The sequence below is a fragment of the Mus musculus genome, chromosome 5, assembly GCF_000001635.26.
Source record: "Mus musculus strain C57BL/6J chromosome 5, GRCm38.p6 C57BL/6J".
Taxonomy (NCBI): domain Eukaryota; kingdom Metazoa; phylum Chordata; class Mammalia; order Rodentia; family Muridae; genus Mus; species Mus musculus.
Window position 1 is genome coordinate 134,488,678 of NC_000071.6, and position 140,010 is coordinate 134,628,687.

Consider the following 140,010-nt stretch of genomic DNA (forward strand, 5'->3'; position numbering starts at 1 on the left):
CTTTCTGCCTTGTGTCTGTAGATCAGATGCAAACTCTCAGCTACTACTCCAGCACCATGCCTGCCTGCCTGCAGCCGTGCCCCTCACCATGATGGTCACGGATCGTGCTTGGAAACTGTAAGCCTTATTAAGTGCATTATTCTGTAAGTTGCCTTGGTCATGGTATTCTGTCACAGCAGAGGAGTAAACCAGGACAGGACCTCAACTGAGAAGATGAAGCCCTTTCCTCCCCAAGTTGCTTTTGGTCATTGCCAGTAATAGATATGTATGACACAGGCCAGACAGTGGTGGCGTATGCACTCAGGAGGCAGAGGCAGGAGGATTTCTAAGTTCGAGGCCAGCCTGGTCTACAGAGTGAGTTCCAGGACAGCCAGGGCTACACAGAGAAACCCTATCTCTGTGTAGAAAAAAAAAAAAATGTATGACATCCAGAGTTTAGAAATATGCTTTGTGTGCGCACGTGCGCGTGAACATGCATGTACACTTAGGTACATGTGTGCACATGTGGAAGTCCAATGACAAACTCAGGTGTTAATCCTTAGGACATAGTCCATCTCCTTTAAATCCAGCCCCTCTAAAGCACACCCCTCCCCTACCTCCACTGACCAGTCACATTTGAGTAGAAATGAGCTGGCACCGGAGAACAAAGTTAGGACCCCCTCCTGTCCCTAAGGTGCCCAAGACAGAAGCAGGCAGCAGCAGGAGTCCTGAACCTCAATCACAAGCTTTATTGTCCGAACATGGACTTGCCACACTTCCACAATTCCACTGGGGGGAGAGGGAGGGGGAGGGGGAGCGGAGGGAGGGCGGGGATGGCTGAGCCACAGCTGGGTGGCCACACCAGGTAGGCTGAGGGGGCCATCAAAGGCCAGTGCTTATGGGGAAATGGCTTCTTGCACACCTACCAGGTGCAAGCCCACTCCAGGGTGGGGCTCAGCCCCTTCTGGTCCCTTCCGTGGGAGCCTTTGGCTGTTAATTCCTAATCCGTGAGCTGCCCGATTGTGCTGGAAAGAGCAAGATTTGGCTCTGCAGACGGGCCACTAAAGCGTCAGTTCTAGGCTGCTGTTGTTAATGGCAAGTGCTACCCAAAAGCCAACAGGAAGCAGGGGGTTGGGCTGAGGGGCTGCTAAGTCAGCTCCTCCCTAAGGACGAGAGCGTGAGCGCCACCTTCTGGTGCCTAGTGGCGCTCACACAGGCCACCTGGGCCATCCTTAGGATTTACCACTGTGGTCCTGCCCTGGGAAGATGGAAGCAGGGCTCTCTCTGGGTTGCTGGGGTCTTTAGAGTAACATGGCAGGGGTTCCCAGAAAGAAAGGGAACCAGTTTGATTCCTCTCACCCAGCAAAACGCTGTAGGAATGCTTTGTTTAAGGAATTTTCTACCTGTTCTTGGTTCTAAGCCCCAAGCCAGTCCCAGCTCAAGGTAAAGGTAAGAAGCGTGGGTTCGCGTGCTCGCTGAATACTGAAGCTGTCTGCTCAGTGCCTTCCGGGCAGCAGATGGGAGGTGGGTAACGCATACTAGCTTGGTGTCGAGGACTAAGGAGCCTGTCACCCCCAAATCTTCCCTGACTAGAGGGGCCTAAGCGACCTTGTACCAATGTGTAGGAGGGGCTCAATGCGTGGAGTCAAGCATTCCCTCCCTAGTTTCTGAAGCCCTTCTTGGTGTGTTCTGTGTCCAAGCAGGGGCCCTGCTCCATCCCTCAGGGGCCTGCGGGGGACCTGGGGACACAGAAGGGAAGGGAGGCGGGGAAGTCCCCAGGTGTCCAGACAAGCCGCAGCAGCAGCCTGCTATAGTCAAGAGAGGCCCAACTGGATCGCTTCAGCCTCTGCCAGTTCACGAAGCTCCTTGGGACAAGAGAGGTTCTCCAGGGCTGGGCCCAGCTGTACCGCGCTCTGTGGAAGGCCGTGTCTGTGGGAGCCTCCTGGTCCGGCAGGGGGTTCAGGTGGGACGTGTCCACGTGTCCACGGCAGTGAGGACAATATTGTTACAAACACAGTCACATCTCCAAGGGGACAGTTCTGACTCCTGCCTGAAGGTGGCGCTGCTGGGAAGCCTGGTAGGGCTTCTGGTGTGAGTAGGGTCGGTCCTTGGTGTCCCTTGCGGTCAGTGTTTGTCCTAGAGAGAACAAGGGCTTGGGCATCAAGGGTTAGGAAGAATGAATGGACAGATGAGGGAGGGACAAGGAGGAAGAGAGCTGGGTAGAGGGTACAGCATGCGTCAAGGCCCTGTGGCAGGAAAAGGAATTCTACAAGGAAATCCAAGTATCTCTGTAGAGGATGGCTTTGCATAAGTATGAACTTATACATAAGCCTTGATTGCACATCTGGTAGTAATGTTTCTTACAATGTTGCTGGGCAAACAAACCCTTATGTGGTCTGGACAGCAGTTCCCAGGGCAGTGGTTACTCTGCCATGCCAACCCTGCCCACATCAGCTCCGCCAGCTGCCTGGTCCTTGGCTACCTGGCTAGGAATGGCCTTCAAAGGCCCTTGTTCCCAAGCCTGGCCCTCGTTAAATGCAGAACAGCTGGAAAGCCAAGGGGCAAGCTGTGGTTTTCTTCACTTCAGCCTCTTCTGCCTGGGTCACACAGTTAGCTGGGGACATGGATGTTTCTAGACCAGGTGCTAAGTAAGTCACGGATGTGGACATGGGAGGATGCCGGGGGGGGGGGGGTTGGGGCAGGAGGGGAGAGTTGGGAAACTGGGACACTATGTCTCCCAAAAGCAAGGACTGTGGAAATAGATGGCTTGCCTAGAATCCCCCAGTGAGAGGCTGGGGGCATGGCTCAGTGGTAGAGCCCCTGCCTAAAATCTCCCAGGGAGGGGCTGGGGTGTAGTCAATGCTAAGGCCCTGGGTCCCATTCTCAGAACCACAGGAAAAAAACAAAACAACACTAACAACAAAAACACAGAGAGAGAGAGAGAGAGAGAGAGAGAGAGAGAGAGAGAGAAAGAAAAGAAAGAAAGAAAGAAAGAAAGAGAGAAAGAAAGAAAGAAAGAAAGAAAGAAAGAAAGAAAGAAAGAAAGAAAAGCAAGCAGGACTATTCCTGGATGGGATATACCAGTGCTAGAATCTTCCTAAGCAAACAAGCGAGCTGGGACAGGACAGACACACACAAAGCATTCTTGTTCCTTTGTATACTTAGTGACTTCCGGGGGATTTTTTTTTTTCAGAGGCTGCCGGCTTGGGTGACTTAGAGACTGCTGGCGCACTTACCTCCTGTTTGTGGGCCTTGTCTGGCTGGTGAATACCGTTGGCAGAACCGGAATTGCTGATGGTCTGTGAGGGGAGGAGAGTGGGGGAGCTACTGAGCAGGCGGCCAGGATGCAATTCCACACATAACCACAAGGGGGAGGGATCTTCCGGATGGGACCAGCAGACTTGAAACCAAAGTCCTTTAGACTGGGTCTCCCAGGGCAGCAATTCCTTTTCAGACTGGGGTTTCAAGGACGGGGACACCCTCCTTCAGACTGGGGTCCCCAGGATAGAGCCACCTCCCGTTTGGGTCTGGGGCTCCCGAGGCTACAGCCCCGTGTGCTCACCTGAGTCCTGTCTGAGCAGCCCCTCAGGGCCTCCACCAGCCTCTCCACCTGCTGGGCCTGGTTCAGCGCATCCCGCAGGGCGTCTTCCGTGCTCACCAACTGATGCTGCAGTTTCAGCAGCTCGGGTGGTGAAGCTGGGTCAATGAGGGAGTAGCGTCTCTGCTCTGATAGGGACTTCTCCTTGTCCTGGAAGGGTGGAGGTGTGGAAGTGTGACCTGCCCCTGTGGGTGCTAACGAAACGGATCAGGCCCCGCCTGCTTTCTAAGTGGAGCTTGTGCCTCACAAGGACCTCCCTCCCCCAGAGTTCACTTTCCAACTTCTTCAAGCCCTAGAACCTAAGACCCACCACTCCATCCTTACTGCAGCCCTTCTGTTCTAACCCAGAGTCAACTGGTACCCACTATTTTTCTCTTCCAAGTCCATGTGACACCCCCCTCCCCCAACTGAGCCTGGCTCCTTACAAGTGTCTCCTCTCTCCTCCACCACAATGGTTAGAGTCCACACACCCCACTCTGGTCTCCAACCAAAGCATTCCAAGACACTCGTGTCGGGCCCCGTCTCCTTAATGCTCAGCCCAGCCTGGGCCTTTAGGCCAAGCTCAGAGTTTCTGTGCAGATCTCCCTGATTCTCAGGGCCCCATACTCTTCACATATCTTTTGTTTTGTTTTGTTTTTTGAGACAGGTTTCTCTGTGTAGCCTTGGCTGTCCTAGAACTCACTCTGTAGACCAGGCTGTCCTCAAACTCAGAAATCCACCTGCCTCTGCCTCCCAAGTGCTGGGATTAAAGGCATGCGCCATCACGCCCAGCGCTTTTTCATGTATCTTCTAGCTTTCCACTATGCTTTTCCAAGTGCGGGGCTGGTCTACCAGCACAGAGCTCCAGGTAAAAATCTGAGCTTCCCTTTACCTGTGCCCAACACTTCTGGGAAATCTGCCTTGTCTTTGTCTCCTTCTGTGGCACAGAGTCATAGAGGCCACAAGTACCCTGTGGTGCACATGTGAGCTGGCATTTAACCAGCCAGACACAAAACACTGGCAGAGCAGCTAGGCCTGATAACCCCATACCTAGGAGCAGATATGAAACCAGATGGGTCCCATATGGCTTAAAAAGCTCTGTTTCAGATACAGAGTCTGATGTAGCCCAGGCTAGCATAGAACTTGCTATGTAGCTGAGGATAGCCTTGAACATCTGATCTTCCTACATCCACATCCCCGGTGCTGAGATTACAGGCACAGGACACTACATCTGATTTTACGTAGTGCTGGGGACAGAACCCAGGGCTCTACTCACACAGTCTATCAATTGAGTCACCTCCTCTCAGCTCTCTAAGCATCCTTTATTATTCCACCTTCGCCTAACCCATGGATCCCTCCAGGGCCAGAAACAACACATCTAACCCCCAAGCCCCAAAGTGTGGGGGTAAAAAGAGGCCCATTCTCTTTGATCCACCCAATCCATATGCCAGAGGTGGCCAGAGACGGCTGGAACATCGGGCTGTAAATGTGAAACAGAAAGGAAAGAGGTGGGACCAGCTCTGTCCTACGCTGCCAATAAGTCCATTCTCACTCACTCACTGCAACTCAGCTCAAAGTCCAGTAGTTTCCACCGGAGAAGGCGCTTCAGGGCCCTGAGTTGAACCTCTCGCCTCTCTACTGACAGAACCCCACACGCTACTTAACAAGGAGCCCAGACCCTGGTTTCTGGTTAGATAACTAACCTGGTTTCTGGTTAGATACTCCCTGCATGTATTTTTTAATCCTCTATGCATGACTGGCTCTGGACAGAGCAGACTCTTTCATGTAGGGACATCTCTGGTGACGATGTCTAAAAAGGGGCTATGGCCCTTCATCTGCTCCGTGCTTGAGATCCTGGAGGACTGAATTTTCAACCCCCCACTGTGACTCTAGGAGATCGCTGGTCTCCTCGGCCTGGCAGCAGGACAGCCCTGGCAAACCCTTCTCCCCGCCCCCACCTCCTGCCTGCACATACCAGCCCGGTCAGCTTCTCACGCAGGCCCCGGATGTCATCCTTCAGTTTCTGTTCCTTTATCCGCCATTCAGCTTTGTGTACTTCACGGCTCAGGTCTCTCTCGGGCCCTGGGGAGTGGCGATTGGCTTCTAACAGCAACACCCTCAGCTCGTTCAGACTCCTGGAGTGGGCAGATAGTCACATCAATTCTGCAACTCTGTAGTATGAGCCATTGGACTGGAGGTTCACTACCACCAGGGGGCGCCAGCCACAAGGCAATGGTAACCAGAGCCAAGCAAGAAGGATGTGGCATGGGTCAACCACACCCAAGAGGAATAGCTTTTGGATGTGGGATGATCAAGAGGACTTAGCTGATCTTAGAGCTTTGGGGTTTTTTGTTTCTTCTTTGGATATTTACTTTTGTTTTCTGTATAAGGGTGTCTGGTCTTCGTGTATGCCTGTGTACCATACTCATGCTTGGTATCCTCTGAGGCCAGAAGATTGTGTCGGACCCTTTGGAACTAGAGGTGTAGATGCTTGTGAACCACTGTGTAGGTGCTGGGAATCAATCTGAGATCATATGGAGGAGCAGATATCTCCCCAGACTCAACACATTTTTTTTTTTTTCGAGACAGGGTTTCTCTGTATAGCCCTGGCTGTCCTGGAACTCACTCTGTAGACCAGGCTGGCCTCGAACTCAGAAATCCGCCTGCCTCTGCCTCCCGAGTGCTGGGGTTAAAGGCGTGCCGTGCGCCACCACGCCCGGATTTCAACACGTTTTTTTAGACTTTTTTTTTTTTCCCCTTTTCCCTTTTTGTTTTGAGGCAGAGTTTCATGAAGCCTGGACTGGCCTCCAACTCTATGTAATACCTTGAATTCCTGACCCTCCTGTCTCCCCCTCCTGAGTTTGAGGATTACAGTCACAGCCATTATGTCTGATGTACGTGGTGCTGGGCACAGAATTCAGATGTCCTGCGTGCCGGGAAGGCTCTCTACCAACAGAGTCACATCCCACAGCCTCGGGGGAACCTCTTGACCTCTTGAATACTGAGATCACATGCACGATCGTGCTCAGCGACCCGGCTGGATTTAGAGGTAAATGAGATCATTATTTCCAAGTCAGAGAGGCCAGGCAAGATACCTCAGTGGGTCAAGGTGCTTGCCACCAAGGCTGAGGACCTAAGTTCGATCCCTGGGGCCCATACAGTGGAAAAAGAGAGCGGACTCCAGCAAGTTACATCTTCTGTCCCCACACACATTTTTATAGCATGTACAACTTCCCATAGGCAAATAAAATAAAACAGAACAAAAACGAACCTGAAAACCATGTTGTTACTTATGCTGGATTAACTGGGCACGGGGCCTCACCCCTACAGTCCCAGCACATGGAAAGCTGAGGAAGGAGGACTAGGGAACTCAAGGCAAGCCTCGGGTATGCAGGGAGAGCTTGTCCCCAGAAAACAGAAGTTAGGGCTGGAGAAACAGCTCAGTGGATCAGAGCATTGGCTGCTCTTTCAGAGGACCTGGGTTTGATTCGCAGCTCTCAGATGGATGCTTGCAGCCATCTGTAAGCCCAGATCCAGGGGATCTGAGGTCCCCTTCTGGTTTTCACAGGCAGCTGAATACACACAGTGCATATTCAGGCACACACACAATCATAAATAAACAAATCTTCAACACACACACACACACACTCATCTCTATCACGTGCTGCTTGCAGCGTTGCAGTTAGAACTCTGAGGGGCTGGAGAGATGGCTCAGCGGTTAAGAGCACTTAATGCTCTTGCAGGAGAATCAGGTTGGCTTCCTAGTGCCCACGGGTTGCCTCACAACCATCTGCAATTCAACTTCCCAGGGATCTGATCTCCTGACCTCTGAGAGTACCAGGCACAACTTAGGACACACAGACACACACACAGGCAAAACACTCATATTCATAAAAGAATCACATCTAAAAAGATTAAAATAATAATGATGGTAATAGAAATAAGAAAAAAGAAAAGATCTCTGCAACCTCAGAGGCCGAGTCCCGGGCGCTCACCTCTCTTTCCGCAGCAACTCCTGGCTGATGTGGACCAGCTGGCCGGAGGCATCGTGGGTCTTCCGAGACACAGCCTCCAGCTCTGCCTCTAGGCGCCTCTTCTCCTTCAGGAGAGAATCTATCTTCTTCTCTCCTGATTTGCACTTGTTTTCTAGAGCTGGGGGAAGCGGCAGGGAACGGAGAGAGTTCAAACACAGATGGAAACTGGGGGTGTGGCTCAGTGTGTAGAGCCCTGGCCCCAGCAAATCAGAGGCCCTGGGTTCTATTCCCAGCACCACTTAAACTGGAGTGATACCAAACAGGCCTGTGGTCAAGCTCTTCAGACGTGGATTCAAGGCCAGTTTTGGGACAACCTGGGCTTCAGGAAACCCTGTCTCAAACACCAGCGAGAGGCTGGTCTGGCCAGGGTGGGAGATGATAGTAATGCTACCCTAAGAGGCAGGTGGTGGCCAAGCACTGTGAACAGGTCTCTAATTCCGGCACTCGGGAGGCTGAGGCAGGAAGGTCATTATGAATTCAAAGCCACAGTGGCTACATAGTGAGTTTTAGGCCAGTCTGGCTCAGTTAGTGGAGTGATCGCCTAGCACACATGAAGCCCTGGGCTCCATTCCCAGCATCAAATGAACTGAGTATGATGGTGCACACCTGCCATCTCAGCACTCAGCACTCAGCAGGAGGAGGATTAGACGTTTAAGGTTATCCTCAGCTACGTTGTGAACTCAAGACCTGCTGTGACCTCATGAGACTCTGCCTCAAAAAAGAGAAAGAAGAAAAAAAGTATCCTAGCTAGCATTGAGTCAGCTGGACACAGCCTGGAACCAACTGAAAACAGAATTGCAATTGGGTAATTATCCTTACCAGGCTGGTCTGGGGTGTGTTCGTGAGGATTGTTCTGATCGTTAATTGATGCAAGAGGGCCCAGCCCACTGTGGGCAGCACCATTCCCTAGACAGGTGGTCCTGGGCTATATGACAAAGCTCATAACACAGCAGACAGCTACCAAGCCGGCAAGTAACTCTCCTGTGGTTTCTGCTTCAAGCTCTGGCTTGAGTTTCTGCCCTGACTTCCTTCAGTGAGGGACTACAGCCCCCAAGTGTAAGGCAAATGAACACTTTCGGACAGCTACACAAAGCAGACCAATTCTCCCAAGCCAGCATCCCTGGCTCTGTGAGGTGAGGATGCGTGGCAGGTCACTGTGGGGATCTACATTGTTATCCAGGCAAGACAAGAGCTAAAGCTAAGTCTTCACTTTGGCCTTTGTGAGGTCAAATAAATGTAACCAGGACTGAAAGAAAGAGGGAGTGGGGCCATCCCCCCAGGACTAGGGTAGCGGTAGTGGTGGTTCCTTGAACAATGTCAAGGGCACTTTAAATTAGTGAGTCCCACAGTTACCAATTCCAGACTTCTGACCTCTCCTGGGCCTTCTCTGTGCATTTTGCTTTTGGCTGTGGCCCAGGTTCTACGATCTATTTCTTTTGAGACATGATTCTTATGTAGCCCAGGCTGGCCCCAAAATTTCAAGATCGCCTCGACTCTTCTTGATCTTCCTGCCTCTGCCTCCTGAGTGCTGGGATTCCAGGTCCACATCACCACGGCAGGTTCCCTGCAGTTCATGTTATCTGTCCTGGGGATTAGGGGTTGCGTGGAAGAGGCCCACGAGGAATCCAACTCCTCAAGAAGGCCACTTGGTGGCATCTAGGGGCATGGACTCAGTTGGCTCTGGGGAAGAGACAGTGCTTGTACGGATCTGCCCACTCAGGTACAGGTCTCAAGCAGGCAGCCCAGCTTAGTTGGACCTGCAGAGCCATAGTGCCAACCTCTACCGACCCCCAAACCTCTGCCCCTAGGGAGGGAGACTTACCACTTACTTGGGCCCTGAGCATGTCCATCTGGGATGTCAAGGCTGTCACCTCTTTGTCCCTCTTGTTCAGCTTGTCCTGCAGGCCTAGGAGAGAAAGGAGAGATGGGGACCCATGAACACCCAAAGTGTGGGCAAGAGGTGAACCTTCCTCAAGGAGTCCTAAAAGGGGTCATACTCAGCCTCTAGGTGAAAGTCTTTTCTCATCTTCTGAGCCACTGCCCAGAGGAAGAGGAAGACCCAGTAGTAAGTGGTTTAGGGAACATGGATCCTCACCTCTTTAGCCTCCTCAAGCAAAGGATGGAGGAACAGTGGAATAAAGATGGTGGCCACAGAACCAGAAAGAGGATCCTGTGTTGGATTGCTTTGCAAGACCATCAGGACAATGTTTTAAAAAAATACTGATGGCTCTCAAGTTAATTAGTTTATCTATCAGCAATCTCTTTCATATAGCCCAGGCTGCCTCAAACATATTACATAGCTGAGGATAGCCCTGAACTTCTGTTCCTCCGGCCTCTACTTCCCATGTGCTAGGATCACAGACATGCATCACCAGGTCCAGTTGTATATGGTGCTGGGGATAGAACCCAGGGTTTCATGCATGCTAGACAAGCACTGTACCAAGCCGCACCCCCAACCCCCAACTTATATCTACTTTCCTTGAAATAGAATTTTGAGGGCTGGAGAGATGGCTCAGTGGTTAAGAGCGCTGACTGCTCTTCCAGAGGTCCTGAGTTCAATTCCCAGCAACCACACGGTGGCTCACATCCATCTGTAATGGGATCTGATGCTCTCTTCTGGTGTGTCTACAGACAGCTACAGTGTGCTCACATAAATAAAATTAATAAATAAATCTTAAAAAACAAAGAATTTTGAGATATAGTCCAAGTTAAACTTGAACTCATGGGAATCCTATCCCACATGACTATTTTTTGAGACAAGGTCTCAATATATAGCCCAGGCTAGCCTTGAACTCACGGCAGTCTTGCCTAAGCTTCCCTAGAATTGGGACTATAAGCATGTGCGTGGCTAGTTTATGTATGATTTTGGGGGAAATGGGGGTTTGAAACAGGCTTCCTGTGTGTAGCCCTGGCTGTCCTGGAACTCATTCTGTAGACCAGGCTAGCTGCCTCTGCCTCTGGGTACTGGGATTAAAGGTGTATGCCATCACACCAGCTTATATCTAACTTTTATTTATATGATATAATTTATATACTCTAATCCTAACATTATTTATCTAATTTTTAAAAATAAGGTAAACACCAAATAAGTTACAAAAGCCAGCACTAGGCACAAAGGCTTCTGTTTTCTAGAGGGACGGGACTGTCACCAAGGTAAGAGCAATTGACCACTTGTAGTCCGAAGCTCCTGAGATTTGCAATTTGACCCCTACATCCTTTGGTTTTTCCCTTTCTATAAATATCCCAGACAGGGAAGGTAGCCCTTTACCTTTAAACGTTTCCAAATTCCATTAATTTTACTGTGTAGATGTGTGTGTGTACTACAGCTTGAAGGTGACAGTTAGAGGACGACTTGCAGACGTCCAGTCCCCTCTGCCACCATGTGCCACCGGAGATGGGACTCAACTCGTCAACCTCGACAGCGAGCCTTTTACCCACAGAGCCATCTCAACAGTGCATGGAAAACAGTTTTTGTTTGTCTGCTTCTTTTTTTTTTTTTTCTTTGAGACAGGGTTTCTCTGTACAGCCATGGCTGTCCTGGAACTCACTCTGTAGATCAAGCTGGCCTTGAACTCAGAGATCTGCTGCCTTTGACACCCAGGAGCTGGGAATAAAGGTATGTGCCATGGCCTCCAGGTATGAAGGTGGTTCTTGAATCTCGGATATACCTCTTCCTTCCCTGATCCCATGACACTCACTCCTGGAGGGGTGATTACATACAGCAGGCGCTCACTGAGTCGCTGATGGCAGACCTCGTGACTCAGCTCCAAGGTGGCATCCAGCTAGCTTTCCACAAAGCCTGACTCCTACCCGAGGCTACTCACCCTCTACAGTCTCCTTCATCCGAATTGTCTCCTCAGAAAGGTCACTGGATTCGATCACCTGAAAGAACAGTCCTGTAAGGGGACATGCCTGCCATACCACCCAGGCCACACCTCCACCTGTGAAAAGGGGCCCTGGGGATGCAGGGACCCAATGCGCCAGCAGGGGGAGCAGACACACTTGGATCCCTCTCCTTGAGAAAAGGGAAGCTCCCACTTGGCTTCCAGCTGCCTTGTAAGAATTCCCCTGCTGCCCCTGAACTGCTATTTTGGGGAGCAAGGAGCAGAGGGTGAAACTTGGGACCTTTTTCATATTAGGTAAGTGTTCTACCACTTAGCCACACCCCCAGCCCCTCACTGGGGGATTCTAGGCAGGTGCTCTACCACTGAGCCACGCCCCCAGCCCCTCACTGGGGGATTCTAGGCAGGGGCTCTACCAATGAGCCACGCCCCCAGCCCCTCACTGGGGGATTCTAGGCAGGGGCTCTACCAATGAGCCACGCCCCCAGCCCCTCACTGGGGGATTCTAGGCAGGGGCTCTACCAATGAGCCACGCCCCCAGCCCCTCACTGGGGGATTCTAGGCAGGGGCTCTACCACTGAGCCATGCCCCAGTCCCTCCCTGGGGGATTCTAGGCAGGGGCTCTACCACTGAGCCACGCCCCCAGCTCTTCAATCATAAAACAAGCACTCAATGTGTACAACAGAGCCTGGATGGCCCATCTAGGGCCAGCTCATCTAGGGACTTAACTGCCTTGCCTTCTTCATAATACTTAGTAGTAAACTCAGAAGCCAAGGAAGAAAACATTGATTGGAAAAGAAAACCCGGTGAGCCAGGAAGCTGACTCACTTGGTAAAAGGCAAGCAGTGGGGCTGGAGTCTGGGCCCCAGAGCCCACATAAAAAAAGGCTGGACACCACAATGGTGCACAGTTGTAATCCAAGCATTGGGAACCAGAAGCAGGCCGATCCTTGGTGATGAGTGGCCAACCATTCAACCTAGCCTACCTATGTCACGTGCTCCAGACCAGTCCAAAAAAATAAAAAGTTGGTACAAAAAGGTTGACCTCTGACCTCCACACATATGCACACCATAGACGCATGTGCACACACGTGAGCATGCACACACATACATACACACATGTATCAGCAAGGTGGAGTATGGTGACTCAGATCTGTAATCTTAGCACCTGAGAGTTAAAGACAAGAGGATAGAGAATTTAGGGTTCTCCTCGGCTACAGAGCGAGTTTGAGGGCAGCCTGGGCTATGCAAGACCCTATCTCAGACAAACAAATAAGGAAAAAAAAAAAAAGTTCCTTCCTGAGAGAAAGAAACAAGGCAGGAAGATGTCTTTTCTTCTAAGACCTGGAGCTACAGATACTTGATTCCCTAAACACCACACTGCGAGAGATACCGTGAATGGATTAGAGAGTCAAGCTCCTAGCTGACCCCTTGTAAGGGTATTTTAAATGAGTTACTGGGGGCTGGAGACACGGTTCAGCAGTTAAGAGTGTGCACTGCGCTTGCAGATTACTTGAGTGTAATTCCCAGCACACAAGCCAGGTGGCTCACAGCCACTCGGAACTCCAGCTCCAGGGTACAGGAAGCCCTGGCCTCCATGGGCATTGGGTATGCAACATGTGCATATCTGTGCATGGTTAAACACAATAAACCTCGAAATGGACCAGTGCACGATATGGAGCACAGAGCCAGTTAAAACATCCTTCTGGGCTTGCTAGAACGAACGGGGCTCTCTACACTCCCTGACATCCCTCAGGGACCAACGGGGCATGCTCATCTGGGGCAAGGACCATAAAGGTAGGCATTTCTAGACTTGGGACAAAGCGGGTCATGGTGGCTGTGACCTTTCTAGAGGCTAAAGGGACATCTTCGTGTCCCTGGATAGGTGTCTGATGAGACAAGGATCTGGGAGGCACAGTTTCTGTGCCTTTCTTGTGGGTGGTACCTGAGTGCCAGGTACAGAGAGCAAAAGCGGCTCTGGGCAGCCCTAGCCACAGACGGTGTGTATTTGCTTTGTCATGCTGGAGATGGAACTGAGGTTCTCCTAGGGAAGCATTCTAGTGCTCTGCTCAGCTCTTTTTTAAAAAACAACTTTGAACCGGAACCTCACTAAGGTACTGAGTCTGGCCTTGAACTTGCCATTTGCCAAGTCTCGGCCAATCAGAGTTTAGGGCCTAACAAAATGGCGCCTTCAATGGCTCTCAAAGCCCACAAAGGATCAAGTAGGGTCCTCTCAGTCTACAGTGGTCCCGATGATTCCCAAGGCTCTGACAGAGGGAGACAGAAGCTCCTCCTCCTCTGAGCCCCCCTTGGCTAGCTCCAGGCACAAGGAAAATGCTCTGGAACTGGCGCGCAGAGGCCACGCCCTCCCGGCCCCTCCATCCCCGCTGAGCCCCACAGGAGCGAATGCAGCCTACATGGCTGTGCTGGGCTGAGCACAGGGACTCGGCAGCCTGGAGTCTATTCTCAGCCACCAGAAGCTTTTCCCGCAGCCGCTCGGCCTCCTGCCTGCTCTGGGCTTCGGCCCTCTGCAGCATCTCGTAATCTAGCATCTTCTTTTCAGCCAGTGAGATCTGCTCTTTGAGGAACTCGATGGCTTGAGCCTGGCCACGGTACTCCACATCCAGTCCCTCTAGCTCCTGCGCGCGCAGCTGGGCGTCGCGACATTGGTCCTGGGCTTCTTGGAGCTCCAGCCGATGCTGGCTGGCCTGCTCCTCCAGCTGCTCCCTCCAGTGCTGCTGCAGCCCGGCCAGCTCCTCCTGGACCTCTTGCAGCTTCTGCCGCAGGCCCTCCTTCTCCTTCCCATGCATGGCCGTCTCCAAGTCGTGCTTGGCCTGCAGGTTACCTAACTCCAGCTGGTGCTCCATCTTGATGCCCTCTACCAGGGCCTTCAACTCTCCGATCTCCTTCTGCTGGGCGCCTGGGCCAGAGTTCAGCGTGGCCTTCAGGTCCTCCAGGGATTTCTGGTGATCGGAGGCCAGCGAGTCCAGCTTGGATTTCCAGTTGTCCATGAGCCCCATGTTTTCCGTGGTGGCCTGCTGGACCTTGGCCTTGAGGTCTGCCACCTCCTGAGCGTACTTCTCATTGGCCGCCCGGAGCTTGTCCACCTCGGTCTGGTAGGTCTTTAGCATGTGCTCATATTTGTCCTGGAGCAAGGTACTGTCTCGCTGGTGCTCCTTGCTAGCCGACAGCAGCCGCTCTCGCAGCCGCAAAGTCTCAGCGGCCTCTGGGTGGTCTGCGGGTGGCGGGCCTGACTGGAGGAGACAGTGTTGCAGCTCTTCGATCTCACCACGCCGCAGGCTCAACTCTTCTTCCAGCTGCAGCACCCGAGACTTCTCAGCCACTGTGGTCAGCTAGCAGGAGAGAGAGAGACAAGTCAATGACCAAGGATCAGTGATGGGGACAATGCCAGCCATGGTGGGGGGCAGTTAGATGATAGGGAGGCACCTATCCCTAGCTGGGTACTAGCTGTTCTCAGGGAGCCTAGTGTACCCCAAATGATGGGGTGAACCAAATGTACTTGTTGCTTAGGTGGCTTGGACACATCACTGCTCAAGAGAGGTTTGAGCTTAAAGGACTTTCTCGAAGCTAATGCTTTATGTGTATGCATATCTCAGCAATCCTCCTGCCTCAGCCTCCCAAGTGCTGGGATTACAGGTATGCACCACCATGCCCAACTGAATAAGCTTTTTCTGGCTTGCAGTCTGGTGGAGCTGTAGATCAAGGGGCCTGTCTAGTGGGCGCTAAACTACCAAGTGAGTTTCCTGCACACAGCATTCTAGCACACGAGTGCCTATGAATCACCTGGTGATGGCTGCTGTGCGTGCACATGAAGCCATGCATCTCCAGACACCCACATGCCCTGCACAGTGCTACGGCCACTATGCACAAACTGAGTCCTTGCCACAAGCCTCCAACTGTCTGCAGGGTGGTTTTCCTGATCAATGTTGGCTGCCTGGTCAAATTCCTCCTAGCAGAGCTACAGCTGGGCTGGCCAGCTATTGGGATGTATGTACGGTGTGGAGAAGACAGCGGGACATAGAACCACACCCTAGAACTGACTGGATTGCTCTCCCAAACAGAGCCTCTCAGGGCCTCCCTAACACACTTATATGGCTATGGCCAGACTCTGAGGCTGACGTCATCTCGACCTTTAGGGACACCCCAACATATAAAGCCCCACTTCCTGGGCCTCAGGTCCTCCAGGTTGGCTCTCTGCTGCCATCTTAAGATTCTCTAGGCTAGAACACTCTGGGTCTGCATTCCTGCCAAGGAAGCCCATGTCTATCCAAGTAAGGGGCAGGCCACTCCAAGAAGGCTTCTTTCTGGCAAGGGACAGGAGGGAGGCACAGGGAAGGTCTCACAGAGACACCTCTGCTCAAGGAGCAATGAACTTGGAAGAAATCCCAGAGGACCAAACCCCCCTTCCCTAAGAGCACTACTTGGCCACAGTGAGCTTGACTCTAAATCTCAGCTTCCCTCCCAGAGGGGAGTTCAGAAGGGTCTCCAAAAAGCAATAGTAAGAGGAGCCATTGTGATGGCAGAGGAAATGATTTAAAAAGCAAAGGGGGCATCTAGGGGCCAAGGCGCTGGCCGGGTGGGTGACAGTGGCAGGCGCGGTTTACCCTGTTATCCGCTAATTCTCTGAGCAGCCGCTCGGCCTGCGCCTTCTCCAATAGCAGGCTCTGCTCCAGCTCCCCAATGCGCGCGTGCTCCAGCTGGGTCTGGGTCTGCTCCACCCAGGGCGGGGGTGGGGGAGGGATGGCAGGGTGGACAGGGAAGGCAGGGACGTGGGGAAAGGAATATAGGAACAGGAAGTCGGAGAAAGAAAGAAAGGGCGTGAGAAGGAAAAAGAGAGAGAGAGAGAGAGGAGGCGTCATCTTCCGTGAACAAGACTGAAAACAGATCAATGAGCCGGAATTGCTTGGGGAAGAGAGAGAGGTCTCAGAAGTGGGGTGCGTGAGAGGGCTGGGTGCCCTCCCATCACTGGGGCTAGCTGGGCGTGTGTTCAAGGCAGAAGAGGCTCTGGGAACCACCCCTTGCCAGCCTCTGATAACGCAGTGGCTATGGGTACCCCAGTTTCTTCCTTTGTGGGATTTAAAGAGTCAGTCTTTCTTTGTTTGTTAGGTGCATTTTATTTATTCATTTAGTATGTGTGCCTGTGCACATGCCACCGTGCATTTGAGGGCAGTTAGAAGGAGTGGGTTCTCCCCTTCTACCATGTGGGTCCTGGGGGTCAGATTCTGGGTGTCAGGTTTGGTAGCAAGATTCTTTTCCTGCTGAGCCATCTCACAGGACCCTTCTTTTTATAGTCACCTCCTGAGTGCTAGGATTTAGGGTGTGCACTACGACATCTGTTTTCTTTTTGGGGTCTTCAAACAGAGTTTTGCTATACAGCCAAGGTTGTCCTAAAACTCACTGTGTATCCCAGTCTGGCCTTTGAACCTGTAATCCTGACTCTGGACTTTGGTTTAGTTTTATGAGACAGGGACTCACTATGTTGCTAAGGCTGACCCCCCACTCCCCAAGTATGAAGACCGTACCATGCCCAGGTTAGCCTGGAACTCAGTGTGTAACCCAGGATGCCCTTGAACCTGCAATTCTTCTGCCTCAGCCTCCCTAGCACTGGGATGACAGGTATGTGCCACCATGCCTGGCTAACTCAAAACACACACCATCTTGATTCTCCTCAGGCAGGCCTGCTGGGTGGGGACTGGGCAAATGCCCATTGCCCTTCCCAGAGCCTAGCTTGATTCGACATCCCTCCCCTCTCCTCACCCTGCCCAGATTCTGCAGAGGACGCCTGGTCTCTGGAAGGACAAGGGTACCTTTGTCCCCTCTTTACAACACCCGTTTCATTCGAGAACAAAGCATGACATTCTCTGGGTGGCACAGGGCTGGCATTTGGAGGGCTCATGATGGATCTCTGCATGTAAGCAGGGACGCGCAGAGGACACACACCCTGGGGGACTCTAGGGGACCAGACTGGAAACTAGGTTTGTCTCCAGAGAGAGGGGAGGGTACTGCTCACCCTTAGAGAAACACAGGTTAAAGCGATCACCCCCCACCCCAACACACACACAACCCTGCAGCAAGTCCTGAAGGGGGTGGGCGGGGCTTAGACGGCAGGGCTAATACACTCAGATGCCAGCAAGAAGTGGCAGCCATGGAGACTGAAAGATTGGAGCCCAGGCACCTAATGGCAGCCAGTCAGCAGAGGAAGATCGACAGGGACGCTTAATGAGCAATGATGAGTTTAGTCATGAAGACAGTAGAAGACAGGGTGACCCAGCCCCAAGGGACCAACTATTATGTTTGGGACAGGGTTTGGGCTTTCAATTTTGACTTTGTGTGTTCATATGCATGTGGAGAGCAGAGGTGGATGTCAGGTAATTGTGTGTGTGTGTGTGTGTCTCTCTGTGTGTGTGTGTGTGTGTGTGTGTGTGTGTCTGTGTGTGTCTATGTTGAGGGGTCCAGGGGAGGTGCTCAGGACAGGGTTTCTCTGTATAGTTCTGGCTGTCCTGGAACTCACCAGGTTACAGACCAGGCTGGCCTCGAACTCACAGAAAGAGAGAAAGAGAAACCTTCTTGCCTTTGCCTCCAAGTGCTGGGATTAAAGGCATGCATCACCCTAGTCTATGTCAGACCTTAATCACACTCCACTGAATTATGCCAACTGGCCAATCTCAGCAACAAGGTTAGACCTGTGCCATGCCAATTTTTGTTTTTGTTTCTTCAGGCAGGGTTTCTCTGTGTAGCCCTGGCTGTCCTGAAACTCATTCTGTAGACCAGGCTGGCCTCACACCCAGAAATCCGCCTGCCTCTGCCTCCCTAGTACTGGGATTAAAGGTGTGTGCCACCATGCCTGGCTGCTGTGCCCATTTTTAATGAGAGTGCTAGGAATCCAAACTCAGGCTCTGTATTGATGAGCCTCATCGTGGCCCCCTAACTGGGGAGTTCTAGCCATGTGATCAGCCGAGTCATGTCCCCAGGCCCCCCAGTTTGAGTTTCTGGGTAAGTCTTCTGCTGCTGAGCCACATCCCCCGGACCTTGGTTTTAACTTATACGTTTTTAGATTTATGTATTTATTTTATGTGTGCAAATGTATTTCCTGCACATATGTATAAACCATGTATGTTTTGAGGCCATGAGCTTGGAGGCCAGAAAACAATCCGATCCCTTGAAACTGAAGTTACAGATGGTGAAGTACCTCTCGGGTGCTGGGAGAACCCTCAGGTCCTCCATGAGGGCAGCAAGTGCTCTTAGCCGCGGGCAACCTCCCGGGTCCCAGTTTTCACTTTTTAAAAGATTTGTTTTTACTTGTGCAAGCATGCCCGCGTTTCCATGGGTGTGTGTGCAGGTGCCGGTTGGGGTCAGCAGAGGGCACTACAACCCTTGTAGCTGGAGATCTAGGAGGTTGTGAGCCATCTGGAACTCGAATGCCACGTTCTCGGAAGTGTAGTGAGTATTCTTAGCCACTGAGCCATCCCTATAGCCTCCTGCTTTGTCTTTTAAGATGGTTGGGGGAAACAGGCAAGGTGGCTTCAAGCCTGGAATCCTAGCACCTACAGGCTGAGGCAGGAGAATTCTGAGGTCCAGGCCAGCCCGTGTAGTATCAAACAACGCAACCACAACCAAATGTGGGGCAGGGATTAAGTTAATGTTACCTCAATTCACATTCTGATTGCTCTGAATATGGTCACAATTTAGTCTTTAGAATCAAAAATAAAAATATAAACACAGGATGTGATAGTCTTTCTGGCTACACTGGCCATGTGACACTATTTGTCTTGTTCTGTCCCTTGCCTCAATGCCTGCCAGCCTATTGGCAGCCCTGGGACCAACCAGGTTCTCTCCGGGGGATAGCTTGGGTGGTAGCAATCTGGCAGGCTGGAATAAGGAGGAGATGTAGTAAAAGATACAGACAGGTGGCAGACAGACAGGCTGACCCAGAGTCGCCAAGGGTCTGTGAGCACCTGACACCACCCTGACTCCAGTCCCTTGAACTGCCGGCCAGGGGTGTGCATGTGTGCATTTCCCTACAACCGATCGTTGCTAAGATCTGTTGATGGGAGCAGGTGCAGAGGGCTTAGCTCTGGCAGCCCCCCTCTCCCCTCAAGCCCACCCATCTGTCCCCTACAGGGGGACTGCTGTCCTTCAGATAAGCCAGACATAACCACCTGTGCTGTCCCTCTGGCTGTAACAAAACCACAAATCACAACAGCTTCAGGCTGGGGAAGGATACCTGGCTTTTTCCCTCCCTCCCTCCCTCCCTCCCTCCCTCCCTCCCTCCCTCCCTCCCTCCTTCCCTTCCTTCCTTCCTTCCCTCCTTCCCTTCCTCCCTCACTCCCTCTTTTCTCCCTCCCTCCCTCCCTCCCTCCCTCCCTCTTTCTTTCCTTCCTTCCTTCCTTCCTTCCTTCCCTCCCTCTCTCCCTCTTTCCTTCCTCCCTCCCTTCCTTCCTTCCTTTTTTGGAGTCTCATTTATTCCAGACTAGCCTCAAACTCACTGCATAGCCAAGGCTGGCCTTGAACTCCTGATCCTCCTGCTTTTGTTTCCTGAGGTCTGGGGTTACAGGAGTGCACCCCATGTCCAGCTTTCATTGTCAGCTAACCAGACTAGCCTTGAATTTGCCACGTAGCCAAGGATGACCTCAATTTCGAGCCCCCGGCCTCCACCTCCCCACGGTGGCGTTACCAGCTGAACCCGGAGCGTCACACATGCTAAGCAGGCATTCTACCGACTGAGCCCCAGCTCCAGCCCCTCCTCCCTTCCTTCCAGGCAGGGTCTTGCTAAGAAGTACGGGTTGGCTTAGACTTGGTACGTAGCCCAGGCTAGCCTTGAGCTTATAATCATCTTGCTCCAGCTATACTTGAAAACTAGGGTGCCACCAGGCCCAGATCAACCCGAGTGGAACTCAGAAATGACCTACGGCTGAGGTTTCTAAGGTCCCTCAGGAACTTGGGAAACAGTCACAAATGCAGACCACTAGGTCTAGATGGACACGCGGGCCTGAGAGCCTGTAATGGACCAAGACTGCTTCACTCTGCAGAGGAGGAAGCTGAGGTCTGCTGAAGGGAAGTGGCTTCCAGAAGCCAGACAGGTCTGACAACATCAGGAAGAGCTGAGCTCCCTGTCTCACGTGGCCATTCCAGAGAGTTCTTGCTTTTTCCTTTCCCAGGGAGCTTCAAGAGACACAACAGGAAAGGTGGCCAAGGGTGGCCTCCTGACCTCAGAGGTCTCTGCAGGCCTTGGGGGCAGGGCTAGATACCCCCTCAGTGGGCCTGAGGCCTTCTGGGCCCTAAGTCAGCACAGTGTGTTTATGAACTAGGAACAATCCCATTGTATCCATACCAGGTATACAGGTAGCAAAATGGCGAGGGTACAGTCTGGGGCAGGACCCAACAATCGCTGTCTCTAATGTGCACACTTGCTAGTTGGTGGTACCACTGGGGTAGTCTCTGCTCTCTCTCTCTCTCTTTTAAATTCATGTAGCCCAGGCTAGCCCTAAATTTGCTCTATAGCTGAGGATGACCTTGAACTCAGACCATCCCAAGTGCTGTGGTAACAGGCTTGTGCCACCACTCCTGGTTTATGTGGTACCAGAATGGGAGCCCAGGGTTTCTTGAGCGCTCGGCAAACACTCTGCCAACTGAGATACAGGCCCAGCCAGTGAGCTCTCATTCTGTTGCATACAGAGTCTTGTGATCCTAACTGCTTCTTCTAGCCAGTCCTGGGTCTATGATCCCAGGAGTCTGGCTCCTATGTTATTAGGCAAAGACCTATAATCTTTCTTGACTCTGTCTTCAACTGCCAGCATAAGGTCCCTATATTTCTGGAACACAACCAAGCTCACTTCTAATACCAGATACCCTAAGGCCTGCCTCTCCTCCACTCCTCCAAAGTGGGGGCTTTTGATTCTTCCCAATATTTCCATTACAATCACCCAGGCCTCCCCAGGGAGGTGCAGGCTTGCTGCCTGAAAACCAGAACTATTTCCCACGGCGAGGGTTGGGCTCACAGTTCTAAGTGAGCAGCGGAGAACTTCACCGTTACCTCCAAGTCTCCTTTGGTGATGGATTCTTCTTCCACCCGGAACTGCAGGTCCTCCACCTTCCTACAGGGAAGAAAAGAGGTAGAGATGGGTTTTGGGGGCCAAGGATATAGCTCAGTGGTAGAACACCTGCTTAGAATCCTCCAGGGAGGGGCTGGGGGTGTGACTCCATGGTAAAGCCCCTGCCTAGAATCCCCCAGTGAGGGGCTGGGGGTGTGGCTCAGTGGTAGAGTTCCTGCCTAGAATCCCCCAGTGAGGGGTTGGGGGCGTGGCTCCGTGGTAAAGCCCCTGCCTAGAATCCCTCAGTGAGGAGCTGGGGGGCGTGGCTCTGTGGTAGAGCACTTGCCTAGAATTCCCCAGGGAGAGGCTGGGGGCGTGGCTCCGTGGTAAGCCCCTGCCTAAATGAGAGGTCCCTTGTTTCAACCCATTGCACACACACACACACACACACACACACACAGAGACCCCCCCACACCCACACCCACACACACAGGGATGTATATGCACGAAGGATGTGTAACCAGCCAGTTATGGATCAGACGATGAAGGTACTTGAGGAGGGGCAGAGCTTCCGGGAAGCCCTACTGCACTGAACACAAGCCTCCTACCTCTCAGGATGTCCATAGAAAACACAGGACAACAGTCTGAGCCAGGGGTAGCAGTGCATAGCCCTAGGAGGTCAAGGACAGCCAAGCTACATGGTGAGACCTTGCCTCAAAACACCAAGTCAAGACAAGGACTCTTCAGCGGGCATACTGTGTCAGTTAGCCCTCTGGTCTTCCTCTTCACCATCTTCACTCTCTCCTCAAAGTTGAGGGCTGAGGTCCCAGTGTGCATTTCCTGGGCTGCCCACAGATATAGACGGTCCCTAGGTTCCCTTTGGGGACACACGCCAAACACGCAGAGGACAGGGACACGGCCCTACCTCATACATTTACAAATGGGGTTCGCTACAGCTTATGGTACGTATACCTATGAGGCAACTGAGGTCCTAAAGTGCCCCTACACAATGCTGGGACCTGCGCCCAGCTAGGCTCTTGGTGAACACAACTCCCATGATGCCTTATTTTGAATTGGAAAAAAAAAAATGCTGGGCAGTGGTGGCACGTGCCTTTAATCCCAGCACTTGGGAGGCAGAGGCAGGAGGATTTCTGATTTCGAGGCCAGCCAGGGCTATACAGAGAAACCCTGTCTCGAAAAAAACAAACAAACAAACAAACAAAAATTTTGTTTGAGCTTGCACACAATGTATGTATGAATGTGTGCGTGCAGGAGGCCAGTTTGATGGTTTGTTTGTGTATTTATGTGTGTATATATGCATGTGAGTGTGCATGGGGCAGGCTAGTTTGATGGTGTATATGTATGTGCACATATGTACACATACATTCGCATACAGAGGCCAGAAGAGAACACTGAGTGTCTTATATGATCACTCTCTGCCTTATTCCCTTTGAGACAGGGTGTCCTGATAAACCTGAAGCTAGACTGGAGGCCAGGGAGTCCTAGCGACCCTCCTGACTCTGCCCCAGCCGTCCAACACCAGGATTACCGGCATGTGGCCATACCCAGCTCTACGTGGGTGCTGGGGATTTGAACACAGGTCCTCATGTTTGTGGCAAAAGCATTCTTAACCCAGAGCCATCCCCCAGAACTACATCAGGGTGACTTCTTCCTCTATTACACCCCTCTTCTTTTTGTTGTGGTGGGCTCTTGTTAGTGTTGGTTTAGTTTGATTTTTGGGGGGTGGGGTGGAGACAAGGTCTCACTACATAGTCCTGCCTAGCCTGGAACTCTGTGTAGACTAGACTGTCCTGCAGTGAACAGACATCCATCTGCTTCTGCTTGCCTGGTACTGGGGTAAAAGGTTTATGCCACCATGCCTGGGGCTCCCCTTTTGAGGCAGGATGTCTCACTGAGCCTGGTGGTCCTAACTGGATAGACTGTCTGGCCAGGGAGCTCTGGAGATGAGCAGGACTTGCACAGCTTGTCCTGGGCGTTACAGACCTGTGTGACCGACCATGTCTGTCATATAGCCAGGGAGCCGAACGCAGGCCCCTGCACCACAGGCACCCTGCCAGTGAGCTGTCTCCCACCTCATGATGCCTTAAAAGACTTGTTTGTGTTTTCTGGCATGAGATGCATCACCATGGGAACCAGATGTGTGGGCCAGGGCTACCATCTCATGCAGATATAAATAACCCTCATTTCCCTCAGTGAGACAGTAACTGCAGGACTTGGCTGACTGCCCAAAACAGATGCAAATGGGGGTGTCAAGACTGGGGGCTGCTGCCAGCATGGGGGAAGGAAGGGCCATACAGAAATCGGCATCTTTTGAGATGGAGGTGAAGGACCATTCTGTATCCTAGCAGGAGACCCAGGAACCTGGGCCTGTGTCTCTGGTAGGGGCTGAGGGATGAACATGTCTGCATCTTTCCAGGGGTCTCCGAGTCTGCATCAGTGGGCTCCTGTCCCTGACCTTGGTTAAAGGTTTTTCTAGGAAATCAGGAGTGTGGGAATTTCTAACCCATCCCTGGGGAAGTGCATAAGAAGGCCCTGTCTCTTGAGTAAACAGAAAGAAAACTGGAGAGTGAGAGAAAATTCCTTCAGTAAAGTACTTGCCAGGTGTGATGGCTGAACTTAGTGGTCAACGGGACTTTATCTGGAACAACTAGACTCAGGCCACTGGGCACGCCTGTGAGAAGTTCTCTTTTCTAGATCACTGACACAGGAGGACCCAGCCTATTTCTGGGCCACATCTTTTGGTGGCAGCCCATGTCAAAGGCCATGGAAGGAGGATGCTTTTGGGTTTTGCCTGCTGCTTGTCCTTACTCTTGCTGGCAAGTTCATCTACCCCACTGCTGAGGCATCCTTCACCTGACTTCCTCAGGGTTCCAGCACAGACTGAAGACCAGCAGCTCTCCAGGAGTCCTCTGGGACTGTGGCACCAGACTGGGACTGCCAAGACATCCAGGCTCATGGCCTGAACTACCACCAGCTTTCTGGCCTTTTTGTAATGAGATAGACATTGATGGACTACCTGGACCATAGCCTGCAATACATCTCCCTCCCCTCTACACACACACACACACACACACACACACACACACACACACAAATATTAACTTAAAAAAAAAAAGACCCCAAGGCCACAATTGCTGCTCAGGGACTAAATTCATCTCTGTTCAAGCCCAACAGACTATAAGCTATAGCCCAGTTCTTTCTTTAGAGGGTTAGGGTTTAGCTAACAACTTGCTATATAAATCTGCCTGGCATAAAACCTGCTATGTAGACCAGGCTAGCTATCTTCAAACTGTGAGCAATTCTCCTGCCTCAGTCTTTTTAGTGGTGGGCTTATAAACATTAGTCATCATACCTGGCCCAAGCCCTTACTATAAAAAAAAAATTCTGTCTGTTTGTCTGTCCCTTCCTCCCTCTCAGATAAGGTTTCATGTAGCCCAGGCTGCTCTCAAATTCATTATATAGCTGATGATGACCCTCAACTCCCAATCTTCTCCCTTCTGAATGTTGAGATAACACCACTCCCAGTTTATGTAGCGCTGGGACCTGAACCCAGAGCTTCATGTGTCCTAGGCAAACACTCTACCAACTTAGCTACAGCCCCAGCCCCATTTTTGTTTTATTTTTTATTTGAAGGCTGTTGTGCTAAGTTGCCCAGGCTGAAATTGAACTCGGTACATAGCCCAAGCTAGGCTGGAACTGCTGATCCCCCTGCTTCAGTTCCAACGCTAGGATTACACACAGGTCTGTCTAAACTGCCACGCCCAGTTTCCCCGCCCTCCTTCGCTGGTCCAGCAGATGCCTGCAGGCCACGTACCTCCTCTCCTCCTCCAGCTGATTGGACAGATCCACCTTCTCTTTCCTCACGTTTTCCACCAGCAACCGTGCCCGCTGCAGCTTCTCCTCGGCTTCTGCAACATACTGACCCAGAGCAAGGCCAGGACAGGGGCAAGTCAATTGCAGGATCTCTTGGGGACAGGACAGAACCAGGGGAGGAAGAGGAGTCCTAGTTCCCTGATGGCCACCAGGCAGGGCTAGTGATCCTGACAGGAAGAGAGGGGACTCAGGAGGGAAGAATACAGAGACCCCACTGGGAAAAGGGCTCCTTCTGAGCGTGGACATAATTTTGGCTTTGTGATAATTGCTTTGTTTTGTTTTAATGCTGGGGACCAAACCCAGAGCCCTGTATATGTTAGGCAGGTGCTCTAATGTTGTTACGCCCCCAGCTCCTCACTGGGGGATTCTAGGCAGGGGCTCTACCACTGAGCCACGCCCCCAGCCCCTCCCTGGGGGATTCTAGGCAGGGGCGCTACCACTGAGCCACGCCCCCAGCTCCTCACTGGAGGATTCTATGCATGTGCTCTACCACTGAGCCACGCCCCCAGCCCCTCCCTGGGGGATTCTAGGCAGGGTCTCTACCACTGAGCCACGCCCCCAGCCCCTCCCTGGGGGGATTCTAGGCAGGTGCTCTCACCACTGAGCCACGCCCCCAGCCCCTCCCTGGGGGATTCTATGCCTGTGCTCTATGCTGAGCTATGTTCTCAACCGTGTTGTGTCTTGTATTAATTCCAGTACCCAGGGAAGGATGTGCTAACTCACAAATGGGCACAGGGAACAGAACAGAATTTCATACAAGAGACAAGCATTAAGTCAGGTATAGTAGCACAGTCCTGTAATCTTAGCACTCAAAGAGAGGGAATGGGGCTGGGGGGCAGAAAAGCTCTTGAGTTTGGCTAGCCTGTGCTACACAGTAAGACTCTGTTTCAAGAAAGAAATAAGCCAGGCAGTGGTGGCGCACACCTTTAATTCCAGCACTTGGGAGGCAGAGGGAGGCAGATTTCTGAGTTCGAGGCCAGCCTGGTCTACAAAGGGAATTCCAGGACAGCCAGGGCTACACAGAGAAACCCTGTCTCAAAAAACAAACAAACAGGTTTAAAGGCCTGTTCCCAACTTGATCTTGGCCAAAGGGCTAAGAAGTAGTTCTAGGCTTCCCTATAGAAGGGTATGTGATGGTTTGTGTATGCTTGGTCCAGGGAGTGACACTACTTGGCAGTGCAGCCTTGTTGGGATAGGTATGTCACTGTGGGTGTGGCCTTCAAGCCAGGTGCTGCCTGGAAGCCAGTATTCTGCTAGTTGCCTTCAGATGAAGATGTAGAACTCTCAGCTCCTCCTGCACCATGCCTGCCTGGTCACTGCCATGCTCCCACCTTGATGATAATGGACTGAACTTTTGAACCTGTAAGCCAACCTCAATTAAATGTTGTCTATAAGAGCTGCCCTGGGCTAGAGAGATGGCTGAGTGGTTAAGAGCACTGACTGCTCTTTCGAAGGTCCTGAGTTCAAATCCCAGCAACCACATGGTGGCTCACGACCATCTGTAATGGGATCTGATGCCCTCTTCTGTGTGTCTAAAGACAGCTACAGTGTACTTACACATAATAATAAATAAATCTTAAAAAAAAAAAAAAAAGAGTTGGCTTGGTTATGGTATCTGTTCACAGCAGTAAAACCCTAAAAGATAGGGTCCCTCAAAGGAATCCTCTCTTGGAGTCTTGGAGAGACGTCTGTTAAAATGCAGGATGTTCTAAAGGTAAGTTCAATAGCCCATCTTGTAGATAAACTTGTTAAAACTGAGGAAATAGACAACTCAATAGTTTCAGGAAGTCCTAGAAATTGACAAGGCTCACTCTGGCCCTTCCTCCTAAGCTTCTACAAGCAGGCGAGTGCTCTCAGACAGGACAAGCTGCCTGGTAGAGGCCCAAATCAACTGAGCTCGCTAACAGAGACACTTTCTAGGCTGCTGAGCTGGCTGTAGGTTGTGCAGTGTGCCTGAGGTTTCCAGCTTTCAGGAGCCCCGTGGGAAGAGGTACTCCGTGCAGCCCAGAGCCCACCAGCCACCCACCTGCTCATGCTGTGCCTTCAGCAGGGCGATCTCCTTCTCCACCTCACAGATATGGCTGGTAGCCTTGGCTACTTCGGCTCTCTCCAAGTCGCGCTCAGCCAGCAGCTGTTCAATGTGCTGCTGCTTCTCCTTCAGGGCCTCCTGCAGAGCTGTGGTGCCTGAGATCTTCCGGGCATAGCGCGAAGAGGTCTCTGTGAGCTGCAGAGAGTGGGCATGGGCGAGACTCAAGATACTGTATCATATTGTGTTGTGTTGTGTTGTGTTGTGCTGTACTGAAGCTCAGCTTGCTCCCTCTGGCCTCACTAACACAGGATGAGAAGTCTTGTCCTTCTCTGTCAGTGCCCAGGATGCCCTAAAGTCATTGCTGATTCACTCTCAAAGGCAACATGATGGCTGAGAGTCAGACTTCAACAGGGACCACAGACCAAGCTATACTGAAGTCCCTCTGCCAAACCCAGGTGGCCTCCTCTTCTCTCCTTACCTAGGATTCATGTGACAGCTCCTTGGAATTCTGTCTGTATCTACCCCACACTGTTTACCCAAGGGAACAAAACCAAGAAACCAGTCACATATATAACAAAAAATGTAAATGGATCAATTTTTCTTATGAAGAGATCACACTCCACCATCCTCCAACCCCAACTAAGGGGTGCCTGGAATCAAAGCAAGCTGGGCACAGAATATCCTATCTTCACCCCACCTCAGAGTTCTCAAACTCCCCAGTCCTGTCCTTACCAGGCCACTGCGGCTGGGCCGGCCACCAACAGAGGAGGCCACAGAGCTGACAGAGCTAATGGAAGAGCTGCTGGGGCTGTGGGTCAAAGCGGAGACACCCATGGCCATGCGTTTGGTCTTCTTGGCCTTGGCTGGACTGGTGGATGGGAAGCCAATTCGGATGACCTTGTGGATTGGTGCAAAGAGACCGAACTTGGGTGGGCACTGGAAGTACCTGGGGAGCGTAAGAGAGCCACAGTGACGCCATCATTACTTGGAGTCTCCCCTGTGTCCTAATCCATCTCAGAGCCCAAAAGGTACAAGTGTCTTCCAGACCCTGCCAGCCACACCCCAAGGTGAAAGTCTCCCGGATGGAAGCGCCAGGAATGACGGTACACACCTATACCAGCACTTGAGAGATGGAGGCAGGGATTAGCGGGATGGGACTGACAAAAGTTTGCAGCTGTGAACACTTCTGGAAACATTGTTACAAAACTTGATGTCCATCACCAGATATAGCAGCAAAATGAAGGTGGGGCCTCCCAGGCTACAGTGCTCCAAAAACCTACAAACTATCTAGAGTACCCTGGCTTTAACCTCAGTTGTTGCTAGTCTACCTCCCAAACCGGCTCTCTATCCATGGGGACACCTTGCGCAGAGAAGAAGGACCCAGAAGGAGAGGGGCACGGTGCTAAGAGGATAAGGAGTTCAAGACCAGCTTCTGCTACATAGTGATTTAGAAGCCAGCCTGAGCTATACAAGGCTACCTCAGAAAAAGAGGAGGGGGCAGAGCGTGAGAGTGCAGGACACCTGCAGCTCTTCTGCATCCCTCAGGAAACACGAGGTGAGTAGAGACCGAGGCTTCTCCCTAACTCAGCCCTGCACTGTGTGGCAAAGGGAACACAGAACAGAGGGACTCTCAGTGCTTGCTTGTGACAATGACTTCTGCCTTTAGTTCTCTTGTCAAGTGGGACGATCGTTCCCTCAGCCTAGCCTGACAGGCTGACAGGAGGGAGAACATGGACGTCATGGTGTCTGGTACAACGTGCCCAGGGTTTCTCCACCACCCTCTCCTCACCCCTCCTGAGGACCCTCAGGAAAGCCTCTTGTACCTGGTTCCTGCCACCGCCCCGTCGTTCTTCCCGAGGGGCTCATCCAGCTCCACACCACACCACTCGCCTTTGGCAAAGTCCGTCTCCCCAACATATCGCACCACACCGGTCTTCGTCCCACCAACCTGTTGGCACATGGAGAGAGGCAGGTCCAGAGGATGCAGGGGACACAGGTTGAGCCTGGCAGAGGGCAGATGAGAAAGAGGAGATGCCCAGGGACGGCTGGGAGGGACATGGGTTCTAACAGGCCACCTGGCTGCTACAGGGAAGGGCAGAGGTTTGGATAGAGACACAGACCTGACCCCAAACTGTGCTGGAAGTTGCATGAGCCTGACCAAGTTACAGAACCTTTCCAAATCTCAGCACCCTCATTTACTAGAATAATTTTCGTGATAATTAAGTACCGTATGGATGTAGCATCTGCATGATGCTAGAGCCTCAGTAGATGCTCTCAGTAAAAACACAAAAGCAGTTTTCAGGGCTGGGGCATAGCCCAGCAGTAAAGTCTAGAATCCCCCAGGGAGGGGCTGGGGGCATGGCTCAGTAGCAACACCTCTGCCTAGAATCCCCCCAGTGAAGGGCTGGGGGCGTGGCTCAGTGTTAGAGCCCCTGCCTAGAATCCCCCAGGGAGGAGCTGGGGACATGGCTCAGTGGTAGAGCCCCTGCCTAGAATCCCCCAGGGAGGGGCTGGGGGCATGGCTCAGTGTTAGAGCCCCTGCCTAGAATCCCCCAGTGAGGTGATGGGGCCATGACCTGGTGGTAAAGCTCTTGTCTAGCATGCATGAGATCCTAGGCTGCATTCCAACACCTCACAAAAATTAAAAGTAGGGAGGGCTGGTGAGATGGCTCAGCAGGTTAACACCTTGCAACCCTGACAACCTGAGTTCAATTCCTGGAACCTTCAGTAGAGAGAGAAAACTGACTTCCAAAGTAGTGTTCTGACTTCAGATCCATGATGTTGCACTAGTGCCCCCCCAAACATGCATACACATATACACACACACACACATACATACACCTATAAACATATATACACACATATATGTATACATATACACACATACACATAATATAAACATATGTACACACATAAATACATAATAATAATAATAATAATAAATAAAATAGGAAAGAGACTCCTGAGCCTGGCTGAGGAGCTACTCCTGGCTTCTGGGAAAAGGAAGACTCAGTTTCCCTCCAGGATGTGGCTGCTGGTAGGTTGCCCACGGCTCCATTTCTATGAGCATGCAAGCTGCACTAACCAGATTCAGCGGATCATAAATATAAAGAGGGCATGAGGACAGGAGAAGGACCTGTTGGGGAGGGGTCAGGAGGAGTGGGTGCCGGGGTCAATGTGACCTAGATACATTGCATACATGCATGAAGTTGTCGAAGAATAAATAAAAGGTTTTTTTTTTGTTGTTTTGTTTTGTTTCAGGGCAAGGTCTTACTACACAGCCCTGGATAGCTTGGACCAGGCTGGCCTTAAACTCACAGAAATTCACTTGCCTCTGCCGGCCATCTGCTGGGGTTAAAGGCGTGTACCTATACTTAACAATAAATTGGATTCTTAGAGACCGGAGAGTTTGCTCTGAAGATTGGTTATGAGCCTCATGGGGGGGCTCATAACCACTTGTAAAACTTCAAGCTATACATACAAATAAATTAGAGGCCCTAGTACTTGCAAAACCAGGTCTGTCTGGTCTAATTTTCTTTCTATTGTGATAAAACACTGTGTGAGAAAGCACCTGAGGGGAAGAGACGGATTATGTAGCTCACAATTCCAGGTGATAGTCTGGACAAGTGTGGGCAACTGTGGGCACGTCAAGGCAGGAAACTAAACCATCCCATCCAGAGTCAAGAGCAGAGAGTGAACAAACGCACAGGTCTGTTGCTTGTTTCTTACACTCAGTTAACTTTCTGTTCTTATACAGTTCAGTATCCCCTGCCTAGGGAATGGCGCCACCCACAGTAGGCTGGGTCTTCCTATATCAACTAATAACCAAGACAACCCGCTTCCCAGACATGGCCACATGCTAGTGTGACCTGGATAATTCCTCATTTGAGACTCTCTTCCCAGCTGATTCTAGATTGAGGCAGTTAAAACTGACCAGTACAAAAAGAAACCTAACCAGTACACCACTCAACCCTCCCAATGATACAACCCTTCAATACAGTTCTCCACGTTGTGGTGACCTGCAACCATAAAATTATTCTCACTGCTACTTTGTAACTGTAATCTTGCTGTTATGAACCACAACGTAAGTATCTGTGTTTTCTGATGGTCTTACCTGACCCATGGGTTAAGAACTGGTACACCTTCCAACGCCCTGAAGTTTCTCTCCTTCTTCTCCCCAGAAACACCATTTCCTCTTTCAGTAGAACGACTCCGTAATCATGCCCATCTCTAAATAGCAGGCTGTCTGCTGTAACTTCTGTTTTAAACTTTTGGGGTATTTTTAGCTGACACATAAGAATGGCTCACACTCCAGTGATCCTCATTTTCTTAAGACTGACAGGAGGTCTACTTACAAATGGGGCTTAGGGTGAATGTGGGCTCAGGGTCCCCATGTTGATGTGCTGTTCAAGCCAGGGCAACTACTGTTTCCATCCCTTGATACATCTACCTTTGTTGTTGCTGGTTTTGATTTTTGGGTTTTTGTATAGGGAGACTTTGAAGACCCCTCAAGTCTTCATGATAAAATACAAACAGGGGGCTTGGGATGCAGCTCAGCCGGCGGAGCGCTCGGAGAGCATGCAAGGGCCCCTGGAATCCAACCCCAGCACTGAGGAGGTAGAGGCAGGAGGATCAGGAGTTCAAGGCTATCCTCAGACACACAGCAAGGCAAATGATACCACTTCACATCTATACACATGCACATTCCCTCCCCACCCCCAACCCCCGTCTATACAAAATCTCTGTGTGTGCCTATGTTCCTGTGACATGCACATGTGCATATGGGCCAGAGGCCAATGTGAAGTCTCCGCCACCTTAGGTCTTGAGACAGGGTCTCTCTCTAAATCCGGAGTCTACAGATTTAGCTAAGCTGTTGGTCAGCAAGCCCCAGAGATTCTCCGGTCTCTGCCTCCCCAGTGTTGGGATTACAAGCATGCACCCCCACAGCCTGCATTTTTTTCCCCTTGGCTCTGGGGGTTAACCTGAGGTCCTTGTACTTACCTACTGAGATACTACCTCAGTGCTTTGCTGTTGTTCAGAGACAGGCTCTTGTTCTGTAGCCCAGGTTGGCTCACTTTGTAGCCTAGGCTGACCTCAGACTCACTGTCCATGCCTCGCTGCTTCTAACTTCTCTTAATTTTCCAACACGTCTGGGCAGTTTCTTATTCAGTAATCATATTTTTCACTCCCCCAGAGCCTTTCTGCCCTGATGAATATCCATGCAACATGAATATTCATATGAACATGAATATTCATGTGCACATATTTGTCTCCACATGAGTATCTGTAGTGATATGAATATGCATGGTCCTATATTCACTGGTAGTCTCAAGTGCCTTCTCCTATTTTGCAGATGACTGACCATCTTCCCCATGGAAAGTTCTGGATGCTTCTACCATGGAGACTGCAATGTTAGTCACTGGCCTCAGGAGAGTAGAATAGGAAGAGGCTGAAGAGAAATCAGGGCTTTGGCCTGGAGGACAGAAGAACTCAGCTTGTCCTCCAGTCTCAGCCGAAGGTTCACCTAGAACTTCCATCCTCCTGCCTCCACTTCCCGAGAGCTGAGATGACAGGCATGTTGGCTTATGGGGTGCTGGGGACCAAACCCTGGGATTTGTGCACTCCAGGCCAGCACTCTAACAACTGAGATATAGCCCCAGTCCAAAATTGCCATTTTATAAAACAGTGTTTTTGTTGGGCACGGTGTCTGAGCGAGACCATCCTGGTGTGCATAGCAAGTCCCGAGCTAGCCAGTGTTACCGAGTGACACCCTGTCTAAAAAGAAAGAATGGCTAAACTTAAATACCACCCCCCTCCCCCAAAGAAACTTGGTTAAAGGCTTGGTCCCCAGCTGGAGATTAGATAAGGAAGGAACGGACTCCATGTTAGCCCTCTGATGAGTTTAGAGCTGAATGGGCTGTTAGGAGGCGGGGCCTGGTCAGAGGAAGTAGTCACTGTGGGTGTAACATCAGACTTCCCATCCCTAAGCCACAGACTCAGCCTGTGCTCCGCCCGCCTTCTCCCCCTCCCTCTCTTTCTGGAAACCTCAAGGTTACCAACTTTCCCCCACCATGCCCTTCGGCCCTGTTGTTTCATGCTGACTACTGGCCCAAAGCACTGGAGCCGGCCAACTTTGAACTGGACCCGGCCAACTTTGAACTGGACCCTCTTTTATGTCGTGCTTAAACCCATCTTTCCTCCCATAAGTTCTTTTCATCTCAAGTATTATCACAGCCACACCAAAAAAAAAAAAAAAAAATCTGACGGAAGATGGGAACTGAGACCCAGAAAGGCTAATATACATGCCCAGGACCACACAGCAACAGGCTTCAGAGCCTGCATCCTCTCCACTATGGCACCAATGAGTGACATGGCCTCAGCCTGGACGTTGTTTGAGTTCCCATTTAGTCTCTTCTCTGGCCAGTCCCTGGGGTCCAGCTTATTCCCGAGGGAATGAGGGGTAAAGAGAGTTGGGGTACCCGGCCAGGTACCACCCACTTACCAGCACACGGTCTCCCAGGTGGAGGTCCTTGTCACCGCGCTTCACAGAACCACTGTCGGAGAGGTTGGAACCAGACTCATTGCCCGTCTTCACTGAGCTGTTAAGAACACTCTCCCGCAGGGGGATGACTCGGCCTGTGAGTGGGGGCGTGGCCGTGCCAGAATGCAGGGACAGGTTCTGGGCCGTGAGGGATTCCACCGAGTGCGTATCACTGCCCGAGCCCTCAGCGGTGGGCTGGCGGGTCAGCTTGGAGGGCCGCGTGAAGATGCCCTGTAGAGCCGGGCACTCGAAGTAGCGCACGCCACCCACAGCTCCATCGTTCTTGCCCACCGGGTCGTCCAAGACCACGCCGGCCCACTGGCCTGGCGCAAACTGTGTCTCACCCAGGTACTGCACCACGCCTGGCTTCACGCCATTCACCCACACCCTCTCGCCCACCACAAAGTCTCCCAGGAAGTCATCACCCACTTCAGCCGCCTTTGGACCTGGCTTCTCAGAGACGGTGGTGGCGGCTCCAGACGAGGAGGGGCCCGATGCCTGTTTGTGCAGGGGAGACCCTGTGGATAAGTTAAGAGGCAGGAATTAGAGCTAGCCTGGGAACTAGGGCATATAGAGCCAGAGCTCGGGGTGTCGGTGATAGTTATCTTAGGGAAACTGAGGCAGCCATGCTCAGCAGTTTGACCTGTGAAGGGCTTATTTCCTCCAGAGAGTGGGCAACCCAAAGTCTTTCCGTATTCTTCTGGCACCCACCCTGGGGTATCCAATGTTTGAGTCTCTGCCATTGACAAGAGTTCACACTAGTGGGGTGGCATGTGGCTGACAGGGTAGACACTGTATGAGGGTTGGGTTTCACCCTCAGGACATCAAAAACCAAACAATGGTCTGATGAGGTGGTCAGTGGGTCAAGGAGCCGAACGACCTGAAGTCAATCCCTGGGACACATGTGTTGGAAAGAATCAACTTCCACAGGCTGTCCTCTGATCTCCAGGGACCTCCAGATGTGTGCCACAGAATGAATGCCACCCCTCCCATAACAGACAAAGGGATATAAAACAATTCTGTACATGCCTGGCATGTCTAGGTAGCTATGGGCTGTGACCCCAGCCCTCACTGGTGTCTGACCCCATCATCGAGGACCCCACTCTACCTGTCTCTTTGCATAAAGAACAAAAAGGGGTTCCAGGGTTTGGGGGACCCAGTGCGCCTATTCTTAGAAAGAGGATACCAGCTCAGCTGTCTCTACCGTCAGCTGTCCCAGCGCACAGGACCCCCAGATAATCTCTCCCAACCCCCACCTCTCTCCAGGGTCACAGGTCCCTCCAACCAATTGCTTCAACAGCTGCTACACCTCAGGTCTCATGTCTGTGATGTCAACACAGCTGCCCTTTTAGCCATCCCCGCTTGGTCCTCCCAGCTGCCCCTGCCTCACAGAGATCAAACTCTCCTTAAATTCCCCACAGAGACAGGCAGGGAGATTTCAGCTGCCTAGGAGTGGGAGAACACAGGACGCCCCCAACATAGCATCCTATCCCCCACCAGAGATATTTGTAACACACTGGCCAGGCTTTCTCTAAATAGGTGCCTCAGTTTCCCCATGAGACTAGATAAGACACACACACACACACACACACACACACAGGGTTCTGATTTTTATTTTAATATTTTTTCAAGACAGGGTTTCTCCAGATAGCCCTGGCTATCTTGGAACTGGCTTTATAGACCAGGCTGGACTTGAACTCACAGATCCACCTGCCTCTGCCTCACGAATCCCGGGAGGATAAAGAATCAAAGTAAAGGGTTATCCTCAGCTATGCACAGAGTCTAGAGCCAGCCTGGGCTACATAAGAACCTGTCTCAAAGAAAAAATCTTTTAAATAGGTTTCAAGTTCAAACTAAACCTAATATGCTAGCACACACCTTTAATCATTAATTCTAGCACACAGGTGATAGGCTGGACCAATTCAAGGCCAGCAAAGGTCTACATACTGGGTTCTGGGCTAATCAGGACTACACAGTAAGACTGTCTCCAAAAAAACATCCCAAGTGGAGCTTTGATGCAAAAGACTAAGGCTGAAATGAGGAGAGAAACAGCTGGGAGTCTGGTTCAACAGTGGGTGTAGGGATTTGTGTGGGGACTCAGAAGGCACTGTCCCCTGCATGAAAGGACTTGAGACTTGCCTTGTCTTAGACAGGAGACAAGCCTTTTCTTTTTCCTGTGTGTGTGCATGTGTGTGTGTGTGTGTGTGTGTGTGTATGCTCACACATGTGCCATACACATGTATACCCATGTGTGTACAGGTGCCTGCAGAGGCCAGAAGAGGGCATGAAGTCTTTGGAGCTTCCTCTTGGTGGTTGTGAGCTGCCAACTGTGCCAAGGTACTAGGAAATGAACTCTGCAAGAGCTGCCAGTGCTTGCTGGGCGGGGTGGTGCACGCCTTTAATCCCAGCACTCGGGAGGCAGAGGCAGGCAGATTTCTGAGTTCGAGGCCAGCCTGGTCTACAGAGTGAGTTCCAGGACAGCCAGGGCTACACAGAGAAACCCTGTCTCGAAAAAAAAAAAAAAAAAAGAGCTGAAAAAAAAGTGCTCTCAAGCACTGAGCCCTCTGCCCAGCCCTTACCCATGCTGCCTCACACTCGCTGGGCTTGCCAGTTATCTGTCTCCCTCGCACTGGGATTGCAGTGGTTATGAACCACCTCGCCGGACACCACCCGATTCTCCTCCTCCTCCTCCTCCTCCTCCTTCTTTTAAGTGTCTTGAGTAACCTAGGCTAGTCTTGAATCTGCTATAGAGCCAAGGACAACCTTGAACTTCTGATCTTTTTCTGCCTCTCCATCTGAAGTGCTGTGATGTCAGGCATGGACCACCATGTTTATGTAGGGCTGGGGATGAAACCATGGCCTCCTGCATGCCAGGTCACCAGAGTCTCAGTCTTGTTTGGTTGGTTGGTTGGTTTTGTTTTGGTTTGGTTTGGTTTTTGGCTTTTGGTTCTTTTGGTTTTCGAGACAGGGTTTCTCTGTATTAGCCCTGGCTTCCCTGGAACTCACTCTGTAGACCAGGCTGGCCTCGAACTCAGAAATCTGCCTGCCTCTGCCTCCCGAGTGCTGGGATTAAAGGCGTGCGCCACCACCGCCCGGCTTTGTTTTGTTTTTTAACCTAAGGTTTAGGGGCTTGAACGCAGGGTCCCCACTCTTGCAAGGCAAGCTGTTTATGGTCTGAACTATTTGCCCAACCCTGACAGGGCTTTTCCTTACCTGCCAAGACTCGGTCAGGAGGAACCCCAGTTCAATGGGCACGTACTATCTGGCCAACCCTGTGGTCACAAGGATGCCACAAGGGAGGACGACTGAGGGCCAGCAAGGGGTGGTAGAAGGGTGGCACACACAAGAAGAGAAGTTATCATCCAGCCAGTTAAGGGTGTGGGGGAACTGGAGGGAGGGATGCTCACCCTTGAATAAGGTTCCCATAATCTAGTACTTTATGAAGTTACTGAGCTGTTTGTAGCCTCAGAGAAACCTTCCCTGCCTGCTCTGCCAGAAGGCTGGCACAGGGCCAGTGAGGTGGCTCAGTGGGTAAAGGTGCTTGCTGCCAAGATTGACCAAAATGTGATCTCAGGGCCAAAATGGCAGAGAGGGAGAACTGACTCAGCCAAGGTGTCCTCTGACCTCCCTTCATGAGCATACCATGATGTGCACGCGCGCGCGTGCGTGTGTGTGTGTGTGTGTGTGTGTGTGTGTATGTATGTTAGCGCGTGCGCGCACACGTGCACACACACAAACAAATATAGACATAAATATCTGAGTTAAGGCACTGGAAGGACGGCTCAGTGGTTAAGAGCACCAACTGCTCTTGCATAGGACCCAAGTTGGGTTCCAGTTCCCACACTATGTGGCTCACAACTGCCTGTAACTCCAGCTCCAAGAGATCCAGCGCCCTCTTCTGGACTCTGTGGGCACTGCATTCCTGTATATATCCACACACAGAACAGACACATAATTTAATACGAATGTTTTACAATTTTTAAACTGTAATATTAATTTTTTGAGGGTAGAGGGAGGATTCGAAGACAAGGTTTCTCTGGGTAGCCCTGGCTGTCACTCTGGAACTCACTCTGTAGACCAGAACTGGCCCCAAACTCAGAAATCCACCTGCCTCTGCCTCCAGAGTGCTGGGATCAGAGGTGTGCACCACCACCACACCTGGCTGCAATGTTAATTATTTAAAAACCCAGCACAGTCCTTACCTCCCACATTCTAAGCTGGCTTTACTCATCAAATGATCCCTCTTCTGGAGGGGCTTTGATACAATGGAAACATGGCTCCTTTGGTAAGAGCGCATTCATGAAGCCCACTCCCAAAGCCACAGAAACCTGATGTGATTGACACATGCCTCTTATCACAGCATTTGGGAAGTGGAAGCAGGAGGGTCAGGAATGCAAGCAAGGTCATCTCTGTTTACATATAGTGAGTTCAAGGCTAGCCTGGGCTATATGAAACACCTCCCCCCCCTTTTTTTTAAGATAAAAAGACAAAGAAAAGAAAGCTGGGGAGATGGCTCAGTTCTATACGCCCCGACCTTGGATCCCAGAACCACCATAAATGCAAGGGGAGCACATGCCATGCTGGCCTCAGAAGGTAGAGACAGGAACCCTGGAGGAGGATGGGTGGGAGGCGACCCACATCAATGCACTTGGGGTTTGATTGAGAGAGCCTGCCTTAATGACTACGGTGGAAGAAGAAATAAAGAAGGATCCCCAAATCACTCCAGGCCAACACAGGCACACCCACACGGACAGATGCACCCCAACACAGGCACACCCACACGGACAGATGCACCCCAACACAGGCACACCCACACGGACAGATGCACCCCTACACAGGCACACCCACACGGACAGATGCACCCCAACACAGGCACACCCACACGGACAGATGCACCCCAACACAGGCACACCCACACGGACAGATGCACCCCAACACAGGCACACCCACACGGACAGATGCACCCCTACACAGGCACACCCACACGGACAGATGCACCCCTACACAGGCACACCCACACGGACAGATGCACCCCTACACAGGCACACCCACACGGACAGATGCACCCCAACACAGGCACACCCACACGGACAGATGCACCCCAACACAGGCACACCCACACGGACAGATGCACCCCAACACAGGCACACCCACACGGACAGATGCACCCCTACACAGGCACACCCACACGGACAGATGCACCCCTACACAGGCACACCCACACGGACAGATGCACCCCTACACAGGCACACCCACACGGACAGATGCACCGTGCACCCCAACGTGCACATCAACGTGCGTCTTACCAGGACCTACAGAGACAACTATCAACTCTGGGGCGAACTTGATTTGGCCCTGATGGCCTTGAAGGGATGAAAGACACCCTATGCTAGGTCCTTGGCCTAATAGGAGATGCTACTAAGTGGCATAATAGGATTAGCTTCCAAGTTCAAACAAGAAACTCCTCCCACAAAGGTAAAAGTCCTTTCCCTGCGGACTTTCCCAGAGCCTTTAATATGCTAATAGGCACCACGAACCCACAAAAGGATTTAGGAAGAAGGTGAGTCTAAGATGTGTTATTGAATTTGCAGTCTCGGCCAGTGAGATATACTGAACTATGTGACATGGGTCACCTTGCCACAGATCTACAGTTTCTTCTTGGTGGCACCTAAAGAAGCCTGAACGTCTACCTGTGTCAACTCTAACAACCCCTCACCCAGCAGCCCCCACAAGCCCCTCACTTGACACCCCTCCCCCTCCTCCAACGCCATGGTGCTGTGTCTTCTTAGTTTGCAGAACCTACCTGCTGGGCTACTAACCTCCAGGAACTGACTGTACACCAACTCCCCTCTAGACAGACCTTCTCCCCTCCCCTTAGGGAGGCTCATTTCCCCCCACTGCACTCCCAGCAAGAAACATACATACACGCTCTGATGCCCTGAGTAGCTAGCTTTCTGTTCCAAGCCTTTTACTCTCCCCAGGGGCTCTCAAAGGCACAGGCCAGGAAGGAAGGAATAACAGACCTCCCGGAATGACATCCCTGATTCAATCAGCCTTCGGACAGCTCCCAGCCTCACAGCCCCACAGTCCGTCCCATACACAGGAAGAGTCCTCCGTAGTTTGAACACCTCCACCCTGTGGCACCAGGCCAGCGAGGCTGCCTCTGTACCTTTCTTCCCTGAAGGCATTCACCATCAGAATGGCTCAGTATCCTTCCGGAGTCGAATGCTATTCATAATCCCCTTCTGTACCCCCACTCGGAGCCTGCAGCAAGCTGGGGGGACCCGAGAATGAGAAGGGTTGGGGAGGGTGTGACAGGTTCTTACCCTGAAATGAGCAGAGCCAGCCTCCCATGGAGCAGCTTCAGGCACCGGCCATAGAGCCCGGCAGGCAGGCAGGCGCTGGCCTTGGTCCCCGCCTCCCAGATCAATAGTGGACAGAACGTTAGGAGTGTTCGGAGGCAGCCCTGCCCCCTGCCACATAGCCCCAGAAAAAGCTCATCTTGGCTTCCCCATCCTGATGCCATTAACAAGTTTAGGATGTGGTTAGGGGAGGGAGTGGAGGAGTCGGCCTTAAAAGAATCTTCTTGACCTTGGCGGAATGAAACTAGCAAGGGCAACAGGAGGCCTGGTCCCCCCCAATGCCTCAAACGACATCTCAGATTAGGCACCAAAGTGATGGGCAGGGAGCAGAGGATCAAGGAGAGTGAAGCAGGAGGGTTGCCACAGGATCTAGGCCAGCCCAGATCACATAGAGGAGCTATCTCAACAGCAGGAGAGGAGGGTCGGCAAGATGGCTCAAGGGCTACTCAAGAGGCATTTGTCAGGGGCTGGAGAGATGGCTCAGCAGTTAACAGCACTGACTGCTCTTCCAGAGGTCCTGAGTTCAATTCCCAGCAACCACATGGTGGCTCACAACCATCTGCAATGGGATCTGATGCTCTCTTCTGGTGTGTCTGAAGACCACTACAGTGTACTCATATACATAAAATAAATAAATCTTTTTTTTTTTTAAGCGGCACTTGTTGCCAAGCTTGACAACATGAGCTCAACCTTTGAGTCGCGCATGGCGGAGGGAGAGAACTCATCCTTACACCCCGTCATCTGACCTCCACACACACATAGGAAATAAATAATATAAAAATATATTTAAGAAAATAAACATACGCCGGGCAGTGGTGGCTCACACCTTTAATCCCTGCACTTGGGAGGCAGAGGCAGGCGGATTTCTGAGTTCGAGGCCAGCCTGGTCTACAGAGTGAGTTCCAGGACAGACAGGGCTACACAGAGAAACCCTGTCTCAAAAAAAAAAAAGAGAGAGAGGGAGGGAGGGAGAGAGAAAAGGGAAAGGGAAAGGGGAAGGAAAAAGGGAAAGGGAAGGAAAGGAAAAATAAACATACATCCGAGGGGCTCAGATGTAGCTCACTGGCAGGGTGCTTGCCTAGAATTTCCCAGCGAAGGGCTGGGGCGTGGCTCAGATACAGAAGGAACTATCACCCCGGGTTATTCAGACGCTCTGATACCATGGGTGAGAAGCACACAGGGAGAGCCCTTCAAGGCCCAGCTCAACAACAGAAGTACAATGGCCGCCTATGGCCCATACACCCTGCTTGATAACCCCAGATCCCAGCTGCCCAGCATACCTTCCAACAGTCAGAAGGGACCTCTCAGGCATGGAATTAGAAGGAGACTCTAGAGGAAGATGGCTCAGTGGTAAAGTATTTGCCACACATACATGAGGACCTGAGTTCGAATCCCCGGACCCATGTAAAGCTGGATATGGTCATGTGCCCTCAAAGCTTGGACAGTAACATGGGTGACTGAGACAGGAGAACCTCCTGGAAGCTCATTGGTCAGCTAAGCTGGTATAAACAAGTAGGTGGAAAGAGATCCAGTATCCCATGAGCTCTAGGCCAGCTAGGATCACACACACAGTAAGATCCTATCTCCAAAAGAGAGAGACCTAAACAAGACAAAAACATCACGAACATCTGCAGTCCTCTGACCTCCGCATTGGGCTGCGCACACCCGGTGCATGAATACACACACACACACACACACACACACACACACACACACAAGATTACAGGAGACTCCAGAGCAAGGCTGCTGTGCATAACCTAACAGAACCTCCCTTCCCTGTACAGAACAGAATGGAGTCCACACTCGGTACCTGGAGTCATGATCCCTTTTCTCTTTCAGCCCAGGATAGATGCTAACACTGACCTGGGTCCTCCCAGAGCATCCTCCAGGGGTGCTCTATCCTGTCCACACTCCTCCACTTGCATTCCAGGGAGACACCTGCCCCTGAAGCCTCCCCTGGGACCCCGCTGCATCCTGTGCCATGCTTCTGGGTACCAATACAGGCCTTCCCTGCCACACGTGGCATCCATCCAGGCTGCTTCCCATGCCAGACCCTCTCTGCCCAAAGCTGACATCATGCCTTGGGAGGGAGCCACAGACTAGCTTCCCAAGGCAGGCGCCAATTCACAGATGGATCTCTCAAATCGTCCTGGGTGTCCCCACAGAGTCCCAGACTCCTCGGTGCTTTGTTTTGTCGACTGATTGACACATTTGTTTTGGGACAGGGGCTCTTACGTCCCAGGCACTAGCCTCAAGGATGGCCTTTAACCTTTAACCCTTTCCCTATTTCCCAGAGGTCAAGATGACAGATATGCATCACACCTGGTATGGAACCTGGAGCTTTGTGCATGCTGAGTCCATACCCTACCAACCACGCTAACCCGCCTGCTTCAGCCTCAGTGCTGGGATAACCTTAGTGCCATCACTGCTTTGGAGAGCGATGGCCAGTTCCTTGGGTGAGTGAGAACATGAAGGGCCAGCAGGAATGGGGACAGTTTTCCCTAGAGCTCCTATTTAAACTTATTCCCAAGTCTCTTGGCACCGACACCCCAAAGGATGCTAGAGCGTTTGCCTAAAATCTCCTAGCGAGAGCCTCAGGTGTGACTCAGTAGTACAGCACCTGCCTAGAACCTACACACACACACACACACACACACACACACACGCACGCACGCATGCGCACACACCCAAGAGGGGCTGGAGTTGTGGCTCAGTGTCGGAACACTGGTCTGGCCTGTGTGAAGCCCTGGATTAAATCCCAGGCACTTGGAATAAAAGAAACTGGGTCCTCACTTGACGAGGGCCAATGAAGAAAGAACCCAGAAGAGACAACAGGCCTTTCTCCTTGAAGGTCATATCCTGGCCTAGGGCCAGGCTGGCTGGTACACTTCCCCAGCTACTAGGATCCACGGAGCCACCCCTGCTGGAGGAAGTTCAGCCGACTGGGAGCCAGATCTCGTCTCTTTGTACTTAAAATCCTTTAAAAAAATATTTATTTTCTGTTTATGGATGTTTTATTGCATGTAAGTGTGGGCACCACATATGTGCAGTGCCCAACCAGAAGAGGGCATTGGATCCTCTACAACTGGAGTTACAGATGGTTGTGATCCACCAGGTAAGTGCTGGGAGCCATGCCTGGGTCCTCTGTAAGAGTAGCAAGAAGGGTAGCAAGAAGGGCTGGAGAGATGGCTCAGTGGTTAAGAGCACTGACTGCTCTTCCGAAGGACCTGAGTTCAAATCCCAGCAACCACATGGTGGCTCACAACCATCCATAATGAGTTCAGATGCCCTCTTCTGGTGTGTCTGAAGACAGCTACAGTGTACTTACATACATAAAATAAATAAATATTTAAAAAAAAAAAAGAGCAGCAAGAAGAAGTGTTCTTTCCAACTCCTGGAATTCTGTCCTTGTTGCTGTGTGTAGTATGTCGATGTTGGTTGTGTGCATGCCTAGGAGACGGGGGTGGGGTGTATGTTGGGGTGTACATCATAGTTCTTGGAAGACAACTTGCTGGAGTCATTTCTCTCTGTACCACATGGGTCCAGGGATTGAGCTCACTAGCCTAACAATGCAGTTTCCCAATCCCCCTATTACTCAGCACCCTCAAGGAGGAAGTGACCTGACTCAGGACGGTGGCTCCGTGACCTCCCTATGACAGGCAGTGAGCATGCACCCTTCGCCAGGATGACCGTACATTTCCTCTGTGGCCTAGTCCTCACCTCAGCCCCATGGTCCATGCTCACAGTGGAGATAATTTACCTTGGGGTCCCCTAGGCCACACCCTATACAGCTCTTCCTATGTTGGAAAGACACCCGAATCCCTGCCCTTCACCCCCTACTTCTGGTACCCCCACACCCATCAACTCCCACATGTATCTTTGTGTATGAACATATTCATGTATGTGCATATACACGTGCGCATGCATGCAGAAGAGGCCAGAGGTCAATACCGAACGTCATCGTTTCATGTCTATTCCTGTGAAAGACACCCTGACGAATGCAACTTAAGGGAGAAAGGGTTTATTTTTAGCTCGCCATTCCGGGCCACAGCCTGTCCTGGTGGAGAAGTCATAGCAGACACTGAAACAGCAGCGCACATCATGTGCACAGGCAAGAGCGGAGAGAAAGGAACGCTTGCCTGCTCAGCGACCCGCTGGCTTTCTCTACTTTCAACGTAGTTCACGGCCTCCAACCAGAGAACAGTGTCGTCTGCTTTCAGGCTGGGTCTTCCCAGGTCCATTAACAATCGAGACGAACCAAGCAGACAGGTTCACAGGCCAGCCCAACACAGACAATCCCTCATGAGACTCTCCCACCATGTCGTTCTGGATTGTATCAAAGTGACAACTGAAACTAACCACCATATTGGATGTCTCGCTTTATTACTCTGCACCTCATCCTTCAAGACAGAGTCTGTCTGTCTGTCTGTACCTAGAATGGACCAATCCAGCTAGGCCAGCTGGCCAGCAAGCATAGGGTTTCTCTTGTTGCACTGCCTCGCCCTGTGTTTTACATGGACACTGGGGATCCAAACTCAGGCCCTCACCTGCATGCTAAGTGCTTTACCAACCAAGAAATCCCCGCCAGCCCCGAGACTGATCAGTTGTTTTTTATCCTGCATAAGCCAAGTTAAATCCTACCCCGGGGCCTCTTATATCACCATTCCTACCCCCTGCAAAATGACTTCCTCTGCAAGATCAGTCAGTGTGTCAGTTTGCCAGTCTGTCTGTCTGTCTCTCAGCTAGCTTCTACTGGAATGCCTGCCATGAATGTGAAGGGCTCTGGCATCTTATAGAGGAGACTGGGCACACTGGACCAGCAAGCCTGTTGTCGGCTTACCTCACACTGCAGCTCCCTCAGCTGTTTATCTTCCTTGGCTCACGCTTTCTGCAACGCCTACCACCCCCCACCCCCATCACCACCTTCACCACTCTCTACCCCACTTCCCACCCCTCAAACCCAGCTTGTGCAGTCTAATCTCCACCTGGTGTCTCCAAAACTCTGGGACAACTGACTGCGATGGATGGAGCCCTATACTTCTTGGTGGAGTGTGACCTACCTAAGCAGGGACCGTGTGGAGCTGCGTCTCTCTGAGTTACTCATCAAAGAGAAAAGGAAGAAACCATCAAGATTTCCAAGGCAAAGACTACAGAAAGGCAAATCTCCAGATGGGTGCGGTGGCTCTCGCCTATAACCCCAGCCCTGCAGGATGCGGCAGGAAGACCATGAGTTCGGAGGCCAGCCTGAGCTATAAGACCTTGTCTCAAAAACTAACCAAACTATCTCTAATTCTAGCACAGTCTCTACGATACTCAGTGTTAACCGTCAATTTGACAGAATCTAGAATCTCTTGGAGACCGGCCTCTGGGCATGCCTGTGGAATTATCATAATTCATTTAGGGAATATTGAAAGACTCATTTAATGGTGGATAGGACATTCCCCAAGGAGGGAAACCTGAACGGTATGAAATAGAGACAGCTGATCAGGAGCATGCATGCACCTCTCTGTTTCTCCAGGAGATGTGACCAATGGTCTCAAATTTCTGTTACCTAGACTTTCCCCACTGTGACGGAGTTCTGGAACTGTGAACCAAAGCCCAACCCTTCTCCTTCAAGTTGCTTCTGACAGGGTATTTTTATCACAGTGACAGCACAGAAACTAAGAGACCCCCTTGTGGTTCAAAATGGCCCTGTTGGAGCTGAGGATTTGGCACGGCTGGTAGAGCATTTGACTGTCATGCACAAACCCCGGGTCCCATTTCCAGTACCGCATCAACTGGGCATGGTGGTGCACATCGGTACCCTTAGCACCTTAGGGGCAGAGGCAAGAGAATCATTGAATGTCTAAGGCTAGCCTGGGCTATGTAATAAGTTTCTGAGTTACCTCTGAGTTATCCAAACTCCTCTGTAAGTAAGCCCAATAAATGCACTGGTGAATCCCGCTGGACTCTGGTGGGATCTTTAGTTTGCTCTCTGAAGCTGGTGTCCTATCTGCGTGGGATACATGTCTGTTTTCGTCTCCATGCTGAGGCCCCCATCCCTCTCCTGGCTTTACGTACCTTCTTTGGAGCCACTGGTCGAGGCCACCACGGAAGATGAAGCAGACCCAACGGACGGCCTGCCCACGGGGCTGGAGTGCTTCCCCCCTCGGCCAGGGGGCTTCAGGCCACTGGGCTTCTGCATGGCGGTGCCACTAGAAGGGCAGACCAAGGCAGACAATGGTCACATCCTCTCTGCCATCCTCGGTCACCTGCGGGCAGAACACAAGAGGGATGGAATCACAAAGTTCTCATTAGGGCCTGGGAACTTGGCCAATCCCAGTGGTCCAGAAACTGACAAAGCCTCATCAGAGGATGCTGGTATTTCCTTTCTGTTCTGTTTGAGATAGGGTATCACGTAGCCCAGGCTGGCCTCATGCTGTAGTAGAGAAAAACATTGAACTCCTGCCTTCATCTCCGGAGGGTGGAGTTTACAGATATAAGCCAGCACACCTGATCTACTCGAGACTAGGGATGGAACTCAGGGCTCCCTGTGCTGCACAGACATTCTGCACCCTGTATTTGGTTTTTCTGACACACAGCCTCACTATCTATCCTGGACTGGCCCTTCCAATCTTATCCCAGCCTCCTGAGTGTGGTGGTTACAAGTGTGCTTAGCCAAGCTCCACTACGCTGCTGCGCTGTTTACAGACAGAGCTGAGATCTTTGCTTTGGGGCTGCTTGGGTGTGGCTGCAAGATGCTTCAAGAACCAGAGACAGCTAACTGGTAAGCCAGGCCACTGTAGAAGGCAGGTCAGAGTTCAGGCAGGCCTTCATTAACCCCACTTGCTTGTTTGGCCCACACCTATCTGAAGGGGACCGCCACACTCACCAAAAAGGATCTAAAAGAAAACAAAAACAAAAACAAACAAACAAAAAAAGCTGGCAGTTCACTCTGTAATCCCAGCACTCAGAAGCCTGAGGCAGGGGGATTGTTGCAAGATTGAAGTCATCTGGGATACACAGAAAAACCCTGTCTCAAAAGCCAAGAAAGAGGGTGGGGGAAAAAAGAAAGGGAGAGAGAAAAGCACAGACACACACACACACATACACACACACACACACACACACACACATTGGGGGCAGTGAGGGGGGGGGGGAGATCCATAAAAAATTCTCTTGGCAGAAACTCTTGGTTATCTCAGAATGTCTCTCAGTCATATGTTCAGCAGCCGGTGGATGTTTTTGTTGGTGGAGTGTTTTGGTGAAGTAAGGTTTAACCTAGGATCTTGTGCAAGCTACTCGAGCGCTCTACCACTGAGCCACGTCCCCCGCCCCTCCCTGGGGGATTCTAGGCAGGGGCTCTACCACTGAGTCAGGGCCCCAGCCCTCACTGGAGGATTCTAGGCAGGGTCTCTACCACAGAGCCACGCCCCCAGCCCCTCATTGGGGGATTCTAGGCAGGGGCTCTACCACTGAGCCACGCCCCCAGCCCCTCCCTGGGGGATTCTAGGCAGGGGCTCTACCACTGAGCCACGCCCCCAGCCCCTCCCTGGGGGATTCTAGGCAGGAGCTCTACCACTGAGCCACGCCCCCCGCCCCTCACTGGGGGATTCTAGGCAGGGGCTCTACCACTGAGCCACGCCCCCAGCTCCTCACTGAGGATTCTAGGGAAATGTTTACTGCTAAGCAACAACCCCCCACACACCCTCTTTTCATTTTTTACCTTGAGACAGTCTAAGTTGCTCAGGTTGACCTGGAGCTTATCATCCTCCTGCCTCAGCCTCTAAGTAACCAGAGCACACGCCTACATCGGCAAAATGGGCTACTTGCAGTTTTCCTCCACCAGCCGCACCTCACTCAGAGGTCCCTTGGCCCGATAAGTATTGTTCCAGGTAGCCTCTTGGGACCCAATGGCCCTGGAAATCTACCGTAGGAGAGTCCGCTACCATTCTGTCTACATTCTGCCTCCCCAGAGCCCCAGGCAACCTCAAATCAGGCCTTGCTATCTCCTCTGGGAGCCCACTCATCAGTGTTTGACCAGAGACCCTGTGTGAGGGCATGACTTCATGCATGCAGAGAGGATGAAGGCCTTCCAGGCCACAGGTTCCCGCAACATTCTTCTCAGAAAAGGCTCCCTCTGTTTCTCTACTGTTAGTAAACCAGGGGACCACCCACATCCTAGAAGCTGGTGCGCCCCAGCCTGCCTTCAGCAACTTGGTGCCGGGAGCTACATCGTCACCAGTGCCCAAATGCGGCACAGTTCCACTGTTGCCACAAGTTGCATATTTTCCCTATGAGCATGCGTTATGCCCCTATATAATGCCAGTGCCTTCCCTGCAGGCTCTTTTCTCCTCCATCCTCACTCCGAGGCAGCCTTTGTCTCTCCCCACTAAAAAAAATCTCTCAGGTGATGTCATCACATGGTGTGTGTGACTCTGTGGCATCCATCGATCCTCTGATTGCTGCAAAATCCCTAACACCCAAGAAACCTACTGTGTGAGGAACCTGCTTGTCCACCATGCTGTACTACTATGCACAGTACTGAACCTACTGTATGCCACACACTTTGCATAGATGTGACCTGGCTACGCCCAAGGCCGCTGTAGAAGCAGCAGGCATCTTACCAGTAGAACAGTTACAGGTCAGAAAAGTTCAGGAATAGCTGAGTGTTAGAGTGACATCTGTCATCACAGCACATAGGAGGCTGAGGCAGGAGAATGGAGCTTTAGACTAGCCTCCATTACATACGGAGGGCCTGTCTTAGCAAAAGAAAAGAGGGCCGGAGAAAGGGCTCAGTCAGTGCGGTTCTTGCCACAGAAGCACGAGAGAAAGTCAGTCCTCTGAGCTCATGGTTAGAAGCCCTGCATGAGGATTGTGGCGGTTTAAATAAGAATAGCCCCATTGGGCTGGTGAGATGGCTCAGGGGTCAAGAGTGCCAACTGCTCTTCCAAAGGTCCTGAGTTCAAATCCCAGCAACCACATGGTGGCTCACAACCATCCGTAACAAAATCTGATGCTCTCTTCTGGAGTGTCTGAAGATAGCTACAGTGTGCTTACATATAATAAATAAATATTAAAAACAAACAAACAAAAAAACAAAAAAAGAATGGCCCCATAACTCATATATTCAAATGCTTAGTTACCTGGGAGTGGCCCTATTTGAGAAGGATTAGAAGGATTAGGAGGTGTGGACCTGTTAAAGGAAGTGTGTCACTGGGGTGAAGTAGAAACTTAAGGGCTCTTTGGAAAGTCAGTTATGTTGGATGGTGTTTTACTGGGACAATCACGTGAAGGGGTGTTTTCCTGAAGTGGACACAGGTGGAAAGTTAAGGCAGACTCGGGAAGGAATGTTTGGCTGAAGCAGACACAGAAAAAAAATGTTCTGCTAAAGCAAACACATGAAAAGACATGTGATGAGAGATTCTTCGCTAAAGACACACATGTATTGGTCTGCCTTACATTGCATAGTTGAGCTCCATTTACTGGGATGCCAAAGAGAGAAACGCACCAAAAAACTTCTGGTGGTATGCTGCAGTTTCTTGCTGCTCCCTCGAACTTGGGCTGATTGACAGAGTGGTGTCAGCTGAGACAGACACACATGCTAAGGCAAAGACACACGCTGAGACAAGACCCGTAGAAGACACGTGATGTTTAGATGTGAGTACCCGGTAGACAGTAATCGAGGCATATCAGCTTGCTTATCAAGTTCGCCGCTGTGCAATGCTTGTGGGTCTCACATCTTCCCTGATCTTCGATTTGCTGGGAGACGCACAGCAGAGAACTTTCCCTGGCATTCCTCCCTAATTCTAATTCCTGCTGACCTGTGCTGAGGCTGAGGCCTGTCTCTGCTAGGGCGTGCCACCACTGCTAACCCACGTTTGCTAACCTGACTACGGAACTGGACTGCTGATATAGCCGTAAAGTATTTGTGAGTGGATCAAGCTGCCGCTGCTGACCTATGAACGGAACTGGTGACTTTCACACAACACAGACGGAAGTCGCTCCAAAGAACCTTTCTAAACAGGTCCACTTCCCCGGTATCCATTCTTTTCCACTACCTCTAGTGGGCTAAAAGAGAGGTTACACCGTTTAAGGACCATCATTAAAAATAAGGTTTAAAAAAATTAAAGTTATACTGGAGAATGGGCTTTGAGATTTCAAAAGCCTGTACCAGACTCTCTCTCCCTCCCCTCCCTTCCCCTGCCATGCCTCCCTCCATGATGATAATGGACTAAACCTCTGAAACTGTAGGCCAGCCCCCAGTTAAATGTTTTCTTTTTTAGGAGTCAGGGTGTTTCTTCACAGCAATACAATAGTGACCAGGGCAATGATACATGCATTTAAGCCCAGTGCCGGAAAGGCGGAGACAGGGGGATTCCCTGGAGCTCCCTGGCCAGCCAACGTAGCCTACTTGGCGATCCTCAGGGCAGTGAAAAAACATGCACACATAGGTGCATACGTGTGCACTGGGACTACACACACATACATGCACATGCGTGTGTGCACACAGATGCAGGCATGTGCACACACTTACACACACACATAACGTGAACAGAAGAAAGGAAAGAGAAAGTGAAGGATGGAGAGAGGGGAGTAGTAAGAAAGGAAGGGAAATGACAAAGGGAGGGAAGAGAGAGAAGAAAAGGAAGGTACTGAGGGCTGGTGATATGGTTTAGAAAGTAAAGGAGCTTGCTGCCAAGCCTGAGGACCTGAGTTCAATCCCCAGGCCCCAAATGGTAAGAGAGACCAACCCCAGCAAACAGCCCTCCACATGTGCATGCAGCACGCATATGCTCCCTCTCAAAGACAGCGAGTAATAGTTTTTAGAAAGAACACATACTTATAGAACCAGGAGCTGAGAAGATAAAATTAATTTCCCAGATTCCATCCCAGTCTCAGTGTTGCAGCCATGACTGAACTGGTCCCAGGGTTGGTTGCCTCTTCCTTACCTCCTAGCCTGGTGGCCCTGCCCTAAAACAACATTTCCAAGACCCTGACCTCTGGGGAACAGCGCCTGCTTGCTTCAACTAACAAAGGAACACATGGAGCAGGCAGGAAAGAACCAAGCCAGCATTCAGCCAGTCCCTGCTACCCCAGCCAGGGACTGGAGGGGACCGGAAAGGGGAGGGGGAGGGGAGAATGGTAGCAGGAAGAGGGGAGGAGGCAGAGGGCTGAGCTGGCCCTCTGTGACTCAGCCGGGCTCTGGGACAGAGAATTGGTTGGGGGTGGGGTGGGGGAGGACTTGGGAAAGCTGTGACATGTCCATACACTGGCCTCTGGCCACAGTGCAGCTGATGGCTGAGGCCATGAAGTGAGAGCCTGCAGTCTGAAGCCAGTTTCACTCCAAGAGGCCTTAGGATATGAAGCCATGTGACAGTCCTTGGGGTTCTCACCTATCTGGGATACAGGTAGCACAGGCATGGTCAGCACACAGTGATTCCAGCACGAGAGGCAGAGGAAGAAAGACTTCAAGTTCCAGGTGGACAAAATGGCCTAGCAAGTTTAGACAATTGCCACCAAACCTGACGGCCTAAGTTGGATCCTCAGGGCTCAGGTGGTAGAAGGGCAAAACTGATACATACATACACATGCTAAAATGTAATAAAATAATAAACCAAGCTTGGAGTATAGCTGGGTCAGGAGAGGGCTTGCCTAGTATGCATGAAGCCCTGGGTTCGATCCCCTGCCCTCCTAAACCAGGGTGGGCACACCTGTGATCCCAAAAGTAGGGAGGTGGGGTGGGAGGATCAGAAGTTCAGGGTTATCCTCAGCTACATAGTGAGTCTGAGGTCAGCCTGGGCTATAAAAACAATTTTAATCTCAGTGCTCAGGAGGCAGGGGGCTGGGGTCCTGGTGCCTGAATTGGGAAGCTTGTAAAACCAGGAGTATCCCAGATACTTGACAGAGGTCAGGAGGCCCATGTTACAACTCTCTGGTGACACTGTTCACACAAGCATTGTCTGGGAACTTGGGTCTAACAGAAGCAACAGGCCCCTGTGTGCTGTCCTCAATCGCCACTTACTGGGAAGAAACCCGAGCTCTGTTGCAGGGTTTCCATTTCAGCTGCCTGGGGGTGACCCGCTCACCACAGGACAGTAGGAGACAGGGCCCAGGATTCTGGCCCAGTGAATGCGGTAGTGGCCTAGAGAGGGGAACAGTGCCAAGTAGAGCAAGAGAAAGCCCAAGTCCTATGAGGTAATATGGCCCCGGGGCAGGGAAGAGGGCAGCAGGATGTAGGCACCATGGCCCAGAACTCCAGCCAAGCCGCTGGCCCTGGCTCATTCACTGGGCACTTCTACCAGGAGATGGTCCCTCGATAAGGGTGACACTAGACACTAGACTGACACTAGACATGCCCAGCCTCTTTAAAAAATATATATGTATATGTATGTATATGTATGTATATATGTATATATATGTATGCATACACATACATATGTGTATATATAGGGGGGAGGGATATATGCATGCCCTATGCACGAAGGGTTCCAACTTGGCAGCAACTTGGGGGGTGGGGTCATCTGGTCATTTCTCTCCTTCCAGAAGAAGTCTTCAGGGCTCGAACTCAGGTCTTCAGGCTTGGCAGCAAGCCCCTTTCCCTGCTGAGCCAGCTTGAGTCCCTTCTTTTCCATATTTGTTATATAGCCCAAGTTGGTCTCAGGCTTTCCATCCTCCTGCCTCTTTCTCCCCAGTGCTGAGATTAAGGGCCCAGGACACCATTCTAACTGCATTTGGCTGAGGATCAGGGAACACAGGCAGCTTGCCGTGGGTCACCGAGAGGTCACCCGATTCCATGACCTCCCAGCTGAAGACAAGCAAAGGCTGCGTCTGGGACGGTCCCTCCCTGTGAGTCTTGCCAACTTCCAGGCAAAAAACAAAGTCCAAGTTTTAAACCAGCTGTGCCTCAGGCTCGGGAGAATGGGAGAGATGGAGTCCATCTGCCTGGGTCCCTGTCCCCACCCTTCTCCCATCACTCTCCCCTGGTCACCAGGGTCAGCAGGATGCTGGGAACAGCCAGGCCCAAGCCTTACACAGCTGTGTAACTCCTGCCAAGCCCACGGTGAAACATGTGAAGAGTGTGACAGAACAGATAAGGAAACTGGTTGGGGTCTTCGGACCCCTTGACAGTGCCTAGAGGCCTGACCACCATGCGGAGAGGGACGGCAGCAGAGACCAGCGGGAGGCTCTGGGAGAGCCTCCAAGCCAAGGAGCAGCAGCAGCTAGTCCCTATGCAGACATGACTTCGGGGTGGGGGGATGGATGAAGCTGGGAAAAGCAAGCTGGGGGTGGGTGGCAGACCAGCAGCAAACAGCCCCCCTCTCCCAATCAACCGCCAGCTGTGGGGTTTATTTGGTTGGTTGTTTGCTTGCTTTTTGATTTGTGAGACAGTCTCTTTAGTTAGCCCTGGCTCTCCTGAAACTCATGGAGATAGGCTAGCCTCCAACCGACAAAAAATCTGCCTCCCCAGTGCTGGGATAAAAGGTGTGTGTACTACCACCCCTCTGGGGTTTTTGTTTGTTTGTTTGCTTAATTATTTATTTTTATTTTATGTGCATTGGTGTTTTGCCTGCCTGCATGTCTATGCGAGGGTGTCAGATCCCCTGGAACTAGAGTTACGGACAGTTGTGAGCCACTATGTGGTTGCTGGGAATTGAATTCAGGTCCTCTGGAAGAGCAGCCAGTGCTCTTAAACACTGAGCCATCTCTCCAGTCTACCTTTTTGCTTGTTTGTTTGTTTGTTTGTTTTTTGAGACACTATTTCACATAGCCCAGCATAAGGCGAACTCAAGTTGCCAGTTTGCACAACAAATGCATTTACTCTGAACCATTTCACCAGCCAGCCAGGTAGTGAAATACACAAAACAAAACAAAACAAAACAAAACAAAACAAAACAAAACAAAACAGGCCTATTTGATGTGACCCCTTGAAATCCTGATCCTTCCTAGCCCCACCCCACCCCCGAGTGCTGGGTTCTAGGCATGATGAGGCTCCATGTGGGCTTTTGTACGGAAGGTTATAGGTCAATACAAAGTTGACTTTTTCCCCCTTTATTTGGAAGCAGGGCTCTGCTATGTAGCCCAGCTTGGCTTTGAACTGTATACTCCCCTGCCTCAGACTCTCTGGTACTGCAAAAGCAGGCAGATACTAAAACAGTTTTGGCTTGGGAGATTTTTGTTTTGTTTTGAAGCCAGGGTTTCTCTGTGTAGTCCCGGCTGTCATAGAACTCACTCTGTAGACCTGGCTGGCCTCAAACTCACAGATCTGCCTGCCTCTGCCTCCCGAGTGCTGGGACTTAAGGTGTGAGCCACCACGCCTGGCTTCTTTCATTCTGTTTTCTTAACTCCCTGGCAGGCTGGTAAGAGGTTCCGAGAGTTAATACATTTCTTATGCAAACTTGGCAACCTGAGTTCAATTCCCAGAACCCATGCAAAGGTGGAAGGAGAGAACCAATCCCACAGAGCTATTCTCTCACCTCCAAAGGTACACTATGGTGTGTACACACATGCGCACACATCATGCGTGATCATGGGCTAGATTTTCTGTTTGTTTGTTTGATTGTTTTTGGTTTTTGTTTTGGTTTTGGTTGTTGTTTTGTTTTTTTAGTTAAAACTAAGCTGGAGAGATGGCTCAGCCGTTAAGAGTACTCGGAAAACTCAGGTTCAAATCCCAGCACCCACATGGCAGCTCACACCTGTCTGGAACTCCCAACTGCACATCTTCTAACACCCTCACACAGACATATATGCAGGCAAAACACCAATAGACATAAAATAAAAATACACTTTAAAAAAGATTGTGGACTGTTCTCAAAAAAAATCAAAATAATAAATAACTTTTTAAACTTATATTAGATTTATTTATTTCATTCCATGTAAGAGTTTTACATGTATGTATGCATGTATGTATGTATGTACATATGTGTATCGCATGTGTGTCTAGTGCCCATAGAAGTCAGAAGAAGAGGGTATTGGATCCCATGAGTCTGTTGGATGGTTGTGAACCACCATATTAGTGCTGGGAACCGAACTGGGTCCTCAGCAAGAGCTTCAAATTTTCTGATCTAACTCTTTAGGCCCAATCAATATAATAATATATATATTTTTAAAAGGTGGAAAGAGATCCCTAACGGTTTTCTTCTGATCTCCATAGGTACACATATTCACACGCACAAACATGCACACATCACACACACACACACACACACACACACACACACACACACACACGGGATTACAGCTACAGACTAGATGAGTAACTGTCAGGTAATTCCCTGGGCTCTGGATCTGGGACCATCAGACCGCCCGGCTATGAATGAGCATGTGCCCTGTGGATCCATGTCCTGTGTGTCTCTCCCAAGGCTCTGGCTTCCCCTGAGGGCAGGAGAGGTCACAGTGTGGCACAATTGTCCTGCACAGCCTGTACCCTGTGGATCCATGCCCTGTGTGTCTCTCCCATGGCTCTGTATTCCCCTGAGGGCAGGAGAGACCACAGTGTGACACAGAATGAGGACATTCTACTGTGCCTTACGTCCCTGCAGCGAGCTTCTATGTTAACATCCGGATGCTCTCCCATTCTGGCAATGTCCTGAGCAGGCGAGGGACGGGAAGGAAGAGACACAGATGCTGGGGTCTGGTCCTGGAAGAGCATGAGAGAGTCCAGCCAGACAAAGGGAGGACTAAGATGAGGCAGCCAGGAGAAAGGGGAGCGTGCCAGCAAAGCAGGTCAAGGGAACCGCCCACACATCTGAAACTAAAACCCAGCGACACTGGAGTGGGTGGGAAGGAAAGAATGGAAGAGACACACAAATGCACCGGTTCAGACGTCATCAGGAGGACATCCAAATTGGTACGATCTACCGTCACTTCCGAAAAGGCAGCCTCGCCCTGCCTACCAATGGAGGCTGCGTGCCAAGCACCCACTACATGCATGCACTGTCTTACGCATGCCCAGGCTTTCTGCAAAGTGGTACCCAGTGCCCTTGAAGGCCTTCTCCCACTTATCAGGGAGAGCAGCAGGGCTCGGTGTTGCTTTTGCAAATCAGATTCCCAGTGTGCGTCTCAGGACCTAGGACAGCACCAGGCAAGTGGCTAGAAACTGCCAATTTAACAGCTCCATTAAAGAGCCCGGGGTGGGAGGGAGCTGGGAGAGTCCTTGCTTAACCTACACAAAGTCCTGGGTTCCATCCCTAGGACCACACAGGCTCGGTCTCACCCACGGGGAAATGCCTGCAACTGGAAGGTAGATCAAGAGATCAAGTTCACCCTCAATTACACAGAGAGGTTGAGAGCAGCCTGGGTGAGGTGACACTTTGCTTCAAAAACAAACAAAGCCAACAACAACCAAAAGGAGCAGGAGAGATAACTCAGTGGTTAATTTAAGAGCACAGTCTGTTCTTCCAGAAGACCTGGGCTCGATTCTCACCATAGACATGGCAGCCCACAATGTTAACTCCAATTTCAGGGAATCTGACGCCCTCTTCTGGTCTCCATGGGTACTTCATAAATCTAGTGCAAAGGCCTGCATGTAGGCAAAACATCCATATCCATAAGAGAAAAAAAAATATTAGGGGGTGGAGAGTTGGCTCAGAGGTTAAGAGTACTGACTGCTCTTCCAGAGGATCCGAGTTCAATTCCCAGCAACCACATGGCAGTTCACAACTGTCTGCAATCCAGCTGCAAGTGACTCCACACCCTCACACAGACACACATGCAGACAAAACACCAATATACACAAAATTAAAAATAAATAAATCATTTTTAAAAAAAAAAAGAAAAATAGGGGGCTGGCGAGATGGCTCAGTGGTTAAGAGCACCGACTGCTCTTCCAAAGGTCCCGAGTTCAAATCCCAGCAACCACATGGTGGCTCACAACCGTCCCTAACGAAATCTGATGCCCTCATCTGGAGTGTCTGAAGACAGCTACAGTGTACTTACATATAATAAATAAATAAATCTTGAAAGAAAGAAAGAAAGAAAGAAAGGAAGGAAGGAAGGAAGGAAGGAAGGAAGAAAGAAAGAAAGAAAGAAAGAAAGAAAGAAAGAAAGAGAAAAACAAGTTAAATGACCCTCACCCGGCAGGCTGGAGGTGTGTTTCAGTGGTAGAGCATCTACCTCAAATCCCCCAGAGAAAGGCTGGGGGCACGGAACAGTGGTAGGTGCCTACCTAGAATCCTCTAGTGTAAGAAATATGGGTCAGCTGTAGAGCACCTGCCTAACTCTGTGAGACTCTCGGGAGGAGCCGAGAGCGAGGCAGGAGAGAGAGCAAGGCAGAAGAGAGAGCCCACAGCCCTGTATTTATGTCTTGTTAGTGATTCCTCCGGCCTCTTCTGCATCCTGCTCAGAAGATCATTAACCTTTCTAGGCGTTTCTGAAGGCATCAATTACAGTTCGCGTTTCTCTGTGAAGACCAGGGAGGAAGGGTCAAGGGAGGGGGGCTCCAAGGCCTCAGAAAACACAGGGTGCTGGAAGTAGACCCACCTACCCCGAGTCCCCAGATCTTGGGAGAAGAGGGTCTTCCCTCAACCTGGCCCAGGACAAAGAGTTTACATAGAAGGTCACATCCTTATGTTCCTTGAGGCTAAGCCACAGTGCCAAGGACAGGAGCACCATACAGTATCTAGTGCCAGGACCGTAAAGTGTTCATGGCTCTGCCTCCTCTGTAAGACCACCAGCTCCTTTATATAGCCACACCCCAGTTGTCTAGACACACACACACACACCAACTTCATGCACCAAAAACTTGCCTTATAGATTATACCAGCTGTTCCCAGCCCCAGTCTACCACCAGCTAAGCAGATGGGGGGAGCCCCCTCACTTGGTCTCTCTGGCAACCCAGGATTAAAGGAGATACCACCAGGAGGGGGGGGTCTATGAACAGGAGCCGAAACCAGCATTTACAACAGTCACACTGGGCCAGGCCACACTCATGAGTCAAGGAGAGATGGGACAGAGGCAAGATGAAGCTAGAGAAAATGAAACCAGCATCCAGAAAGAAACAGAAGGGGTGCCTGCCAGCCAGCTTCCCGCCCCAGGTGGCCCCGGCTCCCGGCAATTCTTCAGTGACTAAGGCTTATTTCTCCTACTCTGAAATGTCCTTTTGGGTCGAGCAAGACTGTGAGATGGCTCAGAGGGGGAAGCGTTAGCCGGCAAGCCTGATGACCTCAGTTCAATCCCTGGCATCCAAAAAACAAAAACAAAAACAAAAGCTGGGCAGTGGTGGCGCACGCCTTTAATCCCAGCACTCGGGAGGCAGAGGCAGGCTGATTTCTGAGTTCAAGGCCAGCCTGGTCTACAAGGTGAGTTCCAGGACAGACAGGGCTACACAGAGAAACCCTGTCTCAAAAAACCAAAAAAAAAAAAAAAAAAAAAAAAAAAAAAAAAAACCAAAAAACAAAAACACAATCCCTGGTATCCACACAGGTGAAAGAGAAACAACTCTCAAAAGTTGTTCCATGACCTTCACAAGCACGCCATAGTATGTAGGAGTGCGCGCACACACGCGCGCACACGCACACACACACACCCCATATGGACAGATAAATAAATGTAACTGAAATCTCCCTTTACTTAACTGAATGAGGCTCTGATTCCCCGGGACAAAGAAGACCAGGCACAGTGGGCTATAGAGAGGGCTCCCTTAGTAAGCTGCTTGCCATACAAACTTGAGGACTAGAGTTCAGAGCCCCATCACCCACGTCAAAAAGCAGCGTGTGCCTGTAATTGCAGCACGAGAGAGAGATAGAGACAGGAGGAGCCCTGGGGCTTGATAGTTAGCCAGCCTCATCGAGTCAGTGTGGTCTAGGTTACATGAGATATCCTGTCTCAAAAAACAAGGTGAAGGGCCAGTAAGATGGCTTAGTGGGTAAAGGGCCTTGCCACCAAGTCTGGTCATCTGACTTTAATCCCAGGTATCCATATGACAGAAACAGAAAATGGATCCCAGTAAGTTGTCCTCTGACTTCCGTATGCACCCACGCATACACACACCCACCCACACCCACACGGAATAAAACGGACAGTGACTGAGGAAGACAGAGCTAACCCCTAGCCTCTACACACTCATGTCCGCCCAAATGCTTGCAATGCACGCACATACACACGCACTCACGTGTGCATGCATTCATGCTAACTGTGGAATTACACACCTGTAATCCCAGGACTTGGAAAGCACAAACAGAAGTTGAGGCTAGCCTCCACTGTGCAACAGGTTTGAAGCCAGCCTGTGCTACATGAGATCCCTGTCTCAAAACAACAGAAACTCCCAACGACAGGGTTATTAAAGGGCCCTCTTCTGATTCTGTGTTCCTTCCAGACAGCTGGGCTCAACAGAGGATGTTTGATACTTACAGCTTATAAAGAGAACTGAGGTGGCCTTAGTGGAGGCATACAGAGTCTGGCCAGCTGATGAGAGTGAGGGAGAGAAAGGGGGAGGAAGAGGGAAAGGGGGAGGGGGAGGGAGAGAGAAGAAGGGGAGAGGGAGGGAGAGTCGGAGAGGGAGGGAAGCGGGAGGGGAAGAGGGGGAGGGGGAGGGAAGAGAGGAGCCAGTCCCATGGAATGCAAAGCCTAGGCAATTGTGTGGGCTCCAAAGGCCAGACAGTGATTAGACTTTGTACTACTGCAGTGTCGGCAGTAAGTACGACTGTAATTACGCTTTAGAGAAACAGACCTTGACTTTGCAAAAGATGGTGTGCCCCTTAGGCACACAGTAAGTCCTTAACCAATGCATGGACAAAAAGCACACAGTGGTGTCTACCTGTCATCCCAGAACTCTAGAGGTACAGGCAGGAAGACCAGCCCGGGCTATAGAATCACTCTAAGGCTAGCCTGGGCTACAGAGTGACTTTGAGAGCAGCCTGGGCTACAAGGAGACCTTGTCTAAAACCCAAAAGCAGAGGAAGTTCTGTGGTTCATTTGGTGCAGTGCCTGAACCCCAAGTCTATCCCCAACTAAGCCTGGAGAGGTAGCACACACCTGCCATTCTAACAGTTGGGCAACGTGGGCCGGACGAGCAGATGTCCAAGGCCAGTGCTGTATAAGATAGAGGAGACTCTGTCTCCAACAAACAAGTAAGGGCTGGAGAGCTAGCTCGGGGATTGGGACCCAGGTTCATTTCCAGCACCCACCTCAGGCGGCTCACAACAGTCTGTAACTATGCCAGGGGAACTCATACCCTCTCCTGGTCTCCATGTACCTGCACCCACATGCCAGACAGCCCCACAGATGCTCACAAAGATAAAAATAATGCAAAAAGCCAGCCGTGGTGGCACACGCCTTTAATCCCAGCACTTGGGAGGCTGAGGCAGGCGGATTTCTGAGTTTAAGGCCAGCCTGGTCTACAGAGTGAGTTCCAGGACAGCCAGGGCTACACAGAGAAACCCTGTCTCAAAAAAACAAAACAAAAAAAAAACAAAACAAAAACAAAAAATGAATACATTTATTTACAAAGTCAGAACCACTGGGCATGGTAGTGTACGGTGTTAGTCCCAACACTAAGCAAACAGTTATCTGTGAGTTCAAGGCCAGCCTGGGCTACATAGTAAGTTCCAAGCCAGCCTGGGCTACATAGTGAGACCCTCTCTCAAAAGAGGGTTGGGGGAGTTAGAGCCAAACATTCCTGGCCCAGAGAAAGCACTTAATAAACCTGTGTAAGGGCATAAATTCTCCCAAGAGCGACTCCTGGGTGACAAGTGCAGAGTCTCTCCTCTGGGCAAAGCAGCAGAGGCAGAGAAGGCGGGATAAACAGAGCAGCTGGCAGTTACTGACCAGAGAGGGACTGAAAGTCACACAGAGCCTGCCTTCCAGGTGGGGACAAGGAAGACTTAGGGATAAGAGGACAAAGGCTGTGCTATCAATGAAGGAAAGCAGGAAGCAGGAAGGGAGATAGAAAAGAGCAGGCCCTGGGGTGGGGCTGAGAGGCTAAGCTCTGTGAAGGTAAAGGGCAGCCAGAGCAGGGGATAGTCTCCTGCCCCAGGCTGAGAGCCACTTCCTGTAGCAAAAAAAAAAAAAAAAAAAAAAAAAATTCAACTGAGAAAGTAGCTCAATGGAGAATCCTCCAGGGCTGTGGCTCAGTGTTAGAGCCCCTGCCTAGAAGACCCCAGTGAGGGGCTGGGGGCGTGGCTCAGTGGTAGAGCCCCTGCCTAGAATCCCCCAGTGAGGGGCTGGGGGCGTGGCTCAGTGGTAGAGCCCCTGCCTAGAATCCCCCAGTGAGGGGCTGGGGGCATGGCTCAGTGGTAGAGCCCCTGCCCAGTAAGAGGATAGGGGCATCTCTCAGCCAGAGAAGCTATGAGTTCTTAGGTTCAATTCCCCATGCCACCAAATATACACATAAGTAAAGTCACAAAAACTCTGTCCTAGGGCACATGAGTTTCTCAAAAGCCCTAAAAGGCAAATCCCCTAACTATTCCCATCTTACTGATGAGGAAAAAGAGATCCAAAGCTACACAGCGATGCAAGTAGCAGAGCAAGGATTTGAACTCACGATGGTAAACTCCAACTTCTGAACTCCTGCTCCTTGGGATGTGTGTTTTTGCTGGGAGTTTGGGGGCTCTGCGTAGGCCCTTCCCACCTAAGTGCCCAGGTTAGAAGAGCATGTATCTGTGTACTCCTCCAAGGTTCTTCTGCTGTTGGGGCTCCTCTATTTCCAACCTCCTCATCCTGGAGCCTCCGCTCGCACTGCTGAAACCCACGGGTCCTGCGCTAAGTGGGCACCTAGTGTATGCAGGAAGGAACTGGCAAACACACTCTACCTTGAACTTCACGCCCCAGTAACCTAAATCTTTCTCTGCCCATCTAAGCCAGAATGCCTCTTTTCTGGAAGCTCATGTGGGAGCCATCAACTAGGTAAAAAGCAGCCTTGGGCAGGGCTCTGGTCTCAGGGTCTGCCTTTAGGGTCTGCCCCACCCTCCAGCTGTGCCTCTTGGGAGCTCCTGGCTTCTCCACTTGCCCGGCATCAGGTTAGGCTGTGCTGTGCTGGGCAAAGTAGCTCTGGTTCTGTGTACCTGCCAGCCCCTGGTGGTGCCAATCCAGGTGACAGCGACCTTATGAATGAAGGACTCATTGTTTACATTTACAACTGATGGGGAGAGGCCTCTGGCTCACAGCAAAGGGAAGGTGGCCCCACGTGGTGCTCTCTAGCTCCTCAGAGCACAGCCCTAGGCCAGCCCCATCCCCAGCGTCCTCTGTCGGGGCACCCTTCAAGATTAAAGCCAATTCCTAGTTCCACAACCGTCCAGGCCCCTGCCCATTTGTAGTCCAGAAGACAGGAGCGGGATCTCAGAGGCTGGATTGTGATTCCTCTACCCCTAAGGTGTTCCTCTGCAACGACCTTTCCAGGCTTTGGCCAGGATCGGGAGAAGGCACGCGTGGCAAAGCCCAGTGAGTCCAGGACAAACACACAGGCCCCTCCTGAGGATCCACGCGGGCTAGCCCTGGAGGCTCAGCCCTGCATCCTGCGTCGCCACTGCCCCTCCCTGGGGGGAGGGAAAAAAACTGCTGCCTCACCAGCTACCAGCGCCAGCTTGGGGGGGCAACCCTGCGGAAAGCCACCCTGCCTGGGCCTCCCCCTTACCCTATCCTCTGCCAAGCCAGGCTCTCCAATCAAGTTTTGCTAAGGGCACCAACCAGGCGACCCCAGGTGGCGGGGCGGGGGCCTCCGTGTCTCATCCCAGATGCCAGGTCTGAAGATGAGAGCTGATGGCCGCGCCCACCAGGCTGTGCCCCCACAGAGCCTGTGTGAGCCTTCCCCAAGAGCTCTGCAGCTTGTCCTGGATCCGCTCTTGGAAAGAGGACGCCAACAAAAACACCCGAATCCCAAGCTATGGATGTTTGCACCATCTGGACGTGCAATCCAGGGGCGCCCCCAACCCCAGCAGCGACCTGGGTTAAGGAAGTTGGGGTTCACCCCGCCCACGCCCACCAGCGGCAGCGACCCTGTCCGCTGTCCTTGCCCACGCGACGACAATGGCTTGGTGATAGCACCCCCTTTTCTTTCCAGGATAGGGTGCCGCCGCCCCCCGCGACTCTGCGTCCTTTGTTGCCCGCGCGCCCCCATCGCGCGCGTCCCCAGAGCGGCGCCTACCTTGGAGCTCCAGCAGCGACCAGGACCCGACACCCCTCGCCTCCTCTTGGTCCGCGCGTCCCGGGAACGAGGATGCTGCGCCGGTCTCCTCACGCCGATACACTAACCGGGTCTCCGCGCTCGGAGTCCGGGCCTCGCACAGGATCTACGTCCAGAAGGGGATAGAGGGAGGGGCCGATCCAGTAAGCCCGGCCGCTGCCTGCGCGCCCCGAGGCGGAGCCGAGCTGAGTCGAGCCGAGCGGGGCCGAGCCGGGAAGATCCGAGCCAAACGGGGCGGAGGCGAGAGAAACCGAGCAGAGCGGAGCCCGGTGGAGCCCTGCCAAGGTGAGCCGAGCCCAGCCGAGAGAAGCCGAGCGCCAGGAGAGCTCAGCGGCCAGAGAGCGAACAAAAGGGGCCGGCGTAGCGGCGGGCGCAGGAAGGCGGGGCCCGGAGCGCGGGGGGTGGGGGGGAGGTTGGGGGCGGTGCCCACAATCCTGGTCTCCGGGTTCTCAGGCAACAGTGACGCGCAAAGACTGGGGAGCGGGCGGGCAGAGAAGTCTTAGGAACCTGGTCTTCCCCATCAAGACCATCTACAGCTGACTTGAGCCTTGGAAATAGATTTCACTCACAGGCCCTTCAGCCCTACGCATTTATGTGTGTTCCAGTTTCTGTTTCAACCCTGCATTGCTTATGTAAATATTCCATATAAGGAGACTGAGACACTTAGGAACGTAAGGGGGCGGGGCTGGGATCTGGAAGGCTTTTCGCAAGGGTTGACTTAGGGACTGTGTTCAAAGAGGCGAGGAAGGGGAATGATGCAAATGACCAGAGAGCTTCAGGGGTACCACCTGACACCTGACACTAGGCAAACTGAGCGGGAGGACAAGCGGAGCTACACAGTGAGACTCTGTCTCAAAAAAATCCTTAAGGTCTCACTCAGCGTGGTGGTACGTTAACCTCTGGACCTCAGTTTCCCCATCTTTAAAGGAGGCAGGGTGTTTTTTAGTTCATCAGAACAAAAAGGTAGTTGTGCATTGATGCCAACAGTAGGCCAGCCCAGAGGAACTCTTGCAGTGAAGAGAGTCTGTGTGAGAAGAGCCAAATTCCTCAGAAGTGGACCGTATACAAAGTAAAGAGTGGGTTGTTCGAGAAAGAGCAAGTTTTACGTAGCTAGATGGACAGTTTCAGTGTTGAAATAGGACCTAAATCATGGCAGACTGGAACGAATCCACCTCTTAGGTTGGGTCCTGGCTTAGAGGTAGAGCACCTACCTAGGATAACCCCAGGGAGGGGCTGGGGGCGGGGCTCAGGGGTAGAGCCCCTGCTTAGCATTACTGAAGCCCCAGGTTCCATCCACTAACAGAAAAATGAAATAGCTGGCCATGGTAGCACCTGCCTTTAATCCCAGCACTTGAGACGCTGTAACAGACTGATCCGTATTAGTTTAAGCCCAGCCTGGTCTACATAGAGAGTTCCAGGCCAGACAGGGCTACATAGTCTCAAAAAGAAGGAAAATTAATACCACAGATAAAAGAGTTAAAGTTCACACTTCAACCATCAACCATAGTTCTCTGTCTGTAAACCCTTCAATGTGTGTCTTAGAAAGAAAGGATGAGGGCTGGAGAGATGGCTCAGTGGTCAAGGGCATACATTTCAGCTGGGTGTGGTGGTGCATGCCTTTAATTTCAGCAAGTTAGGGGCTGCACTCTGTAGCTTGAAGCCAGCCTGGTCTGCATAACAAGTTCCATGCCAGCCAAAAGTATACAGTGAAACCCTGTCTCAAAAAATAAAAGACTGGGGCTGGTGAGACGGCTCAGTGGGTAAGAGCACCCAACTGCTCTTCCGAAGGTCTGAAGTTCAAATCCCAGCAACCACATGGTGGCTCACAACCACCGGTAATGAGATTTGATGCCCTCTTCTGGTGCGTCTGAAGACAGCTACAGTGTACTTACATATAATTAATAAATAAACAAACAAATAAATAAATCTTAAAAAAAAAAAAAAAGACTGTACACTGCTCTTTCAGAATCCCGGTAGGAGGAAGAAAGATCCTAAGTTCAAGGCCAGCTTTGGCCACATGATAATTTGGAGGATGGCCCAGGCTACATGAGTCACCGGGACAAGGATTTGTCCCCATGTGAGCCACCTGAGCATTCTGTTGGTGCCCTCAGCAGGCAGACAGAAGGAACCCCCAACTGACATGCCCCCAGGTGGACCCCCAGCAAGAATCTCCCTGCTAAACATCTGCTTTGGGCTATTGGAATCAGCTCCAAGAGACCCAGCTGGCTGCTCATGGGTGGAACCTCAAAGGGTGACTGATCTTTGGCCCTAGCTGTTGGCAAGCTGGTTCTAGCTGAGGAATCCTCCCCTTACTGGGGGATTTCTGGCAGGTACTCGGTATCTCAACCACGCCCCAGCTTTCGCTGGGGAACTCTAGGCCAGCACTCTATCCATGTGCTACATCTCCAGCCCCTTATATTTATTTTTGAGACAGAGCCTGACATACCCAGTGCTAGCTTTGAGTTCCCTCTGGTCTAGTTCTAAAAACCCACTTGCCTTTGCCTTTCCAGTGCTGAGATTCCAGTCATGTGCCATCATGTCTGGTCCTAGCCCATAATTTTGATATTCTGTGTGTATGTGGAGACAGGAATGGAATTCAGGACTTCTGGAATGCTAACTAAGCATGAGCTTTGGCACTGAGTTCTCCCCCAGCCATCTTTCTGAGGATTTTTCTGTTTGTTTTTTGGTTTGTTTTGTTTTGTTTCGTTTTTATTTGTTTTTCCACACTGGGTTTCTCTGTGTAGTCCTGGTTGTCCTGGAACTCACTCTGTAGACCAAGCTGGCCTCGAACTCAGAGATCTGCCTGCCTCTGCCTTCCAAGTGCTGGGATTAAAGGCATCCCCAATAGCTGATATATTTTGTTTTATTGAGATAGAGTCTCCCTATGTAGCCCTGACTGACCTAGAACCCACTATATGCACCAGGCTGGCCTTGAACTCATGACATTAGACTGCCTCTGCCTCCTCAATACTGGGAGTTAAGGGCACACACCACCATGTCTGACATGGATGATATTATTTTAATTATGTCTATGTGTGTGCTTTTGTGTAAGTATGTGCACTTGAGTGGGGGCACCTCCCAAGGCCAAAGGAGAGTTTAGAATTCCCCCGGAACCGGAGTTACAGGTGATTGTAAAGATCTATCCTCCTAATGTGGGTGCTAGGAACTGAACTCGGGTACTCTGCCAAGAGCAGCAAGCACTGTTAACCCCTAAGCCATCTTCCCAGCTGTCACCTCCAGCTCTTTGGTGGAATATTTTTCCAGTCTCCGAATTGCTATTTTAAGCTGAGCATAGTGCCCCAGGGATCCAGCACTTGGGGGACAGATGCAGGAGAATCTCTGTGAGTTCAAGGCCAGCCTGGTCTGCATGATGAGTTTCTGGACAGTTGGAGCTACACAGTGGAACCCTGTCTCCAAGTAAGTAAGTAGAAGCTGTTTCCGTGGAAACTGGAAGCCCTCTGCGTCCGGGTGGGCGTGGCGTCGCCATGGAGACGTCTGCTGAGCTGGCCACCACCCGACTGCTTCCAGAGAGGTGGACTTGGCTGGTCCGGGATTCTTCCTGCCCAGGAGGAAACCGAGCTTCAATGCCTCTGGTTAGTAGTACTGCTGATGGAGGAAGGGAAGCTGACGTCATCACAAGGACGCAGGGCTCTGTCGGCTATCTGCTGACCCGACCTGGCCTTCTGAGGTCTTGGGAGCTTTTTCTTGCGGCCTTCTGGGTTTCCTGAGAGTTGTCCCTCTGTAAATAGTTTCAGCTTTGTGAGATAAGGTCTCATTTATGTAGCCCAGGCTGACCTCAAACTCTCCAGCCTGCAGCCTCCGACCTCCGAGTGCTGGAATGACAGGCATGTAGTGTCATACTCACGGTCTCTGTGAGCGCTTTGACTGGTGACAGGGGGTCTTATGCTGTCTTCTTCCAGCCCTGTCCTAAGAACAGTACCAAGCCTAAGGGGACATCTGTTTAAAGATTTATTTTTAATTATGTGTATGTGTACGCACCCAAGTGCAGTTTTCTCTGAGTCAGACAAGAGATCAGGATTCCCTGGAGCCTGAGTTACAGCCCTGTGAGCTACCCAGTCTTGGTTGCTATGAACCAAACTCAGACAAGCAAACAGTCTTAACCATGAACCTATTTCTCCAGCCCTGTAAAGGGACATCTCTTTTGAGCATTTTGGGCCCTTCTAGGAATTCAGGCCATTAAGGCCCTTCTATTTCCTCCCAAAACACAGCAGCAAAGACAGATGGTGTGCTGGCTGTTTTTGTGTGTCAACTTGACACAGGCTTGAGTTATCACAGAGAAAGGAGCTTCAGTTGAGGAAATGCCTCCATGAGATCCAACTGTAAGGCATTTTCTCAATTAGTGATCAAAGGGAGGAGGGCCCCTTGTGGGTGGGACCATCTCTGGGCTGGTAGTCCTGGGTTCTATAAGAGAGCAGGCTGAGCAAGCCAGGGGAGGCAAGCCAGTAAGAAACATCCCTCCATGGCTGCTGCATCAGCTCCTGCTTCCTGACCTGCTTGAGTTCCAGTCCTGACTTCCTTTGGTGAAGAACAGCAGTGTGGAAGTGTAAGCCAAATAAACCCTTTCCTCCCCAACTTGCTTCTTGGCCATGATGGTTTTTTTGTTTTTGTTTTTGTTTTTTGTTTTTTGGGGTTTTTTGTTTTTTGTTTTTTGTTTTTTCGAGACAGGGTTTCTCTGTGTAGCCTTGGCTGTCCTGGAACTCACTTTGTAGACTAGGCTGGCCTCGAACTCAGAAATCCACTTGCCTCTGCCTCCCAAGTGCTGGGATTAAAGACATGCGCCACCACTGCCTGGCTGGTCATGATGTTTGTACAGGAATAGAAACTCTGACTGAGACAGATGGAATGTCACCAGTTTGTGACGCTCACTAAAAAATAAATAAATAAATAAATAAATAAATAAATAAAAGCTAGAGCTAAGTGTGGTGATGCATTCCTGTGTTCCCAGTACTCAAGAAGCTGAGGCAGGAGCATCGCTGTGAGTTTAGATCCAACATGGACATTTCATAAAAAAAAAAAGAAAGAAAGAAAGAAAGAAAGAAAGAAAGAAAGAAAGAAAGAAAGAAAAAGAATGCTGGATAAAATATCCATGCTGTTGTTCTCTGTACTACTTTTTGATTGCCGTGATAAAACATCATGACCAAAGCAACGTATAGCGGGAGGGTTTATTTGTTTTCCGGTGCTGGAGAGAGGAGTCTGTAACAGCGGGGAAGCATGCAGCAAATGGCAGACGAAACAGAAGCAGAACCACAAGCGCAAGGCAGAGATGGTAAACTCAGAGTACCCTTCCTCTAAGTTCTCAAAGCTCACCTCCAGAGGCACGCCTCCTCCATCATGGCCACACCCCACGCCTACGTGGGGGGGGGGGGCGACTCAGGATTCCACTGTTGGAGCCTATGGGGGACATTCTCCCCTAATAGGAAGGTCATGTGGCATGAGGTAAGACCACAGCCCACTCTCAAAATAATAGAGTTGCTTGTAAATTAAGTAAATTTAGCTTTCTAGAAAATTCTTATTTTGCTCATTTGGCTGCAGCAGAAGGAAAGGAACTGCATTCGAGGCATCTCCTTGTCTCTGGAACTGGGGAGTCAACATCATCCAGACAAATTCCTTTGGTTGAGAAGCCCCCAGGGTGGTGGCTGCAAGGCCCAAGGCAGGGGTGGGGCAAACAAGGACTTAAGCAGCTTCTTCAACAGGACAGGTTTAATCTGAGATAAACCTTGGGAAGGGAGGACTCCAGATCCGGGGGAAACCAGAAAGCTCGCTGTCCGCTAACAGACTGGGAAGCGAAGTTGGAGGGATGGGGGTGGGGTGGGGTGGGGTGGGGTGGGGTGGGGTCAAAAGCAGACATGATCAAAGAGTCATGAACCACACCACGACTGGAGTGTGTAGGTGATCATAAATATCATAAACATCTCCAATGGGCAGCCATTATCAGGGGGCAAGGGGTGTCAGGCATCTAGAAAAACCAGCCTAGAACGATTATTGTGGTTTGGGGGAAACTACCACCGTTTAAGCAAAATGGATTAGTTCTTGCAAGTGGCAAGGCTGTGGCTAACACGGATGGGTGTTCTTTTCTACAGATCCATAGATAGAGACAAGGTGGAAGTCGGTTATGGTTCACGAGCTCCTCCCTGCTAGACGGCATCCTCCTCCGGGGGCTCTTGGGGAAGTCTCTTGTACTGGGACTCTCGAAGCAGAAGGATCTTGTCCACGTGTCCTTCGGTGGTGGTGTGAATGAAAGAACTCATTCGCCGCGATACAGAATGAGTCAGGCAGTTAAGAAGACAAGGCCTGAAAACCAGCAGTACCAGGATAAAGAGAATGGGAGCCATGAGGGAAGTCAACCAAGAGGGCAGCCAGGGTCCTAGCCCCAGCCACTGGATCCAAGAACTCGAGCTTGTGCCGAGTTCCGAGGCCCTTTCTCGAAGTTTCCTTGCCGCGTGCCGGACTACCCCGGACTGGTTTATGTAGAAGCAGCACTCTTCCTGGAGGAAGAGGCAGGTGCCCCCCCTCTCAGCCACAATGAGGTCCAGAGCTCTGCGGTTTTGGAGAACGACACCCGCCAGCGAGTCTATTTGGTCTTGGAGGCTGATGATGGAGGTGGCTATTTCATCTAGGCTGTCCGAGAGAGCCTTGGAAAGCTGTTGGAAATACACAGTTGAGGTGGTGATACCCGCGATGCCTAACCCCAGGGCAGAAGCAATGCCCAGGCCCGCGAGGAGAGGAAGGAGAGGAAGGGCTCGCTTCCGGCGAGAAGCGGGGACAGAGGAGGGAACTGTAGCAAAAAGCGGGACAGATATGGTTTGGTTGTTGGGAAGGAGTTCAATATCCGGGTATTGGAAGACAAGGGTACAGACGCCGGACCAATTGGCCGGGAGACAGACATAAGTTGAGTTTCCACAGAGGAAGAAAACACCAGAGGAGTTGAGGCAGAAGGAGTATGTTAAGGAGACAAGGTGGGAGAAGATATTTGGAGTGATACCGCCGTTTTTCTTAACAGTGGGTTCATATTCCCAGATTGAATATTGTCCAGAGAGGGCTGCCCCCATGAGGGGCTGGTACTGAAAGAGTGGATAGGGGTCTTTGTGTCCCTGGAGTTTAATCTTGAAGTATGTGGTGTCCACAGACAGGGTAATAGGGTGGCTCGAATTGTCCGGCTCGAATAGGGTGAGATTATAGCAGGTGCTAGCTGGGAAGGAAGGACAGGACCTCCAGGGGGTGGTGGGGTAGGTGTGGCAGTGGATGTCATCTATCGGGCAGGAGTAGTGAGGCATCCCTGAGTTCAGGGAAGGGGGTCCTGAAAAGCGTAAGGGGTTTCTCCATTTAGACCCTGGCATGGCCATTAATGGGGCGAATGCATAGCTGGAGGACAGATCTATGGATTGGTGGTTGGCAGAGGGGGAGAGCTGAAAGGTGTGATTGCAAAGAGAGGCAGGGAGTTTGCCCACGAAGGTGGCATGGTTTGAATTCTTGAAGAAGCGGGATATGCAGAGAGGGGCCTGGGAGGTGAGGATCGTCTGGGTGGAGAGTGAGCCCCATATGGGGCGCTGGGCAGATTCATAGACGTGGTCATCGGGGTATCTCACCGAGGTGATCCGAGAAAGTATGGGAAGTATGCCTGTCACGCTGGTGATCTGAAGGAAAGCAATGGCCCGCTGGTCAGGGTTGACAAAAGAGGAGTGGGGAGTCAATGGTTGGAAATTCTGGAGGCGCCTCTCAAGGTCGGTGATAGGGTATGGGCCGGAGAGGGTCCGGGCTGAGTACATGATTCGAAGTTTCATGGGTGTCTCTGTCCAAGTCCTTAGTGGGGCTGGCATGGCTAGAGAGCGCTGGGTTTGGATGGATAAGCAGACCCAGCAGTTGGAAGAGAAGGAAGAGTTAGCCTCCTGGAGGAGGTGTTGAGTGAGGTTTACCAGGGGCATCCAGCTGTCCGAGTAGGCAGAGGAACAAGGGAACAGGAGGAGACAGAAAACCCAAGGACGAACCATGGCTCTTCAGGAGTGGCCCACGGCAGTGGGAGGCACAGAGATGCTGTCCTGAGAGTTCCAAAGGCAAGGCTTCGCTCAGTCCAGGAGTGACGGAAAAGTCAGGGAGGCGCCCGGTTGTGCTTATGGAGGTTGGACCTAGGTGAGTAGAAACAAAGAGGGGGAGGGTCATCAGGGGCTAGTCTTAGTGTTAGGGTCTGCCCCACTTTTGAGCTTTGACTTAGCCAGCAGCAGATTCCCTTTAACTTGTCTTCTGTCGAGCCCCCTAGGTGTAGCCTTGGGCTACTTTGGTGGTTAGCTATGGCTGCCAGGGGTGAATAGCTACTGCTGCCAGAGGCAAGCTAATAGCCTGATTGAGTTTGTAGATTAATTTGCAATTATAGATGTCATTTTGTGAAGGGAGAGATCCCTTCTCTTGCTAAAGGCAGGCATGAGAGTGGAGGATGTGGTGTGTGTATTTGGAGTCAGTGTAGACACCAACCTTTCGGTACTGTAGTGTCAGGGTCCTGGTCAGAGCAATGGGCTCTGCCTGCTTTGTGGTGACGGGTTGCAGAATTTTCTCTGTCCAATCACATCAGGGCAGTGGCAGGCCTGTGATTGGACAGGAAAAGGGAGGCGGAGCTAAGAGTTTGGACAGAGAAAGGTCGTTGGAAGGGAGGAGGGAGAATGGAGTTACATTTAGATAACATTGGTGTTATCTAAAGGTTAGAATAATTGGGTTAAAGTTTTACCAACTGGCTCTGAAATTATTGTATTGGCATCTTGTAAAATGTGATATTATTACTACATAAATCTAATGGTTAACTCTAAGCTTAAGAGTCTTACTTAATCCTACCGGGTAATTAAGTGTTGAGATGGCTAACCAGGGGTGTTGTGTGAGTCAATGTGTGGAACCGCACCCAGTCCTAGAGATGACCCGGCGGGAGCGATAATCTGGCGTGGGAGAGTTGGCGGCGGCAGGAGTGAGGGAGCGTGGCCTGGCCTCACTGAGAGTTGGCGGGTTCTTTTTTTGATATTTCCCGCAACCGTGATGTGGTGCATGGGGGTGTGAGAGGTGTTGAAACTCTAAGGACAATTGGCATAACCTGTGACAATTGGCATAGCCTTAAAAAGCCCTTATGGATATACCAATTAGAGGGTGTCAGCAATAGGAACGTCTGCCAAGTGACTATAAGAATGTAGTGAGAAATCAGGGGGATCAGAGAGTGGGGGTCCCCTGTGAGGCTAAAGTCTGTAGGAAGGAAAGTGGATGGATTAAGAATTTTAGAGCTGCCTCCAAACGATGACACCATTGCATACACTAGTAAGCGTTTGCTGAAAGGACCCTGATATAGCTGTCTCTTGTGAGACTAGGCCAGGGCCTAGCAAACACAGAAGTGGATGCTCACAGTCAGCTATTGGATGGATCACAGGGCCCCCAATGGAGGAGCTAGAGAAAGTACCCAAGGAGCTGAAGGGATCTGCAACCCTGTAGGTGCAACAACATTATGAACTAACCAGTACCCTGGAGCTCTTGACTCTAGCTGCATATGTATCAAAAGATGGCCTAGTCGGCTATCACTGGAAAGAGAGACCCATTGGACATGCAAACTTTATATGCCCCAGTACAGGGGAACGCCAGGGCCAAAAAGTAGGAATGGGTGGGTAGGGGAGTGGGGGGGAGGGTATGGGGGACTTTTGGGATAGCATTGGAAATGTAATTGAGGAAAATATGTAATAAAAAATATTTAAAAAAAAAAAGAATTTTAGAGCTGAGTATGGAAGGATGGTTCAGTGGTTAAGAGTACTGGCTGCTCTTCCAGAGGACCCAGGTTTGATTCTCAGCATTCACGTGGTGATATGCAAATATCTGTATCTCCAATTCCAGGGAATCTAGCGCCCACTTCTGGACCCCATGGCTACTTCATGCACATGACACAAACAGACATGCAAGTCACTCATGCAAATAACAAAATAAAATATCTTTTAAAAAGTTTTACAGCAGCTGGGTGTGGTGGCGCACGCCTTTAATCCCAGCACTCGGGAGGCAGAGGCAGGTGGATTTCTGAGTTTGAGGCCAGCCTGGTCTACAGAGTGACTTCCAGGACAACCATCCCTGGGTTAGACTGTCCAGGTTAACTGAGTAGACATTTGGGTGTGAGGGGCTGCCCAGGTAAGTGTACAAAAGTCTTGACAAGAAGGACCAAGATGGCAGCACAAAGATGCTAAGAGCCTTTGCTCCTCTTGCAGAGGACTCCGGTTCTGTTTTCAGCACCCATTTGGTGGCTGACAACCATCTGTATGTAACTCTAGTTCCAGGGAATTGATTCTATGCCAACTTCTGACCTCCTTGGGTACCAGGTATACAAGTAGTATACACACATAAATGCAGACAAGACATTCACACACATAAGATAAAATAAATATTTTTAAAATAATGATGATAATATTAGCCAAGAAGAACAGTAGATAAAGTGTCTTTGAGATTGAGGACTGAGGAGGCTGGAGAGATGGCTCAGTGGTTAAGAGTGCTGACTGCTCTTCCAGAGGTCCTGAGTTCAATTCCCAACAACCACATGGTGGCTCACAACCATCTGTAATGGGGATCTGATGCCCTCTTCTGGTGCGTCTGAAGAGAGCTATAGTGTACTCATACACACAAATAAATAAATCTTAAAAATAAATAAAAAGAGATTAAGGACTGAGGACTGGAGAGATGGCTCAGCGGTGCTCAGCGGTTAAGAGCACTGACTCCTTCCAGGGTCCTGAGTTCAATTCCCAGCAACCACATGGTGGCTCACAACCATCTGTAGTGGGATCTGATGCCCTCTTTGGGTGTGTCTTAAGAGAGTGGCAGTGTACTCACATACATAAAATAAATAAATCTAAAAGAAAAGAATAAGAACTGAGAAATGAGGGTTGGGTAGAGGATGGCAGGACCACTGGATGGACAGGAATTACTAATTAGGACTAATTAGGCTTTCGTCTTGGAGTAGGCGGTAGGAGACATCTGGCGTTTGAGCTGCCAGGATGGGGATGCCAAGGAGAGTTAGTAGGTGGTAAAATGGAGCCCACCAGGAGTCTGGCCATCATAGGCTGAAGTTCCCTGCACTCCCAGGGATCCGGGAGTGGGTGCTGAGCTTGCTGACCAGGGCAGTGAGTTCCTCCCTTAATTAGGGGTGGGGTGGGAAGCAATGGAGGGAAGGAAGTTGCTCAGTCTGAGGATGAATGCAGGGCAGGATGGCTGTGGAAGAGTAGGAAACAGAGTCCTCAGAAAGGGGTGGGTCTGGGTGACAGAGCAGCAGACAAGAGGCTGCTGTGTGGGGCAGGCTGCTGTGTGTGGGCTTTGTGAGAAGAGGCATAGAACTCTCTAGAATGCTGCCTCCCAGGAGAGGGCTTGGACAACCAGGAGTGACAGACAGACAGGAAGGCATGGGAAACGGAATGCCCAAACAGGCGATGTGGCATTGGTCTGACTGCTTAGATTTCCTAGGTATGTCCTTCTTCTCCCTTAAGAGGGGAGGGAATTCATGTTGGGGTCCAGCCAATCCCGACAAAACTGAATAAGCAGCACCCCTATATCCAAAAAAAAAACCACCCCACAATGTAATCTTACCAGCTGTTCACAGGTTAGCTCGGCTCCACGGAGGCCGGTAGATGAGGGAACCGACCCCTGGTCCCAGCCAGCCGTAATCCCACAAGCTTGCCAGGCCGGAGTCCAGGCTCGGCTCGGACTGTTGGGACCTGGTAGAGAAAGAGGCAGTCTCTGGGCAACTAGAGCTGAATGCAATCTGGGTTTGAATGTTTTTCAACCCACGTAGCAGGTGGAGGCAAAATGGCATCCCAAGAGTGGGGCAAGCTCTCTGGGGTGAGCGAGTCAGTCTTTTAGGTTTTGATACTCCTTTCTCGGATCAGATGCCCTCCCCTTAGTCCCCTGTAGGAGCCTCCAAAGGTCAGAGGACAGACAAGGAAATGGGCAGCTCCTACAGTAGAGGTCTCTACATGGGAAAGCCAGAGTGATCCCTGCTTATAGAGCAGAGGTAGTTATAGGAGTGGGGGGGGGAAGTGGGGGGGGGGACGGGAAGGAAGGGATAGGGGATGGGAGTCCAAAGCTTCCAATGCCAGGACTGATTACAGAGTGGAGCAGGAAGTGAAAAAGGGTGCCAGGTGGGCGTGGTGGCACACACCTTTAACCCCCGCACTGGAGAGGCAGAAGCAGGTAGACCTCTGTGTGTTACAGGGCAACTTGGTCTACCTAGTGAGCTCCATCTTCAAGGATGTACAGCAAGACTCTGTTTCACAAACAAGACAGAGTGTCAGGTGGTCACAAACATCTCTCATGACCACTTATTCTCAAGTGTTGCTGGGTGCTAGGAGGATTCTAGAAAAACAAGCCTGGATTAATGCTGATTAAGCAATAAATAATGCCAGTGATTGTGATTTAGGCAAACTACCATCAATAATTTCACCCAGATGGAAGAAAATTTCAAGTTGTCATAGCCTTGGCTGACAGTGGTGATCCTGGTTCCAGTTTGCTGCAGGAATTCATGCCAGGCATGTAGTGGTCCACGCCTTTAAATCCCAGCACCGACTGCTCTTCCAAAGGTCCTGAGTTCAAATCCCAGCAACCGCATGGTGGCTCACAACCATCTGTAACAAAATATGATGCCCTCTTCTGGAGTGTCTGAAGACAGCTACAATGTACTTACATATAATAAATAAATAAATAAATAAATAAATAAATAAATAAAATCCCAGCACTCAGGAGGCAGAAGCAGGCAGATCTCTCTGAGTTCAAGGCCAGCCTGGTGTACCTGGTGAGCTCCACGCTAACTGGACTGGACTACATTGTGAGATCCTGTTTCACACAAAGCAAAAAGAAAAGAATCCTTTCCCTAGGGAGACAGAAACAATATCTACTCACTTCACGTAATATCCCAAATGACGGGACTAGAAAGTAGGTCCAGTGGTTGAGAGCAAGAACCTGTGTTCTTGCAAAGGACCCAGGTTCAATTCCCAGCACCCATATGGGGGCTTACAGTCTCTTCATACAGGCATTTGGTGCAAGGTTATACATGCATGCAAAACACTTAGACATGTGAGATAATAAAAAATAAATCTAGGGGCTGGAGATATGGCTCAGTGGTTAAGAGCACTGACTGCTCTTCCAAAGGTCCTGAGTTCAATTCCCAGCAACCACATGGTGGCTCACAACCATCCGTCCCAAGATCTGGTGCCCTCTTCTGGACTGTCTGAAGACAGCTACAGTGTACTTACATATAATAAATAAATAAATCTTAATAAATAAATAAATCTAAAAGAAGAATCTCAATGACCAACCAAAGCGTGATTCCGCCAAAGGTAACCTTGGGGAACCCCTGAGTTTATCCAGCTTACCGGCAGAGTGCGGGTGATCCCGATGCAACTTCGATGGACAGGCTTCATCCAGCATAGATGACGGCTTGTTCGTGCCCAAGTAGACTGAGATTCTTCAGTTAATTTTCCCCAGTTTATATATTCTCGCATGACCTCAGACCACATCTCCAGGCTACGTATAATTAGAGCATAGTTCTGTGGGAGGAATGGTTGGAATCTCAGGTGAGGGTCCAATGGCCCTCCCACACCTTCCTTCTAAAGGGCAATGTGGAGAAGGGTCAACAGGACCGGTCCTGATGGGCTCTTGTAGCAGATGTAAACAGGAGTTCCCGAAAGAAACCGCATCTCACCCAGAACCCTCTGCAGGCCTGCTCAACCATTTAGAACATCTTAAGTTTGTGGTGAGGTGGGAGTGTTGCAGGCCAGAGCCTAATTAAAACTTATCTTGGGCTATCTTTAGCCTTCCTCTTTTTAGCCATTCCTTGCCCCGCTCTGTACCTGACCTAATATCCTCATGACTATCAGGTGGGGCGTTTGAAATGTATGAGCTTAGCAGGCAACTAGCTTGCTCAACCCAAAGGCTAAGGCTGTCTTCAGATAGCATTTGAACCTTATAAGAGAGGTCTCCCAGCTATGCTGTAATCCGCCACTCTCACGTTTCCACCGATGTAATTGAAAAAATAAACTGGAGCTTGGGAGATGGCCGTGCAGTTAAGAACACTTACTGTTCTTGCAGAGGACCCAGGTTTGGTTCCCAGAACCCACCATGACAGCGCACATGACAGCTGCCTGTATATAACTCCAGTCCCAGGAGTGTCTGGTGCCTTCTTCTGGTGTCTGTGGGCACCAAGCACACACATGGTACACACATACATGCAGGCAATCACTCAAACACATAAAGTAAATAATAAATCTTTAATGAGAAAGGCATGTTGGTTTATAACTTTCTTTGCTCTGTTTCTATAAAAACTTAATGAAATGGATGCCTACTTGGAAGACAGAATTTTGAGGAACCTTAAATCTATGTTCTCAGCCACCATCACTCATATCTGGCCTCAGAAGAAGCCATCTCCTATCCCCGTGAACTGCGCTGTGTCTTTGTATCCACATGGGCACAGTTGATCTAAGAGCAATGGAGGCCCCTTTATTGGAAGGACCACATTCTACAGCAGTGGTTCTCAACCTTCCTAACGCTGCGACCCTTCAGTACAGTTCCTCATGTTGTGATGACCCCCCCAAAACAGAACATTATTTTCGTTGCTTCTTCATAACTGCAATCTTGCCACTGTTATGGATCGTAATGTAAGTACCTGATATGCCATCCCCAGAGGGGTCATGACCCATGGGCTGAGAACCAGCCTTTTCCTGTTACTCCAGGAACCTTGGCTTCTTGGACAAGCATTACGCTGTCTGGTTTGGCCTTTCTTGGATTACCTCATCCTCTCCCAGTTCTTCATGAGCCTCAGGTATCACTACAATCCTAGTGCCTGGGTATCAGGTGTTTCAGAGCCACTAGGCGGTCATTGGTTCAACTGCTGTGGCATTTCAGAAGGGACTCCACAGTGCCTGATGCAGAACAGGACTAAGGAACAGCAGACCCGTTACCCTGAAGTGGCTTCACCACGTATCACCGCTTCAGCCCACAAACGGGGCCAGCGCATGAGGACACGGTCCCTGTGAGCATCGAGACCCGCAGTGAAATGACCCAGAGAGAAACAAGAGTGAAAACTCAATTCAACTCTTCAGCTTGACTTAGCCGGGCCGCATCTCTTGAGACTCCCAGGACTGAAAAAAAAGAGGGCGGTGGATAAATCCTGTTTGCCCAGGAAACCTCTCCCACCGCGGTTCTCCCAAAGGCTGCGCCTTCTCTCTCCTGCCCTCTAACCAGCACGGGCTCTGAGCACTGGGACCTCTCGGCCTCACCTCTGCCTTCCCAGCCTCATGGGGCTAACTAGAGCCGTGTGCCCCACGCTCTCTCCATGTGACCTTGAACCACAACTTTTGCCACCTTCACACGTTAATCTCCCTCTCTGCAAAATGGGAACACCTCCCCCCCCCCACAGGAATTGTGGGGGGGGCACCAAAGAGATAACCTTCTTTCTAAAGCTTTTCATACACTCACAACCTGGTACGCTGGAAGTAACATCACACCCCCACTCTGCTCTGGGGTTCCTCATCCCTCTTTCCCCACAGTCTGAGTTCTGCCTGCCAAACTTTCAGTTACCCACAGCCAACCACTGTAGTCCGAAAGTAATGAAACGGGAACCTCTGGAAATGTCAGGCATGTAATCTCAGAACTTAATAGGCAGAGATAGGAAAAGTGAAAGCTTGAGGCTGACCTGAGCTATGTAGTGAGATTCCCAGTCTCTGTCTCTCTTTGTGTGTGCATGTGTCTCTCTCTCTCACTCACACTAATTCATAAATGTACGTTTTTAAGTAGGATAGTGGAATCTTTCACATCCCTGACATGCATCCATCTTGCCTGGGATGTTAATCACCTCTTTGTGAAGTGTATCCATGGAGTATACCTTACCCTTCTGCTGAGTGTAACTTGAATAGCTTGACTGACATGCACGGTGTCCACACTGTATACACAACCCTGTCCGTTAGTCATTTGGTAGCTATCTGAGTTATCAAATGGATTGTTATCCAGTGTCTCTGAAGCTTTGACCCACCCCCCTCCGCTCCCCAGAGAAGAGAAAAGGCTACAGGCCTAACCTGATTGGTAACAGACTCCCAACTACCCACCAATTATTTGCATATCCATGCCCTGAGACAGTAGCACTTGTGTGGGAGGGGGAGGGGGAGGGGGGTCCCTATCAGTAGACAAATGGCTGCCCTACAAGTGGGAAATCCGATCCCTAGTCCAGAGAGAGTATATAGACAGCTTGAGACCAATAAATGAAAGTCAGAGAACCACTGAGAGGAGATACTCAGACTGGAGAAAAGCCTGGGTCTGTTGGAAGTGAATGGCCTATAATCTAAGCCCTGTGTTCACTCAGTGTGTGCCTCTCTGCCCTGGTGTTCTGCCTTCATGTCTGTGTGAGAGTGTCAGATCCCCTGGAGCTAGAGCTACAAGACAGTTGCAAACCACCATGTGGATGCTGGGAATTGAACTTGGGTCTTCTGGAAGAGTAACCAGTACTCTTAACTGCTGAGCCAACTCTCCAGTCCCTCCTGGGGTCTCACAAAGCCACCAAAGGACAAAAGAGGATGTGTTAGCTAAAATACCAGACAAAAACAACTTAAGGGGTGGAGGGTTTATCCAGGAGCATGAGGTCTGCATTCATTCATTACCCTTATAGCCAGACCCCTCCCTGCCCCTGATGCTGCTCATTTTCAGTGTGACCTCACCTCTGTTCATCCAATTTGGAAACCCCCTCACAGAGTGCCCAGAGTTCTCTCTGAGGTGATCCTAAATTCCTCAACCTGGCAATCAAGATGGCGTCTGTGTAGGAGATGGGGACAGGAGAGCTCTGGGACACAGTGACCGTTGCTGTCCCAGAGGCAGGACTGTCAGGAACACATTTGTATGAGAGGCAGAAGTGAGGCTCCAGCCAGGCACATCTCTGCCTTCCAGGAGCCCACACAGCTGGAACCAGGCGTGCTCAGAGCCGAGCTGTGGAGCAACACCCACACAATTGATTCATCACCCCCTGCCTTGACAGCTACATCCTCTCAATCCTCTAAGGAGGGGTCCATGCTGACCTCCATTGCATCGCCTTGCCCCCCCTCCCCCCTTACAACGCCTTGTAGCCATGGCCCCCAGGATGTGGCAGGGAAGGCAGGTCAAGAGCAGGGCTTCCAACAGTCCCTGGTCCTCTCTCCTTCCCTAAGTCCAGAACACTCACGCTCGCGTGTGCACATACACACACACTGGCACACAAATGGGCCTCAAGGGTAGACTGCCACAGCAGACCTGATTTCTAGCACATTCCCAGATGGTCCTTTTTAAGTGGGAACTTCCTGTTTTGTTTTCCGCCCACAATTTTTTTTTTTTTAAATTTGAGTCAGAGTTACAGTTTGTAGCAAAGGCTTGCCTGGAACTCTCTCTCTGTAACCCAGATTAGCTACTGGAAGTGGTCCTCCTGCCTCAGCCTCTCCAGTGTGATTACAGGCATGAGCCAACATGCACATAGTGTTTCTTCCTTTCCTTTTTTACAAGATTTCTTTATTTTCATTTTATGTACATTGGTGTTTGGCCTGCATGTATGTCTGTTGAGGGTGTCAGATCCTTTGGAACATCCAATTACAGACAGTTGTGAGCTGCCATGTGGGTGCCCGGAATTGAACTCCGGTCCTCTAGAAGAACAACCAGTACACTTTAACCCCTGAACCATCACTCCAGGCCCCTAACAGTGGTTCTAAACCTTAACTTCCTTTCCCATGAATCAGCAACAGGAACAAAATGTTTCAGGTTACCAACTCTGTGAGGCCAGTTTCAAAATGAGGGACATTTGGAATGCTTTTTGATTTTGGGCCGAAATTAAAATGAGAAGCAAGGCTGGAGAGATGGCTCAGCAGTTCTGAGTATGCGCTGCTCTTGCAGAAGACCTGAGTTGGGTTCCCAGCACCCAGGACTGGCAGTTTGCAGCAGCCTGTAATCCCAGCTCAAGGTGGCTCAGTGCTTTTGCTCCCCTTGGGTACCTGCACTCACTCACACGGTACACACACACACACACACACACACACACACACAAATACATCTTTTTTAAAAAATAGAGCATGGTAGCACACGCATAATCCAAGGTCTCAGCAGGCAGAAATGCAAGAATCATGAGTTCAAAGCCAGCCTGAGCTTTACTGAGATCTTGTCTTTAAAAAAAAAAAAAATAAGCCGGGCGTGGTGGCGCATGCCTTTAATCCCAGCACTCGGGAGGCAGAGGCAGGCGGATTTCTGAGTTCGAGGCCAGCCTGGTCTACAAAGTGAGTTCCAGGACAGCCAGGACTACACAGAGAAACCCTGTCTCAAAAACACCAAAAAAAAAAAAAAAAAAAAAAAAAAAAAAAATAGGCACAGGATGTGGCAGTGTGCACCTCTCGTTCCAGCACTTGGGACATGCATGCAGGAAGTTCAGAAGGTTCAAGACCTTTCTCAACTGCATGATGAGTTCAAGGTCAGCCTGGGCTACCTTGGGAAAGAGCCACTCTAAACATTCCTCTCTACCCCTCTAGCTATAAAGTGTCCGACTTGATTATTCTACTACAGAAAGATTAATGAAAGTCAGCCTGGCAGTGGTGTTGCATGCTTTTAATCCCAGCACTTGGGAGGCAAAGGCAGGCGGATTTCTGAGTTCGAGGCTAGCCTGGTCTACAAAGTGAGTTCCAGGACAGCCAGGGCTACACAGAGAAACCATGTCTCGAAAAACCAAAATCAAAAAAAGAAAAGAGAAAAAGAAACCAAAATAAATAAGTAGATGGATGGAGAGAGAGAGAGAGAGAGAGAGGTCTTTGCTGTGTAGGGGCTTACACTTAAAATCTCAGCACTTGAGAAGCTGAGGCAGGAGTATTGCTTCAAGTTGGAGGAAAGCCTGAGCTATACGGAGACCCTATCTGTAAGATAAACTAGAACGGCCAGGCACAGTAGTCCACACCTTTAGTCCCCGGATTTGGAAGGTAGAGACAGGTGGGTCTGAGAGTTTGGGAGGCTGCGCAGGGAAACTATCAAAAACAAAGCCAAGGGCTTGGAGAGATGAATCCGCAGTGAAGAGCGCCGGCTACTCCTCCAGATGACCCGAGTTTGGTTCCTAGCACCTACATGGTGGTAAACAACTGTCTGAAACTCCAGTTCCAGGGGATTCGACGCCCTCTTCTGGCTCTCAAAAATACTGTATGTATGCAGTACCTAGACAGATATGCAGGCAAGACACTTCCACACATAAAATAAGCATAACAAAAAATAACAAAATTAGCAAGGTCTGTGAGTGGAGCTCAGTGGGTAGAGTGCTTGTCGAGTTCCCCGCCAGCAAGTGCTCGCCAGCTCGCCAGAAGTGAGAGCAGTGGCGAGCACCTCTAATCTCAGTACTGGACAGAGATAGATGGAGGCAGGAAGAGCTGAAGTTCAAGGTCGTTTTCAGATCCGAGTTCCAGGCCAGCTTGGACTACATGGCACTCAGTATAAACAAACAAACAAACAAACAAACAAACAAATAATGTGTTTTTGAAGGAATCGAAAAACAAACTAACCAAAGAAAAAGAAAACAAGAGATTGTTAGTTGTTGTGTCCCTCTGGAAACAGACCTGTGAACAAAGCTTGATGTTCTAATTCCAGGAAATGGCCAAGAGATACAGAAACTACTATAAAAATCTCCCGCCTCTGGTCTCCTTGACCGCGGATGAAAAGTCCCTCGAAATCCCATACGGGAGGCTACAGCAACCAAAATATTAAACCACCTCTGGTCCCTACCAGCTGGCTGGCCTGGGTTTCTTCCCTTCTAAGCTTAGCCTAGAAACTCATATTTTATTCATGAAAATTGAGGCTCTGGGAGGCCTTGGCATAAACAGGATGTAAATATTTGCAAGCGGTTGAGGGAGAGGTGATATTTGAGCAGGGGCTGTCCAAAGCCGAGATGCGTGGGACAATGCTTACTTTGAGACCCGCCCACTTCCACCTCCGCTAAAGGGTGAAACTGGCGACCTGAACAGATGTCGCAGTGTTCGGTCTCCAGTGTTTGGAGCTCAGGTTTGAGATTCCAGTGTCCTTGAAGTGAGATTCGGGCTATTCTGTAACCCTTCCTTGCGTTCTGCCCTCCTAACCCCTAGGGTTCCTCTTCCCTCCCGCTGATTTCAGACTCTCAAAACAATTCTCACAGAAGTCTTGTTCCCACCCTCCGTAGCTCCCTTTGCTGTACCCAGGAGGGTAAGAGTAGGGACTATGGGGTGGGGCACGGTTGGAAGCGGGGTGCATGTTGGGGGTTGATATTCTAGACAAGGGAACGCTATCACTGAGCTGTGCCCCGCCCCTTTCTTACTTTTTTCTTTCTTTTTTCCTAGGTTTTACGTAGTCCAGAGTTTCCCCGGACCTCACTATGTAGGGAAAGATAATATTGAAATCCTGATCCTTCCACCTCCATGTCCCACGTGCTGGGATTATAGGCACTGGCCACCCTGCCTCTGTTTATGGCTACCTCACAACTGGGCCAGCTAGAGTGGCTTTATCCTGAATTCTTGTGTTCCCCATGGCAGCTGCGGAAATTCCAGCACAAGGTCCCCAAGGTCTCTCCATGAACAGGAAGTGACACCTAAGGGATTGACAGCCCCAGAACTCTGTTTGCAGCTAGCTTCACTGGGCTTGCCTCTCCGAGGTTAACTTGACCCGGCTGGGAGCTTCCTGGGGGAAACACTGGTGGCCTGGGAGGTGGAGGAGGATCGCCTGCCTCCTGTAAGACTTCCCCTCTGCACCATAGCTCCTGCTGAGACATTCCCCTGAAACTACCATTAACTAGGTCACAAGGTAGCCTTGGGCTTTCTGTCCCAGCTTCCAAAAAGTAACTACTCAACAGGGACATCATCCCAGATGTCAATTTGAAAAAAAACTGTCGCGTGAGCTTCATGTGAGAAAAGGGAAATGAGCCAAGAAGGCAAGGTTCATGGCCTGAGCCTTCTCGGGTACAGGTTCCCATACACCACTGGTGGGTTCTCATACTCCACTAGCTGGAGGGACCAGGAAGGGGAGGGTCACCCGGGCTGCCTGTAGCCCAGGCTGCACAGGAAGCTGACCGACCCTATTTTCAGACAGAGTCTCCTGTAGTCCAGGCTGTACTCCTGACTCCCCATAAACTTAGAGTGGCTTAGAACTTTCTATCCTTCCAACTCTACTCCTGGGTCCTGAGATTAAACCCAGCTCCGACCGCACCCAGTTTATACAGTGCTAAGGATGGAACCCAGGGCTTTGTACATGCTAGGCAGGCATTCTGCCAACCGGGCTACAGCCCTACCTCCAGTTGTATTCACTTTAACTCCCCATAACCCCCCATGCCTTGGGTTTTGTTGTTGTTTTGAGGTCTTACTTCGTGGGGATCCTTCTGCCTTGGCCTCTGTAGTGTTACTGTCATACCTGCCTTGGGACACCTCTGTTTTGAAGAAGGATCTAATTTTAGTTTTTGAGTCATGGTCTCAGGTAATCCTAGATGGCCTTGAGATCTCTAGGTAGCTGAGGATGACCTGAGTCTTATGTCCTTATGTCCGCTAAGATTGAGACTCCAGGCATGAATCACTCTGGGTGGGTTTGATGCATTGCTGGGCATGAAAACCAGTGCTCCAGGTGTGTTAGGCAAACGCTCTACCCACTGAGCTATAGCCTCAGCACCCCCTCCCACCAATGCATCTTTACAAAAAAAAACTTCCCGTGGGTGTGTGTATGTATGTGTGACTACACAAGTGTGTGTGTGTGAGTGTGTGTGTGTGTGTGTCAAGAGTGTGGAAGTGAGAACAGCTTGCAGGAGTCAGTCCTCTCTTCCCATTGTGTGTGTCCTGGAGGCTGAAATAAGGCCCCCAGCCCTGGCAGAAGCTCTTTTACCCATCATTGTTTTGGGTTGTTATTTTATGGGTATGAATCTTTTGTCTGCATGTATGCATGTGCCTGGTCCCTGTGGAAGCCATAGACAGAACTAGTTCCCCTGGACCTGCATGGCTTTGACCACCATGTGGGTGCTGATGGATCCTGGTCCTTGGGTGCTCTCTTAAGTTAACCTTTTTTTGAGTCTCACTGGCCTGGAACTCAACAAGAAGGGAAGGCTGCCTGGCCATTGAGCCCTGGGGATGTCTCTGCCTGGTTTTGCCTCTTCAGAACTGGAGTTGAAAACATGCACCAGCCAGGCATGGTGGCACACGCCTTTAATCCCAGCACTCAGGAGGCAGAGGCAGGCGGATTTCTGAGTTCGAGGACAGCCTGGTCTACAGAGTGAATTCCAGGACAGCCAGGGATACACAGAGAAACCCTGTCTCAAAAACCCAAAAAAAAAAAAAAAAAAAAAAGAAAGAAAAGAAAAGAAAACATACACCAATACACAAAACTTTCATTCCTTTCCTTTTCTTTTTTCTTTTTTACATATCAGATATCCCACATATCAGATTACATTAAAATTCATAACAGTAGCAAAATTGCAGTTATGAAGTAGCAACAAAATAAGTTTATGGTTGGGGGTCACCACAGCATGAGGAACTGTGTTAAAGGGTTGCAGTGTTAGGAAGGTTAAAAACTGCTGGCTTAGATTGTCTTTGCTTAGTCTCTGTCCTTTCATAGACATATACAACGTACCTAATGGAACCCATCCCCACCCACCATCTCTCCCTGAGTCCCCTCATAGCCCACAGCCCTTCATATCTCCTTAATCTTTTAAACCTCATGGGGGCCAGTCAGTGCTGCCCGCACTTGCCTTGGTGGGGGGCCATTCACGACAGTATGGAGACATAAACAGGAGCAACACTCAGAACTAAACTGACTCTTGGGCTGCTGGAAAGATGGCTCAATGGTTAAGAGTGCTTGCTGGTCTTCCAGAGGACCAGAGTTCAGTTCCCAGAGCCTAGGTCTGGTGCTTTAGGGAACCTGACGCCCTCTTCTGGCTCCCTTGGGCATCTGCATGCACATACACATAAACAAACAAACAAACAAACAAAACAAAATAAAATCAATCTGAAAAAGGAAATTGATTCTCTCTTCCCCAGCTGCTATCAATTACCAATGGCTGAGGCATTGTGAACCCCTCCCCCGTCTTTTCTGGGGCTTTGTTTCTTTGAAAAGAGGATCTCACTTTGTAGGCCTCATCAGCAGGCACTGGCTAGCTATATAGACAAGGCAGGCTATGCTCAAAACTCAAAGATCCACCTGCCTGTTTCTCCAGAGAGTACTAGGATTAAATGCACCACTATGCCCATCCCTAGCTTTTCTTTCTTTGAGATGGGGTCATGCTGCTAAGCAGGACCTCAAACCCAATGTGTAGTGGAGGGCATATGAGTCCCTGCATCCCATCCCCAGCACACCAGGAGTAACTGTGGATACTTGACATCCCAGCTCTTAGGACATGGGGGCAGGAGGGGCAAGAGTTCAAGGTCACCCTCAGCCACATAGACACTTCTAGGCCAACTTGAGCTACCTGAGACCCTAAGTTTTTGGTTTTTGGTTTTGTTTTGTTTCTTTTTAATTAGGGGGTTGGAGAGATGACTCCCTAGTTAAGAGCACTTGCTGCTCTTGCAGAGGACCTGGACCTGGGTTCCATTTCCAGCCTGCATGGAGGCTCATATCTGTCCTTTTTTTGTTTTTTGTTTTTTTGTTGTTGTTTTTTCGAGACAGGGTTTCTCTGTATAGCCATGGCTGTCCTGGAACTCACTCTGTAGACCAGGCTGGCCTCGAACTCAGAAATCTGCCTGCCTCTGCCTTCTAAGTGCTGGGATTAAAGGCGTGTGTCATCACTGCCCAGCCATATCTATCCTTAACTCTAGCTCCAGGAGATCCACGGCCTCTTCGGGCCTCTCCGGGTATCACACACACAAATGACACACATACATACATGTGGGAGAATACTTAAATACATAAAACAAAAACTAATATTTAGCAGGGTATGGTGGCATTTAATCTTATCACCTCCACCCAGGAGGCACACACAGGAGGATATCTGTTAGAGACTAGTCTGATCTATAAAATGAGTTCCAAGCCAGCCAGGTTACAGCGAGTCAAAAATAATAGCAATAAACATATTTATTTATGAGTCAGGAAATGGTGGGAAGCAGAGGCAAAGGCAGGTAGATTTCTGAGTTCAAAGCCAGCCTGGTCTACAGAGCAAGTTTCAGGATGGCAACAGCTATACAAAGAAACCCTGTCTTGAAAAACCAAGATAAAGAAACAAAATAGGGGCTGGCTCAGTGGTTAAGAACATTGACTGCTCTTCCAGAGGTTCTAAGTTCAATTCCCAGCAATCACATGGTGGCTCACAACCATATGTAATGAGATGTGATGCCCTCTTCTGGGGTGTTTGAAGGCAGCTAAAGTGTACTTGTATAAAATAAATAAGTCTTAAAAAAAAAAGAAAGAAAGAGAGAGAGAAAGAAAGAAAGAAAAAAAAAGAAAGAAAGAAAGAAAGAAAGAAAGAAAGAGATAAAAGGAAAAAAAAGAGAGAACCCAACCTAGGCAACTTGTGCTTAGAGGCTGGAGAGACTGCTCAGCGGTTCAGAGTATCTTTGCTTTTCTAGAGGACCCAGGTTCGAATCCCAGAACCCTCATAATGGTTCAAAACCATCTGTAACTTCAGTTTCAGGGGCTCTGACACCCTCTTCTGGTCGTCTAGGGCACCACATGCATGTGATACACAGACACACGTGTGGGTAAAATATACTCGTGAAATAAAAATTAAGATAAGATAAAATAAAATAAAGCAGGGCTGTGGTAGAGCACTGGACTGTCACAAGGCCCGGGCCCAATCCCTGGCATCCCAGACAGAGGAAAAGATAGAGCTGAACACCTATACCTGAACAGACATCAAGCTTCCGTAGCCTTTTCAATGGGACAGGCAGCAGATCTCGGGTGCAGGCTTGGCCGTAGGCCCGGCCGTGAGTGAGTATGTCTCTGTTTTGTTGTTTTAGGATCAGACCAGCAGCTTCGTCCACTGAACTGCTGAGCCACGCCCTTGCCCCTCCCTGGAGCATGCTAGGCAAGCACTCTGCCACACAGCCAAATCCCCAGACTTTTCAATCTTGATTTATTTGCATTACATTCATTTCTATGTATGTGTGCATAGTAGTGGGGTCATTTCTCTCCTTCCACAGAGCGGGCTTATGGGATCAAACTCCAGTTTTCAGGCTAGGTGGAAAATCCCTTTACCCACTGAACCATTAAACTGGCTCTCTTTCTTTCTTATCTATCTATCTATCTATCTATCTATCTACCTATCTATCTACCTATCTATCCCTCTACCTATTCATTGAGACATCGGTGTGGGCCACCATGCCCCCAGCTGAGTCCTCTGTGTTAACTGTGTCTTACCCTTCGAGCCCAGCCCTCAGCCTGCATGCTCCATTACAGCAACCAAGGAGGCACACTCAGCTGAACTCAAGAGACCTGAGGCAGGGGATCACAATTTTGAACCCTACTTGGACTACATATTAAGATCTACTAGCAATAAATAAATAAATAACCGAAATTGAAGTCTGGGATTTGGAAAAGCAGCGAAAGCTTACACCCTGTACATAACAAGCTGAGTATGAGGGAAACATGACTTCCTCCAAGACGGCTTTCTTGGAATGCACACCCTCAGGGTAGCATGGAATGTAGTAAGCGTGTGCGTGGGTGTGTGCGTACATGCTGGGGCAGGCCAGGACTTTGCCAAAGGGCTTACTGTGAATTCTTCAGATAATGAAGCCCACACAGAGAGATCTCTGGGATTACAGAGAACATACACAATGTATAGGCCTAGGTGTTGGAGATGTGGCTAACGCATTACAGTGTTAGCCTAGGATTCCCAACAGGACTTTTAAAGAGGCTGAAGGGACTGGAGAGATGGCTCAGTGGTAAGACCATGTTCTGCTCTTGAAATAGATCTTGTGTTCAGTTGCCAATACATACCTCAACTTACAACCACATGTAATTCCAGCTTCAGGGGACCCAATGTCTTTGGCTTCTACTGGCCATGAGCATACCCTCACACAGACAGACAGACACACACACACATACACACATAACACACACACATACATAATTTAAAATAATAATCAAAATAAATCTTAAGAAAAACTGTGATCACACTAGCAAGATTTCACTGAAAGGACCCAGTTATAGCTGTCTCTTGTGAGACTATGCCGGGGCCTAGCAAACACAGAAGTGGATGATCACAGTCAGCTATTGGATGGGTCACACGGCCCCTAATGGAGGAGCTAGAGAAATTACCCAAGGAGCTAAAGGGAACTGCAACCCTATAGGTGGAACAACAATATGAACTAACCAGTACCTGGGAGCTCTTGTCTTTAGCTGCATATGTATCAAAAGATGGCCTAGTCGGCCATTACTGCAAAGAGAGGCCCATTGGACTTGCAAACTTTATATGCCCCAGTACAGGGGAACGCCAGGGCCAAAAAGGGGGAGTGGGTGGGTAGGGGATTGGGGGGGTGGGTATGGGGGACCTTTGGGATAGCATTGAAAATGTAAATGAGGAAAATACCTAATTAAAAAAAACTGGAAAAAAAAAACCAAAAAAAAAAAAAAAGAAAAACTGTGATCTGGAGAGATGGCTCGGGTTAAGGTATTTGTAGCTTTTGTAGAGACCTGAGTTCAGTTCTCAGTTCACAGCTGCCTACAACTCCAGACCCAGAGAATAGGATTTCCTCTTCTGGCATCCCCAACCCACAGATGCACAGCCCCAATCAGACTTTAGGCATACATACACAATAAAATTTAATCTTAGCCAGGAAGTGGTGGCACACACCTTTAATCCCAGCACTTGGGAAGCAGAGGCAGGCGGATTTTTGAGTTCGAGGCCAGCCTGGTCTATGAAAATGAGCAGTTTGCTGAGGTTGCTTACAGTAGGGCGAGCCTGCTTGGAAATCACCAGCCTTAAACCTTGAAAATGCCACCTTGGGAAAAACCATCTGTTTGTTTGTTTGTTTGTTTGTTTGTTTGTTTGTTTTTCTGGTTGATACTGGTGGAACCCAGGCTTCTGACCCATACCCTATTATTTCTTTGGGAATCTCATGTACCCCAGGACAGCCAGGGCTATACAGAGAAACTCTGTCTCGAAAAAAAAAAAAATCTTAGAGGGAAAGTGTAATCCCAGCACTTTTGAACAAGAGGCAAGAGGATCAAACGTTCAAGGCCATTCCAAGTCACACAGTGACTTTGAGGTCAGTCTGGGATTTTAGGCAGGGGCTCTACCAGTGAGCCACACCCCCAGCTCCTCCCTGGGGGATTCTAGGCAGATGCTCTACCACTGCGCCACACCCCCAGCCCCCACTGGGGGATTCTAGGCAGGGGCTCCACCTCTGAGCCATGCCCCCAGTCCCTCACTAGTGGATTCTCAGAACCACTCCCATAGTCCCTCTGTGACTGTTTTTTGGAAGACATGAAGATCTTTCCCTGTCAGTGCAGGCAGACAGATGGCTTTTAGTTTTTAGCTACTACATAGACTGAAGATATCACTCAACCTTTCCTACCTATTCTACTATTGATGGGTGCTTATTTCATTTTCTCTTCCCCTGAACCATTTTAACGAACATTCTACACATATTTATGTCATCTGTGCAAGCATTTATTTTCATTTCATTTAGTGTGTGTGTGTGTGTGTGTGTGTGTGTGTGTATGTGTGTGTGTGTGTGTGGTGTGTGTGGTGTGTGGTGTGTGTGTGTGGTATGTGTGTGTGGTGTGTGTGGGGTGTGTGTGTGTGTGTGTGTGGTATGGTGTGTATGCCCATAGCACACTATGCTGGTCAGAAGATAACTTGCAATAGTTGGTCCTCTCTTTCCAACCATGTGAGTCCTGAGAACTGTACTTGGGTCCATCAAGGTTGTTGGCAAGCCCCTTGACCAACTGAGCCATCTTACCAACCCTAGGCAAACATTTCTGTGAGAGGAGTCTCTAGAAGGAAAATTGTGAGTGAAGATGTACAGACTTTTAAAGCATCATCAGAACCTGACAAGATCAGGCAGGAGAGACGGCTCAGCGGTTAAGTGCACTGGCTGCTCTTCTAGAGGACCAGGGTTCGAGGCCTAACATCTATATTTCAGCCCACAGTTGTCTGTCACTCCAATCTCGGGGGCTCTAATGCCTTTTTCTGGCCTCCAGGGACACCTGTCATTGATACTGTTTGCAAAACATATCAATGACATATCACACCACGTAAACTAGAAAAAGAGGAAGGAAGGAGGGAAGGAAAGAAAAGAAAAGAAACTGACAAGGTCTTCTTCAGAAACCATTAAGCTTTGCTGAGAAGGGGGTAAAAATCAATAGATAGGTAGATCCTAGAAAACAAGAAATTAAATACAAACAAGCCTACCATACTGAAATACTCCAAGTGGTGGTGCTGCTACAGGCAGGACAAGCCTGAAGCTGAGGTCAGGCTGCACTGGCCTCTCAGTCTCCTCTGAGGATGCTGGAAGCTCTGGGTCCGTCCCCTGCACTGCATACACTGAGCATGGATGCGTGTCTGCAATCCCAGCATTCCAGAGGTAGAGGCAGGGGGTTCAGAAGTTCAAGACCTGGGTGTTGCAGTGCCTTCAATTTCAGCTCTTGGGAAGCAGAAGCAGGTGGATGTTTGTGAGTTCGAGGCCAGCCTGGTCTACATAGTGAGTTCCAGGACAAGCAGGGCTACATAGTGGGGCCCTATCTTGAAACAACAGAGAGGAGAGAGAGAGAGAGAGAGAGAGAGAGAGAGAGAGAGAGAGAGAGAGAGAGAGAGAGAGAGAGAGAGAGAACATTCTTGTCTCTGTCTCCCATCAATCATTTGCTCAGGGATTCATAAGACACATCTTACCCAAGTTGGGTGCAACTGGTCTCTTGTGGCTCTGTAGATGAAGAGGTCCCAGCGCTGTCAGCAGGGACATGCTCACTGAGGAAATGTCAACAGACCAGAAACCAAAGGAAAGAAAGGCTCAATGATCAGCCACCCACAGCTGAGGTCTTAAAGGTCACCCCACATCCAGGGACATAAAATCCGTCCTCTGTGCCCATCAGTAAAAGTTCTCTCCTTGTTTTCTTATTGCTAAAGAGGGAACACAACAACAAAGCATGACCAGAAGTGGTGGCACAGCCTTTAATTTCAGCATTCCAAGGACAGGGGTGGGGGGATCTCCCCTGGTTCAAGTCCAGCCTGGTTCACACATCCAGGTCAGCCAGGGCTACAGAGACACCTTCTCAACAGCAACAATAACAAAAAGCAAGGAAAGCAATTAAAAAACTGCTAATGTTTAGCCAAAGAGTTCAAATAAAAACCTTTGTGCTTACCAGAGGCACTCCGTGGGATGTGTCTGGGCAGGCAGACTACGAAAATAAGCAGTTTGCTGAGGTTGCTAACGGTAGGGCGAGCCTGCTTGGAAATCACCAGCCTTAAACCTTGAAAATGCCACCTTGGAGAAAACCATTTTTTTTTCCTCGTTGATACTGGTGGAACCCAGGCTTCTGACCCATGCCCTATTATTTCTTTAAGAATCTCATGTACCCCAGGCTGGCATCTGTCTTTCAAGTGCTGAAGCTACAGGTATGTGTCATGTCAGCTTTTTTTGTTGTAGTTGCTTTGTTGAGACAGAGTCTCCCTTTTCTAGTCCCAGAACTCACTCTCCTCCTGCCCGGCTTGTTAGTAGTGTAAGAATGGCAGGTGTGGGACTGGAGAGATGGCTCAGTGGTTAAAAGCACTGACTACTCTTCCAAAGGTCTTGAGTTCAAGTCCCAGCAACAACATGGTGGCTCACAGCCATCCATAATGAGATCTGATGCTCTCTTCTGAGGTGTCTAAAGACAACTACAGTGTACTCACATATGATTAAAAAAAAAAAAAAAAAAAAAAAAAAAAAAGAATGACAGGTGTGTGTTACTTTACCTGGCCAGAAAGTATCTTTAGTTTTGTTATTGTTGTATTTTTTTTGTTTTTTTGTTTAATTTTTGTGATAGCTCTGAAATTTGTGATAGTACATAGCTCTGGCTGGCCTTGAACTTACAAAGATCCATGTGCCTCTGCTCCCAAGTACTGGAATTAAAGACCTGTGCCACCAAACCTGGGCCTAGAAAGCATCTCTTTAAAAATACTTATTTAGCCGGGCGTGGTGGCCCACGCCTTTAATCCCAGTACTTGGGAGGCAGAGGCAGGCGGATTTCTGAGTTCGAAGCCAGCCTGGTCTACAAAGTGAGTTCCAGGACAGCCAGGGCTACACAGAGAAACCCTGTCTCGAAAAACCAAAACCAAAACAAAACAAAAAAAACCTTATTTTAGCCAGGCATTGGTGGCACACACAAGAGATAGAGGCAGGCAGATCTCTGAAATCAAGACCAGCCTGGTCTACACAGTGAGTTTCAGAGCAGTCAAGGGCTACACAGAGAAACCCTGTCTCAAAAAAAATAAAAGTCCATGAAAGTAAAAAGAAATGAAATGATTTTATTTTATCTTATTTAATGTCACAATTAAATAAGATATAATAAAATGTCTCCCCCCCCCCCCCCCCCGCCTCTCAAACGCCAGCTCCTGAGATCACTGCGGCCTCTAGCGGCCAGGGATGGCTACGCGGTGCTCTCTGCGCAGGCGCAGGAAGAGATTCACCGCCTCTATAACGCACTTCCGCTTTCCTCTCGGCGTTGCCCGGAAACCAGGACCCAGACTTCCGTCAAAGCGGCATGGGGCGGGGCCTCGGGTGGCGGGAAGAGCAGCCACCGGAATGGAGGTTCAGGAGAGTGGCTGTGACCCATCCGAGAGTGGGGCGCAGGAGCCCTCGCCTGTCCCCAGCAAGACCGCCGGCCACTACGAGCTGCCGTGGTGAGCCTGCAGCCATAGTAACGCGCGCGTAGACGTGAGGGCGGGCCGAGCTCCAGGAACCCTGGGTTCGACCTGGGTCTAGGGGACAGAGAAGGTGCAGATGTCCCCAGGAGCGCAGATTTCCCCTTTCCTTCTTGAAGCTAGATATTCTGTTTTTCTTTCTTTCTTTTCTTTTCTTTTTCTTTCTTTCTTTCTTTTTTTTTTTGAGATCGTGTCCTGTGTAACCCAAGCTGGACTCGAACTCACTACGTAGCAAAGGATGACTTTGAACGTTGATCCTGGGGTGACAGGGCATGCATTACTTCCGTAAAGCAGTGCTGGGGATGGAACACAGAGCCTCGTGCACGCTAAGCTAGCACTCTACGGACTGAGGCCCATTCACAGCCCTGGGGTTCACTGTGAAGCCCAAGCTGGTCTTGAAGTTTCTGCAGTTCTCCTGCTTCAGCTTCCCAAATACTGGAATGGCAGGTGTAAGCCACCAGGCAAAGGTAGAGATTTTTATTTATGGAAATTGAGGAATATGTGTCTCGAGGTTCATCTAAATGATGCTTAAACGTGACTAATAGGCCCTCATGCAGTGCAATGCTAATGGCTTTTATTTATTTTATGTATATGAGTATACTGTAGCTGTCTTCAGACACACCAGAAGAGGGCATCAGAACCCATCACGGATGGTTGTGAGCCACCACTATGGGAATTGAGCTCAAGGCCTTTGGAAGAGCGGGCAGTGCTCGTCACCGCTGAGCCATCTCTCCAGCCCTGGCCTCATATTTTTTTATTTGTTTAAAAATCTCATCTTAAAAAACTATTAGCTTTAGCCAGGTGGTGGCACACACCTTTGATCCCAGCACTTGGAAGTCAGAGGCAAGTGATTCTCTGAGTTGGAGGCCAGCCAGGGCTACACATAGAAACACTGTTTAACAAAACAAAACTCTGTGTGTGTGTGTGTTTCACTTTTGTTACGGTAGGTCTCACCACCCTAAGCTAGCTGCAGACTTTCTGTATAGTCGAGAATGACGAATTCTGACCCCACTGTGTCTTCTGCCTATGGACAGGGGCTGCAGGTGAATTTTGAGCTTTTAGTTTTTGCATGGAACTTGCTGCCAGACCACATGCTAGCATGGAGCTACCCCAGCACTAGTTTTTCTTTATCAAAAGTAAGGTTTCTGACAGCAGACCACAGAGAGGTTCCTCGGTTCACTGAACTATCTCTCCAGAGCAATGGTTCTCAACTTCCCTAATGCTGTGACCCTTTCATACAGTGCCTCATGTTGGGGTGCCCCCCCAACTATAAAATTTTTATTGCTACTTCATAGCTGCAATTCTGCTGCTGTTATGTTATATGATGTCAATATCTAAGTTTATTGGTGGCCTTATGCATTCCCTGAGGAAGGGTCAGTCAACAGCCCCGGGCGGGGGTGGGGGGTCCTCGACCCACAGGTTGAGAATGCTGGCCTAAAGTGTAAAGTATACTAGAAAAGTATGCAAACTGGAAATATCCCTCAGTGGCAGACCCTTGCCTGGCATGCTCAGGGCCTAGGGTTTCATCCCCAGCACTCAAAAAAGAAAAGGAAAGTAAAGAAAAGAAAATGCACCATGTATATAATTTAGCATTGTCTGGTAGCCATCGAAATAAGTAAAAAGAAAGTGGGTATCCCCTTGGAGTAGCTCACACCTTAGCTACACAGGGAGTGTGAGGCCAATGGTTAGAGTGCTTGACAACCCAGTGTAATCCTGGATCCTACACTTTGGAAGGAGAGAACCGACTCCCAGAGTTGTCCTCTGATCTCCACGCCTGTGCCATGGCACATATAAATAATAAACATGGACGGATATATACTTAAGGCTGGAGGTGGTGGAGCTCTTGAGTTCAAGGCCAGCCTGCTCTCTATCAGGAGTTCCAGTCTGGCAAGAACTACGTAGAGAAGCCCTGTCTCCAAAAATAGAGAGGGAAAGGAGAGAAAACAGCAGAATATAAAAAAAGAGCAAAGGAAACTGATGGTCAGATCACAGTAAATCTACAACATCTGTACGCAGAGCTGGAAAACGTCCTTTTGACTTTTAATGTTGCTTGTTCATTTAAAAAGCAGAACTTGGTGGTCAGGAGGCTGAGATAGACAGATCATGAGTTCCAGGCCATCAGGAGATGTGGTCCAGTTGATAGGGCGCTTGCTGTCAAATGGAAACCCACATTTCCATTGCCAGCCCCCGTGGACTGGGCACAGTGATACACACATGCCTGTCATCCTAGACCTGGAGATCTAGAGGCTGAAAAATTGGAGTTCAAGGTCATCCTTTGCTACATAGTGAGTTCCAGGCTAGCCTGGGCTACATGAGACCCTGTCTGAACAAATAGATTCTTTATAGGCACGGATGTCTGGTTTTTTAAATTTATTTTATATCTGTGGGTGTATTCAGTGCCCTCAAAGGTGAGGAGAGGAAATCGGATCCCCTGAAACTGCAGGCTGCTGGGAATTTAACCTAAGTCCTCTAGAAGAGCATCCGTGCTCTCAGGTACCGGCTCTCTCCAACCCCAAGGGAACGGCATTTTAATGAAATGACCAAGAGTCTTTTCAAAACTGCCCACCCAGGCTTCCCGGTCATAGTCCCAAATCACACAGTGAGCCAGCACTGGCTACCTGTCACCACAGACACCCTGAAGATAGCCATTTGGTGTAACAAGTGGGTACACCTGGGTCCATCACAGCCCACCCGCTAGCCCTGCATTGGTGTGCACTGGGGCTGGCTAGACAGAAACCACAGCTTACTCTGGTTTGCTCCGCTGTGTGGAGTGGACACACAAAGCCAGGTCATACGAAAAGTTCTCTTGGTATCTCTTTTCATTTAAAGCCTCTCTTTTTGCACTTCTTTCCTGGGGAGGAGGGGGGCTCTTGCACCTGCCAGGTCAGAACGCAGTCTCTAGGAGTCTCTTCTCCCCTGTGGGTCCCAGGGATCAAACTCAGGTGGTCAAGCCTGTCGGCAGGCACCGTTACCTCTCACCCATCTTGCTGGCTCCTTTCTTGGTTTTGAGTTTGTTGTTGGTCAGTTGGTTGATTGGTTGGTTTTTGTTGTTGTTTGTTTGTTTACTTGCGGTTCCCTTTATGTGTGTGAGTGTTTTGTCTGTGTGTCTATATGGGACAGTGTGTGCATGCAGACATGAAGAGGCCAGGAGAGAGCATTGGATTCCTTGGAATTAGAGCTCGAGGATGTTGTGACCCACTATGTGGATGCTAGAAGTCGAACCTGGGAGTTCTGCAGTAGCAAGCGCTCTTAACCACTGAGTCATCTCTCTAGCCATTGTTTTTATTGTTTTTTAAAATTTATTGAGTGTCTCATTTAGCCTAGACTGGCCTTGTACTTGCTATATACTCAAGGATAGCCTTGAACTTCTGAACCTCCTGTCCCCGCCCCCAAGATGCCACTGTGTCTGGCTGATTGCTTTAATTAATTAATTATTAAATAGTTTTATATGCATCGGCGGTTTTACCTGTGTGTGTCTGTGTCTGTGTGAGGGCATCAGATTCTCTGAACTTGAGTCACAGGCAGTTGTGAGCTTCCATGTAGGTGCTGGGAAGGGATTGAACCCAGGTCCTCTGAAAGAGTAGCCAGTGCTTTCAACCACTGAGCCATCTCTTCAGACCATGAGGATTTACTCATTGTGTGGCTGGATGTGCCACATATATAAGGCCCACAGTTCGTGTGGAGGCCATCAGTTTTCTTCCTGTTGTGCCATCTTGGTTCTGGGGTTTGAGGCAAGGCTGACTAGCTTTGCCAAGAGTGCCTTTATGTGCACTCTTGCTGGCTTAAGGACCATCTTGCTGCTTTCTTACTTTTTTGAAGTAGTTTATGTATGTAGCAGAGGCTGGCCTGGAACTCGGAGTCCTCCTGGCTTAGCCTCTGTGTGTTGGCATCACAGCTCCACCTTGCCAGAATCTGCAGGGTTGCCCCTTCCCGCCCTCTCTTCTGGGTTCTGTAGGATAACCATGTCAGTGTTTGCTTTCTCCTCAACAGGGTTGAAAAATACAGACCATTGAAGCTCAACGAAATAGTGGGCAATGAAGACACTGTGAGCAGGCTGGAGGTGAGGGAGCCCGGAGCCCCTTCCAACATCACATCAGTGACCCAATGAGCTAGTGGGGACGGTTCCTCGTGGGGTTGACATAGCAATGGGGAAGGTACCATCCACACTGAGGGTGGGTCTTCCTTCTCTTCTCTACTTGGGGCCTAATGATGGATGATAGGACTCAGCTTGTTAGCCTTTGCCAGAGCCTTTATCTGCTAAGCCATCGTCTTGGCCTCTATTTTTATTTATTTGTTTTGGGGTTTTGTTTTGCTTGTTTATTCTATTTTTAATTTTATTTTTTATTAGGTATTTTCTTTATTTACATTTCAAATGTTATCCCCTTTCCAAAACCCCCCTATCCCATATCCACCACCACCACACGCGCGCACACTCACCAACCCATCCACTACCGCTCTCCCTGTCCCTGCATCCCCTATACTGGGGCATCGAGCCTTCACAGGACAAGGGCCTCTTCTCCCATTGATGTCCCACAAGGCCATCCTCTGCTACACATGCGGCTGGAGCCATGAGTCCCTCCATGTGTGCTCTTTGGTGGGTGGTTTAGTCCCTGGGAGCTCTGAAGGTACTGACTCGTTCATATTGCTGTTCCTCCTATGGGACTGCAAACCCCTTCTGCTCCTTGGGTCCTTTCTCTAGCTCCTGCATTGGGGAGCCTGTACTCAGTCCAATGGTTGGCTGAGAACATCCACCTCTGTATTTTTCAGGCACTGGCAGGGCCTCTCAGGAGACAGGGGACATTTTCCTGAACAGAACACCAGTGGCTTATGCTCTAAGATCAAGAATTGACAAATGGGACCTCATAAAATTGCAAAGCTTCTGTAAGGCAAAGGACACTGTCAATAGGACAAAATAGCAACCAATAGATTGGGAAAAGATCTTTACCAATCCTACATCCAATAGAGGGCTAACATCTAATATATACAAAGAACTCAAGAAATTAGACTCCAGAGAACCAAATAACCCTATTAAAAATGGGGTACAGAGCTAAACAGAGACTTCTCAACTGAGGAAACTTGAATGGCTGAGAAGGACCTAAAGAAATGTTCAACATCCTTAGTCATCAGGGAAATGCAAATCAAAACAACCCAGAGATTCTACCTCACACCAGTCAGAATGTCTAAGATCAAAAACAGGTGACAATAGATGCTGGCAAGGATGTGGAAAAAGAGGAACACTCCTCCATTGCTGGTAGGATTGCAAGCTGGTACAACCACCCTGGAAATCAGTTTAGCAGTTCCTCAGAAAATTGGGCATAGTACTACCTGAGGACCCCCTAATACCACTCCTGGGCATATATCCAGATGATGCTCCAACATGTAATTAAGGACACATGCTCCACTATGTTCATAGCAGCCTTATTTATAGTAATCAGAAGCTGGAAAGAACCCAGATGTCCCTCAACAGAGGAATGGATACAGAAAATGTAGTACATTTGCACAATGGAGTACTACTTAGCTATTAAAAACAATGAATTCATGAAATTCTTAGGCATATGTATAGAACTAGAAAATATTATCCTGAGTGAGGTAGCCCAATCACAAAAGGACACACATGATATGCACTCACTGATAAATGGGTATTAGCCCAAAAGCTCCGAATACCCAAGATACAATTCACAGACCACATGAAGCTCAAGAAGATCCAAGTGTGGACGCTTCGGTCCTTCTTAGAAGGGAGAACAAAACACCCATGAGAGGAGATACAGAAGCAAAGTGTGGAGCAGAGACTGAAGGAAAGGCCATCCAGAGACTGGGGAGCCATTCCACATACAGTCACCAAACCCATGCACTATTGTGGATGCCAAAAGTGCTTGTTTGGGGTTTTTCTTGTTTTTTGAGACAGGATTTTGGTATGTAGCCTAAACTGGCCTTGACTCCCTGATCCTCATGGCCCAGCCTCCAGTGTGCTGAGAGTGGAGTCAGGCACCACCACACCTAACTTAATGAACCTCTTCCCCTCAGGTCTTTGCAAGAGAAGGCAATGTGCCCAATATCATCATTGCTGTGAGTACTCAGGACTGGCCCTGTGGGCATCTTGTCTGCCATGTCCACTTCCTGCCTGGGGAAGCCACAGGTCCCTGGCTGGGTTGCCAACAGTCGGGAGTTGTGGGGGCAGTGGGACCTATGTGGGGCTCCTTTTTGAATTAATTCACTTTATGTGTATGGTTGGTTTGCCTGCATTTGTGTTTGTGTACCATGTGCATGCCTGGTGCCGGGGGAGGGGGGTGGATCCCCTGGAACTGAGATTACAGTTGGTTTTGGGCACTGGGGATGGAACCAGGTCCTCTGGACAAGCAGCCAGTGAGTGACTGCTCTTTACTGCTGAGCTCTCTCACCGGTCTTGGGGCCTTCCTGGCTGAAGTACTGAGGAGCTCCTATCCACAGGGTCCCCCAGGAACTGGCAAGACAACCAGCATCCTCTGCTTGGCTCGAGCCTTGCTGGGCCCCGCCCTGAAGGACGCAGTCCTGGAACTCAATGCCTCAAATGACAGGTAGAGTCGGGGGGGGGGGGGGGGGGGGGGGGGGAGGAAGGGAGGGAGGGAGGGCAGCACCTCCTGCTGGCTTCACACTTAATTGAAATAGTGCCCAGGTATCTGAGGAGCACCTGCAGGGTTCCTTGTTTTGATGAAAATGTTCAAAGATTACTCTCTTTTTAAGGGTGTATTTTTCTTGCTGCATATTTATTGGGGGAGGGGCGTATGCCTGTAGAGCTCAGAGAACAGCCTGCTGGGATCAGGTTCTCTCCACCGAGTGGGTCCTGAGGATTGCACTCATTGTGGAGGTCAGCGGCAAGTGCCTTTACCCATGCAGTCACCTCCCTGACACTGATGGGGGCGCGGGGGCGGGGGGGGGGGTGCGCGTGCATGTGTGAGTGTGTGGGGCGGGTGGGCATGCGTGCCTGTGTGCAGGTCAGCACAATCATGTGGAATCAGTTTCTTCTACCTTTATTCGGGTTCTGGGGGTTGGACTCAGGTTGTCAGTCTTGCATGGTCTGCTGGCAGGTGCATTTACCCACAGCCCTGAAACCACTTTTAAGTGTTAGCTTCAGTCATGCTCATATGTTTGTGTTATTTTGCAACAGTTTTCTGACCTTGCAAAACTGAAACTGCCCTCGAGTTCTCACTCCCCATTTCCCTTCTGCAGCCCTGGCCACAGCCCACCTTCTGGTCTGTGTATTTGACTGCTAGCTCATGTTCTCAGGTTAAAATAAGCCCCTGTAGCCACTCAAGGCCACCAGGAGGATTTGCAAGCCCCTTGTGAACTGGGAGTGGTGTGTGGGAAATCCCAGCACTGGAGAGGCTGAGGCAGGTCGGTTCTGAGTTCCAGGTCTTCTCAGCCACCATATGAAGATCCTCTCTCAAAAAATAAAATACAGGGCTGAAGAGATTGCTTAGCAGTTAAGAACACGCTGCTCTGCTGGGCAGTGGTGGTCTGTGCCTTTAATCCCAGCACTCGGGAGGCAGAGACAGGCAGATCTCTTAGTTCAAGGCTAGCCTGGCCTACAGTGAGTTCCAGGACAGCCGGGGCTACACAGAGAAACCCTGTCTGGGGGGTTGGGGGTGGGAGGACGAAAGAAAGGACATGATGCTCTTGCAAAGATGCAGAATTCCCTTCCTGGGCCCACTCACCGTATACTAGCTCCAGGCACCCCCTTCCGGCCTCTACAGGCACCCCACCCCCTGCGCATGCTGAGCATCTACAAAGACATTAAAAAGTAAACTGGGCCACTGAGATTGCCTCAGTGGATCAACACCCTCACTGCAAACCTCAGAGCCCATAGAACTCAGAGGGGAAGGTGAGAACTGAGTCTTGAAAGTTGTCTCTGACCCCTCCTCCACAGGAGCCCCTCCCTCATGATAATAAAACGTTCCTTGGTTTCTGACCCTGTGCATTCTTCTGTGTCAGGGGCATCGATGTGGTGAGGAATAAAATCAAAATGTTCGCCCAGCAGAAAGTCACCCTTCCCAAGGGCCGGCACAAGATCATCATTCTAGATGAAGCAGACAGGTATGGGCTGGAGATGGTTTCCCCAAGTGGACCAGGCTGGCCTCACTCACATTTCCAGTCCTCCATCCCAGAAGAGGCAGGGATGATGGGGCCATCATGCCCCCAGACCTGGCACCAACCTCCCTCTTACACTTGCCTCAGCATGACGGACGGTGCCCAGCAGGCCCTCAGGAGAACCATGGAAATCTACTCGAAGACGACCCGATTCGCTTTGGCGTGTAATGCTTCAGACAAAATCATAGGTGAGCGGGCAGCCTGGGCAGCTGCGCCCACCTGGTACGGCTCCCTTTTCTTTTTCCTCTTTTGTTTCTTTTTTAATATTTATTATATGTAAGTACACTGTAGCTGTCTTCAGACACTCCAGAAGAGGACATCAGATTTTGTTACGGATGGTTGTGAACCACCATGTGGTTGCTGGGATTTGAACTCAGGACCTTTGGAAGATCAGTCAGCACTCTTAACCACTGAGCCATCTCTCCAGCCCCCAACGGCTCCCTTTTCATGTACTTACTTTTCTCATTTGGTTTCAGGTTTGATTATGTCTGTCTGCTGTCTGAATATGCGTGCCCTGGAATTAGGGTACAGGCAGTTGTGAGCCACTTGATACAGGTGTCCTTCACTCTGTGAGTGTGTGTGTGTGTGTGTGTGTAAGCCTGCTGCAGCGTGTGTAAAGGTCAGAGGACAATTTTAAGAATTCTGTTCTCAAGCTGGGCGTGATGGCGCACACCTTTAATCCCAGCACTTGGGAGGCAGAGGCAGGTGGATTTCTGAGTTCGAGGCCAGCCTGGTCTACAGAGTAAGTTCCAAGACAGCCAGAGAAACCCTGTTTCAAAAAACCAAAAAAAAAAAAAAATTCTGTTCTCACCTACCAGGAATTGAACTTGGGCAGTGCCTTGACCTACCTAGCCATTTTGCTGGCCCTACTTTTATCTTTTATGGTACTGCAGATGCAACCCAGGGATTTTAGGCATGTGCCCTACTAACTGTGGCCTGTGTGCTTTTTTATTTTGAGACTTGGTCTTCCTAACTTGCCCAGGCTGGTGTTGAATTTGCCCTATACCCCAGGAAAGCCTTGAACCTACAGTCCTCCTTCTTCAGCATTCTGAGTAGTCGGGATGACGGGACTGTGCCACTCAGCTTGTCTTGAACGTGCTCTAGTTGTTTTGTATGCTGTGACCCTTGGCATCAATGGACTCTGCATTGGGCTTTGCCAGGCCTCCACCTCACCACAGTGTTTTCCCGTAGTGCCTTTGGCCTGCAGCCCAGCTGCTGCCCATGTACTGGCCTCTCTGCCAGACAGGTATCCTGGCCCGCCGTGCTGTGTGTTATCTCTGTCTCATTCCTGTCCTGCTGATGCCCGGCACTGGGGGCTTTTCTGTCGCACTTCCCCCTCCGCACCCACACACAAGCGTGTTACCACATGCTTTTCCTGCCAGCTCATGGCTGCCCAGATAGGTGGAAGGCTTAGTTTTACAGGAGTCATCCATCCTGTCCCACCTGCTCCCCTCCCCCCCATGTAAAACTTACATTGTATGTGTGTGCTAGAAGTCAGTTATCATCTATCTATGTGGATCTTAAAATTGAACTCACGCTGTCTGTCAGTCTTGGTGGCAAGCATCACTGAGCCATCTTGCTAGCTGCCTGCCCCCGCCCCCACCCCCATCCTCCTTTTTTCTTGTTGGTGTTGGTGGTGTCTGTGGTGATTTTTGAGTCAGAGTCTCAAGCAGCACAGGTTGGCCTTGAACTGACTTTGTACCTGAGGCTGACCTTGAACTCACGATCCTTCTGTCTCTACCTCCATCTGTAATTGCAAGTGCTGGGTTTACAGGCTGGCACCTTGTGGAGCTTCAAAGAGCTTGTTGGAGTTCCATTGCCTTCTAGCCTGACCAACTGCCATCTTCCCCAAGGGCCCACCCATTCTACACTGTGATTCCAGCCATTCCAGAGGTCCTAACCGTGTGTGTGGGTGTGTGGGTGTGTAGGTGTCTGTGTGAGGCCCGCTTACCCTCCAGAAACAGGACCCGACCTGCTTCTTTTAAGCAGTTAGAGGCAGGCATTTATTGGGGCATGGGAACAGACACATCAGCATGCACACCTAGAAAAAGACCCTCTGCAGAGAACAGAGAGCTGGAAATGCAGCCTCTCTGCCTCTTATCTGATAGTCTGACGCCTGGCTCAGCTGTGAGCCCTCACTCTGCCGTCTCTGCCCAGAGCCCATCCAGTCCCGCTGTGCGGTGCTCCGCTACACCAAGCTCACTGACGCTCAGGTCCTCACCAGGCTCATGAATGTCATCGAGAAGGAAAAGGTGCCATACACAGATGACGGCCTGGAAGCCATTATCTTCACAGCCCAGGGAGACATGCGCCAGGTTGGAGGGTGACTGCTGCTATCTGTCTTAGGCAGGGTTTCTATTGCTGCAGTGAAACACCATGACCAAAAAGTGAGCTGGGGAGGAAAGGGTTTATTCAGCTTGCACTTCCACACTGCTGTTCATCACCAAAGGAAGTCAGGACTGGAACTCGAGCAGGGCAGGAACTTGGAAGCAGGAGCTGATGCAGAGGCCATGGAGAGGGCTGCTTACTGCCTGCTCCCCTCCATTGCTCAGCCTGCTTTCTTATAGCACCCGGGACCTCCACCTAGGATGGCAGGACTCACAGTGGGCTGCCCCCTACCCATCAATCACTAATGAAGAAATTGCCCTATAGCTGGATCATCTTTTGGTTTGGTTTGGTTTGGTTTTTAGTTTTTTGGTTTTTCAAGACAGAGTTTTTTTGTTTTTGTTTTTTGGGTTTGTTTTTTTGTTTTTTTGTTTTTTTTTTCGAGAGACAGGGTTTCTCTGTGTAGCCCTGGCTGTCCTGGAACTCACTCTGTAGACCAGGCTGGCCTCAAACTCAGAAATCCACCTGCCTCTGCCTCCCAAGTGCTGGGATTAAAGGCGTGTGCCACCAGTGCCCAGCTCCTATAGCTGGATCTTATGGAGGCGTTTTCCAATTGAAGTTCTCTCCTTTCAGATAACTCTAGTTTGTGTCTCAAGTTGACTTGAGACTAGATACATTGCTCTTACAAGTTGAAGTTTGGGAACGAGGGTTATGCCAAGTCTGGCTAAAATGCAGATTGAGGACTCAGTATCCTGTGGGGCTGAGCGGCTGGCGGGTGGGGGTCGGGTCTCTGAGAGGCAGGGCAGGAAAAGACTTCATAGTCGTCCTGATGTATCGCTTGTCTCCATCCAGGCACTGAACAACCTGCAGTCCACCTTCTCAGGATTTGGCTATATCAACAGTGAGAATGTATTCAAGGTACCAGGGCGGGGAGAGGGCTAGCCTGCAGCAGAATGAACCTGCACCAACGTTGGGTGGATGTAGGACCCGGGCATGGTAGTCCACACCTGTGATCCCAGCATCACCTTCAGAGTAAAACCTGTCTCAGGAAGGAAGGAAGGCAAGGTCTGATTTATTAGAGTCCTTGCCTGGGTTCCAGACCCAGCACCACATAAACTAGGTACCCCACGCCTGTCATACAAGCAGTCGGGAGGCTAAGGCAGGGGCACTGTGAGACACTGTCTTGTGCCCAAAGAAAGGCGGCCGGCACTCATGGCTGGGTGAGATGGGCTCCTGGCAGAGTTGGGTGCTTGCTTCGTTTGTTTTTCCACCCCAGCTTTGTCCCTTGTACCCAGGAGACCAGTGGGAGGGTCCTGGGAAGGTCCCAGGTGGAGGTAGTGGAAGATAGGTGGGTCCTGGCTAGCCAGTGTTTTTCCTGATCTCTCACTTCCCTGCAGAGATGGTCTTACCCTTACCTGTGCTGCAGGCTGGGCTCTGGTGGCTTGTCTGAAGTTGCTTGCCTCCCGAGCCATCTCTCCAATCTTCTTCCTTTGATTCTTTTCTTTTTGAGCCTGTCAGTAGCCCAGACTCTGTCCTCAGGCTGGCCTCGAACTTCTGTTCCTCCTGCCTCCATCTTCCTCAGGCTGGGATCACAAATGTGTGCCACCATCCCTGGCTCATTCACTTATCTTAGAGGCAGGTCTCAATATGTGGCCCAGGCTGGCCTTGAATTTGAGGTCCTCCTGTGCCAACATGCCCAACATCATGCCTCTAATGCCACCCAAGCAGAGAGTCTTTCTGGGCCGTTGGCTGCTTTGTAGTTCGTTCATCCTGGATATGAGGACTTTAACTGTGTTGGGCGCTGTCTGTCATTTGGGGGATGTCCGTGGTGGAGAGAAAACTGTTCCCAAATCCCATGCCAGATGCTGGAGACTTGGTGAAAACGAGTCTGGGCCTCAAGATGGTGTCTCCTGATTGTTTGCTCAGGTCTGCGACGAGCCCCACCCCCTGCTGGTGAAGGAGATGATCCAGCACTGCGTGGACGCCAACATTGACGAGGCCTATAAGGTGGGTCTCCTCCTCCTGCCCTCGTCGCCATGGTGCCCTGTATCTCTTCAGCCAGGTGGAAGGGCCCACGGTGGCTCCAGGACTCTGTGTCGCTCCCCTAACTGTAAAATCACTGTGAGCTTTGGGTAGACTGGCTTGGCTTTCTCATCACTCAGCCAGAACCAGGCAGAAGCAGCTCCACAGAAGCTGGCTTTATGGGGACCAGCGTGGCAGGAAGGCCTGACAAGCTCATGGTGGTGGGAGAGCTCATGGGGGGGACGGAGGGGCGTGTGGCTTTGCTTTTTTTTAAGTATGCGTGAGTATTTTGCCTTCATGTAGCCTGTTCACCATGTGTGTGTATGGCACCCTTGGAATCCAAAAGAGGACATCTGGTCCCCAAGACTGGAGTTGGAATTATGAGCTGTCATGTGGGTGCTAGGAATTAAACCAGGGCCCCAAAAGAGCAGCCAGTGCTCTTAAGCACTGAGCCATCTCCCCAGCCCCCATGAGCTGCCTCACATCTTGATGGATCAGGAATCCTATACATGCTGCCTAGCTGTAGAGGCTCCACCCCCTAAATGCCCAACCTCCCAGAACAGCCACCAGCAGGGCACTGAGTGGTATTTCACACTCAATCCGTGAAACTGACTCCTAGAGAGAGGCTGATTCCTTGCCTTAAGCCACACTGCAGAAGTAGACCTGGAAGTCAGCATTGTGACCTCCTGGAGTTACATCCTCTACCAGAGATTCTCAGCCTGAGACAGAAAGAGCAGCCAACACCTCCAGTGATGTCACATTGTCCTGGGTTGGGGAACATGTCATATCCTGCTCTGTCTTCCTGAGAATCATGTTGAGGGCCAGCCAGGAACCTAGCAGTTATCTGTTAACTGGAAGAGGAGAGATCAGGAAGGGTTTAGTGTGGCTGAAGGCCTGGTTCTCTGAGCAGATGCCGGGGGGTACGGATGACTTCAGATCTCTAGGTGTCAGGGATATGATTGGAGACACTGTAACTGATACAGCGTTTCCCACTCTCAGTCAACTAGGGAGACTGACCAGGGTCAGGGCAGGGTTGGACTTAGTGAGAAACTGGAGTACCAGGCACTGAGTACTGGAGGCTGAGGTTAAGCCGTAGACTGGTTACTGAAGACAGAACACAGCTAACCCTAATCCCTGATGCTAACCCTCTATCCCTGTCTAACCCTAACACTGCTAGAGTCCATCCCAAGGTGCCAAGGCTCAAAGAATTGTCTCTAGACACAGCCCCAGGCTAGGGAAAGTTGACAGGGAGGGAGAAAAGGAGGGAGGCAAAGACTAATGGAAAGTGAGCTAAATTACCTGCTGGGATCAGAGTGCTGGGTGAACCAAGGCAGCCATGGGGCCCACTTAGATGATGATCACTTCAGGTGATCCTCAAAGCCTCATGGGTCACCTGAGCCAAGCTGTTACCCTCAGGGTGACAGGCCAGGCCCACCATAGTCCCCTCTGTTTCCCTGTCTGTGAAGCTCACAGTGTTCAGGGCCTGCTGGGTCTTCTATCTAGATTCTTGCTCACCTGTGGCACCTGGGCTACTCACCAGAAGATGTCATCGGCAACATTTTCCGAGTCTGCAAAACCTTCCCGATGGCTGAATACTTGAAACTGGAGTTCATCAAGGTCAGTCAGAGCTCAGGAGTACTTTGTGCCTTTTAACTCTGCTGACTTCTTGATCTGTGCTGCTGGTTTTTATAGTTGAGGTCTCATGGTATGGCCTAAGCTGGGCTTAAGGGTATGTGCCAGCACGCTGGCTTGCGCTGGCTTCCTTACTGCAGTGCCTTCCAGATCTGCTGTGACGTGTGTCCGTGCTCTGGCCCTTATCACTGAGCAGTATTCCATGCGGCTGTCACCATCACTTGTTCTCTGGGAAGGCCGTTGGGGTTTCTGTGGCTAAGGCCACTGTACACGGGCATACATGGGCCACCACGCCTCCCAGCCAAGGTCTTGTTCTACTCGGGTGGGTTCCCAGGCACAAGACCTCCGACTCAGGCAAGTGTATGCTGAACTTTTTAAGAACTGAACTGGGGCTGGCCTAGTTGGGAGAGTGCATGTCTTGAATGTGCGGAGCCCTGGGGTTGGTCCCAGCACTGCCTAAGAAGAGTGCTGCTAGGCTAGGCGTGGTGTGCCCTTGAGTGCTACATAGTGAGGCCTTATTTCAGAACAGCAACAGCAGAAACAACCTCCTGGAGGTGGAGGCAGGAGCATCAAGAGCTCAAGGCTGCCCTCTAGTACATAGGGAGTTTGAAAGCAGTCTGGACTCTGAGACTAACAGACGGGGCCTTAGCTCCAGGTTTGCTCCGCAAGCTTGGAACGTGCTTTTATAGCATGAGCCAAACTTGAGTGAAGCCAGGTCCCGCCTGTCACCCTGCATTGTGAGGTCCTCGTATCTGCTTTGAACCCGCCACTAGTTAAGCTGGTTAGGAACAACGAGTCCCGCTTACCCACCTGCTGCTCTTCTCGGCTTGTCTTTCAGGAGATTGGATACACTCACATGAAAGTGGCGGAAGGAGTGAACTCCCTGCTGCAGATGGCTGGGCTCCTGGCCAGGCTGTGTCAGAAGACCATGGCTCCAGTGGCCAGCTGACTTGAGACGGCCTCCACTGATGGAACTAGGAGAGTCTTTGTTGTGGGAGATGTGCCTCAGCTAGAACATGCTCACTTTGTTTTTCTTCTGTGAAAATAGTCTCTTGTACCCCAGGCTGACCTTGAACTCCCGATCCTGCCGAGTGCTGGGGTTGGAGGTGTGTGTCATGTGTGCTTTCTGCGGTACTACAGATGGAACCCAGGACTCGTGCGTGTCAGACGAGCACTGCCAGCTGGGCTACAGTGAGATACTGAGCTCTGGAAGTGACACACCTCTGCTCTTCTGTGTGAATTCAAGCCCTGGACATGGGGCATGCTGGGAAAGCTCTGACCTCCTCAGTCTTGTAGCCGATAAAGCCTTTGGATGTTCGTCTTGCTATGCTTAATTGCTTGCGGCCTTGGGGAAAACCAGCGTCTTTCTCCTGCCTGTTGAACCCCAATATTAGAAAGGGTGCCCTGGGGCCAGTGAGACTGCAGCAGTGTCGGCCACACACCCGGCCTCCTGAGTTCCATCCCCAGAACCCACAAGCAGGTGGAAGAGAACTGACTCCACAAACATTCTCTGGGGAGCCCGCCTTTAATCCCAGCACTTGGGAGGCAGAGGCAGGTGCTGTCTGAGTTCAAGGCCAGCCTAGTCTACAGAGTGAGTTCCAGGACAGCCAGGGCTACACAGAGAAACCCTGTCTCGAAACAAACAAAAAGTAGTCTTTTGGGTCCTGTATACATGTACAGATAATAAGTAAAATTATAAAAATCTTTAAAATTTAAAGAAATGAAGCCAGGCACAGTAGCATACACCATAATTTTTTTTAAACAATGATTTGTTTATGAGTGATTTTTTTGTTGTTGTTTTTATTGTTTTGCCTGCATGTATACCTGCTCACTGAACACATGCAGTGCCTAAGAAGGCCTAAAGAGTGCATTGTGTCCCTTGGAAAGGGAGTTGCAGATAGTTGTGAGCCTCCATGTAGGTGCTGGGAATTGAACCTTGGTCTCCTGCAAGAGCAGGCAGAATTGCCATCTCACCAGTTCTGAGAACCCATAATGCTGAGTACTCAGAGGCTAAGTTCAAAGCTAGGCCCTGCTATGGGGAGTCCAGGCCAGCCTGGGAAATGTGAGACCGTCTCATGTGTCGGTGTCTAACAGCTGGGTTCTAGGTGTTTCTTCTAATATAGTAACTTGTAGCATCCATTTCTTAGAATGAATTTGTGGTGTCCAGGGAAGGGGGCTGGACATGAAGTGCATAGCCCCATTCCTCTCTGGACCTCAGGGTCATTTCTACTAAGAATCTTGATCTTAAGCCAGGCAATGGTGATCATACCTTTAATCTTAGTACTCGAGAGGCAGAGGTAGGCAGATCTCTGAGTTCCAGGCCAGCCTGGTCTACAGAGTGAGTTCCAGGACAGCCAGGGGCTACACACAGAAACCCTGTCTCAGAAAACAAAACAAAAAAAAAACCACCTTGCTCTTCGTTTCCAGGAAGGGTCTTTACCAGAGCCAGGTGTGGTGGCACAGGCCTATAATCCCAACACCTGGGGTGCTGAGGCAGAGGGGTGCCACAAATTCAGTACCAGCTGCCTGGGTTACAGTGAGACTAAATGGCAGAGGGTACTGACAAGATAGCTCAGTGGTAAAGGCGCTTGCTTGTCTTCCCAGCCTGGAGCCCTCATGAGGGCAGGAGAGCCAGCGCCACAGCTGTCCTCTGACTGCCTCCAAGTAAGTAAAGTGCTCTACAGCCTCAACCTGAGTTTGGATTCCCCAGAACCCAAGTAACAAGCCAAGCACAGGGACAGATGTCTGTGGTCCTAGCACTGGCAGGTCAGAGACAGGATCCCTGGGGCTCGCTGGACCAGCAGGTCTATCCCATCAGCAAGCCTACCAGCTCAGCCACAGACACGTGTTCAGAAGGCAGGAGAGATGAGATTGCTCAGCAGTTGGGCTTGACTGCTCTTACAGAGGAGCTTAGGTTCATAGCACTCCTGTAGGGCAGCCGACAAGAGTCTGCAGTTTCAAGTGTCCCAGTGCCTCCAGAATTCTGCAGGCACCCACACATGGAATATACTCAGACACAGGTTTTAAACCAAAGGTCAGGTGCAGTGGTGCCTTTCAGCCCTGTATCCAGGAAGTAGAAGCAGACAGGGTCTCTCATCAGGGTCACCCCGGTTTATAAAGCAAGTTCCAGGGTAGCCAGGGGCTACACAGTGTGACTGTCTTAAAAAAAATAACGGAGAGCAACAACAGAGACATTCAGCCCTATGAACACACAGGGGAAGGTGTTTAAACAAAGGCATGTGTGCAGCGCCTGCTCTCACACTCACAGGGTTTATTGGTGTTTGGTGAGGGGGCAGTTTTATTTCCCTATCACCGACGCACAAGGTCCCCGCAGGAATGAAAGATCAGAACAAACTGGAGCCCACTAAGAAACCAAAGCGATCCCAGGTTACCCCACACCCCATTCCTCTGCTACAGTTAGTACACATAATGCTCTGAGACAGGGAACCCCCTGACATTGACAATATTAAATACGACTCCAGCAACTTCAGTTAACCACAAAAAGAGTCATAGCAACAGTCCTAGAAGTCGACATAAGTAATCTGAGGTCCAAACAAAGAAAGGAAAAAAAAAAACTGGTATGCCGCAATCCCAACACTAGGACTGAGGGTTACAAGTTTGAGATCAGCCTGAGTAACTTAGTGAGATCCTGCAGCCAAAACAAAAACAAAACCCACAAATGCCACTGTTGTGCCTCATTTTAGATGTGAGACTGGGGACACATCTTGCCTCAGGTCTTGGGCTTCCAGTCAGCACAGTCTATATCCTCTGGGCACTTGCTTTGCCCCCAAAGAAGTCCAGGGCATCACTTGAGGGTTGGGGCTCTGGCGATGCCCAGTGTCTCCCAGGCTGTGGAGCAGCCACGGCCAGGGTGTGAAACTTGAGCATCCCTGGAGAACAGGCTTTATTCAGCAGGCAGTAAAGGCTTCAGTTCCCGCTCAGATCCCCCATCCTCGGGCCCTTCTGTAGAGAGGAGAGTTGGGGAGATGGCTCAGTTGGCAACATAAGCAAGAGGGCCTGAGATCAACTTCTAGACCCTGCCTCAAAAGACATGCCTATAATCCCAGCACTCCATAGGTAGAGGCAGGAGGATCACTGTGAGTTCAGGGCCAGTGTGGTCTGCATATCAAGTCCCATGCCAGCCAAGGCCACATAGAACCTATCTTAACAACAAAAAAGACAGCTTACCGGGTGAGGTGACACACACCTGCAATCCCAGAATTCCACAGGGGAAGGCAGGAGGAACCGAAGGGAACAAGACCCAGATTCATTTCCTTCCCATGTCATTCAAGAACCCCAGTGCTGGGGCTGGAGAGATGGCTCAGTGGTTAAGAGCACTGACTGCTCTTCCAAATGTCCTGAGTTCAAATCCCAGCAACCACATGGTGGCTCACAACCATCTGTAACAAGATCTGATGCCCTCTTCTGGAGTGTCTGAAGCTACAGTATACTTACATATAATAAATAAATAAATCTTTAAAAAAAAAAAAACTCCAGTGCTGACTCTGGCTAGCTGGTCGCCAACCTCTTCCAGTGAGGAAGAAGAGAGAACCTTTGTCTTTAAATTTCAAAGCCCTGTCACTTCTACCCCAAGTCACAACCCTTTCCCCATGTCTGTTTATCACCAGGGAACATATTGTGTTTTTGGTTTGGGGAATATTTTGAAACAGGGTCTCACTATGGTAGCCCAGGCTGGCCTAGTAGTAAGTCTACCTGCCTCTGCCTCCCAAGTGTTGGGATTAAACATGTGTGCCACTATGTCTGGTTTATTAAATTTTCTTATCTGTTTTATTATTTATATGATTTGTCTTCCTGCTTTTTTTCCTTCCTTCTGTTCCCTCTAGTGCGCACGTGTGTGTGTGTGTGTGTGTGTGTGTGTGTGTGTGTGTGTGTGTGTGTGTATGTGTGTGTGTGTGTGTGTGTGTGTGTTATGTGCAGGTGTATGTCCACATGGAGGTCAGAAGTCAACTTTGCATATTCTCCTCTCTCATTGGCCCCTGGGGCTCACGGTCGGTCGTTTATGACCAGAACTCTTTATGTAGCCCAGGCTGTCTCTGAATTTCTGATCCTCCTGCCTCCACTTCCTAAGTGCCTGGAATCTCAGAGCTGAGGCTGCTTCCAGACACTCAGGAGGCAGAGTCACATTTTAAATTTTGTGTTGTGTTTTCAGTGCTGAAGATGGAACCCAGGACTTCATGTATGTCTGCCATCACTGCTGCTAAACCATGCCTCCATCCTCTATTGGTGGACTGCAGGACAAGTGTTCTACTACTGAGGCATCTCCCCCGCAGACGCCTCCAGCATCCTGGGACACATGTATGCTTCTACATACTGGGAAGAGCTTATTTCTTCCGAGTTCCCTAGTCCCACAGAAAGTGGCTCCGGGGGACTTCAGTCAGCATCTCCTTTCTGGTCCTAGCAGGTTGATGGGCCCCATGGGTCCAGCCCTCACTCCATCCGTCACTCCACTGCGGCTCCTCCCTTGAACACAGGGCTCTTCCATGGCTTGGGTCCCTCCCGTGTTCTGGGCAGCTAGAGGGCACACTGTACCTTCCTTCCGATTGATTGGTTCTCTCCTAGATGTTCTCTGCTGCGGCCACATCCCCATTCACATAGTCTGGCTCCTCATCTGGGCTTCCTGATAGGGACATTGGTGCACCTGCGGATCGGGACAGGTAGTGGTTGGGACCGTTCACAGGAGTACATCAGTGTTGTTCCCCAGCCAGGGTTGCTCAGGAACCCAGACCCCACAAAAGACCCAGGGCAAGTGTCATACTGTATAGGATTCATGGTGTCTGCAGTCGCTGTTTGTTCTCCCACCCCCACCCCGCCCCCCAAAATCCTCCTGCTCCAACACCGGGTGACCAAGCTCTGGAGGTCAAGCTGCTGGGGGGTTCTGGCAGAGAGCAAGGCTTCCGAAGCCTTGGGTACAAGGAAGGCTCCACTGTGAAGTGAGCCAGACTAGATAGAGGGAACCCACCCAGGCCCAGCGACCCTCCGGATCAGCCGGTTGCCTGCTTCAGTTGACAGCCCCCACCTCTTGTCCTCAGCACTCCTAGTGGCCTCTACCCAAGGAAGACATACACACCCATAGTCCTCTTGGACTCTCGCCACTGATGGATGGATACTGAGTTCTGGTAATCCTCAAAGTCCTCGACACCTGAGGGAGGTTACAGGGACATTCTGAGTGAGGGGCCAGCGCTCTTCCCCGAGGACGACCCCAGCCAAGGAGGATAACGCCCTGGATAGCTCCTTCCCCTGTGAGGGGGCCCCTGTCAGGACCTTGGGTGAACTTAACCCAAAGGCACCAGAGATTTAGAATCTTGGGGACCTCCCTTCTTATTCATTAGGGTGGGTCTAGCTCAGGGTGGCGGCCCCTGCCCTACCTTTCTTCGGAGGGACAGCTTTACCTGACTCGGGGGTGCTGGGCTTGCAGACGAGCACATTCTCGTAGGAGTTGGAATCGTCGTCTGTCAACAGAAGGGAGCTGGCAGGAGATCTGCAGGTAGACCTTGTCTGCAAGCCCCAGATGTCCCTTCCCCCTGCTGCCTCCCCTGCAGGGCTCTCCCCCTCAGCTTCAGGGGCTTCAAAATTCACTTAGATCAGTTTTAAAAAAAACATTTATTTATGCATTTTATGTATATAAGTTTTGTCTACATGTATATCTGCATACTACACACAAAAAAGATAGTTCTGGATCCTATTATAGACAGCTGTGAGCTGCCATATGGTTGCTGGGAATTGAACTCATGGCCTATGGAAGAGCAGTAGGTGCTCTTAACTACTGAGCCCCTTAGGCCAGTTGTTGTTGTTTGTGTGTATGCTGACTGCGGGTATAGGTGTACAGGTAGAGGCCAGGAGACAACTTTGGGTGTCCTACCTCAGGGGCTAAATTCTTTGTTTGTTGTTGGGTTGTTTTGTTTGTTTTTCAAGACAGGGTTTCTCTGTGTAACAACCCTAACTTTCCTGAAACCCACTTTGTAGACCAGGCTGGCCTCAAACTCACAGAGATCCTCCTGCCTCTGCCTCCCAGCAGGAGACCCATTCTTACAAAACAAGAACAAAGGTCAGGTGCTCCAGGCCCCTCGTGGTTAAAGGGGAGCACTGACTCCCACAGGTCATCCCAAGGCTGCCACATGTGTGTTTCCACACCCGCACAATAAGTAAAGAATTCTTAAAAGATGTTTAAAAAAAAAAAAAGCCATGTGGTGGTGGCGCATGCCTTTAATCCCAGCACTTGGGAGGCAGAGGCAGGCAGATTTCTGAGTTCGAGGCCAACCTGGTCTATAAAGTGAGTTCCAGGACAGCCAGGGCTACACAGAGAAACCCTGTCTCAAAAAAAAAAAAAAGGAGAGGAGGATAAAGTGGACCTCTTAGTATACACACACACACACACACACAGAGCTCATCTCCATGAACCAGAAGTGCTCATGACCAGAGGCTCCAGCATCCTCCAGCACACGTGGCTTATCTGTCATCAGGTGCCCATCTCCTCAGATGCTCCCACCCACAGCTCCGTCTCTGCTTCCTGTCCTGTCTCCCTCCACTCTGTCCCCATCCCCTGTCCCCTGTGTGTGCTGCTGACCAGCTTCCTTCCGCCCCACCCACCTCGGCCTGGAGCACGCACGCACGCACGCACGCACGACTCCCTCCATCTCTGAGCAGCTCTGCCCACCCGTGCAGACCTAGGGGCTGCCTCCTCTTCACATCTTCCCCACCCTGACCTCCCCCTTACCTTCTGAGGGCTTCTGGAAACATCCCCAGTTGTAGTAGTTTGTAGGGATGGGGTCTCTGGGCAAAAACAGAACAGAGTGCAGGTTGCTGGGCAGATCTGTCAGGAGAAGCCACGACAGAATGTCTCCTCCAGTCCACTAGAGATGCTTCTCAGAGCCCCTGACTACCCTGGGCCTAAAGGGCTGTCAGCTTGGCTAGGACACCTTCAAGTCCCCACCCGGGCCACAGTTTTCCCTATTTGTGACACAAGGAGACACTGCTAGGGGTCACTTCTTTTGGGGGAGGGAGGTGGATTTGAACCAGAACCAGATCTTTCTGCCTCCCAAGTGCTGGGATGGCTGGGGGGGAGGCAGACCTATACCACTACATGCCTCTCTCTCTCTCTCTCTCTCTCTCTCTCTCTCTCTCTGAATGTATGTATGTGTGTATGCATGTATATGCCATCTATGTATATCTCTCCTTCCATATCTCTCCTTCCTTTTCTCTTTATAAATTTACATTTTCGTATACATCATGTGCATGTATGTGCATGGTCACACATGCACAAGGGTGTCACAGCACACGTGGATGTCAGAAGTGAACTCGTGGGAGTCAGTTCTCTGCATCAGCCATGTGGCTGCTATCGGGCTAGAGATGTCAGGCTTTATGGGATGAGCTCTCCACCACCTCCCCCTACCTTATAGAAACAGTATCTCTGTAGCTCAGGCTGACCTCAAACTCACTCTTCAGTTCAGGCTGACCTCGAACTCCTGCCCTCCTCCCCAAGTGCGGGGATGACTGGCATGTGCCAGCACGCCAGGTTTATGCAGGGCTGGCTGGCAATGCACCACAGGACTTAATGCATCCTAGGCAAGCACTCTGGATCCCAGCCCCAGCCCCTTCCTGGAGGGAGGGAGCCACATCTTGATCTGTAGCCCACACTGGCTGTGATCCCCCTGCCTCAGCCTCCTGAGTGCTGAAATGACAGTTAAGTGCCATCATGTGTGTTTGGTGACCTACCCTTCTCCAAATGGCCAGGATGGGTGGCTACCCCCTACCAGATACTCAGTTTTTCAATCAGAGTCACACAAGGCCATGGTCACCAGATTGAAAGGCTGCTCAGAAGCAGTCTTCACTTAATGCCTCATAAAGGAGTTGGGGAGAGACCCTGGAATGGGGATGGGCAGGGTCCGTCAAGGGCCACTCACACATAGGCAGCATCAGGCTCCTGGTTACTTCCTGGAAGAGGCCAGAGAGAAGATGTAAGACAAGCTAAGCTCCCAGCTGTGGCCCATTCCCCCCTCTCCCCCAGAGCTACCCACCTTTGTAGAAGTTCTGGTACCTAGGGGACTCAGGACCTGGAAGAAAGGCTAGGCTAGGCTATGGGCTAGGCTGCTAGGCTAGGCTAGGCTAGACCGGCTTCCCTCCAGGTCCTGCCCCAACACAACCCTGACGCTGCAGCTCAAGCAAGGGCCTAGGGGCTTTGAATGGCCAGACCTTTGTACACATTCTGCCTTATCTATTAAAGCCAATTCCATCAATCCCCAGCCTCAGCTCCCCCTGGAAGGCCTCCAAGAGCCAGTACTTGTCCCACTGTCTCAACCCCACTCAGGCTAATTCTGCTTGGTGTCACTTACCCTCAAGGTGGGAGAACAGCATCTTGTTCTTCCTGCAAGGATGGGGACAGGGGCACTGAGATGGTACCATGGGGAGGGGAAAGGCTCAACAGGCCAGCCCTGAGACTCTGCAGCTTAGGGACATAGTGAGGTCTAGCCCTGGCTCCAGTAGGTGGAGCTCTCCAGAGCTGGGCCCATGCACTGCAGAATGCCTTCTTACCTTTCAAATGACTTGTTTGGAGCTGTGTCCATCTGGGGTCCTGGCCACACCTGCCTGGCCACTTTGGAGAGAAGCAAGGATGGGGTATTGGCTAGGCACTCACCCAGCTGAGCCTTCACCTGGTATATCAGGCTGGCCTCAGGGCAAGGGACACAGAAGGGACCTTGATATGGGAAGTCCCAGCCCCAAACCAAACCCGGGATGCTTCAAGGACTCACGGGAGTATGTCTGAGCCGCAGCTGAGCTCTGTGCATTTTCTTGCCTGTGAATACACAAGGGTGTGCTGAGCCAGGCCCTGACAGTCCCCAGGCAAGGACACAGAGAGAGGACGAGGACGAGGGCCAGATAGGGACAAGGAACACAGGGAAGGTGGAAGAGCTGAGCATAGAAATGTGTCTGTCTGTCTGTCTGTCTGTCTGTCTGTCTGCATGTCCCTAGGTTCCAAAAACTCAAGGCAAGAGGATCATTGTGAGTTTGAGGCCAGCCTGGGCTACAAAGTAAGTTCTATGCAAGCCAGTGCAAAGGAATAGGACCCTGTCTCCAAACCAGAAAATTAACAGTGAGCAAGCTTTAGCCATGGCTTACGGTGGTCAGAGATGGAAGATTTTGTTTTCAGGTCTCACTGTGGTTTTTCAGTTGCAAAAGGAAATGAGGAAGGGTGTGTGTGAGGGGGTGACAGGGCCTATTGGGGTGTGCAAGTGAGGGCTGTGCTGAGAATGTGGGAAGTGTACATGCATTTCGTAGAGAAGGGTAGAGAGTGGTCAGCTGGCTTCCTTCCCCCTTGCTTCTCTCTCTCGCCACTCCCTCAGCCCATTCACTGGGGGATTCTGGGCACGTGCTCTACATCTGAGTCACAGCCTCCCTCCCACTTTAAAAAAATTTTTTTAATGTGTATGGGCATTTTGCCCGTGTATATGTCTGCCTACCACATGTATGTGTGCCTGGTGTCTGAGGAGGTCAGAAGAGGGCATCGGATCTCCTGGAAGCTGAATTAAAGGCTGTCTTGAACCATTACGTGGGTACTGGGGCTCAAATCCAAATTCTTTGGACGAGCAGCCACTGCTTTTAACCCCTGAGCCATCTCTCCAGCTTTGCTTTTTAGTTTTAAAAAAGTTTATTTTATGTGTATTTATTATTTACATGTGTGTGGTGATGTATGTAGTAGGCACATGGGGGGGGCAGAGGAAAATTTTTGGCAGGAAAATCTGTGGGACCCTGGGGGTTCAAACTCAGGTCATCAAGCTTCGGTGGCAGTCACTCTTACTAGTTAAAATTTGAGCAAGGTCTCACTGAATTGCCAGGCTGGCCTTGAACTCCCTCTGTGGCCCAGGCAGGTTTTGGAATATCTGCGGGGATGGGAGGTGCCCAGCGTCCCTTAAGTGTGTTTTTAGATTCTGCTTTCTCTTTGCCTGGAGCGCAGATATCTGTCCTGGCTATGGCTGCCCTGTGATGCCACAGTCCCTCAGATAGCTCCTGGACTCTTCCTTCCCTCCATTTAAATGCCACGGAGCAGGCATGAATGAGGGCAGGGACTGGGTTCTGGAGGGGTTCCCCCACCCCAGGGTGCTTAAATACGCCAAGCTGGGGCAACTCACCGGTTCCTCTGCTCGTAGATTTTCTCATTTCTCTTCACTCCTGCAAGAACAGAAATGGCACAGCTAGTGGCCCTGAACTCAGGAGGTGTAGTGGGGGGGGGGGGCTGAAGTCTGGGACACCCCTCCCCTTCATAACTCTATCAGGCCCTTGACAAGTCCCTTCCAGTTGCCTGTCACTGGGAGAGTTCTTGTCAGCTGGGTGTGGTGACACAAGCCTGTGATCCCAGCGCAGGAACATTTGGGGCTAGCCTGGGCTATAGTGTGAGACAGTCTGAAAGAGAAAGGATTACAGGGAAGAAAAAGAAGGAAGGATGGAGAGAAAGGAGGGAGGGAGAGAAGAGGCTGGAGCAGGAGGTAGGCAGTAGGGTGGGGAAGGAAAGGGGCTCAACCCCTTTTTGTGGGGTGAGGATAACTTGAAGTAGAGGGTGCCACAGGTAGCCCAGCTTCCCTTCTCTCGTCCACAGCAGGTTCCTGGCCTGCTGGCCTGAGTGACCCCCGTGTTCCAGCAGACCCAGCGTCCTCCTACACCCACTGCTCTCAGGGCCATTTAGGGGCCACTCGCTGGTCCTGGGTGCTTATCCTCCTGACCCGCCCATCACAGCCAGGTCCAGCCGCAGAGGCCTCCCATCACTCCCTGCCTATGGGACACGTACCTGGACGGGAGCAGTGGACACACAGCCAGGCTGTGGCCCCCAACAGCAGCAGCAATAATCCCGACACCGGCCACAGCAGCTCCAGCTCGGCACTCATGTTGGCTTGGGGAAGAGGCTGTAAGGCTGCAGTGGGGAATCCATAAGCCGGTGGATCCCTGGTGCCGCCCCATCCCACGTGATTGGTTTCTGATCTCTCAGGTCCACAGCTCCGGCAAAGTGAATGGAATGGCCTTCCCTACTCCTGAACTGAACCAACTATGTCTCCCGTGTGACTCTTCTAACTAGCACACTAACTAGCAGTGTACTAGAAGGTTCTGAGAGTACTAGACAGCACCAAGAAATTGTACAAAATCCTAGCCGGGCGTGGTGGCGCACGCCTTTAATCCCAGCACTGGGGAGGCAGAGGCAGGCGGATTTCTGAGTTCCAGGCCAGCCTGGTCTACAAAGTGAGTTCCAGGACAGCCAGGGCTATACAGAGAAACCCTGTCTCGAAAAACCAAAAAAAAAAAAAAAAAAAAAAAAAAGAAATTGTACAAAATCCTAAACATCCGTTCCAATCTGGCCCTGAGAGGCTCCTTGGTTCACAGGTGGAGAAACTGAGGCCGAGAAGCGCCCACAGCGGCTTTGTAAAAAGGGAGGGGTCAGCACTCAGTCCCGACCTTAGCATAGGGGCTTACACCTACAATCCCCTAACTCTCCCAGCCTGAGACAACAGGCTAGCCTGGGCTAAAGACTGAGACCCTGTGTCAAAACAAACAAACAAAAAAACAAACAAACAAAAAACCCACCACCACCACCACCAACAACAACAAAAGTAAGGTGGAGGGGCTGGAGAAAGGGCTCAGCAGTTAAGAGTGCTTGGTGTTATTCCAGAGGATGCCCGTTAGGCAGATCGCAGCTCATGACCACGTGTACACACATAGGCACACGCACGCGCACACACACACTCCTCTACTCATTCTGTTGCTGTGTGCCTATGAACCCATCCTCAGCGGTGCTCTGCTCTGCCCCCAGGAAGACCCAAGAACCCAGATCCTAGCAGCAGTGGAGGCTCACGCCTCCCCATCCCCCCTGCCCTCCCCCCCCCCCCCCCCCCGCCCTTGGGAGGCAGAGGCAGGTGGAGCTCTGAGTTCAAGGCCAGCCTGGTCTACAAAGTAAGTTTCAGAACGGCTAGAACTACACAGAGAAACTGTATTAAACAAAGAAACAATCAAAGAACCAAGATTCTGCCTGTGGTGAGAGCTGGAGGAAGCCAGTCGGTGAGGATTCCTCTCAGAGGATGTAACCCTGAGACTGTATACATCAGGGACAGGTCCCCCGCTGTGGGACAGGACTCAAGGACCTTCAGAATGAGGCTGGTCTTTGGGGCACAGAGAGGGATGTTGAGAGATGTCTGGTGTGAGGAGGCTACAAATCCTCAGTTAGCCCAGGCCACATCCAAGGTAGCGGCTGTCCCAGCCTTGGTGAAGCCCCGCAGTCTGGTGAATGAGTTTTCTAATGGGTTTATGAAACCGACTATTGCAACCATGAGAACACTCAGCTCCCTAGCACGGGCAAGGGAGACAGTTGAGGAAAGCAGTCCTGTGTGAGGCACATGTGGAATGGGAAGGATTAAGTGGCCTCTCTTTCTGCACATGGTCCTACTTCAAACTAGAAAAGGAGTGGCTTAAGCTGGGCGGGGTGGCGGATGCCTTTAATCCCGACAGAGGCAGGCGGATTTCTGAGTTCAAGGCCAGCCTGGTCTATAAAGTGAGTTCCAGGACAGCCAGGTCTATACAGAGAACACCCCCCACACCCCTCAACCCCCCACCTCCCCCGTCTCAAAACCAAAAAAGAAAAGAAAAGGTGTGGCTCAGTGGTGGAGCCCCTGCCTAGAATCCCTCAGTGAGGGGCTGGGGGTGTGGCTCAGTGGTGGAGCCCCTGCCTAGAATCCCCCAGTGAGGGGCTGGGGGCGTGGCTCAGTGGTAGAGCCCCTGCCTAGAATCCCCCAGGGAGGGGCTGGAGGTGTGGCTCAGTGGTAGAGCCCCTGCCTAGAATCCCCCAGGTAGGGGCTGGGGGTGTGGCTCAGTGGTAGAGCCCTGCCTAGAATCCCCCAGGTAGGGGCTGGGGGTGTGGCTCAGTGGTAGAGCCCTGCCTAGAATCCCCCAGGGAGGGGCTGGGACATGGCCTTTGCTTAGGACATTGTCTCTGTCTATCCAAAATCCTCATAAACTGAGCATACGGCTGTGACTCTCTAGCACAGTGGTTCTCAACCTGGGGGTCACGACCCCTCTGGAGGTCATTAGGGGTCAGAAATCCTGCATGTCATATTTATTACAATTCATAACAGTAGCAAAATTATAGTTGTGAAGTAGCAATGAAAATATGGTTGGGAGGTCACCACAACAGGAGGAACTGTATTAAAGGGTCACAGCATTAGAAAGGTTGAGAACCACTGCTCTAGGACCTTAAGAAACAGAGCCAGGAGGACAGGGAAATTCAGACTAGTTCTGGGTAAAGGCACAATCCTATGTATGTATGTATGCATGAATGTATGTATGTATGTATTTATCTATCTATCTATATTTTTTAAGGGAGAGAAGAATGGATGTATATGTAGAGAGAGACAGACAGGAGGAAGAGGAGATGTGAGCGAGTGATAGAAGGTGGGGAAGGGAGAGGAGATTTGGTTCCGATGTCTCACTCCCATACTCCTGTAACTCCAGCACCTGTGAGGCAGAGGCAGATCAGGAGTTCGAGACTCTGTCTCAATGGGGGAAAAACAAGAGCAGAAGGAGATGTGGGCATAACACGTGGAGGAGCAGGCTACATATAACTCAGCCCTTGCCTGCCACCGCCTACTTAGGACCCCAAGAGCAAGCCTGGTATTCTATTTGAGGCTGCAGAAGCTGCCTGCCAAGTGCTGTTTCCTCTCCAAGGGCACCCCATGCCTTCCATCCATCCTCCATCCAAGAGGTCTGGGCTACCAGAGAGTCCATGTGCTTCTAGACCTGTTATCTAGGGGTAAACAGGACCCCAGAAGCCCTCAGGCCCGGGACAGTTGGTCAGGGCATCTGTACCCTCTAACCGGCCACACAGGGGTTTGTCACGAGGCCTGTCATGGAGATGATGAATGTGGCATAGGCTCAGCCGTGTCATAGTCACGGTTCTTAGCCATGTGACACACACACAGGAAGGGACTGTCAGCGGCCTACAGCAAAGACTGAGGGGCTATGTTATTCTGCTTGGTCACATCTAAAGGCACATGTGTGGACTCCCTACTGAGCCCAGCAGGGTCTGAGGGGCTAATGAAGCAGACACACCTGACCAAGTGGAGCAGGCCAGGACTCCTAGGTGATCAAGAGGCTGAAGCAGGAATATTGTGAATTCAAAGGTCAATCCAAAGAGACTCTGCCTCAAACCATAAAGAGGCCTGGGGCATACATTTGCTTAGAGTCTCCCAGGGATGAACTTAGAATCTCCCAGTGAGGGTGTGGCTTAGTGGTAGAGTAACTGCCTAGCATCTCTCAGTATGCGGCTGTGGGCATGACTCAACAGTAGAGCACCTGCCTGCCTAGAATCGCTCAGGAAGGGATATACCCATGTTTAACTAGCAAGGGCAAGGCACTGGGGTTCCATTCCCAGCATGAGGGGGGAAAAGGTGGGGGAGGGGGTGCTGGAGAGATGGCTCAGAGGTCAAGAGCACAGATTGCTCTCCCAGGGGACCTAGATTTGATTCTTTTGACACCCACATGGCAGCTCACAACCATCTATAACTCCAGTTCCCGGGGGACTCCACCCTCTCCCAGCCTTTGTGTGCACCAGGCATGAATGTGGTACACACATGTACATGCAAGGCAAACAATCATTCACATACATTGTGGTTTGGAGACAGGGAGTCACTGTGTAGCTCTGGTGAGTCTGAAACTCACTGTGTAGACCTGGCTGGCCTGGAATTCACAGAGAATGGCCTGCATTTGTCTCCTAGGTGCCGCAATTATAGGCTTGTAGCAGCATGTTCCAACTTACATAAATATTTTAAATTAAAAAAAAAAAGACAGCCGAGTGTTGGTGGCACACGCCTTTAATCCCAGCACTAGCACTTAAGAGGCAGAGGCAGGTGAATTTCTGAGTTCGAGGCCAGCCTGGTCTACAGAGTGAGTTCCAGGACAGCCAGGGCCACACAGAAAAACCCTGTCCTGAAAAACCAAAAACGACAACAACAACAACAAAAAAAACCCATTGCTGGAGGAGGAGGAGGAGAAGGAGGAAGAGAGGGAGGGAGGGAGGGAGGGAGAAAGAGAGAGAGAGAGAGAGCACTTCTTCAATGGTAAGATGCCCACCCCTCACTCACATCCTGTAAGCAAACCTAATGAAACTCATTGGGCCACTACCCTATCCCACTCCCACTGAGAACATAATATATCAGGAGGGGATTAGTTGGGAAGAGAGCAGGGACCAGTGGGAACCGGGAAGGACAAGAGAGGTAATTTGGGGGTGAATATGACCAAGATGCATGTTGTATGGAAGTGTCACAAGCCTCTTAGTATGCATAATGAAAGCATACTGATAAAAAAAGACTGAAAGGGGCCTGGTGAGGTAGCTTGCAGGTGAGAGGTGCTTGCGACCGAGTCTGATGATCTGAATTCATCCCCAGGACCCACACGGTGCTGAGAAGTTATCTCTCAGAAGTTATTCTCTGGCCTACACCGTGCTACATGCACATCCATCCACACATGTGGTAATAAAAGAATGTATTAAAATATTGAAAAAAAAAAGGCAGGTGTGAGTACATGGGGTGCTTCCTGGACAGGGCCTGGGGCTTGCTTCTCAGTTGGGGATCCCTCTGAGCCCAAATGTTTTCTTCCTCCCAAGGAGCAAATGGAGGTTCAGAGAGGCGCATACTGTGCCACAAAGAAACACTGGAAAAGATGGAAACCCAGAGCAGGCCCGGTGAATTCCCTCTATCCTATCTGATGCTCTCTACCCTGAGAGTAGAGGCAGAGGGTGAGGGGAACAGAGGGTAGGGCTGCAGGAGGAATGGCCCAGCAGTCTCAGAAGGCCCCAAGGGGCCAGGCAGGGCTAGCTGTGGGTGTGTGGGGGACCGCCACAGCTCTGTGGCTCCGTGGGCCAAAATAGCTCAAAGGGAAGTGGGCAGTTTTCATATGAGCAAGGCTTGCTTCTGAGGACTGCATCGGAGCTTCTAACCTCAGTGGCCCTTCGTGAGTGATCACTGCGGCAGCTCGTTCTTCGGGGTAAAAAGGCCATGAGGGTCTGTTGGATGAAGTACATGACCCGTCTCACACCAGGGATGGCTTTATTCATGGGGTGCTACTCTGAGGCCTGCAGGCTTAGCTGAATAACATTTCTGTGGTTTGAGCCTTTGCGGCAGGGCCTCACAATGGAGTACTGCCTGGCCTTGAACTTAGGGTCTCCCCACCTCAGCATTCCTAATGCCCTGATGGAGGAGTGTACAGTACCCAGTCTGACCAAATAACTTGGGCCTTCAAATGAGGCGGAGAGAAGACCCTGAAGACACCTACTGGAGGCCAGCGGGCGACTGTTCACGTACATATGTGAGTATGTCTATGTACAGAGGTCTGGCAGGCCTTGTCCCTGGTCAATCTGGGCCACCTGTTCAAAGCCGGAACCAAGGAGCCCACCAACGTTACAAGGATTATCTGTCAGAAAGTACAAGCTGGCTCAGGCCTGGATGGACTTCTGGGGATAGCAACTTCCTCCTGGCTGGAACAGGGCTTGGGCACAGTTCCCCAAAGCATCCAAGTTCCATACACAGGCCTGTGGCATTAGCCAACCCTCAACGGGCGGGAGAATCTCACATCTCTGGCTCTTAGCTGGCCCTCTCCAGTCACTGGTAGTGACAGAACCACCCTAGGGGCTTCTTGGGGGGTCTCAGAGGCTAGGGGTTTGGGAAGCCAATGATAGATAAGTGGGTGCCTGGAGCCCTGCATAGGCTTTCCTTAAGGGCCACAGCACTAGGCCAGGGTGGGAGGTATCAGGTATCTCGGCTTCCGCTCCGTCTATCCCTAAGGGTCTTGTGGGGTGTAGCACAACAGGGGAGCACCCCTGGGAAAGGCTTACCTGAGGGTGAGGGCTCCTCACCATGGCCCCTTCATCTTGTGCCGCACACCTGCCCAAGCTGATGCCAACACCACTGACTCTGGTGAGCAGTGGGCAAGGCAGTTGGCTTCCTGTCACTACTGAATCATCTCCTCTACATCCGCCTCGGCCAGACTACTAGGGTGGTTAATGACAAAGTGGGTGGAGCAGAGACAGAAAAAGATGCAGAGATACAAAGCGAAGTTAAAGCTGGGCATGGTGGTGTGTGCTGTTAAATGCCTGCACTTGGGAAGCAGAAGCAGGCAGAGCTCTGAGTTTGAGGCCAGCCTGGTCTATATAAGCTAGGACAGCTACAGTGAGACCCTGTCTCAAAAAAGACTCCCTGGGTAATGGCACGTTCCACCAAGCTGGACAACTTGGAACCAGAGGAACCAGGGTTCCTATCACCAGGAACCATGAAGTGAGTGTCTAGTTGTCCTCTGATGCATATGTACATACACACAGGCTTATGTGCAGTGTGCATGTGCACACACATGCACATGTATGTGCACACACTCCTGGGGGTGGAGAGGCAATAAAAAAGAAAACAGACATAGGGAAAATGGGAAGTGAGAGATGGGCACAGGCACGGGCAGACTGAAAGCCAAGCACACACAGTACATGCCCACCACAGAGCAAGGTCACATGGAGGAGGGAGGGCTACAGTGATCGACGGGTAGAGAGTCAACCCCAGAGTTCACATGGACACAGACATGGAGAGGACGGAGTTTCGAGGGACATGTACACACTCACGCACGTGCCACAGTCAGACACCAGAGATGGGGACACACACACACAGATGCACAGGTCAGGAGAGGACCAGAAAGACAGAGAGGCAGATATGTAGACGCTGACAACCACAGGTAAGAGGAAGCTAGAATCCTTCCAGCATCCACAGGCATCTGAGAATGGGGATCAGAGAGAGAGATTAGGGCAGTGGAATCCCATAGAACAAATACTAACCGGCAGATAAAAGAGATAAGGGACAGAGGATACAGGGAGAAAGACGGGAATAAAGATGGCAGATGGAACAAAGGACCACTGTGCCAGAGACAGCTGGATAGACAAGCTGCCTCTGTGTGTGGGTGGTGGTAGTGGGTGAATGTAGAGGCCAGAAGTCAGTCTTGGTGTCTTCCACATTTTAGTTTCTTTGAGACCGAGTTTCTGTGTAGCCCTGGCTGTCTTGAGACTCACTCTGTAGAGCAGGCTGGCCTTGAACTCAGATTTATGCAGACTGTGTCATCTACTTTTTAAAAACCAAATTGTCAGCCGGGCGTGGTGGCGCACGCCTTTAATCCCAGCACTCGGGAGGCAGAGGCAAGTGGATTTCTGAGTTAGAGGCCACTATGGTGAGTTCCAGGACAGCTAGGACTATACAGAGAAACCCTGTCTCGAAAAACCAATCCAAACCAACCAAACAAAAAAACCCAAATTGTCTTTATTACATCTATTTCTTTGTACGTTAGTTCTTTTTTGTTTGTTTTGAGACAGGGTTTCTCTCTCTGTGTAGCCCTGGCTGTCCTGGAACTCACTCTGTAGACCAGGCTGGCCTTGAACTCAGAAATCTGCCTGCCTCTGCCTCCCAAGTGCTGGGATTAAAGGCGTGCGCAGGGCTGGTGAGATGGCTCAGTGGGTAAGACCACCTGACTGCTCTTCCAAAGGTCCGGAGTTCAAATCCCAGCAACCACGGTGGCTCACAACCATCGGTAATGAAATCTGACTTCCTATTCTGGAGTGTCTGAAGACAGCTACAGTGTACTTACATATAATAAATAAATAAATATAAAGAGTAAACAGTTAAAAAAAAAAAAAAAAAAGGCGTGCTGGAAACTACCTCTACCACTGAGCCATCTTGCCACCTCCTGGTTGTAATTTTTCTGTGTTTTGGGTTTCACTGTATAGTCCTGGCTGGCCTGGGAACTCACAGATCCTCCTGCTTCTTCCCAAGTGTTGGGACCATACCAAGCTTCCACCTTGACTGTTCCCTTTCACTGGCCAGAGACTCCAGAGACTCACCGAGTTAGTCCAGGCTGGCTGGTCCTGCAAGCTCCAGATAGCCATGTTCCCATGTCCCCAAAGCTAAGAGCACACGTCGTTTGTGCCCAGCTTCATTGAGAGCTGGGGATCCAAGCTCGGGTTCCTCAGGCTTTTGAGAACACTAATAACTGAGCACCCCCTCCACCCCCAGCCAAGGCCATTTCTCAGTTGGGGGTATCACTGCCTGTAGTGGGGAGGAAGGACATAGGCAGGAGGCAATCTGCTGTGAGTTTAGTGCTAGCCTGGGTGTTTCTTCCCCAGTCTGTGCCCCAAGCCTGCTGCTGCCACCCTGTGGTGAAGCAAAGTAGCACAGGCATGGGGACGATCACCAGGAGACTCAGTTGACCATTGAAATCTGTGCTGACCACAGGTAGTGCGGATGCATTCAGTTCATCAGACTTTTTTTTCCCCACGGGGTCAGGTGGGGAGGCAGAGAACCCCTAAGAGGATCATGGTTGGCCTCTTTCCCACTTGCACCTACACAGTAGCTCACAGTAGTCCAACTTCACTCAGTTCTGGAGGGACCCATTCATCTTGGATCCCTGGCACAGTCACTTGTAACCTCAGCCCCGTGCCTGCTTCTGGATTCCTTTTTAGAGATACCCCCCCCCCCCCCACACACACACAACCTACCAACACCAAAACTGGGATGTTGTTCAGTTGGTGCTCGCTTGGGTTCCATTTCTAACACAGCACAGCTAGATATGGAGGCACACCCCTGTAGTGTTCTAATTTTTCATTTTTAGACGGCCTCTTGGCTATGTAGTCCAGGATGGGCCTTGAACTTGCAGACCTCCTGTCTCAGTCCCTGGAATAGCTAGAATTACTGAAGCACTCCAAGTGTCTTGAAAGCATGTATGTCTGTGCAACACTTGTGTGCCTGGTTCTTGGTGGCCAGAGGGCATCAGACCCCTAGAAGTTATACTGCTGTGAGCTACTATGGAGGTAGCTGGAAGGTCAGCAAACGCTTTTTAACAGATGAGCCAGATTTCCAAGCCCTGAACCATGGTCTGTCGTTCTGAGACAGGGCTTCTATGTAGGCCAGGCTGCCTTTGATCCCAGAGATCTGCCTGCCTCTGCCTCCTGAGCACTGGGATTAAAAGACTCACACAGCTTCAGTAGTGAGTTTATTCTTAATTTCAATAGAATGATATGAGACTTCTACCAATCCCAAGGGCCCTTGGTGGTAGTCTGACTCCCTTCAGAGGGACACGCTGGGATAGCCACTGCTCTGCTAATCACTTAGTGCATCTCCCAGGGAATTCAGACTAACTAGGGTCCAACGGAACACTACAGCCACCCATCACAGTAAGCATCTGCTTTTACGAGTTATCCGATGTTTGAGAGCTGAAGATGCATTGGCTGTTTTCCTTGTGAGAAACTTGTGAAAGTCCACTACTTTCTGAGGAGTAAACTGTCTGTTAGGCATGCAGCAAGTCTCCTTAACCGACTAAGCCATTTCACTGTCCTGTCTTCAATTTTGTGGGTCACCTTCATAAGAATACTGCTGCTGCTCTTGAAGACAATCTGGGGTTCAAGTGCTATATACCCACCTGAGAGCTGTTAATTCTAGCTCTGGGAGATCAAATGCCCGACTACTCCATGGGCAGACCATGCACAGGGGGCATTACATGTTTATCAGGCAAAAAGCTCAAGCACACTCAATCTCTGGGCCAGCGAGACCACTCAATGAAATGGAGCATTGGCGGCTCTTGCAGAGGTCTTGGGTTTGATCCCAAGCACCCACAGGACACCAACTCCAGTTCCTTCCTTCAGCATTTGCCAGCCCTAAGTAGCACACATGGATACCCATCATCTTCTATCCATCATGGACATCCAACAATACAAAAGGTCCTGCCCCCAAAGTCATCAATATTCAGACTCTGGATCAACAGAAAGAATCCCAAAGCAAGAACATCACAGAGGGCAGTAGTGCACTTGGGAGGCAGAGGCAGGTGGATTTCTGAGTTCGAGGCCAGCCTGGTCTATACAGAGAAACCCTGTCTCGAGGGGGGCGGGGGAAGAAAAGGGCATCATAGAGGCTGGCATGTGGTGGAGTTGTAGTTTTTATGTAGCAATATAGGTCTTCTGGCCAATTCCCAGGACCAAACAAAACAAAATAGGAAATCCCACAAAAGCAGAGAAACCAGGAGCCAATTGTCTGAACTCATCTACATCACTGATGTACAGTCTAAACACTGAAAAAGATCCTTTCCATTTGGGCACTCTGCTAGGACCACAGAGGTAGTAGTAAACTAACCATGTAAGCTCCTCTCCCATTTTAGAGGCGTGGTCTCACTATGTAGGGGCCACACTATTCTTGAATTCAAGAGCCCCCGACTGTCTGCCTCCTGTATGCTGGGACTGAAGATGTGCCATATGCTCCACACAAACATCTTATGTATAAGGGTGTTTTATCTGCATAGGCACTCATAGGCTCGAATGGTCGCACCCAACCTCCTGGGCTGGAGTTACAAATGCTTGCCAACTGCCATGTAGATGCTGGGAATTGAATCTGGGTTCTCTGGAAGAGAAACTGGTGCCCTCAACTACTGAACCATCTCTAGCTTCTCGAAGCCCTCCTCTTACCAGAGCTCATACATGTGGCTAGACTGGCTGGCAAGCAAGTCCAGGTATCTTTCTGTCTCCATTTCCCGGGTGCTGGGATTATGGGTACACATGACGTTTTACATGGATGCTGGAAATGCTTACACAGTAAACACATGTCCTAGTGCCGAGATGACTAGCCTACCTCCAGTTTCTTCTTTAGAGGTTCCAAGATCAGGATTCTGCAAACTAGGTCACACAACATACTCAGTGGCAGTGTGCGCAGCAGGACCATGGTCAACACGCCAGCCTAACTCCTTGTAAATGCTTCTCTGTAGCACCCCAAGGTTCACAGCTCCCAAGTGGCCAGAAAGACAAGCATAAGTGTTATGTAAGGTTCTCTTTTATTTAAAAGATCATTCACAAAATACCATATCCATAGACTCACTTTCTGTCATAGAACTGAATGTGTTAAGTGTTTGGAATTCCATTCTTACAGTCAGCTGGGTGCCCAGCAATGTGGATGGACGGGCCTGTCTTTTCCGCATTGGAGATGGATTACATCATCTGAAAGCATCAGCTTTGATTACAACCACGCAATGCATGTCTGTCTTAAGTTAGGTATTGGTGTTACACAAATGGTTCTTATCTCAGAAGCAGAGAAGATGGCAGGCGAGGGAAGGAGTGAGAGTTCTGTAAATTGCCGAGACCTTGCAACAAAGACAATCCCGAGCCAAGGGGTAGGCTGGCAGGAAGCTGCTGGCTACCAAGCAAGCTGCACACCTCTCAGCCCCTTTCCCCAAGGCTCTAGTGGCTGGCTGACCCCTACTGCTCCAATTGGAGCAGACGGAGACTGGGTGCCAATCCTTTTCCATTGTTCACACACAACTGTTCAAGCCAAAAGCCAAACCTGGTTGATCCCCTTTGCTCTCTCTCAAGTGAGTGCTCCATACTGTCTGCGGGAGCAGGGGTCTGCCCCACAGAGGAAGCAGCACACCTAGAGGTTTCTAGACACCTAGGTACTGAGGGTCTCAACAGCTGGGTAACTGATCAGAGAAAGTGCCAGACTCTAGGCCTTGAGCTGTGGTGGCGAGCAGCCTCTTGGGCTAAGCGCCCTGGATCAGACAGACACAAGGGAAAGAGCGCAGACTCAGTGCAAAGCACAGCTGCCCGGTGCAGCTCCAGCACCACCCCTGCTTCCTACAGGCCTCAGCTGCAGGAAGCGGATTGAGCTGCAGCGGGTTGCACCCCCAAGCGGCCTCCATGGCCCAGGAAGAGCAGGGAATGAGCTTCCACTTGGTCTTAAGAGCGAGCAGGAGCAAAGCCACATGGCCACTGCCACCCAGGTCGCCACCAGTGCAGAAGGTCCAGACTCCCCTGCACCCATCTGGCCTCACTGTCTGACAGGAGCCTGCTACGGCTGATCAGGCTGCTGGGGCGGGTGATAGACCCCAAACACAGCAGCCTCTCAGGAGCAGCAGGCAGTTTCTTTGTTCTACCCCAAGGTGCATCAATTCTGCATGCTCATCCCAGCTGGACACCAACAAGTCACCACCAGCCACCTAGCTAGTGGCTCTAGCTCTTTCCCAGAAGCCACAGCAACACAGAACTCGACATGCAGGTTGGAGAGAAGCTCTGAGAAAAAGCAGAGGACAGCACGCCCGGAGTGTGGCCAGGGCGTGTAAAGGAAAGAAAGAAAGCAAAGGATGAAGCACCTCAGCCCACCTTCCACACGTGACCAACATCCACACCACGTGGGAAGGGCGGGGAGAGGGCAGGAGTGAGAGGGGAGAGAAAGAAAACAGAAAGAAAGCACAAAACAGGCACTAGATAGATATAGCAAAGCCAAGAATGTACTAGAAACCACTTGTTAACAGCTGACATGCACTCACAAGCTCTGTGTTTCCGCTGTAAGGAGGACAGTGCCAGGCGGGAATGGGGCCTGTAGGGCGACCGGCTGCCACCAGGCCGTGGTCTTGCTCCAGCTCCCCCACGCCCCATTCCCTCCCAACCTAAGCTCATTCTTGCTCCTTCTGAACCACTTCCTCTCTGGGCCTGGCTCCCCCAAAGATGGCTGAGTTGGGGTTGGCTACTTGATTGAGGGGCGTTGCCACTGTCCGAGGTTTAAGCTGCAGCCGAGGTCTCTGTGCTCGTTCCTCTGCAGACAGAAAATAACATGGATTATGTAAAACGGGCTCTGTGCCTTTGTGACAGGGCTTCACTTAGCCCAGCCTGGCCTCAAACTTGTTATGTAGCCCAGGCTAACACTGAACTCTGGATCCTCCTGCCTTTGCCCATCTCTCTCCAAGTGCCAAGATTATGAGCCATTATGATAAGACCTATCTAATTTCAAAATTGCCTTACAAATTTGATGACTGACAATCAGACTAAGATCAATGCAGGGCAAAAAGGAAGGTTTAAAGGGAGCAGACAGTGAGTCCCAAGGATGCTGCCATACCTTCTGTGGGTTCTCTGAAGTCCATGTTGGAGCCACGCAGAGGAGGGCCATCTCGAAAGCGACTCCCCATTGGAGGGCCTGCTCGCCGGTCCCCAGGGCGACTGCCCCCCCTACCCCCTAAGAAGTCATCCCTGTAGCCTAGGAAAGAAGACAGAGTCAAAAACTGTTTACACTGTCACATCAACAGAGATGCACAATGCTCTACAAATTGATTCTTCAATGTCATGTTTGTCTAGTATCTGGAAACTTTCCAAAAGTAAAGCGTACAAAACCCCCTGCATTTGCTGGGTGAGAACACATTTGGGATGGGAGCCAGGCCTTATGCCAGGGAAGCAATCTGTTAAGCCATGCCCAGCCTCTCACTGGGGAATTCAAGGCAACTATTCCATTTGTCTCTGCTGTGGCGTGGACCACACAATATCAATCAGAGAGAGTACCCAAGAATGTAGGCACCTTGCACCCACATATAAACTGCAGCTTACTCAAGAGATGCTGAATTCTGAGAAAAAAGGCTTTTCTCAGAGGCAGGATTGCTGCCAGGTTTGAGGCCAGCCAAGATCACATAGGAAGCCTGCATTAAAAACTAAAAATGGTGGTGGTGGCCAGACCAAAGCCTGTTATTCTCAGGACTTGAGTTCAGTTCCCAGTGCCCACACCACACACCAGTGGCTCACGACTGTCACCTCCAGCTCCAGGGATAAAGATGGTCTTCACGAGCTCACATGTGGTATCATGAGCTTATAATCCCATACCTGGGAGACAAGGGCTCTAGGTCCTCGGGCTTGCTGGCCAGCCAGTTAAACTCAGGCCAGTGAGACCCAGTGTCAAAAGTAAACCAAGAGGTGGCTCAGCAAGGAAAGGTGCTTGCTGCCAAGCCTGCCAACCTGACTGCAGTGCCTGTTTTCCACACAGTGCAAGGAGACTTCCTCTGAAAACTGTCACCTTACACACACACACACACACACACACACACACACACACACACACACACGCACACACACACACACACACAGAGGTTTGTGTGTATAGGGGAAGTGCCAAAAGCTTTAATCCCAGTGCTCAGGAGGAAGATGAACTGTGTTTGGGGGCCCAGGAACGCATTCAGACAAATGTCTGCAGCCTTTATTGTGTCCCTTTTACTCCTAACTTACTGCTTTCCATCCTCTGAGCACTGGGATATAGTTAATGGGTCATTTTAAGATGCCCTCTCTGACACTTGAGGGAGCTGAGCACACAAGCGGTACACAGATGCATAGCAGACAAACACCCCCACACCTAACCCATAAGGACAATGGGAAGGGCACGAAGGAGGAGACAAACTCATTTATGGACTTCTAGGAAGCATACCATGAAAACCCCGATTTCTCTTTGCAAAGTTAAGGTTAGCACACTGGCTGACTGGCTGACGTTTCTGGTAGAGGTGTGTGTGGTGCAGGACTTAGGGCCTCTCCTCATACGAGCTGCTGCTGAGCTACCTACTCCCCACTCCACTGGCACATTTTCATCTACTTTCTTCTTTGTATTTCCCTTTATTAAAAAAATTATTCAGCTGGGCGTGGTGGCACACACCTTTAATCCCAGCACTGGGGAGGCAGAGGCAGGTAGATTTCTGAGTTCGAGGTCACCCTGGTCTACAGAGTGAGTTCCAGGACAGCCAGGGCTACACAGAGAAACCCTGTTTCGAAAAAACAAAAACAAACAAACAAAAAAACTTCTTTAGAATACTGTCAAAATACTTAAATCCACATGTGTTTTGGAGGGCAACACCCCTGGCAGCCGACTCTGAGACCCAAGTGTGGTAAGACAAGGGCTCCCTCTGCATTCTTGGCCGAAACAAGGCATCTTGGGAAGGCAGTGGCCCTAGAACTGGCTATCTCCAGGACCTGAGGCCCTAACACCCCAGGAGCTGCTTCCTTGCCTGGGCTGGCTCTGAGACACATGCTTCCAGAGACCAGTGTATACATAAAATTATAGACTCACTGTGTGCTACTGTACTTTCATGAATAAGTTCATTTCTGGTTGCTAGAGGACTTGGCATTTGCATGCCTGTGCCCCTCATCTCTACTGATGCAGACATCCTCTGAACACCCTGGGTTGGCTGAAGAGGGGATGCTAAAGCAGAGCCTATCTACCCTGAAGTGAAGGAACCAGAGCTCCACGCCCTTCAAGAGGAATACCAGCCGCCAGGGTCCACACCACTGAGGGACCTGGGCACTCCTGGAGCCTCTTTGCTGTGTTACTTCTACAAACACTTCTAATTCTTTCTGTACCACATATGAAACACAAGAGTTGTCCTAGCTACAGCCCCAGCAACAGGCTCAGGGGAAAGCAGGAAGAGGGGCCTGGCCGGCCTCTCTACCAATCCTGAAGCGAAGCGTATGGCTGGAGACCTTGTGGAGAGTCTCACTGGTGGAAGGAATTCAAAGCCTGTCTAGGTTGAACATCCTGAGAAACAAGGGACGAGGGAAGAGTGGAATGTTAAATACTGATACCAGAGTTGAAGTCATCCCGGGAATCCCATCCACCTCTAGATTCTCGAGAGCCACCCATTCCTGAGGATACACACACACAAAGAGATCAAGTTGAGGGCTGTGCTCATTACTCTGTTTTCATGACACAAGCGTAATAATTTAACAAGAGGGAACCTTGATTGAGAACCTGGCCTGACTAATGTGTCCCCTGTGAGCACATCTAAGGGAACATTCTCTTGAGGGCCCAGGAAACAGTGTGTAAGTAATGCCACCTGAGGGCAGGCGAGCCTGGGCTGTCTAAGGAAGCGGACTGAGCATGTCGGCCAGGGAGCAGCATTCCCCGGTCAGTGTCCTCTGCCTCAGATCCTGCCTTAGCCTCCTTCCCTAGATGATGGACTGTAGCTCTCTTCCTCAAGATGCCTTTCCTCACACACAGCAAGAGACCCCTATCTAGGACGAGGCCATGTTGTTGTCTGTGCTGGACACTTTCATGTCAACAAGTCAGAGTCACGAGAGGAGGGAACCTCAACTACAAAAATGCCCCCATAAGACTGGGCTATAGGGCATTCTCTTCATTAGCAATTAATGTGGATGGGGCCATCCCTGGGCTAGTGGTTTGTGGTTCAATCAGAAAGCAGGCTGAGCGCAAGCCATGGGAAGCAAGTCAGTAAGCAGCACCCTCCATGGCCTCTGCATCAGCTCCTGCCTCCAGGTTCCTGCCCAGACGTCCTTCAATGGTGAGCAGTGCAGTGAAGTTTAAGCCAAATAAGCCTTTTCCTCTGAGCTGCTTGTAGTCACGGTGTTTCATCACAATAGAAACCCCAAGTCACTTCAGAAACAGGACAAAACCCAAGCTCTCAGGGACCAATGCTCAGTAAATGATGCACAGGGGTGGCAAGCAGTGTGCACACAGCAAGTTCCGTTCAGTGTTAAGACAGCTAATCACCTCTGTCATCAGGTCCACCTTTCCTGAATCCAAAGCCACCTTTATCTTGTTTTCTGCCTTCTGCAATGTCCACACGAAGTGACCGGTCACCCAAGAGCTGAGGACAAGGAAAAGACAGTTTATATATCAACAGGAACACATGGTTGTCTGGGCAAGGGAAGTTGAGGGCACTTACTGCACCGTCATAAGTCAGAGCCTCCTTCAGGGAATCCACCTCATCAAATTCTACATAGCAGAACCCTGGAAGAAAAAAACAGAAGCCACCTCATACAGTCATCCTGGACTCTAGGCCTGTCGGAATCTCATTAGTATCACTAAGCACCACAGTTGGTGGTGTCCCATTTGGGTTACAGTAGATCCCAGAACCCTCCACCCCCCAAAATCTTTTGTAACCCAGGCTGGCCCTCAAACTTGCTAAGTAACTAAGGATAACCAGAACTTCTGATCCTGTTGCCTCCATCTCCCAAATGCTGGGATTGTAGGCACATACCACCAGGCCTGGTTTATGTAATGCCAGGGACAGAATCCAAAGCAGTGACCGTGCTGGGCAAGCACTGTACCAGCTAAGCCACATTGCAAGCTGTTAGCTCTATTCCATCAGGTAGAGAATGCTAACTCAATGGGCACTGGAACTTATTTCTTCTTACAGTTACTCACTTCCCTTCTTGCAGGGCTGGGGATGAAGAACCTCATGTATATTACTAAGGGAAGTGCTCAGCCACAGAGCCAACCTTGCCCACAGCCTTAAGATGCTTTTACTTCAATTGTAAAGCCTTTCCGGGACCACTGCAGAGCTGTGATCTCATTGAATGTAATCTAACTGGTAAGCAGACTTCAGATCCAAATGAATACCTACGAAGCTTTGAAGAAAGGGACCACCAATGTCTAAATTCCTACTTATCAAATTTGTTCCAAAACTACAAAATATCCTTAGCAACAGGATCAAGTTCTCTGATGTCAACAGGCTAGAGGTGTGTGTTTTTAACAACCACACCCCCAACATGATTCTGACCCTGTCTTTCCTGTGGTGTCTGAGTTAAATACTGCAGAGCCATGTGCTCATCACGCTGTACCCTGTGTCCCTTCTCATGGGTCATGCTGTCAGAGGCAATGACAGCACAGCCACGCACCTTACCCTCTAAAGCTAACTCAACAAAATAATCCAAGATACAGACCCCAAGACATCCCATACTGATGTAGTCTGAAGCTAGGTTGCGCCCTTAAGCCTATGCACATTAGGTCGGCCAGTGCTTTTTAGCATGCTGCCTGCGACTCCTTACACCTGTGTTTCCTACCCCGTTTGTTATACAGCACGCCCAGCTGCAGGGTCTGAAGCAAAGCCGCACTGAGGAAAGCGGCACTCACACGTCTGCTTCTGGCCTGCCTTCTACTCTGAACTTCTCTTGGACGCACAGGGTAAGTTGAATGAACCCAGGACCATGCACTTGGGTCTGGGAGGCAGGATTTTCTTATCTACCTTTCCCATCCTTGGCCTATTTGGACAACATTGTTCAGGCAGTGGCTGTATGTGAAACGAACTAGCCTTCTCAAACAGGCTGCTTCCAAAGGGAGCCTGGCACACTGAGGCTACTCTCTGATTTCATAACAATTACCAGGAAGCTACCAATAAAAATGACACAGTGAGGGAGAAGTCCTTTTATAAAAAAGTTATTTTCAGAACTGAAGAGATGGCTCACTAAGAGCATGTTGCTCTTGCAGAGGACCAGGATTCAATTCTCAGCACCCTTACGGTAGTTTACAACTATCTATCTGTAAACCCAGATCCAGACAGCCTAATGGGCTCGTACATGGCTCCTATACAAGCATGCACGTATGCAAAACATTCATATACAAAAACAATCTAAATAAGTCTACTTTAAAAAAGAAGTCATTTTCAAGGATGCATAAACACATAGGTTGTTGCTGTTTTATCACCTTCTTTTCCTAAGACACTCCCATACCTACAAAGATACAGCATGAAGGCTGGTCAGGCAAACCTGGTATACACCACATCCCACTACAAACTACATCAAGGGCAAAATAGTTTCCCCAAGGGGTCCCCAGAGCTGAGTTAAAGGAGGATGTTGATTTCCGCTCTGTGGACCAGGCTAACACAGGACACTCAACCAGAGCACTCGGTGGCTCACTCGACTCATTTTCATTTACATCTCCCGCTCCCCACCTAACCTTCCACATCTAAATAATAAATATCTTAAGCTTACCTTTAAATTTGTCTGTGTCTTTGTCTCTGACTAGCCGCACACTCCGTATGCTGAGATCCTTAAAGATAGCATCTATGTCACCCTGAACTGTGTTAAAAGGGAGATTTCCTACGTAAGCTGTGTAGGGGGGCTCTGTGGGTAGCTCCTTCTGGCTCCGGGACCCATGGCCACCAGCACTGCCTCGGGACCTAAAAGGAGAGATGCAGAAGAGTTTAGGGCTCCTGACCCCATAACAGTAACTCACCAATCTATGTCCTCTGTCCCACTGTCTGGCCAGCATCCTTACTTTATCAAAAAGTGCCTGATATTGGTGACAGAATTAGCCATATAAACATTGCACAAGATGGGTCAAACACACCACATCACCTATGACAATGGCTCCCTTGCTGGGCTGGAATCTGTATCTGTAATGCTATGTGGCAAAACCTAGGTCAATACCCTCCATACACAATCACACAAGAAATATGGACCCACTCAGGAGCATGAAGGCAAGAGGATCAGGAGTTCAAGACCAGCCTAAGCTACATAAAACCCTGCCTCCGGAGATGGGAGGAGATGGGCTAAATGGCTCAGTCTAGGTGAAGTATTTGCCATGTACGTATGAGGACCTAAGTTTGCATCTCTGGGGCTTACTGGCCATCCAACCTAGCTGAATAGTAAGTTCCAGGTTCAGTAAGAACCTGTCTCAAAGATAAGCTGAAATGACTGAGGAAGACACCTGGCAGTGACCTTTGACCTAATATGCACACAAATGAACCAAAGAGAGAGCAAGGCATGGTGGCATATGCCAGTAACCAGGAGGTCAAAGCAGGAGCAAAGTTATCCTCAGCTATAAAGTGAGTTGGAGGCCAGCTAGGCCGCCCTGCTAGCCAGCCACAAAACAAAACAAAACAAAAAACAAAATAGACTAGCCAGAAGATATGCAGAAAAATCTTTATTTGGGGGTGGGGTAGAGAACCTTTGGCTTTTTTTTTTTTTTTTAAATCTTATTTATTTTTTTCAGGCAGGATCTCTCTACATAGTCCTAGAACACATTATATAAACTAAGATGACCTCAAACTCACAGAGATCCTCCTGCCTCTGCCTTCCCAGACCATCAC

General features: G+C 50.4%; 5 protein-coding genes and 1 non-coding gene across 25 annotated transcripts in view; 2 read left to right on the plus strand and 4 right to left on the minus strand.

The window, feature by feature from the left end:
• Positions 1 to 705: 705 nt before the first annotated feature.
• On the minus strand, positions 706 to 65,090 carry Clip2 (CAP-GLY domain containing linker protein 2). Of its 4 annotated transcripts, none has more exons than XR_003955655.1 (17): positions 63,369 to 65,090; positions 46,370 to 46,560; positions 33,909 to 34,465; positions 29,230 to 29,354; positions 28,139 to 28,352; positions 27,404 to 27,601; positions 25,319 to 25,422; positions 21,486 to 21,546; positions 16,057 to 16,161; positions 13,849 to 14,784; positions 11,415 to 11,472; positions 9,420 to 9,496; positions 7,552 to 7,708; positions 5,532 to 5,691; positions 3,542 to 3,727; positions 3,216 to 3,278; positions 706 to 2,115 (listed from the first exon to the last, which is right to left on the minus strand). XR_003955655.1 is itself a non-coding variant. In NM_009990.3 (17 exons), exons 2-17 carry the CDS (start codon positions 46,491 to 46,493, stop codon positions 2,104 to 2,106), a joined length of 3,144 nt encoding a protein of 1,047 aa, NP_034120.2. In that variant the 5' UTR covers positions 46,494 to 46,560; positions 63,369 to 63,757; the 3' UTR covers positions 706 to 2,103. The 4 variants fall into 4 exon arrangements, 2 of the variants coding, with proteins under 2 accessions (NP_034120.2, NP_001034251.1); NM_009990.3 differs by having other exon boundaries at positions 9,413 to 9,496; positions 63,369 to 63,757; NM_001039162.2 differs by lacking the exon at positions 16,057 to 16,161 and having other exon boundaries at positions 9,413 to 9,496; positions 63,369 to 63,757.
• Positions 65,091 to 68,576: 3,486 nt separating this feature from the next.
• Positions 68,577 to 88,361, minus strand: Syna (syncytin a). Of its 9 annotated transcripts, none has more exons than XM_011240877.3 (7): positions 88,231 to 88,360; positions 76,790 to 76,963; positions 75,847 to 76,042; positions 75,580 to 75,684; positions 75,009 to 75,136; positions 71,895 to 72,004; positions 68,577 to 71,551 (listed from the first exon to the last, which is right to left on the minus strand). In XM_011240877.3, exon 7 carries the CDS (start codon positions 71,414 to 71,416, stop codon positions 69,563 to 69,565), a length of 1,854 nt encoding a protein of 617 aa, XP_011239179.1. In that variant the 5' UTR covers positions 71,417 to 71,551; positions 71,895 to 72,004; positions 75,009 to 75,136; positions 75,580 to 75,684; positions 75,847 to 76,042; positions 76,790 to 76,963; positions 88,231 to 88,360; the 3' UTR covers positions 68,577 to 69,562. The 9 variants fall into 9 exon arrangements, with proteins under 9 accessions (XP_011239179.1, XP_011239176.1, XP_030110217.1 ...); XM_017320789.2 differs by lacking the exon at positions 71,895 to 72,004 and having other exon boundaries at positions 69,313 to 70,069; positions 71,015 to 71,551; positions 88,231 to 88,361; XM_011240874.3 differs by lacking the exon at positions 71,895 to 72,004.
• Mir7228 (microRNA 7228) lies at positions 83,399 to 83,437 on the plus strand. The gene has a single exon (NR_106087.1). It is a non-coding gene; the product is annotated as a microRNA 7228 (primary transcript).
• A 5,651-nt stretch (positions 88,362 to 94,012) lies between the features above and the next one.
• Rfc2 (replication factor C (activator 1) 2) lies at positions 94,013 to 109,651 on the plus strand. Its single transcript, NM_020022.2, has 11 exons — positions 94,013 to 94,209; positions 98,221 to 98,290; positions 100,255 to 100,296; positions 100,678 to 100,784; positions 102,199 to 102,300; positions 102,442 to 102,542; positions 104,512 to 104,669; positions 105,532 to 105,597; positions 106,606 to 106,686; positions 108,205 to 108,318; positions 109,172 to 109,651. Exons 1-11 carry the CDS (start codon positions 94,112 to 94,114, stop codon positions 109,280 to 109,282), a joined length of 1,050 nt encoding a protein of 349 aa, NP_064406.1. The 5' UTR covers positions 94,013 to 94,111; the 3' UTR covers positions 109,283 to 109,651.
• A 1,774-nt stretch (positions 109,652 to 111,425) lies between these two features.
• Positions 111,426 to 131,106, minus strand: Lat2 (linker for activation of T cells family, member 2). Of its 8 annotated transcripts, none has more exons than NM_020044.3 (13): positions 126,212 to 126,348; positions 120,131 to 120,253; positions 119,478 to 119,517; positions 118,101 to 118,144; positions 117,883 to 117,943; positions 117,684 to 117,715; positions 117,369 to 117,404; positions 117,255 to 117,285; positions 116,069 to 116,124; positions 114,744 to 114,803; positions 114,422 to 114,493; positions 113,884 to 113,992; positions 111,426 to 112,296 (listed from the first exon to the last, which is right to left on the minus strand). In NM_020044.3, exons 2-12 carry the CDS (start codon positions 120,225 to 120,227, stop codon positions 113,910 to 113,912), a joined length of 612 nt encoding a protein of 203 aa, NP_064428.1. In that variant the 5' UTR covers positions 120,228 to 120,253; positions 126,212 to 126,348; the 3' UTR covers positions 111,426 to 112,296; positions 113,884 to 113,909. The 8 variants fall into 8 exon arrangements, with proteins under 8 accessions (NP_064428.1, NP_075253.2, XP_006504516.1 ...); XM_006504453.3 differs by having other exon boundaries at positions 111,572 to 112,296; positions 116,069 to 116,164; positions 126,212 to 127,461; XM_006504451.3 differs by having other exon boundaries at positions 111,572 to 112,296; positions 125,318 to 127,461.
• Positions 131,107 to 131,194: 88 nt separating this feature from the next.
• The window catches only part of Eif4h (eukaryotic translation initiation factor 4H), a 19,538-nt gene continuing 10,722 nt past the window's right edge, over positions 131,195 to 140,010 (minus strand). The window contains exons 2-7 of one of the 2 annotated variants that reach the window (NM_033561.2): positions 138,911 to 139,098; positions 136,864 to 136,928; positions 136,689 to 136,785; positions 135,764 to 135,823; positions 133,272 to 133,409; positions 131,195 to 132,971 (exon numbers count right to left, since the gene is read on the minus strand). In NM_033561.2, the coding sequence (NP_291039.1) occupies positions 132,832 to 132,971; positions 133,272 to 133,409; positions 135,764 to 135,823; positions 136,689 to 136,785; positions 136,864 to 136,928; positions 138,911 to 139,098 (688 nt within the window). In that variant the 3' untranslated portion in view covers positions 131,195 to 132,831. The remainder of the gene's footprint in view (positions 132,972 to 133,271; positions 133,410 to 135,763; positions 135,824 to 136,688; positions 136,786 to 136,863; positions 136,929 to 138,910; positions 139,099 to 140,010) is intronic. The other variant, NM_001312867.1, reaches the window with a different exon arrangement.

Bases quoted from the DNA above. Each gene is read 5' to 3' on its own strand.
- Syna (XM_006504404.4), bottom strand. From the start codon at position 71,416: ATGGTTCGTCCTTGGGTTTTCTGTCTCCTCCTGTTCCCTTGTTCCTCT.
- Lat2 (NM_020044.3), bottom strand. From the start codon at position 120,227: ATGAGTGCCGAGCTGGAGCTGCTGTGGCCGGTGTCGGGATTATTGCTG. The intron at 117,405-117,683 runs GTAAGTGACACC...CCTTTCTTCCAG, and splicing joins GCTGTTCTCCCACCTTGAGG to GTCCTGAGTCCCCTAGGTAC. The intron at 113,993-114,421 runs GTGTGTATGTCT...CCCGATCCGCAG, and splicing joins AGAGTCCAAGAGGACTATGG to GTGCACCAATGTCCCTATCA.
- Clip2 (NM_009990.3), bottom strand. From the start codon at position 46,493: ATGCAGAAGCCCAGTGGCCTGAAGCCCCCTGGCCGAGGGGGGAAGCAC. The intron at 29,355-33,908 runs GTAAGTGGGTGG...ATGTGCCAACAG, and splicing joins ACCTGGGAGACCGTGTGCTG to GTTGGTGGGACGAAGACCGG. The intron at 16,162-21,485 runs GTAACGGTGAAG...TGGGTGGAGCAG, and splicing joins TCACCAAAGGAGACTTGGAG to ACCCAGACCCAGCTGGAGCA.
- Rfc2 (NM_020022.2), top strand. From the start codon at position 94,112: ATGGAGGTTCAGGAGAGTGGCTGTGACCCATCCGAGAGTGGGGCGCAG. The intron at 102,301-102,441 runs GTATGGGCTGGA...CACTTGCCTCAG, and splicing joins ATTCTAGATGAAGCAGACAG to CATGACGGACGGTGCCCAGC. The intron at 105,598-106,605 runs GTACCAGGGCGG...TTGTTTGCTCAG, and splicing joins ACAGTGAGAATGTATTCAAG to GTCTGCGACGAGCCCCACCC.